The following is a 115657-nucleotide window of genomic DNA, read 5'->3' on the forward strand; positions in this document are numbered from 1 at the left end:
ACACATGTAATATGGTAGAAAACTGGATGTTGAGACGGCAGAGTCACGCCCTTCTTCCGCTTTCGGCACGGGTTCCTGGTTCCAGACCAGCTAGTTTGCGGGGCCGGAATTGAACCCGTTTTTCGGCCGAGCACCGAGTGCTTCGGCGGTGGAAAAACCGCCTAACGGTTCAATTTACGGCTCCGGCTCCGGAACCCTGTTGGTGGGAAAGAGGCTCCTGTGTCCTTTAAATGATTGGTCTGTCTTAGTGAGATACCATGTGAGGTTTGAAAGAGAACACACCCAGTACTTCTTTACTGGTTACAAAGCAGTCATTAAGTATTGATGGTTGACACACAGCATTGCATTTTCCCCAGAGTTCTGACCTGTGTGCATATGATCAAAGCTAACAATTACATTTGCCACATTACATCCACTAGGCAAGAACAGGGGTTGTCCTGTTGATCAGCTGAAGTAATTCAAAGGGTTTTCAGTTCTTCAGGTGACAGGAGAACATGAAAATCTTATAGTTTGTTCTTTGTAGGATATATTTAGTCTGTTCTCATCAATTAATTTGACCGGTGCCACTTTTTTACTTAATGTGTTCAGATATCAAAGTCACATACACAAACTAACCCATAGAGGCAAAGGCAAGCTACCAGGTGTGTGGCCTGTGAGCTACAATTGCTGTTTGGCACAGTGTGACAGCTTAACAAGGAAAGTGGCTTCAGAAAAACATATTCAGGCTCAGAAAACACGCCCAAAATTAAGCTCAGTGATTTGTAAGTTGACTAAAGGTTTTTCTGCTGATTGTTGTCTTGATATTGACACTACCTTTTTGAATTTTAGTATCCGTGTTTACTTATTCACTAATATTCATGCTGTATGTCAAAATAGTTCCTGAGTTATCTTCATGTTTGTGATGTTTTCCCTTGTAGCACAGCATCTCTCTCTGCTTCCTCCCATCCAAATGCAGGATTCATTCCTAAGGTCCTGTTCTTGGTCCCCTGGGAAAGTTCCTGCTGTGGAAACACCCGAAAACATTTGTCCTTCAATTATTTGTTTATAAGCAGTAGGGCTGCACGATATTGGAAATTAGTGCGATATGCGATATGGAGGTCTAGTATTGCGATAACGATATTGTCGCGATATTTTTTCTTTTTACCTAAAAATGCAATATACATGACCAATAAGAAAAAAAAAATCTATAAAATGTATACCAACAACAAATATGCATTTCAAATGTTGCATTTATTTAACATATAAACAAACATGTTCACATGTTTGTTTGTTTTTCATTTAAATGTTATAGTACATTAGGGCTATATGTCTTGAGAGTAATTTTTTATCTTTAACACTTACCAATTGCCAGATGCAGGCGATGGCCAAAGCACTGCACTCTGAACCAGTTGTTGACCTCAGCAGCCTTCACCACGTTCGCTCCGTTATCTGTTGTGATGGCCACTTGTTTGTGTTTGGGCAAGTTCCAGTTGTTCAAAACATCCCGCAGGGCAGCAGCAATGTTTTCACCAGTGTGTGTCTCGGGGAAGTATGCTACTTATAGGCAGCGTGTAATGAGCTCAAATTTGCATGTCAAAAAGTGCACGGTAAAACTCATGTATGGCTCAGTGGTTCGACTGGACCACAAGTCAGTAGTGCTAGCATAAAAATCCACTTCACTGAGCTCTGCCTTCTCATAAGGAGCGGCAGAAGCGAAACTATCATTTATGTTAGTTTGTGAACTTGCCTTTCGTTTGCTTGACTTTACCGGAGTAGGCTGTGGGTTTTTAGATGTTAAATATACGTTGTAAAGTTCCTTGTGGTTGTATTGAAGGAGGTTTGTCGTGTTTCCTCTTGACATAGCCACGATTTTTCGGCATGACTTGCAAAGAACTTGTGTCTGTGACTCATCCTGTGTGGAAAAACCATTGTCGTCCCAAATTCAGTGCAGGTGCAGTGTCTTTTAGGAAAAAGTTGCTCTCTGTTTTCGTCTCGACTCGTCTCTTCAATTCCCCCCATGCTTGTTTTCCTTCTGTGTGTGTAGGTGCTCCCTGCGCCGCTGAGAGCATGTGCTCGCTCTGGCCAATAGCGACGCGGCACCTTCACATTTAAGGTCGCGCGGGATTGGTCAAAGTGCGGACATAAAGAAAGACGTGATTTATACATTAAATAATTAGAAATTATCGCGCATTTTTTAGATATGCCTATCGCACGTGCCAATATCGCGATGACGATATTTTTTCGATATATCGTGCAGCCCTAATAAGCAGCACTACTAACCAGAGCAGTCTGAGAAAGTCATGTTTCCCCTTGAATTGTTATCCAGCACCAGTGATTGTAGCACCTTGATTATGGCTCAACTCCTGTGTTTTGATGCTGAAAGTGAATGCAGTGAGTTAGTAACTGTGCAACAGCAGCATTTGTATCTGTTATTGTTCAGAGACGGTGGACCAAATGTATAAAATATGGCACCCAAAAGCTGTGGAAAGTAATTTTCTTTCTTCCTGTCATTGCTGTTGTAGGTTAAGCATCCTGACCAACTGTGGGGCTGGATTCAGTTCTTTGTGACCTAGGACAACCTAGAGAAACCCACTATTCCAGTGTTTCATCTGTATACCCAAAGTGATCCACAGTGAGAAGGCTGCTGTTAGGCACCAGAAGAGGAAAAGTGTTTGCATCCTGTTGTTGAGGTTACAGAAGAATACTCAAGATACAGCCGGCCTTTGGAATCTCCATTTTTTTATTATTATTATTTTATGTTTATTTTTTTTTTGCATATTAAAGCCACTATTTTTCCTTTTTTTTTTTTTTTTTTTTTTTGCTGAGGTTGTTTTTGGGGCACTGCTCTGCAGAGACTATATCCTCTGAGGGATTGCTGTGGGGAGGATGTTATCCAAGCTTCAGTGCTCTGCTAGGGAAGGAAGTGGAGGGAGGTCCCTGGAGAAGAGGGCAGAAAAATAGAAAGCGGCCTGAAGCTGGGATGCCCGACATTTCTGTTGCATAACTAACGTCCATGAAACCAGAGGAGGTTCAACAGAGTAGGTTCATGTTGTCACGGCTGGCTAGTATGATACTATTATCTGTTCACACATAGCCAAATAGGGAGGACTGTGTTATTTCTCAACAATTTCATGTACAGGGATACTAATGGATGGTCTACTGGATTTTCCCTTAATCGTTTTGGAAAGTGCTACCAACTCACTTCCTGCCTTTTGTCATCCAGTCACATCTACAGTGCAGCTTGCAGGTGAGGTGGTTTGAATCAGCCACCACTGGGGTCTAGGATGCCCCGACACAAGAAAACCAGGCTACTCTACTGGCCCACTTACAGACTGCTGTTTCTAATACAAGTTTTGGACTGAAAGCTAGTCGGGGTGACGCGTTTTTAATTTGCAAGACTTTTCTCAGATTGCTACAGCTGGCCTGACCTCTGAAGTCCGAGTGCTGAAAACTTCAAACAGAACATTCTGACACTGTGGACTTGGCTCAGAACAAGCTTGTCACTGATTTTGAGGACCCAGTGTATATTTTTTCTAAGCTAAAGCAGTAATATTATCATCCAGCACTTTTTCTTTTCAAGCTTTTTTCCCCAGCCTTTTCTCTTTCTTTCAAGCCGCATTTTATTTCTCAACGCTTGCTACCAAAACAGTTCTACCTCTGCACTCACCCCTCTCCCATTTAAAGACCAATCAGACTGGAGCAGTTTATATCAGGGGAGAGGTTCTTCAGTTTAGCTGAGATTTATCTATTGGGATTTTTTTGAGATTTTCACAGCACCAAATCATTGGAGAACTAAACTGTTGTTTTAATAGAAAGGTCCAAAAATATTTTTGTTTTTTACAATCAGACTGGCTTACAGTCAGCCATCTTTGTTTAAACTGTACGCTTATCATTTTTGCCAAACCTTTGTTTGTTTGTTTGTCGAGAACAAGCTGTTCTGCTCATTCCAGTCTGATTGTATTGGGACCTTCCAAGAAAGGAAACCTTTAGGAATGAACAGAGTAGAACTTTAGTGGATTTGCCTGCCACACATAGTGGTTCAAACACCTTCCTCTTTACATTCAGTGGCTTATTTGTTTAGCCTGTCTTCCCATCTGTTTTTCTGGCAGACAGGGAAACGAGGCTTTTACAGCACAGAGACCTATAAGCTTCTTTTAATGTCTCATATGTAGTTGATCAGGATTGACCTACGAACCTGAGAAAACAAGCATTCACCCCCCACCCCCCATCTGACTGGCGATGCAGTAAAGCATTTTCTCGTTTCCATCTCCGAGTGGAAACCTTCCTCAACTCTTCCATCAGTTCTCTCTCTTTTTTAGTCTCCTTGTGCTTTCCTTCATTTCAGTCCCTGCACACCAAACACTCTGTGTACACCTAAGGGAACATTTAACACTGAATGACAAATTACTTTGCTAAGCAGTTAGTGGACACACACATCACCACTGACAGGAAGTGATGCCAGGTAGTAGTAGCAAGAGCGGAGGACGGGGTCCATCCTCGTCACCCCTCCCTCATGCTGTAGTCCCGCCCAACAGACCCCTACGACCCTCACGCTACGTTCCTGTGTCGGCAGCAACTTTCTTCCTTGTGGGCTCCACCACGCTCTTCTTCTGTTTCACGTAAGTGCCAGCAGTGCTTTGTCTCTCTTACACACCCACACACACGCAGGCTCTGTTTATGGGCTGTGAAGAGATGTAATTTTTGGTGTTTATTGCTCAGTTTCATTAGTGATATTTTGTCTTACAAGACAAGAGTCTATCTGTCTCAGTTTTTCAATAATCTCGCAATTTTTGGCAGGTGTGTTGCTGGCACCCAACTAAGTGCAGTGTCGAGTTTGAGGTTGTTTGCATAAATCTTCTCATAGTTTGATTCTAAAGTGTTCAGCTTATGTTTCCTTCAGAGTGGCTGTGTGTAGGGTTAGCAGGTACACATGCACAGACATGGATGTTTTGGCTATCTTTGTGGGGGCATTCACTGACATTACCGAGAAGTTTAGCTATCACAGCTAAGTGCCAACGCTGTATCCCAGTGTAGAACATACATGGAATATACTACTGTATGTGAGGACCATTTAATGCACTCTAATGAAGTGGTCTATAAAAGTTAAGGATAAACCCACTGCACAGTACCCAAGGAGCACCAGACACCAAAGTTGGCAACTATCAATCAGTCTTTCTTTGTATAGTGCCTTCCATACAAGTTCAAACTGTAGTGAAACGGTTCACAATAAAAAAATGATAATGAACTTAACAAAAATAGAAGACAAAATATCATGCAGTAAAATTAAATTAGAATAGCCTAAGTACTGTAAGACTGCATCAGTGAAATTAAGACAAACTTAAAAAATAAAATAATGCAGTGCTGGATAAAGTGGCTTAAGAACAGAATAGACTCAAATAGATATAGAATAAAATGTAAAGTAACAAATTAGCTCTAATAAGGAAATAATGCAGTTCTGAATAAAAATAAAGACTCAAAAAACAGCACATAGCAAAGATACAATGAAGCAAGTAAATAATAATGTCTATGACGCATACTCCAGGATTTGGACACTTCCTGCTGCAGGTCAGTAAACTACCTCTTTAATATTAACATTTAACGGCAGTAGTGAGGCGTTTAAGGAGTTAGCGCAGAGCGAATATAGGATGGGTCTTTATTAAGTGACACAAAACACACACCACCATAACTACTGTATGCAGTGATTGTGTGTAACTGTCATGAGCCCACAGTCAACGCAGATTTAAGCTCAAACAAGCAAAAGTAAATGTAATGACTGTAGAGCTGCAGAATAAATTTGATGTCTTTATCATAATGAAATTGCAGCCACTTGAGTAAAATAATGGTTGAATCCATCATCAGTGAATAAAAGAAAACTTGTTCCTGCTAAGCTGATTTTTTTTTTGTTGTTTTTTTTGTAATGTGATTTGTGCATTTGCAGAGACACTTGTTTACGTTGTCTCCTCAACTTTTTTAGTCCATCACTGCTTTTGTCTTTAAAAAAAAAAAAAAACTAGGGTGAAGAAAATGGGGTGAGCTGTTTTACACAGAGAGAGCCAAGCCGGACGTTATAGTGGAAGGTCTCAGATGTGAAGTGAAGAGCCAGCAAGTCTTATGACTTAAAGCTGTTCAGCTTGTATCCATATTCATGTTTACTACATAGAGTGGGCTAAATCAGTCAGCATCGTATATCAGTGTTTAAACATTTCTTCATGCTCGACGTCAGAAATGAACTCCTGTGAGCCTGTTTCTCTCATGTGTAACGTGGAGGGTGGATAAGCTCCTCTGCCACCTGGTGGGGATGCTATCAGTCATCAGCAATGTCGGGGGGGGGGGGGGGGGGGGGGGGCTGATAGGACCATTAGACTACAGAGCAAATCGCCCAACCCTACCCCAATTCATGCTTGACAACCCTAACCCCCTAAGCTGTCAGGACAGGATCATTTTAGCTGCCACACACATAATACCATACATTTTGCTTGAATTATGCCCAGAAGGGGAAAAACCAAACTAAACAGACACTGTCTGCAGTCTACACCAAGAGGAGCAGGGTGAGATTCAACCATCATCTTCTAGCTTGTGAGTTTGAGTATTTATTTGCCTCAGTGTGGCCATCAGTGCAGCACAGTGTATGTGTGGGTGTGGCAGAATGCTAAGCCAATTGTGTTATCAGGAATCTTGCTGACACCTCCCTCTGCTCTGTGTGTGTGTGTGTGTGTGTGTGTGTGTGTGTGTGTGACAAGAGGGAAGAAAAAACAAAACATGGAGAGTGGGCATGTGTGAAGTAGCGTCTGTAGGAGAAACAGGAATATGTCCGATTGACAAGTGTGAGTGTGCACACCTGTCTGTGTGTGTCTGAGTTTGCATATGTGAGAAAATCTAATCACTGTGTGTGTGTGTGTGTGTGTGTGTGTGTGTGTGTGTGTGTGTGTGTGTGTGTGTGTGTGTGCCTGCGTGCGTGCGTGTGTGTGTGTGTGTGTGTGTGCGTGCATGGTCAGTATGGTGGCAGTCAGCGCTGTGCTTCAGATTAGTAAAGAGAAAATAGGCCAACATCTGTCACCCTGACAAAAGCTCATCATCCGGTCTGCCACGCTTTCTTTCTCCCAGCTGCTTTGTTTCTGCCCCTGCAAACTCTGTTGTGTTCCTTCATATTTTCACAATTAAAATAAAAAATTAGGGGATAACATGGAAATGCTAGTTGGAAAATATTTTGATAACCTGTACAGACTCCAAACAAAAACCAAAAACCACCTATTGGCACACTCTGAGTTATTAGCAGCTTTGAATCTAAAAGTGTCATTTTATTTAATTTTTTGGAAGGTACATTTCATCCCAGTATCCCAATATCCAGGACCTAATTTTTAGTTTGTATTACAAAAAAAAGTTTAATCGGGATCATAAAGATAGAGATTTTGAAATTGCCTGTTTTGTTCTGCAGGATCAGGTAATCCTTCTTGCTTTTGTTTTTCAAAGATACATTGGACTGCATCACTGATCCAAATAAAAACTTCAAGATTACTAAAGCCAGATTATCATTGCTCTAAATTGGAATATTTTCCATGTGATATCGTCTAGTAGCTAAATGTGTAGAATAGCCAACATGGGGTCATCTGAAGTGGTTTTATTTAAACGAGTGGACAAAGCAGAATTGTCAGTTTCTTATTTTATAATCCGTTTGACTACTGCGTATTCAATTGTGTACGCAACTTTCTATAGTTATATATATATATTATACTGTAATATACATTTTCTAAATTGTTTTCCACCAAAATTCTGGTATCGTGATCAGAGGGGTGAAATTGTCAGACCTGTCTTTAACCAACAAATAAATATAAAGAAAAAATGAACATGATACACTTGCTCAGGGGTTTTCATAATGAGGACATATTCTGCTTCGCCTTATTTTCTGTTCTATATATCCTATGCTAATGTTTGAGGTTTATATTAATCATTTCAAATAATGAAGTCAGACTGAGTACAAGTAATCCCTTTCACCCAAAAGCTGAGGCTATAAACATCTCGGTAATACTTCATTTTTTTCTACACTTGTATCTGTGTTATGTCAGTGAGTGCAGAAATCCCTAATTTGATTGTCTCAGACACACAGCCCTGGCTGTGAGCACAGCAGCCCACCCCCTGCTGTTCAAAATTTTCATTTGTGAGGGGCAGCCAATCAAAAGAAAGCTGATGCAAAGGGAGGGCCTACAACAGCTTGTTTCAGACTGAGGACGACCTGAGAAGATTAAACAAATGTATGTGAGTCATGGAAAACTACTCAAGTAGAGCCCAAGAATAAAAATAGCAGAAAAGGTCCCTTATAAATCCTAAACTGGTTACATTTTCACTTTCATATGTACAGAGATGAGAGCTTTTTGAAGCTCTGCTTTTATGAGGCAGGTCTCAGGTCTGACTTTGGTGTTCTGTAGCTTGGCAGCTTGTCTCTTAACTAAGAGACAAATCTTGGCTTTTATTTTACCGTACTGAAAGGTTTACAAGGTCGTGATCTATCACTGGATTTGGCTCAGGAGGTAGAACAGATCATCTACTAATTGAAAGGTTGGCGGTTCGATCCACCAAAGTATCTTTGTGCAAGATGTTGAACCCCGAGTTGCTCTCAATGTGTTCATCGGAGTGTGAATGTGTGTGAATGTTAGATAGAAAACACGTAGAGAGAGAGAGAGTGGGTGAATGCAAACATGTCGCATCATAAGTGCTCCTAGTAGTCTACTCAACTAGAGTAGAAAAGTGCTATATAAGAACTGGTCCATTAACCACTATCGTAGAAATAAATGTGTGTGTATATATACCATATGATACATATGTTATTTTACCAATTTTAAAGTTGCATTTTGCTCATAAAATCTAACCTATTTAAGATTTGATCCAATCCAATAGCTGACAGATCTGGTCAGATTATTTATGACCAATTTTAGAAGTTTGTGGTGCCACGGGTCTAATTATAGTCAAAGTACAGTGGCTTGCAAAAGTATTCATACCCCTTGAACTTTTCCATATTTTGTCACATTACAACCACAAATATATTTTACTGGAATTTAATGTGAAAGACCAACACAAAGTGGTTACAATTGTGAAGTGGAAAGAAAATTATACATGATTCAAAATATTTTTTACAAATAAAAAACTGAAAAGTGCGGTGTGCAAAAGTATTGAGTCCCCTTTTCTCTGAGTGCAACTTATTGCATTCAGAAGTTGCCTGATGACTGCTAATGACTACAAAGAGTCCACCTGTGTGTAATCTAATCTCAGTACAAATACAGCTGCTCCGTGACGATCTCAGAGGTTGGTTAAGAGAATATTGGGGAGTAAACAGCATCATGAAGTCCAAAGAACACAGCAGACAGGTCAGGAAGAAGGCTGTGGAGAAGTTTAAAGCAGGCTTAGGCTATAAAAACATTTCCCAAGCTTTGAACATCTCACGGAGCACTGTTCAATCCATTATCCGGAAATGGAAAGAGTACGGCACAACTGTAAACCTACCAAGACAAGGCCGTCCACCTAAACTTACAGGCCCAACAAGGAGAGCACTGATCAGAGATGCAGCCAAGAGGCCCACGGTGACTCTGGACCAAATGCAGAGATCCACAGCTCAGGTGGGGGAATCTGTCCACAGGACAACTATTAGTCATGTACTGCACAAATGTGGTCTTTATGGAAGAGCGGCAAGAAGAAAGCCATTGTTAAAAGAAAACCATAAAAAGTCCCATTTGCAGTTTGCCAGAAGCCATGTTGGAGACACAGCAAACATGTGGAACAAGGTGCTTTGGCCAAAATGCAAAACACTATGTGTGGCAGAGAATTAACACTGCACATCACTCTGAACACACCATCCCCACTGTCAAATATGGTGGTGGCAGCATCATGCTCTGGGGCTGCTTCTCTTCAGCAGGGACAGGGAAGTTGGTCAGAGTTGATGGGAAGATGGATGGAGCTAAATACAGGGCAATCTTGGAGGAAAACCTGTTGGAGTCTGCAAAAGACTTGAGACGGTGGCGGAGGTTCACCTTCCAGCAGGACAACGATGCTAAACATAAAGCCAGGGCTACAATGGAACGGTTTAAATCAAAAAATATTGATGTGTTAGAACGGCCCAGTCAAAGTCCAGACCTAAACCCAATCCAGAATTTGTAGCAAGATCTGAAAACTGCTGTTCACAAACGCTCTCCATCTAATCTGACTGAGCTTGAGCTGTTTTGCAAAGAAGAATGGGCAAAAATTTCAGTCACTAGATGTGCAAAGCTGGTGGAGACACACCCTAAAAGACCTGCAGCTGTAATTGCAGCAAAAGGTGGTTCCACAAAGTATTGACTCAGGGGGGCTCAATACTTTTGCACACCACACTTTTCAGTTTTTTATTTGTAAAAAATGTTTTGAATCATGTATAATTTTCTTTCCACTTCACAATTGTAACCACTTTGTGTTGGTCTTTCACATTAAATTCCAGTGAAATATTATTGTTTGTGGTTGTAATGTGGCAAAATATGGAAAAGTTCAAGGGGTATGAATACTTTTGCAAGCCACTGTATTTCATAATAACCAAAAATGATGATGATGAAACTCTGCTAACCGACTAACCGAAAGCTCAATAGTTCCTGTCCAAAATCCATTAAAATTAAAAACCAACGAGTTACTGTGTTGTGCTAAGACACATGTAGCTTCATAACTCTGAACAAATCCAGCATTATTACAGTATGGATTTTTTTTTTTCTCCCATTTCCATCTAAGGTATCAGGCTGCCTCCAAAACTGTCAGCGTTAACCTTTAAGGGCTCAATCAATGACTCAGCCCACTTTGAATCATCCTACACTTTTGCAGCTTTGCGCCTAGAGACAAGTTGTTTCAATACAGAATTTTAAAATCCTGCCTTGTAAAATCAAATCAATCCAATTCTCAAAATGAATATCGCCAAGTCAAGAGGAAGAACCACACAAGGTGCTGCAGTTTTTCTACTGCAGCGCCACTTTGATGACAGCTAAATCCAACAGTTGTGTAATGTGTTTGTTTAGTAATCTCTGATGTCAGGCTTGGTTTTGTTTCAGGTGTCCGTGGCTTTCAGAGCGTTTCTCAGTGGCTGTGCCCATCTACAATGGAGTCATCTTCCTATTTGTTTTGGCTAACTTCTGCATGGCCACGTTCATGGACCCCGGCATCTTCCCCAGAGGTGAGTGAGCGGACGGTCAAATGGATGTGTTTAACACTGGTTATCACCAAACAGGTAACTTAATTTTGTCAAAGATTTTTTTAAAAAAGGAAAAAAATGTATGTGCTTGTGTCAAATAGGCAAAAATTGGATGAAGCAATGAGGTAATGAATTAAAAGTAATAATGATGTAAGGGTTCATACAGGTGTTGGAAATCCTTGAAAATGCTTGGATTTTAATATTGTCTTTTCAAGGTTTGAAAGGTGCTTGAATATACATAGTGCTTGAAACTGCATGAAATTGTAACCGCTTTTTTTTTTTTTTTTTTTTTTATAAATTAAAAAAAAAACAAAACTATCTGATTGAATAGTTTACTTATGAGATGGAGAAAGAAAATGAGTCAGAAAGTCTAAACAATGTTTCCGCCCCTGCCTGGCCTGCACGTCTGCATGTGGCCTGTCAGTCTGTCTGGCCCCTGCCCCTCCACCCTAGACAGAGAGTTGCCTTTCTAATGAGTGTTGGTTGGAAAACTGCAAATTCCAGTTATAATAAGACGAGTGTGGAATTATATTTAGGTCAAAAGTTACACACGAGAAAAAACATTATCCACGCAAATAATGTCATTCCATGAGCGCAGGTATTCATTCCTCAGGAGGAAATTCAACAACTCGCATGTGTAGAACAAAGTAACATGTACGCGCGCTGCTGCAGGTTCACACTCTCGTGGGAAGCTTTACGCGGGCGGAGCTAAATTCTACTATAGACATATATATGTCTATGAATTATACACCTGTGAAGAAACTGACTTTTGACCGTTTGGGCGGCGCCTATGGAGCCTAATGTGATTGGTCAGATAGTTCAGGTTACTACGTTACACCGTGGCAGCAACATAAGAGCTGTTTTAAACAACCTGGAGAATAAAGTTTCCCAAATTTACTAGTTTTTTAGTAGTTTTCTGTGAAGTGACTTATGGCATAATGCCATCTTTTTAATGTGATTAAAAATGTGAAATAATTTTGAGTATATGCTTGAATTTTACCCTGGAAAACATGTATGAACCCTGAATGATAGTGCCCTCACTCTTGCACTTTAGTGAGGCATGCTGTGGTGGAAGTGTGTTGGGGGTTGGGCATGCTGCAGTTGATTCGTTTCCTGCAGTCATTGTGAAGTCTTCAGCCCTGAATTCGAATTAGATTTGTCAGAAACATGATGTAATCTTTAGCAGGAGTTTGATAAAGACCAGAAAATGGCAAAAATGCTAATTACATCTTTGGGTTTAGAGTATGGCTCCAAGATGCTGTTTTTGCATGACGTGGGACTTTACGTGAGGCTAACAAGCTTCATGCGTGTAGATGAAATGTAGCATTGGGGCTGCTTCATTAAAATTTTGAGGTGATGCTATGAAGCCAAATTGCCACATCTGCTAATAAGCCCCATGAAAACCTTCATCACTTTTTACGTTTTCCTACAGTCTCAACAAGTTCCTGTTTGATGGTGAATCGCCATGCCACCAGGTCGTCCTGTTAAACGAAAACTCACAAAAGCATCATCACGGTCTGAAGCTTATTCAGACTACTTTAAAAAAAAAAAAAAAAGCTACATTTTAGGTGGTGAACCTATGAGAAGGAGTACATTAAAGTATCAAATATGACATTTCCTGTTCCCACTAGATGGTGCTGTACTATCACTGACAGTTAATATAGATGTGCTCAGGTTGGGACTCTCATCAAACGTGAAGATTGGACAATGTGTATTTGAGTCAGAGCAATTTCGTGCTTCATGGCAAAGCATTAAAATTCACCATGCCACCAGGGGTGACGAAAGGCAGAAGTGAACATATTTTGCAAATCTTGGGATGAGAGCAAGGAGCCCTAAGCTATGGGCTAACTCTGGGAAGCTATGCACTATACAGGTGCATCACACAGACATATATAACCTTTAATTTGTGCTTAGCCAAGTGGTCTTAGCATAAGACGTGATTTGCTTGTCACAAATTGCTATCTAGATGAATGCTGGTTCCAGGCTGCAGTTACCCAGTCATATTCAGTTAGCAGCATCCTGCTCTCAATAAATTTACTCTAGACCCATCCACGTTGCATCACCAGTGTTTTTTTGGGGTTTTTTTGCTTGAAATCACTGAATGTTGTTGACTTTCTTTGGTCTCTGATTGTGATGTCACTGCTAGTTTGTTTCCTCCGTGGACACCCATTATCATATTGAAAGGCACTAACATGGTGGAGAGGTTCAGTTTACTAACTGGATTTAGCAGAAGTGAAGCCATGACCCTACTATTGCATTTCCAAACAACTGAGTTAGATAGATAGTTAGTTAAAATAAAAAAGTCAACCCCTGTACAGTTGTTATGAAAGAGGAAATTATTTAAATTGATACTAAAACCTTTTTTTTGTTTTTTTGTAGTATGCCATTTTAACATGGGGGTCTATGGTGAAACACTCAGATGGCCATTCTAGCTTGGTTGCTAACTCACACCTCAACGGATCATTGTTATATGTTTTAGGATTGTGTGCATGATTGTGTGTACTGTGTGCAGCCGAGGAGGACGAGGACAAAGAAGATGATTTTCGTGCTCCCCTCTACAAGACGGTGGAGATCAGGGGGATCCAAGTCAGGATGAAATGGTGTTCGACCTGCCGCTTTTACAGGCCACCACGCTGCTCCCACTGTTCTGTCTGCGACAACTGTGTTGAGGTGTGTCCATACTCGGACATTGGACTTTATACATAGTCATTTAGGATATTATTCACGTGCACAGTCTTAATAAACTTGCAGCATTCACACAGAGTAGGTCTACACCATAAATCCAAGGTGTCACTCATTTTAGTTCATAGGTCACATACAGCCCAATTTGATTTGAAGTAGGCTGAAAGAGTAAAACCATTGAATAAGAATCTCTAAAAAAAACAAAAATAAAAACAATCCAAACAAATCTTTTCTTTTAAGAGTAAAAACGAGCAAGTACATTCTGAAAATGTCTGCATTTAATGAAGCATGTCTTTGTAAGTAAGATGACTGTGTAAATGACAGGGATTCGGAGCTGTGGTTAGCCACCCCCTAACATGTAGTTAGGGGGTGGCTGTGGCTCAGAGCAGGTCATCTATTAATCAGAAGGTTGGTGGTTCGATTCCTGGCTGCTCCAGTCTGCATGTCAAAGTATCCTTGGGCAAGATACTGAACCCCAAGTTTCGGGACAAACGTGTTGTATAAAGCACTTTGAGTGCTCAGCTAGAATAGAAAAGCACCAAATAAGAACTAGTCCATTTACCTTTCAGTGATCCATTCTTAACAATTTAATGCTTCCTGATAAAGCTGAGTAGAAAATACAAAACATGTGTGCTCTGCAATTTTGCCACTTGGGCTGGATTGAACCCTTTGGCAGGCTGTTTTTGGCATGTGTTTGTTATCACTGTTAACAGACATGAATCAAGGAAATGTCTCTTGATCTACAGCTTTCCTTGTAATAATTTATCACAGAAAGTATCAGTGTTAATAAAGTCTGGAAAGTAGCTGGACAGCCTCTTGTCATCCTGTGAATAAACAGATACGCCAGCTAAATGCAGCAATTTTAATGCAGTTTTGCACCTGAAAGACAACAGTGACACAAACACTGGAAAGTTACAAAGAAAAGCTCATATATGAAACGTGCAATTACCTGTATGATGTGTTTTGCTCCTGCATAGTGATATACACTGATTAAGCATAACATTATGACCACCTGCCTAATATTGTGTTGTCCCCCTTTGCTGATAAAACAGCCATGACCCATCAAGACATGGACTCTGTTAGACACCTGAAGGTGTGCAGTGGTAACTGCACCAAGATGTTTGCTGTTGTATCTGCACCAAGATATTTCCAACAGACCTGTTAAGTAATGTAAGCTGTGATGTTAGGCCTCCAAGGATCGGACTTGTTTGTCCAGCATATCCCAAAGATGCTTGATTGGATTGAGATCTGGGGAATTTGGAGGTCAACAACACCTCAGACTCATTGTTATCCTCCTCAGACCATTCCTGAATGAGTTTTGCTTTGTGGCAGGGTGCCTTATCCTGCTAAAAAAAAGGCCACAGCCATCAGGGAATACAGTTTCCATGAAACAGAGTACATGGTCTACAACACTGCATAGCTGGTGGTACATGTCAAATTAACATCCACATGGATGGCAGGACCCAAGGTTTCCCGAAGAACATCTCCCAAAGCATCACACTGCCTTTGCCAGCGTGCCTTCTTCCCATAGTGCATCCTGGTGTTAGGTGTTTCCCAGGTAAGTGATGCACACGCACCCTAACATCCATGTGATGTCAAAGAAAATGGGATTCATCTGACCAGGCCACCTTCGTCCATTGCTCTGTGGTCCAGTTCTAATGCTCACGTGCCAAATGTTGGTGCTTTCAGCAGTAGTCAGCATGGGCACCCTGTCTGCGGGTATGCAGCCCCATACACAACAAACTGAAATGCGCTGTGTATTCTCACACCTCTGTCAGAAACGGCATTAACTGGTTTTCGGTAATTTGAGCTACAGTAGCTCATCTGTTGCATCAGTGAGCCTTAGCCACCCAGGACCCTGTGGCTGGTTCACCACTGTTCCTTCCTTGGATTTCTTTTGATGGATACTGACCACTACAGACTTGGAACACCCCACAAGAGCTGCAGTTTTGGAGATGCTTTGACCAAGTTGTCTAGCCATCACAATTTGGCCCTCGCCAAACTCAAATCCTTATGCTCGCCCATTTTTCTAGTTTCTAGCACATCAGCTTTTAGGACAAAATGTTCACTTGCTCCCTAATATATCCCACCCACTAAAAGGTGCCATGATGAAGAGATAAGTAGTGTTATTCACTTCACCTCTCAGTGGTCATAATGTTAAGCTTGAGTGATGTATCTGCATGTTAGAAAAGGTGGAGAGCCAGTACCCTATTAAGACATTACTGTGGAAAACTGGGAAAATGCACAGTGGAAAATGGTGTAAACAGTGTGAATGGTTCAGTTAAACCAGAATCCCCCCCCCCCCATTGGCAAAGAGCTGCAGTGGAACATTCAGCTAGTGGCTTTTCATGTTAAGCCAGCATTCACTGTGGTTTTCTCCTGTTAAAATGACAAACATTGCCAGCAGAAGATAAGAGCTGTCATTAACTCACATTAATTCAGTGAGGAACTGGTTGCTAGGACAGAATCAAGCTGCTGTCGGGATTGTATACTCTATGCAAGTCTGTCAGATAGACATCCACAAACAACGCTACCACACACAGGGTTTTTACAGGGTTTACATAGTTCTATGATAGAACACGGTCATAGGTTTTTCCAAGCTTTTTTCTTCATTGTACATGTGTCTGAATCCCTGCATGAAAAATAATGTGTGCCAAATTAAGGAAGCTCATTTGTTACTTTAATGTCCCAGATACATAGTAAATCAACGCTGCTCATCCTCTGCAACAGTGTAAGTGTTGGATCAGTCTTGGTATCAGCAGATAACCAAAGATTAAAAGCTCAGGTCAGGATTGGGGCTAAACAATTCTCGATATTGTGACCTTCCTATAATGTTCCTAAATCTACAGCTGTACATTATTTCAAGCCTCTTCCATATCTTAGGACCAGACGAGAGGTATAATCGCAGTATTCTGTTAAGTGTGTTGTGTCTCCTCAGAGAAAAGACACCTGCATCATGCTGCTAACTCAGACTGCAGATGCAAGTTCTGCAACGAAATATCTGAATGTTGCGCCCTTAATTCATTCAAGAGTTTAGACTAGAAATGCATGGTGTATGGAAATGAGACACCTTCACTGGAGATTGTCCAGTGGAATGCTTCTTTATGTCTGCATTCATGTTTAGTACTGTTAGAAGTCTTTTAGGTTCTTCTGACACCGTCTTAAATGTAACTCTTACTCTGTAGGACTTCGACCATCATTGTCCGTGGGTGAACAACTGCATCGGCAGGAGAAACTACCGCTACTTCTTTCTCTTTCTCCTATCTCTGACAGCCCACATCATGGCCGTGTTTGGCTTTGGGCTGCTCTTCATTCTCTACCATCGGCAGAACATTGACCGCCTGCATGCCATTGTCACGTATCCTTTAATGTCCTATGGATTTTGGTACTCCATTTTACATTGCGGAATTACTGTCAAGTTTTTCTTGTTACACATGTTCTAAATGAGGGACTTATTTTTTTTATTTTTCAATGTATTGTGGGATGATTTCATGTAGCCCTTTAACATAAATAATAAAACCTTGCTAATTGACTAAACAAAATAAAATAAAGATCTATTCTTTTTTTTTTTTTTTTAGTAAGGTTTTGAGATCATCATAACTGATCCTGGTGGTGAGATTTCTTTGTTTTTGGAAATTCTACTGTTTGGACTGTTAGGCCATCAAATTTTTGGAAAAGGCGATTATAGCTACAGTCCCACACCGTGTAAGGAGTTTGAAAGAATAAAAATGCTCTACATAAACACCTTAACCATCATAGACTGGCCCAAACTGATCATTTATAAGTAGGTTAAGTTTTCAAAAATCAATCAGAGGAAAATTATACTTTCTGGCTGCGCTCTGCCTGCATATTCCGCTGACTTGACTTTTGGCATAAATGCTTAAAACATTTGTTTCTCCAGTCTCCAAGTATGGCAACAACCTTTCATTCCATCCAGTAGGAGTAAGCATGCATTTGCTTGTTAAACAGCAATTACTATGCTGAGCACACAATTCAAGAAGAAAGCAGAAATATTTTTACTACCAACCTGACTGTTTATACAAAGGGCTACAAAATCTATTAAAGTACTCTCATAACTCTCTCTCAGGAGTGGGACAAAGTGGGACAAATGCCACTAATGGGACACAAAGTTTCCCACAGGATTAGATAAATGGCATTTGTGGCACTAGGAAACTAGGGGGTGCCTACACATATACATGCACAAAGGAGGTGCACCATAAATTCAATTCAGTTTTATTGCTATAGCGCCAAATCACAACAACAGTTGACTTAAGGTAATTGTCACATCAGTAAGTTATTCATCCTGTGAACAGACTCCACCATCTTGAACTTGATTTCCTCTGCATCTGCATTATTATATACAGATCTTGCAGATAATTGTTTTGCAATACATCAACTACCAAATTGTATATAAGAACTAGTCCATAATTGCTGCATCACTGATACCACTGCTACCATCGGTAGTGCATCTTGATAGTGCTGTAATGCTGTCATTTCCATCACTGATCTCTGTGGGCTTGAACTATTTGTTGAATACGATGTTCTAAGATACTAAGATCCTTGACCCCCTTGTGCTCTCAGGCTGGCTGTAATGTGTGTTGCAGGCCTGTTCTTCATCCCTGTTGCTGGCCTCACTGGCTTCCACATAGTGCTCGTGGCCAGAGGCAGGACCACCAATGAACAAGTAGGTAGACGTCAGTATTTCGTAAACCAGTGATCCCAGAAATTAGTCAATCCAGTTCATCCATCTGTCCATTCTCTTCCGCTTATCCTGTTCAGCGTTGCGGGGGGTGGGGCCCTGGACCCTATCACTGTAGTCATAGGGTGAGAGGCAGGGTACACCCTGCACAGTTCAGTTTTATTTATGTAGCGCCAATACACAGTCACCTCAATGTGCTTTATTTTGTAAGGTAAATACCCTGCAATAACAATGAGACCACCCCCTATGAGCCACACAGACTTGGTGACAGTGGGAAGGAAAAACTCCCTTTTAACAGGAAGAAACCTCCAGGAGAACCAGGCTCAGGGAGGGGGGGTCATCTGCTGTGACCGGTTCAGGTGGGGAAGGGAGTAGTGAGCAGACAGGACAAAAGTCACACAATGGGAGAGAGGCAGAGTTTCATAATTACTAATGCCTGTTAAAACCTCTAAATACAGTAGTGCTGTATAAACATGTGGAGAGTAAAAAGAGTTGAGTGAGCGGTCACGATCCTGCAGTTTTGAATATCATCAAGAGAACATCAGCTACAAGTGAAGCTGTACAGAACACAGGCACAACCTGGATTCCCTCTTTGGCCTTTCCCCTCTCTGTACTGTGGCATAGGTAAGGGTGACCTGTTTGTTTTACTGACAGGGAGGCGGTGTTATCGAACCCTTCAGATGGTCCTTCTTGCCTCATATCCTACTAAATTTAATTAGTTTGAAAGTGGTTACATGTTTAACAGCCATTTAATTCCCCCCTCACCTTTACAATGATTATTTTTTACATTCTATATTTATTTTTTTGTAACATTTTTTTGACATTTTTCTGCAGGTAACAGGGAAGTTCAGAGGAGGCGTTAACCCTTTCACCAATGGCTGTTGGAGGAATGTGTCTCATGTCCTCTGCAGCTCACAGGCACCCAGGTACAGTCTTTCTTTCTTCTTTTTTTTTCAACTCTGTGTCTCTGGTCAGCTGTCACAAGCATTACACAACCTTACAAGGGAACGTCTCTGCCTGTAACTCATCACACTTTCTCTAAGAAGCAGCACCAAACATTTCTCTCACTGTCTCAGGATACACTACTAGGCTTTGTTTTACTTTGCATCTATTTTTCTGTTCAGAGCCTGTATTTATTAACCTCAGATTGTTGCAGATTGCTTTGAGTCGTTAATATCTCATTTATGTTTATGAGCAAAGACCAGGATCCAAAACAGCAGATTCTCAGTTTGGAGTCAGTGGTGAAAATGACCACTAGGAGCTGTAGCTACAGTGGTATGCAAAAGTTTGGGCACCCCTGATAATTTCCATGATTTTCCTTTATAAATCATTGGTTGTTCGGTAATTTCAGTTAAATCTATCATATAGCAGATGAACAGTGATATTTGAGAAGTGAAATTAAGTTTATAGGATTTACAGAAAGTGTGCAATAATTATTTAAACAAAATTAGGCAGGTGCATAAGTTTGGGCACCCCAACAGAAAAATGACATCAATATTTAGTAGAGCCTCCTTTTGCAGAAATAACAGCCTCCAAATGCTTCCTATAGCTTCCAATGAGAGTCTGGATTCTGGTTGAAGGTATTTTGGACCATTCTTCTTTACAAAACATCTCCAGTTCAGTCAGGTTTGATGGTTTCTGAGCATGGACAGCCCGCTTTAAATCCCACCACAGATCTTCAATAACATTCAGGTCTGGGACTGAGATGGCCGTTCCAGAACGTTGTACTTGTTCCTCTGCATGAACGCCTCAGTAGATTCTGAGCAGTTTTTAGGGTCGTTGTCTTGTTGAAGTATCCAGCCCCGGCACAGCTTCAACTTTGTCACTGATTATTGAACATTGTTCTCAAGAATCTGCTGATATTGACTGGAATCCATGCGACCCTCAACTTTAACAAGATTCCCAGTACCTGCACTGGCCCCACAGCCCCACGGCATGATGGGACCACCACCAAATGTTACTGTGGGTACCGAGTGTTTGTCTTGGAATGCTGTGTTTTTTTCCACCATGCATACGCCCCTTGTTATGTCCAAATAACTCAGCTTTAGTTTCATCAGTCCACAGCACCTTATTCCAAAATGAAGCTGGCTTCAAATGTGCTTTAGCGACTCTGTTTGTGGTGTGTGTGCAGAAAAGGCTTCTTCTGCATTACTCTCTCACACAGCCTCTCTATCTGCAAAGTGCGCTGAATAGCTGAACGATGCACAGTGACACCATCTGCAGCAAGAGGATGTTGTAGGTCTTTGGAGCTGCTCTGTGGGTTGACTATGACTGTTCTCACCATCCTTCTCCTCTGCCTGTCTGAGATTTTTCTTGGCCTGCCACTTCAGGCCTTAACTAGAACTGTGCCTGTGGTCTTCCATTTCCTCACTATGTTCCTCACAGTGGAAACTGACAGCTGAAATCTCTGAGAGAGCTTTTTGGATCCTTCCTCTAAACCATGATGCTGAACAATCTTTGTCTTCAGGTCATTTGAGAGTTGTTTGGAGGCTCCCATGTTGATGCTCTTCAGAGAAGATGCAAAGAGAAACACTTGCAATTGGCCACCTTAACCCTTTCTCATAATTGGATTCACCTGTGTATATAGGTCAAGGGTCAATGAGCTTACAGAACAAATTTTGTGTTCCAATAAAGGTATTCAACTCAATGTAATGACAAGGGTGCCCAAAGTTATGCACCTTCCTAATTTTCAGGGTGCTTTTAGGACAGCCTGATAACTGCTGGTTAATGTGCTCTCTCCAAGCAGCTCGCTGCTCCTTGCTGAAGATCATTTGTGAGTGAAATGACACTTTTGCCTACAATTGAAGTGTTGTGTTTTTGTTTACTTTTTTTTTTTAAGCTTGAAAATGTGGAAGAAATTACCAGCTGAATGTTGTCTGTTAAATATAGGCCATCGCTGTATGTATCCAATCAATAATGAGAGCTCATTAATCTCTGAGCTGTGAATCAGCACTGCATTATTTGGAACAAGCATTTAATAAAAAACATTAATGAAAAAAGTCAGTATGCTCTAGCTACTGTTTCAGTGTGTCATAAAAAGTATCAGTCACTAATCACAGAGCTCCTAAATAAGGTCATTTTCAGGGGAAAGTTCTGCGGTTTTTAAACCTGGACCCCATTTTTTTTAGACATTTAATTTCTGTGTCAAATTAAATATCTGAAAAAAGTTTTTAAAGTAAAATTCTTTAAAGTTAACACAAAACAGTGCAGTATCCTGGGCTTTCAGCTCAGAAACAGCTCATCAGAAACCATACAGAATCTGTTAGGTGCTGTTTTGGTGCCAGTGTTGAAAGCTGAAGTGATCAGATGAGGGATTGGAAAGGATATGGATTTGATACTGAATCGATCTGTGTAGCTAAATGTACCCGGAGAGCATCATTTTAAGAGAATAAGCAAATAAGTGTTTAATATTTGAAAACTGTGCTGCTCACTTAAATCTATTACTGCATTGGAAATGACTTGGAACGTTTGCTGGTGGGAAGATTACTGATGTGGATGTTCTCTGCAGGTATCTGGGCAGGAAGAAGTGTGTGCAGAGTGTGAGTCTGCAGCCTCCTTTTCTGCGGCCACAGCTGACAGAGGCCCAGCTGGCTGCAAAGATTCTGGACAATGGCATACAGGGAGACCTGCACAGGGTAAGAGCTGCAGGAAGGCTGCTGACGAACGCCGAGCTTTTCTAAAGTGCCCCAAATTGTGCAGTTCTTGCTGGCTGCTTCAGCCGGCCGATATAAACATGCATTATGCAGTGGCACTGAGCTTCTCTGCACTTGGTAAGTTTGCATATAGGCAGGTCCAGATGGCAGCAAATTCAACAGGCAGGAATCCTGTAAGGTCACAACAGTAAAAACATCCATCAGTCCAGCCAGCCTGCATGCTGCACAGCAAAGGATGCAGAACAAAGTCATGCCCAACAGGATCCCATTTATTGACTTTTTAAAAATTCTTTGCCAAACTTTTTTTTTTTTTTTTTTTGATGTGTTATGTAATTTGGCAGTTCTTTGTATTCTGATTCTTTTTAAGAATCTGCTGTGGCAAAACTATATAAAGGTAGAGCCCTGCAAGCAGTACTGCACTTGTTAGGAAATGTTCTTACTCATGCTCTCCGACCTGTCACCCTTGGCTCTGGCTGTGTCATCAGGAGCCAGGTCATTCATGTTGGACGTGGACAAACTTTGTGTAGAGTTTCTTACAGGTTGCAGCATCATGCCAACCAGACCAAGCCCATCTGGGTCTGACCCCAAGTTTCTTTTTACTTTTCCTTTTTCGTCCTCCTTCTGGAACTGCTTATAAAAGGTCTATATTTTTGCAACTTATCTGTGAGTCTGTGATTTTCTGCCTCTGTTCTCTCACCGTGTTTTGTCTTTCCAGTCCAAATCCAGTCTGGAAATGATGGAGAGCCAGTCTTGTGATGCTGAGCCGCCTCCTCCTCCTAAACCAGAGCTCCGCTATCCTGGAATAACCAGAGGAAACACAGAGGGTAATGTGCTCTCACTGCCTCTGCTGCAGTTCAGTCACATACAACACCCATGCTTTAAATCATTTTTAATATTTATCCAGATTGTTGTTCACCGTTATCTTTAGGAAAACCCTGAGGATGAAGGTTTCACGGTTGTTGTTTTTTTTTTAATACTCCTGACTCGTCAAATTGTATCCCAGTAATCAGCAGCTGTGGGCTCCTGGAAGCATCTGCCAGGTTTTAAGATACATCGCTATGCTACAAATGTATTCTGAATATTAAAATAATTGATTCCCACAAAGCAGGAGAAGGTTGTAAGATGGCATTTTCTTAACTCATAGACTCATTAAGATATACCTGCACTAATATAACAAAATCTCTAAATTCAGTGTCAGAAGTTTGAACACTGAACTAACAAATTGTGTAAACAAACTGATGGAGTTAAAATAATAACTGAACAAAACTGCGTGTGGAGGAAAAAGGCTGCTGAGTTTTACCAAAATAGCACAAATGTAACTCGGGTCCATCCACTCACAGAGCCAAAACACGACCCACCCAGACTCATCAGGCTTTGTGTTCCAGCCATTGGCACACTGAGAGATGGAAGAAGGGCTTCAATTAAATGGCAGCAAATTGTGGAAGCAAACCTCGTAGCATCTCTTTAAACAACTAGAAGTTGAAGATTTAAAGCAGATGATTCTACAACAGGACGAGAAGTCTGATCTAAGAATAATGGAAAATCTTTGGGCAGACCTCACAGCGAACCATGGAGGACACCTCAAGACCCTTTTGCAGGAAGAAAGAAGGAAGGATAGACTAAAATCCCACAAACGCTGAACACCTCACGGCTGCCAGAAAAGCCGTGCTGGTATGAATCATGCGAGATGTCCAAACTTTTTTGTTAATTTGAAAATGTAAAGGGTGGAAATAAAATGGTAATCTTTCAGTATTTTAGAAATGCTTCATCTGTACATCTCTGCCCTTTGGGTATGAGGTCATCTGCTGCTCTCTGAGCCATTTATAGCAATACTTGGACCGAGGGCGCCCACTGCAAATAAATAAATCAATAAATCAGATTCTGTGCTCATTTTGCTCCTTTTCCTCTTCCCACCCTTCTACAGAGTGCAGTCTGCTGAACAAGGCCCCTCCCACTCCCACCATGTACAAATACAGGCCCACCTATAGCCCCAGCAAGAACCACACAGCACTCACACATGCTTATGCCAACCAGGTAATGCACACACATAAACATGATCAGTGATTCATTTTATATAAGTGTACTCAAATAGAAAGAGTATGTGCTGCATGTGAACTTTGACTTCCATTTCCCCTGCTTTTGCTTCTTTTTTCACTTTTTAATCTAATACATCTCCATTTCTTTTGTTTTTCTTTTGATTTCCTGTCGGCCATCTCGGTTTGGTTTCTCAGTGGCTTTCTGTTGATCAGTATCAGTAAGTGATTGTTCTGAAAGCATTTTCCCCCTCTTATCTTCCTTTTAACTTGGTTTCCTGTCTCTTTCTGTTTGCACTGGATGTGGCTGAAATACTGTAATGAAACCACTGAGACTGGATGAATCAGTCTTGGCAGCAGCCTTTGAAAACAGTAAGAAATGAGCAGAAGGCTGATTGAACCTGAAAGAATCAGGACTGGTACATATAAACTGTTTCTACTCAGTATTTGTGCCCATGTCTGCTTCATATCATTCCACCTGACAGAAATCTGGTTTTCATTCTTTTATTTTTGGTTTCCAGTTTCCATCTCCTTAATAGAACTGTGTCTTAGTGATTTATGGTAGTTCCCTTCAGACTGGTCTGTGATTGTAGCTCTGTGCAGTTCTTCCTTAGCTCACCATCATCTGACCATTTGCTGTTTAAAAAATGTCTTACAATGATTATTTAAGACATTATGATGCTGAAGGAGCATGAAGCATGTTGCTTGCAGAGAGTCCGCAGTTCGAGTCAACAAAAGCTTCATGTGTGCTGAAACCACAGTACAAATCAGCACTTTGCAAGTTCTTCTTGTTAGTGAAACCAGCACAGGAAGCTCAGTAAATACATGAATCCAGGAAGTCTAATGAAGGTTCGGTGATAGGACTGATCATCCAGGGATCAAACCACTGACCTTCCAATGAGTAAATGACCCACTCCAGCGCCTGAGCTCCTGTGGCTGTTGTGTCAGGATGTCACCACTAGAGTGCAGCAGGAATTCGTGGTTTAACTTTAAGCTATGTGCCTTTGTATGCTCAGCTTCTTCTTGTTTCTTTTCCCTCCCTCTGCCCCCCTTCCTCTTCCCTCTTTCTCCTCCTCCTCCCTCTGGCACCTCCAGTTAAGTCGAGGGGAGAGCGTTGGCAGTGCCAGGGACTCCTCCTCCTCCACCTCTTCCCTTCTCCAGGCTAGCCAGCAGCCTGGATTCCGCTCACAGCCCAGCCTGGACCGAAGAGAAACATCGTCCGAAGGAGTGGGAGCAGGAGGAGGGGAGAGGAGGGAGGGAGGAAGAGAGGGGGGAGGAGGAGGGGGCATCCCTGGCTATTCCCTTGGCGGGCGCTCCTACCCCTCTTTCTCCGATCCCACCGTCCTGTCAGGAGTGGCGTCGCGATCTTCCAGCTCCACACACACTTCAGCAGGCACCGTGCACGTCTCAGAGGCCACCACCACTTCTGCCAGCTTCAAGAGTTTAGCCAATCAGACACCCCCGCCCCACCACCCGTCTCACAACGGGAGCCTGTCTTACGACAGCTTACTGGCAGGTGGTGATGAATTTGGCAAAGGGGTGGGGGTGAGCTCAGCAGCCCCTGAGGTTTCCACTGGGAGACCCTGCACACCAGCAGCAGGTGGTGGCTACAGCTCTCCCTTCCTGTCGTCACAACAGAGAGAGGCTGAGATGCAGTCCCAGTCCTCTCAGTCACCCCATCATCACCACCGTTCCTCCCACCATCACCACCCCTTCCTCCATCGCTCCTCATCCTCCACATCCTCCTCCCCACCACCACCCCCAGAGAGGGAGCGCCTTCTAGGTGAGCCCCACCCTGGTGCCCCACCCACCACCGGTCAAACGTCTGGTGTTCCTTCCTCCTCAGCCCCACCTCCCCCACACCACCATCACCACCACCATCACCACCACCACCATTCCCATCATCATCATCATCACTCCTCTTCCTCCACCTCTCGCCCTCCCCGCTTTGCTGCCCCTCATGCAGTGCCCCACCACGCCTACCCCTATCGTACCCGCTCAACTGACACACCTCTGGGCTCCTCCTCCACCACGCACCCTCCCCGCTCTCCACACCCCCCACCTCTCGGCAAGTCGCTCTCTTATTCAAGTGCTGCTGCCGCTGAAATGCAGTACCGGCTGGTCCGCAAGGCCTCAGCGTCGGCTGGAGCAAATGCAGCGGGGGTAGGAGGAGGAGGTGGAGGAGGAAGTGGAGGGATGGGAGGAGGAGGAATCCAAGTGCCGAAGTGAGTATGAGTTTCAGCTTTTGTCAGGATGATTCGTTTGCTGCTAATACTGAAAAAAAACCCACCTGCCCGCCTGAAAACCTGACTACCTGATTGACTGCTCCTCCTGCTCCTCCTCCTCCTCCTTCCCTTCTCTCTTCCTCCTCCTCATCCTGCCAGACTTCCTGTGAGTTTCTCATTCTTCTCCCTTTGCTCGTCTTCCATTCATCTGTTGTATGTTGATGATGTTGGCCTGTTTGGTGTTGTCTTCTGCATTATTGCCACCATCTGTTTGATCTCTATTATTTGACATGCAGTGTGTGAAGTATCTGTAACATATGAAGAAAGAATAAGAATGTAAAAATATAGATAATGATGTTGGGAAAGTTTTGCATGTAGGCACTTTATTATAATGTGGCTCAGACACAGTGTTCTCGGGGCACGTTGGAGAGGTTTGCCTGAGGGGTCTGGAAAGCCCTGAAGCTGAACCTCTCTTGCTGGCCTGAAGAATAAACAGCAGCACTGATCTGACATGTCTCCAGTGTTGCTGTTAAACTGAGCCTCGGTCTGACCTTTGCATGATCACGTTTTTGTTTTCTGACATGCTTTTCTGTCCTGTCTCACATTCCTGTTCTTTTCCATCTCACTGTATTGTACACGCGCCACGTTCACTCTGGAGCAACACACTGAGTGGTAGTTAGATTAAAATGTGATTCTGAGTAGCTGCACTAAGCCCACTGTAAGAATGCACTGATCCAACCATTTCCAGCTCTGATACAAATACATATGTCATGACTTTGGGTATTTTCTTTAACAATTACCGATCTGTGAAAAAGAGATTGGCAATCATTCATCCATCTGCAAACTTTTTAAGATAAAATGTAGTAAATAATTACATCCAAGAATACAGTCAATTAATTGGTAATTACTAGTAAAATAACAATGTAGTAAAATAAATGACAACAGGCCCCAGGTTAGAAGAGAGAGACAAATAAAAAATATATATTTTGGTTGTTTCTTTTCACCTCAGTGTGAGTCTTTACTGCGTACTGATGCATTTTATGATTACACAAGTTTCTCCTTTCCCTGTTCTGAGTTTCCTGCTTTGGTGCAGTTAGTGATTTAGTCACAAACTGCACCAAAACAAACAGAACTTTGTGTAACTAGTCTAAAAATCTCCCAAGCTGCTGACCCTTTGTCATTACCTTCTTTCATGTTGTATTAGTAGGAGAGCTGACATGGTGCAGCCCATAGTACATGAACTCCATTAATAAAATTTTTGTTTTTTTCCTAAAATCAGGGATGAGCTGATACAGATGAAACCTCTGAGTCGGACTAATAGAGGTCAGCCCTTCTCTTCCACTTCCTCCTGCTCCGCCCCTTCCTCTCCCTCTCATCCAGTCAACACGTCCATCCCACCCCAAACAGCCTATCCCAGCCCAGCATTGATGCTGAGTCCTGCCCACAAGCCCCAAGGCAGTGGGGTGAAGAAGGTGACAGGTGTCGGGGGCACCACCTATGAGATTTCTGTCTGAGTGGCAGCCAGTCTCCACCAGTAAGATAAAGGGGACAAAACGCTGAGGAAGAAATTACCCAACAGCTGCCTGCTGTAGGCATTGGACATCTGGACCATACTCCTCATTGCAAACTGGCAGGAAAGACTTGGACTAATGTGAGGCCGGACTTGTACTGTAGGCTCTGGGAACGAAAAGTCTATATTTCTTGGTCTAAACAGGACCCATGTTGTTCACTTCTGCTTTGGTCCAGCTGTTGCATCTTACAAGTATAGCAGCAAAAAGGCATTACCACTGCCAGGGAGAGGGGCTGGACTCGAGCTGTGTTTAGCTAACGTTTGGTGACATCACCATTTTCATGCTTGTATTTAAATCATTGATGAAACTGTGGAACCCAATCAAAGCAGAATCCATTTAAAGTGAAGGGCTTCCCATAAGACAACTAAATATGTGATGAGTCATATCAAGGGCAGTGTGAGGTCTGACCCCTGCTGTCAAGTTCAACCTGCTTTTAACAACAGCGTCCACCGAGTAGAGCGTCATTGGATGGCACTGGACACAGGTGGTGAAGTCCAGGAGCCAGGTGTACACAACACAGTCAGGTCAGAGGTCAGCCATCAAAGGGGAACTGTTAGAGGACCTGTAACAGTCTGCCAGCAGCCACAACGAAGGTGAGCGTGAACTCGAATGCTGCTCCTGCCGTGACGGCATTTCTGATGGAGGAAAGAAAATGTAACATTTTAATGGAGAGGAAAAACTAGCAGACTCCCTGTTTATTTGATTCCTTTGTTGATTTCTTCCTAGATGTGAATATGATTCCATGTTTGTACAGGATGATGTGATTTTTAAATGTGGTTTCCTGTTTTGTTTTTTGTTGTTTGTTTTTTATAAAAAGTGGACTGCAGCATGCACTATTTCAATAAGCCACTGTAGGACAGCCTGTCTGGCTGCAGAAACATGGGTTATTCCATCTCAAATGATCAAAGTTGGAGAACATTTCTGCTCAGCCACCAATTTCACAATAATGCTAAACAAAACATGTAGAATACTTTTTAACATAAAATTCTTAGTCACAAAAATGAAGACAATGCTGTTTTCATTTAGTTTTCATATTTGCTCGATGCAAATATTGTACCAGAAAAGCATCAGTTGATAGTCAAATCCAGATAGGAGAAAATTCTGGAGTTTGCAGATGGTAACTGAGAAAAGAGTTTTCTTAAATATATGCATAGTTTTCATTTTCACAAACTACTTTGTAGGCGTGCCCGTTGGCCTGGAGTCTCAGTTCAAGTTGTTTAAAAATGCTACCAATGTAAAATTTTTCTTGCATACAAATAAATACAGCAAAAACAAGATTAATGACAACAGGCTGAGTATCCTTGCAAGGCCAAGTTGCCATGTCCGCATGGCATGATGTTTGATGCAAGACCCTAACCCTGGTGAGGCTTGACCCAAATTACAGATCCTGGTTCATTTTTATGGTAAGAAAGGCCAGTGAAAATTTCAAGCTTATACCTTCAATAGTTTTTGAAATATTCAAGTTCAAATGTGGCCTCAATTCAAAGTGAGAAAAAAAACCTGCTGGAAGTGGGTCAAGGGACCATTTTTTCAAAAAATATGTATCTTGAAAAGTATTTGATATGAGGCTAAAATTTCACAGTAGGCATTGTGCGTATCTAAACTTCAGAAGGTAAAATTCTCATGCAAATCATAGATGGCTGTGCAGAAGGCCCACGATGATTTGAGGTGGAATGACACACATCGTCTGAACAAACTAAAGAGAGTCTGGAAACTGCATTTTGACCTTTTGAGGCAGAATTTTGTGAAAAATGAATTCCTTGAACAAATGCCTTGAAAATGTAAGTGGTGTCCCTTTTTTTATTTTGCCTATTTAAATTGACATTGTTTTTATATGAATTTCTATGGAAATCTAGCTATTGATAAATATTGAAGAGTTTTTAATATTGACCCAGAAGAGAGGTTGTGTTTGCTATTGTGTCAGTTTGAGCCTCTGGATAAAACCATTAAAGGAGCCCCTCTGATTCATTTGGGTTGATGCTTCACACTTGACCTGCTGTTCCAAAAAATCCAAGTCTCAGTGTGCTAAATTTTCCATATCACCACATCACTGGTCACAGCAGGAGGACTCCTAAAGCCTTTACACACCGACCCCGTCATTTCACGGGACGAACCTGCTGCATTTGTTCGAATCAAGTTCGATTTTTCCGACTTTTGCAAGAGAATAAACTGATCTGACCAATCGGAGCGCTGCATTTAGCAGCATCTGAGGTAATAGTTCAAAACATGCACTGATAACTGAATGTACAGTTCCTGACAGATGTTCTGTCGCTTATCCATGTTGTGGAAACAAAAGCTCATAACCTGACTTTAAATTCATCCATTGGTTTTAGAAATGACTCATATGAAAGCTGAAACCCTCCCAAATGAGGTTTAATTTACGAAAATAAATTTGCTTCACTGCAGAAATATTGATCGTTTATTGAACACAGAAAGGTCAGATTTTGGCAAGACAAAAGTTTTTTCGCCTTGTCATATAATGCACCCAATTCTGGTTTCCAGCCTCACCTGTGCTCACTAATTGATCGGTTAATTAGTGGGTGTGTATAAAAAGAACCCCAGCACCCCAGACCTTCACTTGAACTGCAACTTGACTTCTGACAACATGCCAAAAATCCACCCTGCGACCAAAGCCTTGATTATCAAGAGGCTGAAGACCAGATCCACTGCAGAGGTGGCTGGCACCTTTAATGTGTCTCAGCGTCAAGTACAAAGAATTAAAAAAAGATTTGAAGAGACTGGAGATGTTTTTGACAAGCCCAGGTCTGGCAGACCCCGCAAGACAACTGCTCAGGAGGAGCAGTTGTTTGTTGGTTAGAAAATCCAAAGCCAGCCCCTTTTCCACTGCAGCAGAGCTCCACCAGGCCTGGTCACCTCAAGTCCCTGTGTCAACTAGAACAGTTTGTAGGATTCTGTCTCGAAATGGCCTCCATGGCCGAATCAGTGCCCAGAAGCCAGCACTAAACAAAAGGCAATTAAAAAAACCATGTGGCATTTGCCAAGGCCCACAGCCTGCTAAACGGATGGACGCTGGAAAAGTGGCAGAAGGTGGATTTCTCAGATGAATCTTCAGTTGAATTACACCACAGCTGCCTCAAATACTGCAGGAGACCTACTGGAGCCCGTATGGATCCAAGATTCACCCAGAAAACAGTTAAGTTTGGTGGTGGAAAGATCATGGTCTGGGGTTACATTCAGTATGGGGGTGTGTGAAACATTTGCAAGGTGGGAGGCAATATCAATAGCCTAAAATATCAAGTATTAGCTACCTCTTACATTCCCAGTCATAAAAAAATCTGACCTGTGTTCATTATATGATCAATATTTCTGCAGTGAAGCAAATTTATTTTCGTAAATTAAACCTCATTTGGGAGGGTTTCAGCTTTCATATGAGTCATTTCTAAAACCAATGGATGAATTTAAAGTCAGGTTATGAGCTTTTGTTTCCACAACATGGATAAGCGACAGAACTTCTGTCAGGGACTGTACAGTTATATAGGAAGAGTAAAATCATAGTTTCACCTCAGTCAGTTCTCTGAAATTATTTCTCTTCCTCAGATGTGATCCCAGCTCTGCTGACAGGAGCTCAAACTGCCCACAGTCATCCTGAAATATGTGTTAAAGCGGCCGTGATGCAGCTTTAATTCGAGAATCAATCCATGAAACTCTCCCTGTTGCTGCTTTCTCATCAGAGTTGGATGAACCCACAATCTTTTCTTTCTCTTTTTTAGAAACATCAGGACCTCATTACATCATCACTTGATGTCCACTTCATTTTTTTCACAGTGGGTTTTATGAGGACGAATTATTCACAAAAAGGCAACGCGTTCGGTGTGTGTGTGTGTGTGTGTGTGTGTGTGTAGGTTACACAACAAGTTCGCATCCAAAAGATTTGTAATTTTGTGTTGTTTTTTTAACAACACGTCTGGTGTGTAAAGGCCTTTAGACTAAATAAACTCATCCAGGAGATGGTCTTACTGCATATTCTGACTTCTAGATGTAGAGAATGTGGTGGTAAGTCAGGCTGTGGTGGTGCAGGTCACTGTCTTATTTAATTAGCACTGGCAGTCAGCAGTGTCTTTCACTTCAGTCACTGCACTGAGATAGTTTTAACTCTGTACCCGCCCATTTTGTGTCCTAATGGTTACTTCACAGAAATTCACTGACTGTCCTTGTTCACCATTGCCCACCACTCTTACCGATAAATGGACCGGTACTTATAGTTGGCCTTTCTACTCATTGACTACTCAAAGCACTTTCTAATACAAGTCTCATTCATCCAATCGTACAGCTCTTTTATCTGTGCTTAAGTATCACACGCATACAATGGAGGCATCAGGGGCAACTCGGGGTTCAGAATCTTGCCCAAGGATGCTTTGGCAGGTGGACCAGAGGAGTCGGGGATAGATCCATCAACCTTCCAATCAGTACTGAGCCGCAGCCACCCATATCCACCACAAATATCTATCAATGAAGCCAGATGACACACATCAATTAGTTAAACTGCAGGAATGTCTTAAAGACATTAAGGCCTGGATGACCTCTAATTTCCTGCTTCTAAATTCAGATAAAACTGAAATTCTTGTACTCGGCCCCACAAATCTTAGAAACATGGTGTCTAACCAGATACTTACTCTGGATGGCAGTACTTTGGCCTCCAGTAACACTGTGAGAAATCTTGGAGTCATTTTTGACCAGGATATGTCCTTCAATGCACATATTAAACAAATATGTAGGACCGCTTTTTTGCATTTGCGCAATATTTCTAAAATTAGAAACATCCTTTCTCAGAGTGATGCTGAAAAGCTAATTCATGCATTTATTACTTCTAGGGTGGACTATTGTAATTCATTATTATCAGGCTGTCCTAAAAGCTCCCTGAAAAGCCTTCAGCTGATCCAAAATGCTGCAGCTAGAGTACTGACAGGGACTAGAAAGAGAGAGCAGATTTCTCCCGTATTGGCTTCTCTTCATTGGCTCCCTGTTAAATCTAGAATAGAATTTAAAATCCTTCTCCTCACATACAAGGTCTTGAATAATCAGGCCCCATCTTATCTCAAAGACCTCATAGTACCATATCACCCCAGCAGAGCACTTCTCTCTGACTGCTGGCTTACTTGTGGTTCCTAGGATACTTAAGAGTAGAATGGGAGGCAGAGCCTTCAGCTTTCAGGCCCCTCTTCTGTGGAACCAGCTTCCAGCTTGGATTCAGGAGACAGACACCCTCTCTATTTTTAAGATTAGGCTTAAAACTTTCCTTTATGATCAAGCTTATAGTTAGGGCTGGATCAGGTGACCCTGAACCCTCCCTTAGTTATGCTGCTATAGGCCTAGGCTGCTGGGGGGTTCCCATAATGCACTGTTTCTTTTCATTCATCTTATTTACTTTGTTTATACTCCACTCTGCATTTAATCATTAATTGATATTAATCTCTGGCTCTCTTCCACAGCATGTCTTTCTCTCCCCTCAGCCCCCTCACAGCAGATGACCCCCCCCTCCCTGAGCCTGGTTCTGCTGGAGGTTTCTTCCTGTTAAAGGGAGTTTTTCCTTCCCACTGTCACCAAGTGCTGCTCATAGGGGGTCGTTTTGACTGTTGGGTTTTCTCTGTATTATTGTAGGGTCTTTACCCACAATACAAAGCGCCTTGAGGCGACAGTTTGTGATTTAGCGCTATATAAATAAAATTGAATTAAATATCAGTAGATATCAATACAGTATATATTAAGTTTAAAAAGATACATCTACAGACTCATAATCTCCCCCTTTTAGCATTATTTGACAATTGATTACTTTGAAATATGTAACAAAAAGCAGCACACATCCTGCTTTTCAGCCAGGTGACCGACTTCTCCTGCTGTGCTCTTATGTTCACAGGTGTCCCCTGTGTAGCATAGAAATGGACCGAGGCTCTACAGTGACACAAAAATGTTCTTAGTTACTAAAGAACAAGTGAGAAATAAGGAAATACCTGATGGTCAAAGAGTTGCTGACTTAATAACGTCTGATCTTTCTTCATGAGCTGTTTGCTGATTAGCTCTGAACCAAACACTGAGCAATGCAGAGCAGTACAAGAGCAACTCATTTCACTGCTCATAAGTCCAATATCAGGTTCTGTTTTTGTGTCGCTTCAGGCAACGACGTCGCATACCTGACATTTATTAGTTCCTCATTACTTAAGAATGACCCCAGCATCTGTTTGCAGCCACTCAAAACAATGTTTGCAACTTTGTGAAACATGTTTCAGAAGCAGCTCCACATCACTCACTTGAAATCGTATGTCCTTTAACAGAAGGGGCATCAAGACCCACAAAGTATATAAGAAGGGAAGGAAGTTGGACACAGCAACAGTACTGAGAATCTAGTCAATTTTCAAAATAAAAAAACTTGATACTCTGCTTCTGAAGTGCTCCCTTAAAGCATTTTGAGGGAGTGTCATACATTGATTTGTGCCAATTTTTACCTTTTGGTTTTGCAAAAACAAATAATGCAGAGAGCCAGGCCTTGGTGACCATGCTACTGGTGTGATTTGAAACCATGCTAAGGACCAAACAAGCCTATGTCAGAGAAGCAACATCCCAGATACAGGGGTAATTTCAGGGGTTCATTCAGCATGTGTCCCCTCAAGTAGATTAAGGCATCATTGAAAGGATCCCTTAAAGGGGACGTATTTTGTGTTTCCTTTGAGGAAACACAAAATATGGCTGTCTAACCTCACCAGCTATGAAATGCACTGTATAAATAAAGTTGAATTGATGTGCAGTGTGTCCTTTAAAAAAAAGGAAGAGTGGAAACTGGACAAGCGGAGGACAAAAGAAGAAGTGACAGACCTAAAAACATTCAACAGCATAGAACTGGAATGTTAAGGAACAAGAAAAATCCAGACAAGAGCTGACAGGACCTGAGAGATCCACCTGCTCTTGAGATTAAGCCTCATTAGAAATTGTCTCAGTAGAAGGGCAGCTGTCAGGAAGCCATTCTTAAGAAAGGGAAACAGGGAGGAAAGGCTGAGGTATGACATGTTACATCAGGGGAGAGCCAGATTCAGATCAGATTTTGATCCACCATGCAGAACCACCTGGAACGCATTTGATTGGCAACAGCTTCATTTTTCAGCATGACAATGATTCCAAGCACGCTGCCAATGCAGTAAAACCATATCGGGATAGAAAAGCCCACAATGGGACATAGATTGGCCTCCCCAGAGCCCAGTCCTCAACATTATTGGAGCGGTATGCAGTCATCTTGACAGAGAACAGAACAAATGGCAGCAACATCTAAAGAAGAGCTTTGAATGTCCTTCAAGAAGCCTGGAGAACTGTTCCTGAAGGCTGCTTAAAGAAACTACATGAAAACTGCATAAAAGAGTTCCGGCTGTGTTGAAGAATAAAGGTGCTCAAACCAAATGGTGACTATCAAACTCGTAAGGATTACACAAACTCTGTTTTTGCCTCATGTACTATATTTCCATTTATGTTTGCATTTTTCAGTAAACTGGTTTACCTATTTTCCTAGCAAAATAGAAAGAAACAACAGGTGGCTCACAACTTTTGCACAGCACTGTATTCCGGGATCATTCCTCATTTGTTCACTGATGACTTCAAAAGACTTTTTGTGTTCCTTATTGTAAAGTGATATCCAGGACTGAGCACAGATGATGGAAAAATGCCAGTTATCACCTGATCTGACAGTCACAGTACATGTAGTTTATTTTGCTTTCCCACTAATTCTGTGATCTGCTGTGACCAATAACTACAGGTGAAGCCAAATAGCTGTTACATTTAAGAAAGCAATTCTTGAGTGGAAATTTCAATAAAAATGAATATTAAAAACAATTATACAAGATGAAGTTGTAACTACAAGTAAATTACAAAACAAAATTATCACTGGTGGTTTTTATATTTCAGCATCACAAGTCATAAAAAGCCATGAAAGCAAAAGATGTTCTATTAGGACATCCAGAGCAGGCAGTGTTCATTAGTGATGGGCAAATGAAGCTTTTGTGAAGCACTAAACCACTTGAGCCAATTGTTTCGAAAATGGGTCCATTACTCAAAGCCTCAATTAGAGTGCCCACTTCTGGAGAAGTGCAAGGCTTTTGATTACACTCGCATGCACACATGATCTACCTTGCTTTTTAAAAAAAAAAAAAAAAAAACAACTTTGTTCTGAAGCATCTTTGCATTCATTGAGGTACAAACATGACCTAATATTGTTAATCTTGATACGGTAGTGTCTCAGCATGCTCAAAGAATGGGCAAGTGATTACCAGCAAAAGTTGTCCATGTCTCGCTCTCATGCCCTTACACTTTCACCCAATTGCATGTGCACACACACACAGCTTCAGCTTTTATTTTGAGTCTAGCTAAGACAGCTGGGTTGAGTGATAACTTTTTAAGTAATGGTTTAATTACTGCCACCTTAAAAGCCTGTGGTACATAGCCAACTAATAAAGACAGATTGATCATATTTAAGATTGAGGTAGGGGTTCTTTGAGCAGTCTAGTAGGAAAAGACATGTTGATGGTTTGGAGGAAGTAACTATTGAAGTTAACTCAGAAAGCTCACTCAGAGAGAAGGAGTTTAAACAAATATCTTTAGTACTGAAAGTAGCTGAACACAAATATATGTCTGTAAGATGGTTATGAATAATTTTTTTTCTCGAATGTTTGAAATTTTATTTGTCAATAAATTCATAAACTCCTCTGTGAAATTCCAACTGGTAGTGGTGCAGGGGTTTCTGTGTCCCAGCGATCCCAGGGAGCTATGTTGTCTGGGGGCTTGTCCCCTTGGTAGGGTCTCTGATGGCAAATTAGTCCTGGGTGAGTGGCCAGACAAAGAGCGATTCAAAAGACCCCTATGGAAGAGTCATCAAGGAAACTGTTTACCTTACCTGGGATAGGCTTACCAGGGCCCCACCCTGGAGTCAGGCCTGGGGAGGGAGCTCGAGGGAGAGCGTCTGGTGGCCTGGCATTAGCCTGTGGTACCCAGCCAGGCACAGCCCAAAGAGGAGACATGGGCCTGCCCTCCTGTAGGCCCACCACCCGCAGGAGACTTCATAGGGATTGGGTGTCTTGTGTGTCAGGCGGTGACCAAGGGCGGAAGCCCTGGCGGAACGATCCACATCTATTGAGATTGGCTATTGGGACACGGAATGTCACCTCTCTGGTGGGGAAGGAGCCTGAGCTAGTGCATGAGGTTGAGAGATACCAGTTAGATACAGTCGGGCTCACCTCAACACATGGCCTAGGTTCTGGAACCAGTCTACTGGAGAGGGGATGGACTCTGTTCCAGTCTGGAGTTGCCCTCGGTGAGACGTGGTGAGCTGGGGTGGGTATTCTTGTATCCCCCTCGGCTTGCTGCCTGTACACTGGACTTCTCCCCAGTGGATGAGAGGGTTGCTCTCCTGTGCCTTCGGGCCAGGAAACAGATCATAACTGTTATTTGTGCTTATGCGCCAAATGACAGACTACCCACTCTTTTTGGTGTTGCTGGGTGGGGTGCTCAAGGGTGCTCCATCCAGTGACTCCATTGTCCTACTGGGAGACTTCAAAGTGCACATGGGCAATGACAGTGAGACCTGGAGGGGTGTGACTGGGAGGCCTGCCTGATCTGAACCCAAATGGTGTTTTGTTATTTGACTTCTGTGCAAACCACTGTTTGCCCATAATGAACACCATGTTCAAACATTAGGATGTCCATAAGTGCACGCAGCACCAGGACACCCTAGGTCGAAGTTTGATGATCAATTTTGTAATTGTATCATCAGATCTGTGGCCATATCTTATGGACACCTGGATGAAGAGAGGAGCTGAGCTGTCACCTAAACATATTGTGAGGGTGTGCTGGGAATGCCTGGCAGAGGCCCCAGTCTGCAAGATCTTCAACTCCCACCCAGAACTTCGACAGCATTCCATGGGAGGCTGAGGACCATATTCCGCACCTCCATTGTTGTGACTGCTGCTCAGAGTTGTGGCTGCAAGGTGGTTGGTGCTCATTGTGGTGGTAATCCCCAAACCAGATGGTGGTCACCGAAGGTGAAGTGAGCCTTCAAGCTGAAGAAGGAGTCCTATCGGGCTTGGTTAACCTGTGGGACTCTGGAGGCAGCTGACAGGTACCAGCAGGCCAAGCGGAACGTGACTTGGGCGGTGGTCAAAGCTAGAACTTAGGAGTTCGGTGAGGCCGTGGAAAAAGACTTTTGGATAGCCTCAAAGTGATTCTGGCAAACCATTAGGTGACTCTGGAAGTCAAGTCAAGTCAAGTCAAGATTCTTTATTTGTCTCCCTTGGGAGAAATTTATCTTGGTTTAAAAAAGAAGAGGGTACCCCTGCACAATAAAACAGAACTAGACCACCACTCAATCCGATAAATACATTAAAAAAAAAAAAAGTGAATGTGGTGCTCTACTCACAGGGTCTATGTTGTGGGTGGGGCGCTGCTGACTTCAACCCCCTGGGGTGGATGAGATTTGCCCTGAGTTCCTAAAGGCTCTGAATGTTGTAGGACTGTCTTGGTTGACATGCCGCTGCAACATCACATGGAGATCTGGGGCAGTGCCACTGGATTGGCAGACCAGGGTGGTGGTCCCTATCTTTAAGAAGGGAGACCAGAGTGTGTGCTCCAAATCCAACTAATAGGGGATCGCACTCCTCAGCCTCACCGGTAAGGTCTATGCCAGGGTGCTGGAAAGGAGGTTTCATCCGTTAGTCTAACCTCAGATTCAAGAGGAACAATGTGGTTTTCATCCTGGTTGGGGCGGAAAGCTGCACCAGCTCTTCATCCTCCCGAGACTATTCAAGTGTGTGTGGGAGTTTGCCCACACACACTTGATCACATGTGTTTTGTGATCTTGGGGAGGGGGGGGGGGGGGGGGGGGTCTCGCCCATTGTTGGGACTGAATGACCTGCCCATTGTTGCAGGTCATTCAGTCCCTGTACAACTGCAGTGAGAGCTTGGTCTGTATTGCCGACAATAAGTCGGACTCGTTTCTTGTGGGTGTTGAACTTTGTCAGAGCTTCCTTCTGTCACCGATTTTGTTGATAATTTTTATGGACAGAATTTCTAGGCGTAGCCAAATGGCAGAAGGCTTCTGCTTTGGTGACCTCAGAATCTCATCTCTGCTTTTTACGGATGATGCGGTCCTGTTGGCTTCGTCAGGTGGTGGCCTCCAGCTCACAGTGGAATGAAAATTAGCACCTGTAAGTCTGAGGCCATGGTCCTCAGCCAGAAAAGACTCAGGGGGAGTTGCTGCCTGAGGTAGAGGAGTTTAAGTATCTTGGGGTCTTGTTCATGAGTGATGGGAGAAGGGAGCGGGCACAGACAGCATTGGGGCAGCACAGCATCTGCAGTGATGCGGATGCTGCACCAGTCTGTCGTAGTAAAGCAGGAGCTGAGCGTGAAAGTGAAGCTGTCAATCTACGTCCCTACCCTCACCTATGGTCATGATCTTTGGGTAATGACTGAAAGAATGAGATTGCAAATAGAAGCGGCAGAAATGAGTTTCCTCCGAAGGGTGGCTGGCCCTTTGGATGAGGAGTGCAGCCATTTGGGGGGGCTCAAAGTAGAGCCACTGCTCCTCCACATTGAAAGGAGTCAGTTGAGGTGGTTCGGGCATCTGATTAGGATACCTCCTGAGCGCCTCTTGGGTGAGGTGTTCTGGGCATGTCCTAGCTAACAGCTTAGGCTGTTGTCCCACGACCCAGCCCCGAATAAGTGGAAGAAAATGGATGGATGGAGTTTAGACCAAGCTCAAACTAAAAATCTATGAATCTCTCCTGTGGGTGACTATCTTCCATCACTGTGGTTGTTTCTAAAGTGAGTGGCTCTTACGAGAAGGGCAACAGGACAGCCCTGTGTGTGTGTGTGTGTGTGTGTGTGTGTGTGTGTGTGTGTGTGTGTGTGTGTGTGTGTGTGTGTGTGTGTGTGTGTGTGTGTGTGTGTGTGTGTCTGTGTGTGTAGGTGGGAGCATGTATAGTGAACCAGGAGAATAAGATAGTTGGCATTGGTTACAATGGTATGCCCAATGGCTGTGATGATGACCTGCTGCCGTGGTCTCGCTCTGCTGATAACCAGCTTGACACTAAATACCCGTATGGTGAGGATGCACTTACACACAGTCCTTCTTGCTTCCCCTGCAGCAGTTTGATTTTGAACAGTGCAAAGTAACAAAGTAGTCCTGCTTTCATCCACCTGCTCCATAGTATCTGTGTGTGGGAGAATGTCTGGAGTTAACATGTCCTCTTAAAAAGGCGTTTATGTGAATATTATGTTAAGGTTAAGGTGGATGGAGATTTGGGGAAAGGATGATAAACTTAAAAAAATAGAAGTTTATTTCTCTTTTTTTTTGAAGAAGAAGTTGGCTTTGTTACATGTCTTTACAGTTTTCTACTCTAGCCCATGGACTGGTTTTGGACTCCTCATTTTGAAGCCTCAGTGTCAGTATTTTGGCTGCTTACCTGTTGGTGTTTTGAAGCCAGAAGTGATCATATTTGAAAGAGAGGGTGTCATCCTGCAAGCTTGGTGAAGAAGCTGCAGTCACAAACTGTAAGCACCTGGACACCCGCTAGTGCTAAGCAATATCCAATTAAAATCCTATAATTTAACTCACCAAAACTGGACAGTCTGTGCCACAGAGCAGGGCATTTTATTTATCACATAACTTCACCAAAGATGCTTCTAAATGCACCGACAGCACAAACACATGGGGAACACATGGAAATATGAGTGGGACGCTCCACACTGACATTTCAATGCTGTGCTAAGCAGCACAGCTGAAAAACCCGAAGTGCTGCCGGCACAGCAAACCCGGCCTGGTGAACGCTTCCACTGATTTGAATGCATGTGAGACACAAATGCCACTCCAAACAATGAATCACTGAGATAACACACAGGTCCTACTGCCCATGCCCATCATTTTCCAAGGTTTCAAAAGTTGAAGTAAAATAACTTTAATTTTATGGTGTTTCCCATTTACAAACCAACTACCTTGCAAATCCAGAATCTGGATCTGGTCACTTTCTATTTTAAATCAAATTTAAGCATGATTGCTTTTACTGACTGAACTGTGGGCTGCCAGTGCTCCCCTTCAGCTTGCTGCCAGCAGTCTTTAGGTGGCACAAATCCCCTAGGAAGCACAAGTTCTGCAACACATAGTTACAGGTCTCAGTAGATCTGAATGAGTGCACATGGATTGATGGAGGGAGAGCAGTTCAGCTGCACAGCCCCACCAGAGTTCAGTGGTCTCACAGCTTCAGGGAAGAAGCTGTTCCTCAGTCTGGTGGTCCTGCTCTTGATGCTCCTCAGCCTCCTGCCTGAGGGGAGGGGAACAAAAAGTGTGTGTGGGCTCCTTCAGGATGCAGGTGGCCCTTTTCCTCAGTATTCACGTCATCTGACTCAAGCTTCTGCTAATAATCGGGCTTCTGCCCTGCTGAACTATTATTTAATTAAAGTTGGGAATAAGGATCCTTTTCGCTGTGCTGTGGCCCAAATAGCTCGTTTTTAAAAGTGCTCAGTAAGTTCGTTAAGCTGTCCAGCCTGGTTACAGTCATTTTCTAACATTGGTGATGACAGACCTCTTTTTTTAGAGGCTTTATGGATTCTTTTTATTTTACCCAGCGTGTGTTCGTCTGGCCCCACACATAAAGAAGGACCCACATTGGAGCTTGTTTTCACTTTGGCTTTGAAAATTGATTCTATTTGTTCGGAGGACATTGTTCATGTCCCACTGTCTGCTGTTGGTCCTGTGGTTAGCTCTTGCATCTTAAAGTCCTCTGATGCTCTTAATTTATTTTTATCCCCTTATAAAGATATTGATCTCTCAACAAATCTTTCCGTGCTAAATAAGGTCTGTCCTGTTAAATGAGATTAGTTCCCATCTCCTTGGATCAGTGACAGTATTTGCTGTTTAAAGCGTTTAAAGGAGAAAAACTTGTTTATATGTTAATCACCGTCATCTAAAGGATCCTTTAGTTTCTTTCCACAATTCAGTTAGAGATGCAAGGACTGCCTGTTTGTTTTGGTTTACAAAGAGCAGGGATAATCCAGATGTGTTATTTGACACCATTAGTGATCCCCCTGCTCCACCCGCTGTCCCAACTGTGAAAAATTTCTTTCTTTCTTGGTAGAAAAAAACAGTAATGTGAGAACTAATATTTCTCCATCAGCATCTTCACTGTCAGTTTCTGCTCCAGCTCAGTGTATTTGAGAAAGTCTTTCCCCTCTTTCTTTACCTGATCCCAAGATGTTTCTAAGCTACAGACCCTGAATGGATATTAAGTCTCTATTAAAAGTTGGATGGCTGACACCTTTCTCCAACGTAATGTAGTGAAAACAGAAGTCCTTGTTTGTGCCCCTGGTGGATTTGTGCCCGGGATAATGGAAACACCGCTTGCCACATTTGCTGAATCTTCTATCAGGAACTTTGAGGTAACCTTTGACTCTGCCTTCACTCCAATGTTCAGGTCAAATCTCTGGTTCACATGTGTTTTTATCACTTAAGAAATATTGCTAAGGTAAGACCTATTGTGTCAAACAGCTTTTTTATAGACCTGCATTTGGTCAACTCTTTTTTTTTAAGCTCTGGTATTTTATTGTACAGCACTTTTTGATGTTTATTTTGAAAGCTGCTATAGAAATAAAAATGTACATTTTAAGAATGTTGGTTAGTGATAAAAAATTTGGTGTATATACTGCCTATTTCATGTTTTCATTGCCTAATTGTAAATGTCTGCATTTACCAGTAGCCATCCATCCATCCATGTTCTTCCACTATTCCACTAAAGAGATAAAATATGGAGCAGATCTGACTTCAGCTTATTGTGCGGCCCTCCACAACAATCCGTTTCTCATGTAGCCCTATGGGAAAATTCATTGCCTACCCCTGGTGTAATCCATAGTACCCACAGTGCAACTTACTAATGCCACTCTAGGAGTCAGAAGATACCTCACTGATGCATTTGTTCCAAGGGCACATGAAAGGTCCATCACTAAATGGAGAGGTCCAGCTTAGTGAATCGAGTTAGCAGATAAAAAACCTAACAGATGGGACTCAGCTGCACCTGCCTGTGTCTGCACTCCAGCCAATCAAAGCAGCCACACCTGTAATATTAAGACTGAATACAATAAAACAAATCCAAACAAAGAAGAGTCACAAAGACTGAAACTGTTTTTGCTATCACGGTGTAAACATGTTTATTTCTGCTGTCAAGTTGGACATAAATAGAACATGTGATCAATGGGGACTGACTCACTTTTGCTGGGAACCTCAAATGGACATTAGAGGGATCAGTTTCTATCACTTCATGTTAATTTTTGAGCTTATGAACACGAGGTTGCCACCTGCTCACAGCATGCAATAAAGACACTTTCAGTTTTTTGTTTTAAGAACTTGGGAGCATCTGAGCAATAAAACTAACATGCAGCAACTGAAAATGGTTAACAAACAAAACACCTTTAGTGCTCTGGTATTTATTTTAAGTTTATAAACCCATATTAGAGGGACTGACACCATTTTTCTAAAACAATGTTCATAATTTGGTGTGTGGATGATGGTGGTGGAGGCTCTGTCATGAAGCAAAGCAATCAGCAACTTAATTGCCAGTTATTTCACTCTGAACGCTGTTTGTAGGAAGGACGACAGCAAGATGACAACTTTTCATGTACACATTGTTTTTACTGCATGGATAGCAAAATAGGCCAGACCTTTCTGAGACATTTCTCCTCCACTCAGGAGCAGAAACAAGTTTGAATTCAGATGGAATTAAATGTAGCATGACACACAGACCAAACATCAACAGCATATATAATAAAACAGGTTTAGTAGGAACATCAGAAATCAGGAACAAACTCAGTGTCTTCAAAACAACTACAGTGTTTACTACTGGAATATAAAAAAGAAAAAGACACAAAAACAATGATTCACTATAACAAAGAGCAGCTCTGATCATTAATATTCAAAAGGTTTTACAACAAAGAAAAAGTGTGGCTCTGTGAATATCTCAGACGTTCCTCATTCTGTGGAAACATGCTCTCAGTTTTTCATCATAATTAGCACATTAATAGGAAAAGCTTAGTCCAGTACTCAACCAATGAATATGCAGGTCACACTTGACATCATTTGATGGGCTATTGTGACTTCAGAGCATGAGTGGAAATGCAGAGGAGTGCAGAGGTTCTTGGATCCATCCAGAGGGTTAGAGACATCATGTTCAGGTTAGCGCTCTGTTAGTGACTGTGTGCACAGCTTCTCAACCCCAGGGTCAAGAACCCCATGTGGGACCAGCTGATATGAAGTTTGTGGACGAGTTGTGAATGATACACATTTATAACAGGAGGAGGACTACAACACGAACCTGGTAAGCAGGTCTTAGGTCCAATCTAAAAAAAAGTTGTGGCAGGTTAGCACACTAACATTTGCTACTCAGATTGTGGTAGTCATGTCATATCAAATCAGAGGATCGGGTAGGTTAGTCAGAGCTTCATCCAGTGGAGACAGTGACAAGACTGACCAAACAAGTAACTCTGCCCCCCAGGAGCCATGACAAAAACACTACAACCTCTTTTCTAACACTGCAGAACTTTACTGCCTTTTGAGTTCTCAACATGGTGCAACAAGTTGGGGAAGTTTACTTTATGTCCAACTTTTTATTTTGGGCGGGGGGGCTCAGGAGGTACAGCAGGTCATCTATAAACTGGAAATGGCTTAGTATATTTCCCTCTAAGTGATGTTAGAACTGCCAGGCACGCACAGACTGAGCTGTTTTTGACCTAATTTAATGTATTGTTGAACAATGCGTTGAGGATCCTGGTGGTTTTAGTTTGGAATGAGAGACTTAATATGGGAGTGCCTCACATACATGCATGAATCAGTGATGTTTCATGAGTTTACTCATAGCCTACTCATAGATATGGACAAACCAACAGCTTTTTCTGAAACACACATTGAACAATTAAAAAAACATCTGTGAATTTAATTAGTAACATAAAAATTCTAATAGAAAAACAACAAATCAGCACTGCTCGTTTGTAAGTCATTAGTAGAATTTCACCCAGATGAGCAGTCGGGTGGTTCACTGTGTCTCAGTACGCTTTCTCCACTAAAGTGTAAATTTTAGTTCTGTTGTTTTTTTCTGAAAAAAGGAAATACTCTGGTTTGCCTGTACTGGCATGAATGTGTGAGTGCCTTGGCTTTTCTGAAGTTTGTTTTTGAGACACCACTAAATTACATATTGCGAATGTTTTGGGTGAAGGGGGTGGGGCTACAGGTAAACAAATATAACACTTTGAAGAGGGGCAAGAAGATAAAGGTCGGGGAAGAGGAGTTAGCTGACCCACAGTGGACCCACAAATTCTATTCAAAAGTCCAGTGGCAGTAATAAAAATAGTCTTATTTGTCCTTCTTGGATTCAAACTCCTCCCCTTGGGCTTCAGCTCCCTGCTGCTCTGGCTCCTCCTCCTCAGGGACTGGGGGGAACTGAGACTGGTTGACCTTGTCTCCTCTGCTCTTGCTGAGCTTCTTGGATTTCTGGTAGAGTTCATTAAGGTTGAACTCTCGGATGATGTTCTCCTGGTAGAGAGAGAGATGGATGCATAAAACTTTTGAATAATCAGGTCCCATCATTTCTTAAATGGACTGGTTCTTGTGCTTTTCTACTTTACTTGAGCATTTAAAGCACTTTATACAATATTCTCACACACACATTCACACGAGCACTTTTTTCTACACTTCTACATCAAAGTGCTGTCAAACATTCATGAATACATTCACTCTGATCCCCAGCTGCTCCAGTCTGTGTGCCAAATTACCAACCGTCCAGTTGGTAGATGACCTGTTCTACCTACTGAGCCACAGTCATCTCATTTCTTAAAAACCTTATAGTACCTCAGTACCTCAGACTGCTGGCTTACTAGTGCTTCCTAAGCTATTTGAGAGTAGAATGGGAGGCAGAGTCTTCAACTATCAGGCCCCTCTACTACAGAACCTGCTCTCAGTTTGGATTTGGGAGACAGACACCCTCTCTACTTTTACTTTCTTTTTGATCAAGCTTATACACTGCTCAAAAACACTCAAATAACACATCCTAGATCTGAATGAATGAAATATTCTCATTGAATACTTTGTTCTGTTCAAAGTTGAATGTGCTGACAACAAAATCACACAAAAATCATCAATGGAAATCAAATTTATTAACCAATGGAGGCCTGGATTTGGAGTCACACACAAAATTAAAGTGGAAAAACTCACTACAGGCTGATCCAACTTTGATGTAATGTCCTTAAAACAAGTCAAAATGAGGCTCAGTATTGTGTGTGGCCTCCACGTGCCTGTATGACCTCCCTACAATGCCTGGGCATGCTCCTGATGAGGTGGTGGATGGTCTCCTGAGGGATCTCCTCCCAGACCTGGACCAAAGCATCCGCCAACTCCTGGACAGTCTGTGGTGCAACATGACGTTGGTGGATGGCGCGAGACATGATGTCCCAGATGTGCTCAATCGGATTCAGGTCTGGGGAACGGGTGGGTCAGTCCATAGCTTCAATGCCTTCATCTTGCAGGGACTGCAGATTGTCCTGCATTAGGAGGAACCCAGGCCCAACCGCACCAGCATATGGTCTCACAAGGGGTCTGAGGATCTCATCTCGGTAACTAATGGCAGTCATGCTACCTCTGGCGAGCACATGGAGGGCTGTGCAGCCCTCCAAAGAAATGCCACCCCACACCATTACTGACCCACTGCTAAACCGGTCATGCTGAAGGATGCTGCAGGCAGCAGATCGCTCTCCACGGCGTCTCCAGACTCTGTCACGTCTGTCACATGTGCTCAGTGTGAACCTGCTTTCATCTGAAGAGCACAGGGCGCCAGTGGCCAATTTGCCAATCCTGGTGTTCTCTGGCAAATGCCAAGCGTCCTGCACGGTGTTGGGCTGTGAGCACAACAACCATCTGTGGACGTCGGGCCCTCATACCATCCTCATAGAGTCGGTTTCTAACCGTTTGTGCAGACACATGCACATTTGTGGCCTGCTGGAGGTCATTTTGCAGGGCTCTGGCAGTGCTCCTCCTGTTCCTCCTTGCACAAAGGCGGAGGTAGCGGTCCTGCTGATGGGTTGTTGCCCTCCTACGGCAACCTCCACATCTCCTGGTGTACTGGCCTGTCTCCTGGTAGCGCCTCCAGCCTCTGGACACTACGCTGACAGACACAGCAAACCTTCTTGCCACAGCTCGCATTGATGTGCCATCCTGGATGAGCTGCACTACCTGAGCCACTTGTGTGGGTTGTAGAGTCCGTCTCATGCTACCGCGAGTGTGAAAGCACCACCAACATTCAAAAGTGACCAAAACATCAGCCAGAAAGCATAGGTACTGAGAAGTGGTCTGTGGTCCCCACCTGCAGAACCACTCCTTTATTGAGTGTGTCTTGCTAATTGTCAATAATTTCCACCTGTTGTCTATTCCATTTGCACAACAGCATGTGGAATTGATTGTCAATCAGTGTTGCTTCCTAGGTGGACAGTTTGATTTCACAGAAGTTTGATTTACTTGGAGTTATATTGTGTTGTTTAAGTGTTCCCTTTATTTTTTTGAGCAGTGTAGTTAGGGCTGGATCAGGTGAGAATGAGCCCTCCCTTAGTTTTATCCTGCAATAGGCTTAGGCTGCTGGGGAGTTCCCATGATGTACTGAGTGTTTTTTCTCCAGTCATCTCTTCACTCTCTTTATACCCCACTCTGCATTTAATCATTAGTTATTATTAATCTCTGGCTCTCTGCAGGGTCTTTAGCATACAATATAAAATGCCTTGAGGCAGCTGTTGTTGTGAAGCACACATTCTGAGGCATGCATTAGGATACTGCCCAAAGATACTTCTACATGCGTACTGAGGAGCCAGAGTTTAAAATATCAACCTTCTAATTAACAGATGTCCCACTCTACCGCCTGAGCCACAGTCTCCTTCAACCCTCTATTACCTACCATAGAACAAGTCCGCCAGACATTATCTTTACATTTTTATATGCTGTAGTGCCATTTTTGGGATTTTTAACTTGCTATACATCAATACAACCTTTATAGCCCAAATTTTAATAATATGTCTGTAAGAATTCAGTTCAATTTTATTTATATGACACCAAATCACCACAAACAGTCGCCTCAAGGCCCAAGAAGGCCATAGTAACTAAAGAAAGTAACCAACAATTGCACTAACCCACAAGGAAAATGAAAATCTTTTTTTTAACAAATATTTTTCTAGATACAGAAATGTCAAAGCTGTATCTGATAAAACTGTATATGAAAAGAGATGCACAAAAGCCTTTCAAACCACAGAAACTTTTACTTTGAGTGTGTTCATACTCAAAGTATGAACACACTCTTTTCCCCCTATAAACTGTAGGGGGAAAAAAATTCCTGTTGTGCACAATTTGCAAAATGACTCCAATAGTGGAATCAATTTCTAATTGTCTTAGGAACTTTTAGAGAGAAAGACAAAAATAATTACCTTTCAGAGAAAAGAACTATAATTCCTGGCAAAATTATGTCACTAGGATGCCTGTTGTTACAGTTATTGGCCCACTTGAAAACCATGTGATAGTTCATGCTGACAACATGATGATGTTGGAAGTGCTGTAAGCAGCTGATCAGATCAATGAAACACCTGGATTATAATGTTTTTGTTATGTGAGCGTTTTACATGATTTCTGCAAACCCGTTAGTGGAGGGAAACAGAGCTATGCGGCACGTTAAATGCATATGTAAGCGTAACTCCTCTAGTTTTATATGCAAAAAGAATTAATGTGTTATCTTATTTGGTTGCAGTTCTACTGGCATTTAAAAATAGATTAGCAAATAGGAGAGCAGGTGCTCCAGCAGGTCATGAAAGCTAATGCTTCAATCAGCCAATGGCTAAAGTTAGTTTGTTTGTTTTAAAATACCAAGTATTATATGACAAACAAGATGTGACAGAGGCATGTGACAGAGGCATGTGACAGACAAATGTAGACCTTGAAATCAAGGTCCACATATACAGTACGAGTCAAACGTTTGGACATAATGTGTCCAGACTTTTGACACACTCACTATTATCAAAATAACAGAGTTTATTTTTGTTCGTGAGACAATCACAATTAAGTGATCATGTCTGTCTTACACCTCTACCAGTATCTTTGATATTCCGACCCGCCATAATAAGAGGCATCCAACCTTTTACACACCACTGCAAAGTGACAGCCAGTTTTACCTCAGTAAAGCTCCAGGATACAGCCCTGCCCTTTTTGTCCACCTGAGGGCGCCGCATCACCTCCGTCCCTCCCTGGAACAACACCAAGGATGGAAGCTGCTTGGAGAGTGGAGATGCTGACACCTTGTATCTACAGAATGGGGGGAGAGAATGATCACACCTAGAGTTACACAATATAAAACCCAGTCAATCATCAACGTGTGGGGAAACAAATTTCATAGAGAAAACAAGACAATTTAAGAACAGATTTAAAGACATCTTACTTTTTGGAAACCTCTCCATAGCGTCCAATGTCTACTTTGCCAAACTTGAGGCCAGCACAGTTATACCTAATCAATAGAACAGAAGGCGCTGAAGTTACTCTTTTTTAAATGTTGTTTAATACACTCTACACTTTTCACAGTCTTACTTGAGAGAGAGATCAGCATAGATAGACGCAAAGGACTGGCACTCTGGAGACCAGTTGGCAAAAAATTCAACGATCCACGTCACACGGCTGTCTCTTGCTAACTCGTCCTGGACACACAATAAAAACACAATTTTGATAATTGATCATTAAGAGACAATTGTACAGAACTCGATGAACAGCCAAACGTCTACTACAAATACTAACATTTGTACTCACATCAATAGTTTTGTCACTGAAGTATTTGATGTACTCTGGTCCCATGTAAAGAGGAGGCTTACAGGTCATCAGAAAAACTGGAACACACAGAAGTAATACAAAAAGAACTTTTACCACTTGGTGATATTTGCAGGATTATAGTAATTAAAAAAAAATCTCTATTAGCAAATTCTGTAGGCAAGGCACACAACCTCTGGTTTCCAATGTAGTACTACTTCTACTGACCAATCACATTTCAGAAGAATGTGGAGAACAACAGAGGGATTGCTTTTGCTCCAAGCCACTGGCTGTTGTCTGGAAATAATTACGCTTTTCATACTTTCTTTAGTCATAAACAATGACCAGCACACGGAACAGGAATATTTGAACAATGAGGTACATTTGAGTAGTCCAAAAAATTACCTCGAATCTCCTTTTCCTAGACCTTGATGGAAAATGTCGTGATGTCAAAGAAAGGTGGGCAAGAGAAGTGATAAGGTGCTCAGAGAATCCAACCACATTTACACTAGAATCCCTAACAATGGATGTCTGCCATGCTGAAACTACAGTGAGTCCAGAAGATGGACCACAGAATGCACATCTTATTTCACCCCGGTGTGTCCTTACCTTGTTGTTTTATGCACGTCATAACAGCAACTGGTGAAAAATATCACTTCATTAAAAAAGTTGTCATTTTTAAAAAAGAGGAGTATACTGGGTCAGTCCTCACTCTGAATATTTAGAGCTGAGCCCTACTTATTTCTGTTCCTCAATAATACTGGGATTTGGATGCAATACAGCTGAACACTTCTCTCAATAGTGTGCACAGACTGAGCCACTTTTGTTGTCTCATTGGTATTGAATCTGTTAGGAACCAAACTGAAATGTCTGTCATAATACAACTATTAATGAGACTGTTAGTGTGTTAGATTAATGTCAGAATGTTACAATATTGTTGGGGGAAAAAAGTGTGATATATATAAATGTGATATAAGTGATATAAGTGTGATATATATAAGTGATATAAGTGTGATATATGATATATATGGGGTGGCTGTAGCTCAGTAGGTAGAGCAGGTCACCTACTGATCGGAAGGTCAGCGGTTCGAATCCTGGCTACTCCGGGCTACATGCCAATGTATCCTTGGGCAAGATACTTAACCCCAAGTTGCTCTCCGACCGTTCTGTCGGAGTATGAATGTGAGTGAATGTTAGTTAATTAAAAGCACTTAGCTTCATAAAAATGGAAGTGCTTGTATGAATGGGAGTGCATGGGTGAATGCAAACAGGTTGTATAAGCGCTTTGAGTGCTCATACTGAGTAGAAAAGCGCTATATAAGAACTAGTCCATTTACCATATATATATATATATATATGTGTGTGTGTGTGTGTGCGTGCATATATATAAGACAGGGACAGCTCGTGATCTGACAATAAATAATGGTTTATGTTCTTCTACACACCATGCAGGCCAGCTGTTACAAGCAGATTTCAGGTTTATACATTCATTATCTTTTGTCTTCTCTCTCCTGTAGTTTGTTGTGTTCTCTTACCATGCTCCTCTTTCCTCCTGTTAAAATCGACTCCTTCCCATTGTGACCACATGCTTGTTCTTACCTTACAACAACATACCCTAAGCACCTCAAGATGTCTGTTTTTGCGAGATGGTGCTGTATAAATAAAAGTTGAGTTGACTAACCTATGCAGAGCGTCAGGTAGAGCAGTCCCATCCTGATGTCCAGTCTGAAGAACAGGATCACATTGGCCACTTTGCTGAACAGGATGATGTTTCCCACATGTTGCTCCACAGTTACTGACACAAACAGATACAGACACACGTTCATATTTTAGCCAAACTCTATTAAAAGAAGACATTTAGAAGCAGATAATAATTACTGTCTCTTATTAGACCCCTAAGCAGTCATGTCTAAGATTCAGCCAGTATGGGTTATGGCGAATGATGACAATAGCTGAAATTCAACATCCTTAAAATAGACTACTGTTAAATCTGAAACAGAAATCCAGTGGAATGAGTGTGCGTCTTGAAGAACTTCAGTCATACCACAATGAAAACAGGAAGCAGTAAATGTTCCACTGAATAGCCACTTAACTTTAATAAGCATTCTGACATGGCATAGCACTTTAAGATGGATATCATACTTTACCAGTCTGAAGAAATTATTCAGAAAATATAAAGGCATTTACTCACTTGCCCTTCTGTTCTTCATCATGACGATGGCACTGAGGAACATGAGGATCTCCACCTCTCTCTGAGAACACAAACATGGCATTTGTTAATCAGACATCTCCGTTCCAGACTCTGAGGATCACAACAAACAGCTCTGAGTCTACTTGCTAACACTTACGTTAAAATTGGCCGTTTCAATTTGACTGGTTATTTCCAAAGTACTGTTATAGTAAGGTCAGTGAACAAGTGTGTGAAGTTTGATGGGTCTAGTTTGAACAATATGCATCTGTGGTGTGAATTTGAACATCCTAGTTCACATTTATGGCCAACCAAGTTTGACCAAGTTTTTGTGGAACAGACGCTGCTGACACCAAGGCTATGACAATAGCTTGATTTTTTTTATTCGAAACAGCCGAGCTTAAAAGAAAACAAAGTTCATTTTAATTTTAGCTGTTACGCCCTTCAAAGTCACCTCCTCAATCCCCTCTGGACAGCTTTCAGCACTGCATTTTGAAGTCCTGTTCTGACACTTGCATGTGCACTGGGTCTTTTCCAGTGAGTTAAAATGGAAACTCTTCAACTGGAAACACTGTGCCAAATCTGCCACAACTGTGTTGATATGACCAAAGACTCCTACTGTGCGCCTACTCCTTCTTCCTGTTAAAACTCCCTTTTAACAGGAGGAAGCCTCCGACAGCACCAAGTTCACGGAGGGGCAGTCATTTGCCGTGACTAGTTTCGGGTGAGGAGAGGGGGACTGGACATAAGACATACTGTGGAAGATACCCAGACATTAATTACAACTAATGAGCAAATGGATATTACCGCAATAGAGTGAAGTGCTCTATTGAGGTGATACGGTACTGTGAGGTCTTTAAGACATGTCCATCCACCCATTTTCTTCCGCTTATCCGGGTCGTGGGGCAGCAGCCTAAGCAGAGAAGCCTAGACCTCCCTTTCCCCAACCACCTCCTCCAGCTCATCCGGGAGGACCCCGAGGCATTCCCAGGCCAGCAGAGATCTAATATCTCTAGTGTGTCCTGGGTCTGCCCTGGGGTCTCCCTCTGATAGTACATGCCCAGAACATCTCACCGAAGAGGTGCCCAGGAGACATCCTAGTTAGATGTCCGAACCACCTCAACTGGCTCCTCTCGATGTGGAGGACCAGCGGCTCTACTTGAGCCCCTCCCAAATAACTGCACTCCTCACCCCCTCTCTAAGGGAGAGACCAGCCACCCTTCAGAGGAAGCTAGTTTCTGCCGCTTATATTTAAGATACGATAGGGCCTGATTTTTCAGCACCTTAAAGAAGGTTTTGAAATTCAATTCTGGATTTAACAGGGACCAATGAAGAGAAGCCAATATAAGATAAATCTGCTCTCTCTTTCTAGTCCCTGTCAGTACTCTAGCTGCAGCATTTTGGATCAGCTGAAGGCTTTTCAGGGAGCTTTTAGGACAGCCTGAAATTAATAATGAATTACAATAGTCCAGCCTAGAAGTAATAAATGCATGAATCAGCTTTTCAGCATCACGCTGAGAAAGGATGTTTCTAATTTCAGAGACATTGTCGAAATGCAAGAAAGCAGTCCTATTTGCTTAACATGTGCATTGAAGGACATATCCTGGTCAAAAATGACTCCACGATTCCTCATAGTGTTACTGGAGGCAGATACTTACTCTGCGATCCAGAGTAAGTATCTGCAGTTTAACTAATTGATGTGGGTCATCTGGCTTAATGGATAGATAAAGTTGGGTATCATCTACATAACAATGAAAATTGATGCAATGCTTTCTAATCATACTGCCTAAGGGAAGTGGTCCTGTGGTCCTAGCACAGAACCCTGTGGAACTCCATAACTAACTTAACTGCATGTGGAAGACTCCCCATTTACATGAACAAATTGGAGTCTATTAGATAAAAATGACTCAAACCACTGCAGTGCAGTACCTTTAATACTTATGGTATGCTCTAATCTCTGTAATAAAATATTATGGTCAACAGTTTCGAAAGCTGCACTGAGGTCTAGCAGGACAAGCACAGATGTGAGTACACTGTCAAAGACCATACAATCATTTTTAACTAGGGCTGCAATGATTCCTTGAGTAACTTGAATAATTTGATTCTAAAACATCCTCGACACAAATGTCACCATGTAAGCGGAGCATTTCACCCACATTAGCAGCATTAAAATTCTCTGTCACTGTCATGGATCTCTGACATTACCCTTTACCATGCCTCCGCTGCTCTCTACAATCGTGTGTGTTGTGCTTGAAATAACTGAGCACAACACACACTGCAATAACAGGACCCCCCCCCCCCCCCCCCCCCCCCACCCCGTCATGCTTTAATTACTGGTTAGCAACTAAAAATAGACCTGATAATAAGATAATAGTGGAGGAATTATATTAAACTTAGTTACAGCACTTTCAGAAAGACTTCTACTGTAATGATATTTATTCCCAACTGTTGCATAATCCATTATTGTAACTCTAAATGTTAAATGATCAGACAAGCTCCAGTGTGATTAAAGTGGTGGGTGGGTCTGTTTGGGTCTTTGGTTAAATAATAAGCTAGTGGAAGATTGCTGCTACTCCTCATATGGCATATGACTTTGGCCAGATTTCTATAAATGAGAGCTGCTCCATTCAATCTATAATGGATGCCGTCTCTCCAAACAAGACCAGGTTTTCCCAAGAAAAGTTCTGGAAGAAGACCCAAGCTGTCACCCTCAGATGAGAGGAAACTGGTTAAGATGTTCAGGAACAATCCAGGGACCACCAATGCTCAAGCATGCCATGAACTGGAAACTGCTGGAACACCAGCATCACTGTCCACAGTGAAGCCAGTTTTATGTGTCCATGGACGGAGAGGGTGCCAACCAAGCAAGAAGCCCCTGCTCCAAAATGAGCAACTTCCATCTTGACTGAAATTTGCAGCTGCCCACATGCAAGCCAAATACCTTCTGGAGAAAGGTTTTATGGTCAGACAAGACAAAGATTGAGCTATTTGACAACAATGTCAGGAAGTACTATTTGTCTGGAGGAGTAAAGGTGAGGCTTTAAGCCTAAGAATACTATACCACCTGCCAAGTATGGTGGTGGTGTCGTCATATTCTGGGGCTGGTACTGGTAAATTGCACAAAGTTAATGGAATAATGAAGAAAGACAACTACCTCCAAATTCTTCAACTTCAAATCAGCAGCTAGACAGTTGAAACCTGGACATAATTTGGTGCGAGGACAATGGTGTTCAACTACTAACAGTGCATAGTAAGTGTATCTGTGTGTAAACATTGAGTATGGACATTTCACGCATAATTAATTATTATTATTATATTGCCTTTTGGTCATTATTTAGAGTTTTCAAAAACACCATAATCCACAAAATGCTCAGAATTACCATTTTAAAATAAGCAATAATAAAGGAACCTTTTAAATATACCCCAGTATTCCATATCTAACTTATCATTGATTATATTTCATTCAAAATTATTTCTATCTAAACTGCTAGGTAACATCACTTACAATCTAATTTCTTGGCACTTTTTTTTCCCACTGCAGTGAGTTTCTCATCTCAGGGTGACAGGTCACATGCTCTTTGTCTGACACCTGTTATTTATGATATTTAGAACCACAGTTATTTCAGCCTGAGCCTTAAAAATAAAATAAAAAATTGTTAAAACTTTTTAAAAAAAACATCATCATAGAAGTTTTTTGGACACTTTCTGAAAAGTTGCGCCTTTCCTGCTTCCTTCTTTCAGCTCCTAAAGTCTGACTTTTTCCTTCTTTCTTGCCTTAGAGGTGCAGTCTTCTCTCTTACATCATTACCTCCAGGTAAACATGTTTCCTTATATATGTGGCTGAATGCAGACAGTATGCAGATTGTAGGCAGCGAGCAAGAGCCTGTTGATTTAGAATGAGTCTAACATCATAAATCTGGTGACTTTGTATGCAAATTCATTTTCTGCACAGGGTAAGAAAGTTTCCATGCACTTATTAGGTTATGAGGGCCAATGATGCCAAACACATCAAAACTGGTTTTGGATTACAATTTTTTTGAACATATATGTATACTTTTGACCCTGGTTGGATTAAAGAAAATCCTAAATAAATTCAAACTTGTGCACCCAGTTCTTGTTTGGTTCGATTTTATTATTATATTGTCATTACTAAAACGTCCCTGTTATACACTGTTTTTGCCTGTACTGCTGCATCAATCTTCAGCATCAATAATAAACCTGGCAAGCCAGGTGATGAAACCCCATATTTATCCTGTTTTCACAGACCCTCATTTATGTGCCGTATCTAACATAATCAACTGTAGAGAAGTAAAAATGAATCATTTTCACGCGTGTATCTTAGTAAGTCAAAGAACATAAATGTACTGGGGGGGGGGGGGGGGGGGGGGTTGGCCGTTGTTTGGCCTGTCAGCTAATGTCATCTGATCCAGCATTCAGTGAACGACTAGCTGCTAACAGAGTCTGAAAAACAGTCTGACTTTCTGGCATTTACTACAGACCCAGTCGAAGTCGCAGGAGTTGCCGTCCTCTCGCTGTGTGGCTAGACGATCGCAGATGCCGGGCGTTTTGCGGACAGCTAGAAATGCTATAGACATGAAGAGAGAGGCTACATAATAGGGCTTCAGCAGCCACTTGTACACCTGCGGCAAATGGTACAGAAAAGCAAATAATGGCGTCAGCAAAGCCATCTTTTATGTAACTGTCGTACTACCGTAGTATTACCGCACTTACTAAAGACAGAGGCAAACAGTAATAAACCGTTAGCTTAGTATAAACCGCTCTGCACCAGCAGAGCACTGTGAAGGTGGTCGGAACTACGACTTCCGGCTTAGATGTTTAAAAAAATAAAAACATTTATAATTCTGTATGCATCGTGTTGCCTTTAAGTGAAACTTTACTGTAATATCAACGCATAAATATTGGACAAGATGCTCATTTTTGTGTTCTCTTTATTAATCATTTGTTTAATCATTTCCAAAAAGGCACCTAACTCAAGGGATGAAGCAGTGTTGTGTCTACACGTAACTGAGCAAACACCCGATTTTAAATTGTATCTTCAGGCACTTTGTTACCAGCAGCCTGGTGCACAAGGACATCATATGTTATTATTTATTTAGCTGAATCTATAAAAAACATACTACACAGTTCGACAGGTATCAGTGATGGGCAAAGCGAGGATTTGTGAAACACATTTGTACCGGAAGTGAATTGAAGTTTGGAAACAATCTGACACTCACAGTGACACCTGCTGGCCAGTTTAGTTACCGCCACATCTCGGTAACGCCGCTCCGTGAAACAGACGAACCAGCCTACACAATAACAAAGCCATTGATTGTACCAGGCTATCAGTGATTGTGATGGACACGTGTTTGGGAGATATTTCCATAAAACAAGGACAGAAAAACGTCGAGACTGGTAAAAAAAAAAAAAAAAAAACGCATGTTGTGAGTGTAAAGGACAGTGTGTATCAGCAAATGCTATTTTCTCTCTCTATTAACATATGTGGGGCAGTTTCAGTTGCTTCAGTGCAATGAAAAATAAACCAATTTTTAAAATAAAATATACTGCTATGCTTACTGTGATAACCACACAGGTTTTCAGCTCTTTCAGTGACAGCCTTGCCCCCGGCCTAAAAGGAAGAAGAAGAAGAAGAAGACAAAGACAAATCCAAAATTTGTGGTTGTTCACTTTAAGCTTTCTGGGAGTCATTGTCATCAGGTTTGTTCTACACACTGTCAAACAAAGCTAGAAGCTGGTGTAGCTTTAGGCTTTATTTTCAGTTCATTCAAAAATAAACATTTAAATAAATTAAAAAATGTGTTTTCCCTCTTTTAAAACATTTATTTCATTTTCACATATACACCCCAGTTAATAACCTGCTTAGATCTGAGCAGACATGTCATCCTGCGAAGCGACCTCTGAACATGAAGAAGCTTTCCTGAACTGCATCTGCAGCCTGTGGATGGCATATCTTGTAACACGAGCACAATGCTTGACTCAGTCTGACTCTGAGGTTTAGGCTAAACTGAACCTACAGCCTTTCTGCAGATGAAGCTGCAAATGTCATTTTCTGTTTAAAGTAGAAAAACTCAAGAATCATAAAAGTTAGAGCTGAGTATTTCTGCCTGTTTCATTTTTCTCCTTGAAACCATGGGCGGGTTTTATTGAGATAACTGAGTGAATTTAGAGTGCAGTGTGCCGCTCTCTCTCTGCTGATATCAGCCAGTGGAGCTGAGCCAGTAGCCTCTGTCCTTCTCTCTTTCTAATACTGCATCTAATATAATTATCAAATAATTAAATAATTTGTCAAAAAATAATTTTGTCATCATTTGAATAACTCATAATGACAGGGGAACACTTGTTTTCAAACTTTAGCAGTATTCTAACACGGTAAGGGGCAGTGAATGTGCTCATGCAACTTAAGGACTTTGTTCATTTTTATTGAAAAGCAAAATATGTTCCACTGTGCTGGGGTTCAGACAAAAAAACACTTTCACAGAGTACTGATGAGGCAAGGGCACATAAGAACTGCACAGCAAGTTTGGGATAAATGCTCTGTTGCCTCTCTCAGTACTGAAAGGAGTCCTCCACCCTGGGAATGTTCGGTTCTGCCCTCTGGACTTTGTGGCATCATCAGCGATCACACTGCAGAATCTCTGGGTCTCATTTGGTGTGGAATCTAAATAACATTAAACTTCCTGAGAACCAGAAACAGATCATGTAAGTGAAAGATATAATTAATCCAGATTGACCTTAAACCAAAGAAAAACCAATTACCAGGTCTTTCAATTACAGCAGCATTCTGTGATTGTATTGATACTTCAGCTGGAGATGGCTGGTGTGATTGTGATTGTTAGAAAACACTTCAGTGTAAAAAGTGCTTGTATGAATGTGTGTGAATGGGTGAATGAGACATGCTGTATAAAGCCATTTGAGTGCTCATGTAGCGCTATATAAGAACCAGTCCATTTACCGTGGAACATCTGCTCTACCATTTTTAATAATGGTATCACTTTTTGCCCTACAGGCTCCCTGAGCTTTCCCAGTCTGTGGAATATGTGCACGTGGTTTCTGCCTCTTGAAGCAGTTTTGGTTTGTGTCTCTCCTTCTGCTCCTGAACAAAATCAAATTTCTCATTTAAATACAAAAAATAAATAATGTTATTGTGGCATGTAGAAATATAAAACAATACACTGACAATGTGAAAATAACTGAATTAACATTTGCAGTTGAGCTGCTTCGGAAATATCCCGCCAGCTTCCTTGTCTTGGAATGAATTGAGGAAAGGACTGGAATCAGATGGAGAGCCTTTTTTTCCCATTGAGATTTAGAATGCAGGGAATGCAGATAGCATGGCAGAGCTGCAGGTTGCTATCACAGGCATTCATACTGCGTGTACTATCAGATACTAACCACATTATTTTTGATGTTATCCTCCATTCCTCAATGAGGACTATCATCACACAAGCTAAATTTTCTACTGTGTGTGCCTGTGGGAATTTCACTGCACCCAGTAAAGCTGCCTGTAGAGAGGTGTTTTCATCTATAGAATGGCAGGTCACAGCCAGGTAGATGGCCAAGTCAATGGATGTCCACATATATGCTGTTAAGCTGAGTACTGCTACATTCTGAATCACAGCTTTGGCTCTTGCTCTGGTATTTTCCCTCAACCACTGCCTTTGCAGTCTAAAGGAAAGAAAATAAAGGTCAAAAGAAGAAACACAAGGTACTTTCATGTTTTACCCAATCAAACACACTTTTCTTGTTGGGAGGATGTAGGCTGGGTCCAGTTTTGCCGCAAACTCCCTGAATCCTGTGTCCTCTACTATGCTGAATGGCTGGGTGTCTTTGACAACCATTGACACCAAGCCCTCATTCAGTTTTTATTTAATTTAGTGTTAGTTCTGTCAATTTCATTATTATAGTTGATTAGGAAATATGTGAGGAATTGAAAAGTATGTTTCTACAGTGGATATTACTCATTACTCACTTGGGCTGGTCCAGCCACATTTCCCATCAAAGCACAAAAATGCCTCAGCATGGATGAGGTGTTGGACCCCAATTCTTTAGCACATAAACACTTCACCTTGGATTAACTAAGATAAAACACATGTAATAATGTTACTGAAAGTGTACATACCTTACTGGGAAAAACAAAATAAGCAGCAGTATAACAAAACACACCTTTAAGTCACTCTCAAACCAACTGTCACAACGTGATTTAGACTCAGATGACAGTTGGCACGTTTTAATGGTTTAGTGAAAGGGTGAAAAACGGGAAAGGGTGAAAACAACTGTGGAGAGGAATGCATGAGCAGCTTCAGGTCTGAGTGTGCATTAACTCAAAGAGAGAGAGAGAGAGCTCAATAATATGGGTCTCAAGATGATTAGAGCATGATACTGGAGCCTATCCCAGCTGTCATAGGGGAAAAGGGCCAATTCAATTCGATTCAGTTCATTCATATAGCACCAAATCACACCAACAGTTGCCTCAAGGTGCTTTATATTGTAAGGTAAAGACCCTGCAATAATACACCCAACAATCAGATGACCCTCTATGAGCAAGCACTTGGTGGCAGTGGGAAACCTCTGGAAGAACCAGGCTCAGGGAGGGGCAGTCATCTGCTGTGACTGGCTGGGAGTGAGGGGAGAGAGACAGGACAAAAGACACGCTGTGGAAGTGAGTCCGAGATTAATAACCAATTAATAACTGGGTGGAATGGATGAAATACGGGTGAAATTAATTAATAACTAATGAGTGAATAGATATCACCCCAATAGAGTGAAGTGCTCTGTGATATGGTACTATGAGGTCTTTAAGATGAGATGCGGCCTGATTATTTAAGGGCTTGAAGGTGAGGAGAAGTATTTTAAATTCTAGATTTAACAGGGAGCCAATGAAAAGAAGCCAATATGGGAGAAATCTGCTCTCTCTTTCTAGTCCCTGTCAGTACTCTAGCTGCAGCATTTTGGATCAGCTGAAGGCTTTTCAGGGAGCTTTTAGGACAGCCTGATAATAATGAATTACAATAGTCCAGGCTAGAAGTAATAAATGCATGAATTAACTTTTCAGCATCACGCTGAGACAGGATGTTTCTAATTTCAGAGACATTGTCCAAATGCAAGAAAGCAGTTCTATTTGCTTAATATGTGCATTGCAGGTACATGGTTACGCTCTTGGTGGTGGTGACACTTGGAGATGTAACTGAGGAAAGTAGATATATATTCTTCCAGGATCCACCTCTCACACATGTAGCTGCCTCCCCAAAGCTCTGCCAGTCTGTGTATTAAAAAGAAGTCTTTAAACACAGAGGTAGAGTCATTGGGCCAAATGGTGATGGTCCTATGTGTTGATTTGTGGCATTTTAACAGGGGGCAGCAGGCAGGGACCAGCATGATAAGAGATGTGGTCAGAGACAGTGAGGTGGGGCTGGGGGAGAGCTCTGTATGCACCTGGTATGTTTCTGTTCATACGGTCCAGACTGTTCTTTCCCCCTGTTGATATGGTGACATGTAGGTTGAATTCAGGCAGGACGTCCATCAGATTTATGTGACTGAAGTCTCGGCCAGCATGTAAAACTCGCAAGGCAGATAGTGTGGCCAGCATTTAACAGTCAAATTTTCTATTGCCTCATAGCGATGACTGTTTGCCACAGTGCACTTTGCACATTTTCCCTCACAGATGATTTCAGTGCTGTACAGAAGTCTTGAGTCCATGGGGGAGCACAGAAGAGTAGCTCGATCTGGAAGGCTGAATCTGGCATGCTGTTGTTTAACCAGGTTTTCATAAGATGAAGTACAGCACAGTTCTTCATCTCCCGGAAAACCCCCATACTCAGGCAAATTAAGTCCACCTTGTTTTCCAGGGACCAGACATCGGCCAACAAACAAGTGACGGGATTAGCGATCTGTTAGCTTTGTAACTTGCTTGTGTAAGATTGGAAGAACACACAAAACGAACTGATAAATGTATTCCAATTATTCATGATAATGTCTGAGAGTTTTCTGGAAGAAAGACAGCAGCAAAACTGCAAAGCAATGTTCTTAAAATATGAAAGACACTAAAGAAAAATGGGTGTACTGGCAGTTACATCATAATTGTATTGACATAAAAACAAGTACGGAAGAGGGGATTCAGCGTTTGAGCAATATTAGTCCAACAAGAAGATTAATTGTTCACAAACAGAGCTGTTAACACTACTGTACATCACAACATAGATATTTAAAACATCCAGTAGTCACTTTTTGCATAATAGAAGTATGGTTGCTAAACAAAAAAGTGAAAAACACATGCTGAACTAGTCTCACGTGTTCTCTTCCACTGTTAAAACACAGCAAAATTCTCAGTGTAGCTGCCCAGTGATGTTGATTCCCAATAATATCAGATGTAGGTGGATACACTGGTATAGTGATTGATTTAAGAAAATAGAAATCAGTGAGGGTGGAGGCAATATCAGACTGAAGTTGACATTTCTGTCTGTTACCAGGCTGCTGTTTAAGCATAGAACCAGCAAACATCACTGAGACAGTAACGTTATGTCTGTAGGCAGAAAAGGTTTGACACTGAAAAGTGCAATCTGAGGTGGACAGTCAAAGGGGACAATGTTTTCATAGTATATAATAATCATATTCATGCCTTTTATGTATGTCTACATTTGTGTGTCACTGTGTGCTGCATGATGATACAATCTGTGTGAATTTACCTAACAAAGTTTGGCATCCCTCCTCAATATAGGCAATGTGGTGAGTCTGAAGGCCGGTCAGCTCAGTAGACCAGAGCGTGCTGTCAGGAATGATGAGCCTTTTTGTTTTGTTTCATTTTCCTTTTATTGATGAAAAAAAAAGCATAAATGCTGCTAACTGAGTTCCCCTTTGCTTTTTGTTTTGAAACATTTTTCATCGGTTGTATAAGCTCTTTGAGTGCTCATACTGAGTAGAAAAGCGCTATATAAGAACTAGTCCATTTACCATTTACCATCATGGATTCTGACAAGCCGCAGAGTCACTATAATCCCAAACATTTATCTGCTCCTCAGGCCATCACGTCACAAAAAAGAGGGAAGAATTGCTTCTCTAGATGAAACCAAAACCCATGATGTCATCCTCAAGACATGGCCTCGAGGCGACTGTTGTGATTTTGTGCTATATAAATACTACTGAATTAAATTGAATGGCTGACATAATTTTTAACTCTGATTATTTTACAAACAGACTTCATTTGTTTATCATGGCATTTTTTTTCCTATTTCACAACACTGTATCAAACAAAAGAGTTCATCAGGGACATCTGGGCAAAATGATTTCTTAATGCAGTTCTGACCTGCAGATGCTTAAATGTAACTGACACCACAGTTGGTAAAGTTTGTTTTTCTTCTGCTTGTAAGAAGAACAAAATTATCCGTGTCCTATTTCAACAAGATATTGTTTCTATACCTTCAGCTGTTTTTTATACTGGAAAAACTATGTCCCTGATTCACTGTGGAAAAAAGCATTTCATCAGAAACTTTTGATAACTTTTGATTTCATATTCACAAATGTAAATTTTCATCATCTTCATCCTTTTTTTCCCAGTTTGGTTAAAGAAATACAACTGGAAGCAGTTTAGCTAATAACTCTGGGTTTGTTAACATATTTCAGTGTTAGCGTTTAGAGGGAAACTTGAGTTTTTAGTTCCTGAAAGAGCTAACTCCAACTCTGAGTCAGTTACCATGGCAACAGACTCTGTGACCTAACCTGGCAGGTTTTATCCAACAACCTCTGAGTGTCTCTCTGACTCCGCCCCTCCTGCTGCACCTGAACCACCTGTCTGACACTCCCGTTCATTTCCTCCTTCATAAAGTGGCTGTCAGAGCGTCAGAGGAGCGAATTCATCTGCAGACGTTTATGTTTCTGCAAGCACTGAAATCCCAGTTAGACGTTAGTTTGTTATTTTTGTAACATGAAGCTTTTACAGTCGTTCACTCGTCAACAGGCTGTAAGGACAGAGACAGCGATGATGTCACGGATTTATAATGAGGCAGCTGCAGCTGTCAGACTGTCGGTCAGTTCCTCTGAAACGTTTACTGTAGCATCAGTGTTACATCACACTGATCTGGATGAAGCTGCTGACACAGAACACACTTTGGAAAAATGTCCGGATCAGAATATGTGAATGTTTGAGTGAAGATGAGGCTGAGACAATTTTAAGACTTGAAAACTGAACAAAATGGATTTAAAGTGACTTAAATCAACATTTTGAAAGTTATGATGTCTATAATTCAGAGTATGTGTCTTGACATATTTTTCATTGAAAATCACCTAAATCTGTGATCACAGGCTCTATAACGGATCCGAAAACCGCGCCGAGTTCACCTGAATTCTGCATTAAAAATGAATAAAGGGAGGGTGCTATTCCATCAATAGATTCCATTTTTACTGTATGATTATTAAAACAATTAAATGGTCATAAACTAAACTGTCATAAACTGCAGCAAAAACAGTTTTTATTAAGTAACAAACTGACCTGAGGTCAGCTCCGCCCCCGGGGTCTGCTGCTGTCTCAGTCTCTAACACACAGGTCGGTCAGTAAACTCAGTCTGAGCTGTTTCTCCACATTTTTATCTTCACTTTGTGTCTCCTGCAGTTTGTCCTTCAGGTTGCATAATTAGATTTTATAAATCAAATGTAAAATTAGGATTCAGCTTTATCTGATGGAGATTCAACTTGTGTAAATGATGACAGCAGATATTATAAAAGAAATTATATATTTTATAACAAACTTTTATTCTGTCTGTCGCTGAGAGTTGCCGATCTCAGAGTTGATCAACTCAGAGTTTGGTTTTAAACTCAGACTTTGTTGAACATGCTTCTTGGAATAGGCCCCTGTACTTATCCACTATTTACAAGAGCACAAGCAAAAAAAAAATTGCAAACACATATGAATGTTGCAAGTCATTGAATATTTTTAATTTATCATAATATCTGTAATGTACGCTTTTTTTTTGTACCAATGTATTTATTTTAGAAGCCTGTATCCCTGGTATACTTTATTTCACATTCTGTGCTTTGTTCCTCGTTTTCTCTTTGTGTTTGTAAACAAGTTGTTTCCTCAATAAAAAACAAAACAAAACAAAACAAAAACCCTGCAGATGGTTCCTGCATCACTTCCGCCAACGTGAACAGGAAAAGCATGCCCATAGCACAGACAAGGAGGTCGGGAGGGGCAGGGGGGGTCTGATGAAGATGGTTTACTTTTTAAAATGTTCTTTATATTAAGCAATTTTCCTCTAAAATAAATCCTGTTCTGTTATAGCTGCTATTGTGCCTTTTTATTTATTTATTATTATTTATTTATTTGCGTATTTATTTCAAGTTCAAAATGTGCATCCACTTCCGGCTCAGCTGCTGTTTCGGGATCGGTTTCAAATCTCAACGTCTTCCAGCCCAGCCAGGAACTGACTTCAGATCAGCTGTTAGGGTTAGACGCTGCTTCCTCAGCTGCTCCAATCAGAGCTGCTCACACAGCTTCGTGCTGTCCGTGCCACAGAGCCGGAGGAGAACACGGAGGAAGTTGTATCAGTTGGTTTTCAAAATAAAAGTCATGACCCGAGAGCTCAACCTTACAGAAACTGAAAAAGAAACGCTTGATACAAGAATTTAGCACAAAATATTTACCAAAATTAATTATTATATATACATCTATTCAATAATATTCATGTTAGTGATCTGTTGTATGGTCTGTGCAAGTTTCTTTGCTTTAAAATTAACAGAAAAGTTGTTATACATATACATCACATATAAAGCATATTTTCTGTATACAACAGCCTTAAAAACTACTATTTTATATTGCTAACAATGCTACACATTAGACCGTTAGTTATGAATTATATCTTGTCTGTGAAATTTCCTTTCATTTTTATTGCTGGCAGCAGCAGTCAGTGCAGTGTGTCCATGATTTCCTGTTTCAAGTTGCCACTTTAATTTGATTTATCCGGAAAAAAATATCGGCAAATAAACCAGGATAAGCGGAAGAGAACGGATGGATAGAAATAAACCACTATTCCTTTTTTAAATGTGGATAATCTAAGCGATAATTACATTTTGTTGTGAAGTTTCGCGCAGGAAGCCCCCCGAGTGCATCTCTGATGCTTGATTTGGGCTGTTTCATTTCTGGTAGCGTCCCAACAAGCTGCTGGAGAAGCACGAATCCAAATAGGATTAGGAGCAGCAGACACCGCCGAGCCGCTGAAGAGATTCGTACCTTCAGTTCAGCCTCGGCCCTCGGTCCCATCAGACCGGCGCGGGAAGAGAGGTGAGCTGCCGCCTGTACCTCTGCAGCCCGCTGCTCAGTGATTGCTCCCGTTATCCCAGCAACTAGAGAGGCTCGTTATATGGGTGAAAATATGAGACATGAGAAAAGCTACACCAAAAATGTTAATTATTCTACGCAGTTGTGAAATAAAGCTACGGTTTAACGGGGCCTGTAATGATTAGTAAGCCTGGCAGTCCGGTTGAGACGCACAGGTCGGTGTTCTCTGGTGGGGGCTAAGGCTTATCGCCCTGTGAGGTGAGTCCTTGCGGCTGCTGGCCTCATGGCTACCCTCAGGCCCGAGCTGCGTTTAGTCGGAAACCTTATGTTTTGTGATAGTATAAAGCTGGAGTGATTCGGATACTCTCTGTAATCCACCTACAGCTACAGTAAAGCCGCCGGTGGTTCTAAGGTGCGCTGCTCCAAATAACAGCCTTTTAATGCTTCCACAGGGCTCTGTATGGCCGGCTCCCGGTGCCGTGGAACGGCAGCATCCATCATCACAGCCTGCAAACTTACCGGATGACAGAGGGACCAGTGCCTCCTCTCGCACCCACACGGTGAGGAGGCGTTCACGGGCTGCAGGAATTCCAAATGCTGCAGTGACCCCAAGACTTTGGAAACGAGGACGCTGTTGGGGACTAGTTCAGGGCAGCATGGGTGGATGATGAACAACTGAGATGTTTGGTTCAGTGAAGAAAGCATTAACCTGCAGTGTACATCAGGGTGAACCCTGAAACAAAGATGCTGTCACAGCAGTATTGTGGTTAATAAATACTATCAGTTCATTAAGTGAATGACATAATTGATCTTTCTAACACCATGATGTTGGGAGGCGTCCCCACCTTGTGCCTGAGAACTGCTGTGGTCTAAGAGACATTTTGGTTCCAGAGCATCTGGAACACTGTGGTCTGCCAGCACAATGGATTACCATTCCGAGTGCTGTTTCTGTGACCCAGAAGAAGGTCACGGCGGTCTGGATGACGCACCTCTTCACAGCATCCACGCACCAAACCGGATCAGACCATCTTCATACCGTGCCCTGAGGAGTGCTGTGTCCAGCCTGGCCCGTATCGACGACTTTTTCTGTGAGAAGATTGGTTCAGGCTTCTTCTCTGAGGTCTTCAAGGTATGTGACCTCACCTTCTAGTAAACTACAGCTTCAGATTAGTCCTCTGTTGTTGTGCCCAGACTGTCCTAAATATCAATGTTTGATCAGCACTGTCAAACTCATAATCCTCCAGTGTGGAAGCAGTATCTTTAGTTCACTTTATTTTTTTAAACAAACACTCAGAAACCAGTTGTTGCTTTCTGGCATGTTATGGCCTTACAATAATATGTTAACTGATAAAAAATAATTTTCTCCTGGTTTTGTATTGAAAATAATTGTTGGTTGCAGCCTTGCAGTTGAATATGTGTGTGGATGAGGTTGTGTTTTTTGCTAGATTTCTGGTAGCCTTAGATGTTGGTGAGAAAGGTGTGGGAGAGTTTAACTTTTATTATCCACTTACACAGTTTCACGGCAACTTGGGAGATAGACATGATATTTAATGTGTTATTAATGTATTTCCGATCTTATTTCTGTTTCCCTGAGTTTTTTATCAGGTCCTCTCCTATGAACAGGTGTCTGCACAGTTCTACAGAGTGATTATTTTCAGTTTTAAAGGTGGAAAAAGACCACATTTGGAGGCTTGGGAGGTGTTGGCAGTGGCATGAATCATTTTGCCGCTCACATCACAGACAGCAGTTCTGGCCCCTTGTGGCTTTGTTTTTATAAACTGCTCAGTGAGGTTTAGGCTGTCAGAACTACAGAGATCGTTTTAGGTAATGAGAACTGTTCTGTTAGGTTTAGGTAACAACACTACACTGTTAGGGTTAGAAAAATGCCATGGTTTGGCTTAAAATGCAACAGTTGCAGCTTATGTCATGGTTGCTATAGCAACATTTTCCGTCAAAGTGTCTCAACAACGTGCATGCTGTTGGAAACATTCTTCCCATTATAATACACTACTTTGAACAACAGTGACAATTTGTATCCCTGTTCATAAACAGGTGAGCAGATTTTTGTGTCAGCAGTGTTGAATCAAAGCAATGTGATTACTATTTAATTTACAAATGGAATGCCTCACTTTACTCCTTACACCATGTCTAAAGTACTTTTTGACACGTCTCATACACTTTTAGTGTTATTCTTTAGCACCACCTGTGTAAGTGCCAATTAACAATATAGCACTAAACTATGCGTTTCATACGCTTGCATATCTGTAAAGCTCCCTGACCCTAAAAGCAAAACATCCAGAAGATTTTTCTTTTATTCACCTTCTTAAGTGTTGGCACAAAGAAGAGAACAAAGTGGCTGAAAAACAGTCCACAGAGCATTTCACAGAAATGGTACGGTGTTGGTGCAGAAACAAGTACATATAGAAAACTACTGTTCTTCAAGTCTGTTCAGCTCTGCTTTTGGTACCTGTTGATAATTGGGCTTCCGCTGTATGGCTTGGGTCGGCATACAACCTCAATTCCAAAAAAGTCACAATAGAACAGATCACAATTATTCACAATAGAAAACTATCAAATGGTTAAACTGAGAAAATGTACCATTTAAGAAAAATATGAGCTAATTTTGAATTTCTTGCAAAACCCTCTAAATCTGTCGGGACACTTTTCTTTTAAAAGAGCATTTTATGTATTTAATCTGCATCTTATGGTAAATTTTGATTTCACAGACAATAGTAAGATGCCCCCCCCCCCAAAAAAAAATTAACTATTGTAATTTACCTATTTTTTTCTATTTTGTAATAAATGATATTTTGTTTTGAGGCAAAACCAGCTAAATCATCAGTCCATCCTCTGCACAGTGTGAATGAAGGAAAAAGGAAAAATATCAGACTGATAAAAAGATCTCAACATAGATCCACACAGTACAACCGCAATGGCACAAAATAGTAGCACCTTTATTTTAACAATAAAAGAACAGTAGATACTAGGTGACAACTGAGGGCCGGACGCATATGGGGGGCTATGACCAGTGATGGTATAGTTACCTTGAAAAGTAGTCCAGCTACTGATTACTTCTTTAAAAAGTAACTTGGTTACTTTACTGATTACTTAATTTTAGAAGTAACTAAGGCAGATTACAAGTTACTTTATTAGTTACTTTCCACAGTGGCCGGTGTTGTGCCAAAAAGTGATCATCTGTCATAAAGTGAATCAGATGTTTCTATGTGCGTTTATGTGTAATGTCTTTGCTTATATTGGTAAATAGAGTGCAGTCAACATGATTTATGAAGGGCTTATATATAAAATGCAGAAATAACCTATTTTTCAACAATTTTTAGGAGTCTGTGTTATTGTACCTACATTATAATTAATGTTCCCTCTAATTTTTCATGTGTATGGGCATACACAAAAGCTCCCTGAGCACACTGAGGACCACTGTGAGCAACATCAGATGTGCACACTGTGGCCACACACCAGTATTACACCTGTTATAAACCAGGGATCATAGCAAGTTACATGGCTTACTAAAAGAATCAGATTACAGCAGTTCCATTAGTTTGCTTTCAATATAAGTGATTTAGCCCACTTAAAATGGAAAAAAAAAATCTTGTCGTTCATGAGATGTGAGATGTGTATTATGTTATATGTGAGAGTCCTGCGTTGGCCAGGGTGAGGGTCGTGCTCTGGAAGAAATGAGACATTACATCTTTCAGGCATAACTTTTTGTTCACATTAAAACATTCACATTTTGCGCAGTGGAATGTGTGCTGTAGCTTGTGATACAGTATAAATTCCTGCACAAAATGGTACGCAAAGAATTTTTATTGGTCTAATTAGTATGGCAGGAGTGTCAAACTCAATCATATGAAGGGCCAAAATTGAAGAGACAGTCAGAATTAAAAATCATTTTAATGAGCAATATGATTTGAATGGTCAGAATACAGCAACTTTTTTCTCAACACATTAAATAAAATATAAAATTATATTTTTCTTCAAAAATGTCATAAGGAAAAATGAGAATATTTCAAGCTGATCAAAATTTGCTAATATTTCAGGTAAAAATTGTGAATTTTTGTGCTTCACATGCGGAAAAACGCTGCATAAACTGCGCTGTGTGTCCAGTTTATCAGCAAAAAGTGCAGCTGCAAACACAGCGGTGGAGACCTGCTCTGATTTTTCATCCCTGAAGCTGCAGGGACAAAGGTGCCGCCACTTGCGAACTTTTACTGTAATTAACCCTGTGTTGAATTTCTCAGCTTTCAGAAACTGTCTGAATTTTTCCGATAGGACAAACGGTTGCGGAATTACGGTAATTTAAAATTCCTTTGATCAGCCGGCTCAGCGCCAGCTGTTCACGCCAGGTACGGGCACGTAACGGGTGCTTCAGCGACGATCGCCGGCACTGTGCTAATGACGCGTTGTGTCTTCGGGACTTTGCTTCACAGCGCTTCCTCCTGTGAGACGCAGTGATGCACTGTCAGCTCACCTGTGCAGGTCTCCCTCTGCATCTTCTCCCTTAATTGTCCTTACCCCCGCACATTTTCCATTTGGCCATTTTTGGGGGTCAGGCAGCTTATATGTCACTGTAAAAAGCGCTGTCTGCTGATCAATGAGTCATTGGCAGCACAAATGGGTTAGCTCACAGGTCTTGGCCTGCAGCAACGGTTGCAGTGCATTATGGGATTTGTAGTATAAGTCGTAGGAGCGCAGTTGATAGTAGCTATCCATACCTGTCAAGTCTCCCGTTTTGGCCGGGAAATTCCCGTATTTTACCCCTCTGTCCCGGCGTCATCCCGTATTTTTATTTTCCCGTATTTTCCCCGTATTTTCAGTTTTCAATTTTCAACTTTTTTAAAGCATTCCTGTGCAGCTCCAAACTGAATTGTCACTATCACTACGTTAGTGCCGACAGCTGGTACAACACCGTAAAAAAAAAACTGGACCTCAGTGCGCCCTTTTCACAGAGTTCAGTGACGTGTTTCCGGTTTAGTTTAGCAGCGCAAACAAAGTTTAGCGTTTTGGGGTTTTTTTGCCCCATAAAGCGATATAGCGACAGCGAAATCCTCCGCTGTCGCCATGTTTTGTGGACATGAAGCCTTCTTACTGCGTCCCTTCGTACGCTTTGGCATCACCCAGACCTCACTTTGTCTCCACCCTCCAACTCACTTAAACACCGAGCCTGCCCACCCGCTCCCTCCGCTCCCATCCCCGGTCCTCACTTCGGCCTTTATCAACCTTTGAGACAGGCGACAGCGAGTTTTCTTACACAAGTTTGTAACAGCAGCCCAGATAAAGGAGGGTTGAATGTAGTTAGCAGTCTGACCCCACAGTGTTTTCGTTAAATTTGATATTCTAACATTAAACAATACGCGACAAAATTGATCTATGTAATGTGGGTCTAGGCAACGCATTAAAGTTAAGTTATTTCATAAAGTTTATTTGTAGTTCTAAACATATTTATGGTGTTTTTTTCTTCACTTTTGTTCTCTCCAAAGATGTTTTTCCTCTCTTCTGCAGCCTCGATTGCAACTACAGTACATCCAAATGAACAATTATGCAAATTAGGTGATGACGTCATATAGTGACCTATTTTCAGGGAAAATTTCCCGTATTTTTAAATACAAAACTTGACAGGTATGTAGCTATATGAAATCATTTCGCGGGCCGTATGAAATTACATCGCGGGTCAAATCCGGCCCAAGGGCCTTGAGTCAGACACGTGGTTTACGGTTTATGTTGGATTAAATTTTTTGCGCTGCATAGATTTTCTGGTGCGCTATGTGCGAGCAGTGCACGATTGCGCAGGCGCGCAGCTTAGAGGAACATTGATTATAATCAATCCAGAGCTTTTTGGCCACTTCAAATATCTTTATAGAACTGTGATGTTATATTTGTTGTGATTTCTGCAGCCTTTTGAGCCAGTTTTCTGTTTAAAAGGATATTTTTAATGTCAGACAGTTTTTACCTTGGAAAAAAAAAACGGATATATAAAAGTCACTTTGCCAAAAACTGATTGCAGCTTCTACCTTGTGCTAGAAATGCTGTTTCTCACTTAAAATTACCTGATATCATTCATGAGAGATTGATATGCTTCACAGATTATAGGTCAACAAGTCATTTACAGCTGTATAAATACAGGGAATGATTTTTTGGCAAATACCAAAAATTGCTGTTTGGCAGACGATCACTTTTTGGCACAATAATGGTAGAGGCTTTTCAACTTCTTCAGCTCTCCCCCACTTACTGGTTTGTACCGAAGTCCAGCTTTTGTTGTTTGGGTGCTGGGGGGCTCCTGCATTAGCCGCAGCTCTGCTTCGCTCCACCTGTTGCGACTCGCTCTGTAAGTTTGTAACTGCGCCATGACTCCAGATGTTTCCTCATATTTGACGTAGTGTTTTTGAAGCTAGATAGCACTTTGTCGCCAGCACAGAGTGCACAGCTAACCCTGATGTTGTCATCTTTAGCTGACACAGACTCAAAATAGTGCCTGTATTTCAGCTAGAAAACGTGCATCTCCCTCCTCCCTCCATTGTTTACGTTTGTGTCACCATGTGCTATTATTGTCACAATGAAAACGGGACTTAATTGTCGCATCTGCCAGACGTCACTCCCCGAGACGCAAGAAAGCAAAAATATATCTTTATACTGAGGAAAATGACAAAAATAGTAACGCACAGTGACTTGGATAAGTTACTGTAAACTGATTACTGGACTGCAAATAGTAACGCGTTAGATTACTCGTTACCGAAAAAAGTAGTCAGATTAGAGTAACCCGTTACTAAGTAACGCGTTATTGACATCACTGGCTGTGACCACATGCGGGTACACGCTGAGTCACCTACCCGTGCGGTCCCCCAGTGAGCAGACCCCGTGAGAGACCCTCAAAGCAAAGGAGTACGGAGCCCCGCGCAGGCCGCGGAGTAGGCTCGGCAGCCAGTAACGATCCTTCCGCAGGTTCACCTACGGAAGTCTCTTTACGAATTTTACTTCCTTTAGTTAGACAAGTTTGATTGCCGAGCATTTTTCTACACAAAACAAGGTTGGACTCAAAGCCGGGTCCTCAGCGCAGTGCTGAAAATATTAAAATTCACATGGTCTGATCTTGCATTCTGATTGGTCTGATCTAGGGACATGGAGGCATTTAGGGGCAATAGGAAGTTGTGTTTGGAGGCGTTTGATAATTCAGACTAGTCAGAGGCTGGTATTTAATGGGTTATGGCACAGCATGATTGATTGATGTATAGCACCCGTGACGGTAGTATTCGGGGGGGGGGGCTGGATGGAACGCTCTGGTGGGCCGGATGTGGCCTGTGGGCCGCCAGTTGGCGTTCCCTGCAGTATGTGTTTTGAGGTCCTGCAGGTTTCTCCCCAGTCATCAAGTGCTTGCTCATAGAATTTCATCTGATTGTTGGAGTTCTTGCATCATTATTGTAGTGTTTACATTACAAAATAAAGTGCTTTAAGATAACTGTTTGAACTGGTGATATACAAGTTAGATTTAATCAAACTGGAAAAAGGAAGAAGTAAAACTACACATCAACAAAGCTTTTAGGAGATGTTTTTCTTCTTCCTTTCTATTTCTGGAAACTAAGAAGATGAAGGATCTCAAATATTTCTGTTAATGTTCAGAATGTAAAAGAATGCTGGGAAAAAATACAGCACAGATTAAATACTCTGCTTCCACAAACACCCCTTTGTGCCCCTGGAGTCATTCATGTGAAAAAATCTCTTAGCCGTTTGAATTTAACTTAATCACCATTTTCAAAGATGGACATTAATTCCAACACAGGAAAAAGTTTATACTCTTAATTTCTGTATTTTTGACTATGGGGAGGTCAAATTGACAACTTAAAAAAGTTTTTCAAAGCATCTTTATTTAATTTTCAACAAAAACTGTAACAATTTAACACACCCCTAAATTATAATTGCAACAAAACATGTATTAAGACTATTCAGGAATACGTAAGGAGCTTTAAAATTCTTTCCATATTTTATAAAGGTATAGTATGGCCCTTTATCTACATTAATTTTGCCACATAGACAAGTATACTTAAGAGATATAAGAAGTATACACATGTATACTTTTAACTGGTCAAATTTACTGTCCAATTTACAATTCCAAGGGACAATTGGAGCAACATTTCTTCAAACATATCTAGTCCTGGTTTTTGTCTTGCCTGCAGTCCTGTGCAGGTAGGACCAAAGATTCAGATTTGCAGCCACACTTCACCAGCTGCTGACAGTTGTCTGCAGTAGGTGAAAGCTTGATCCTCCACACATTCCTTGGTCTGTCACCTCTTTGTGAGATTCACTATTACAGACTGAGGCACCACTGATTCTGTTGTTTAACCTTACCTCACCCAGTGAATGGAGATTCTTGGTGCATCTATAAGTGTGCCTGTGCACTCCAGACACACACATGCATGCACCTTCCTTAAATCTTGCATACCACTTGTACTGCAGTAGCTGGGCAATTTCCTAGCATTTCCTCTATTTCACCACCCCATCCAGTTTTGCATCCAGAGCATTGTGCATCTCATAAAGGATGCAAAACAGAGCAACACTGGTTAAAATCATGGTGTAGCCATTTGTGTGGATAATGTGTGGGTGAAGATTTGAATAGGATTGTCCAAAAAAAAAAGTGCTAAAAATAATAAAAAATAAATAAATAAATAAATAATAAATGCTAAAAATGATCATATTAGAGGCTCATTTGCAATGGTATCAATACCAGCACTGCTGTCTCCACCTCCTCCAGTTGACACACAAGTTCAACACAGCAGCCAGGCAGGCACATGAATGTCTATGTGTACCTTTGGAGGGGAGTGTAAATGTTGGCTGACTCACAGGTTTAATTATGGTTTTCATTAGCTGTCATTAACCCAGTGCCTATGGCTAATGATAAAACAGTAATATTAATATGGCAGCTCGTCAGCAAACATTATCAGTCTTGTCCACCCGTAGCATTAATAGACAGTAGTGTTCTTATAATAACCCAAAAAGTGTTGTTTCTCTGAAAGTCCAAGATTGAAGCAGAGAACACGTAGAAAAAGTAGCTGCCTAATTTACCAAGATGATACTTTTTTTTCCCACTAACTGTTAAAATATTTGTCATATTTACACCTTATCGTTACTGCAAAAAATTACATTTGTCATGGTCCGGGGTCCAAAGGACCCCGTGTGTTTTTGTTTTGCTTCATTTTGTCTGTTCTGTTTTGGGATTTCTTTTGGTTGTGAGGTTTAATTGTTATTTCTAGTCCCTGGTGTTCTCTCTGTATTCTGTGTCAGGTCTGCGTTTCTGTTCCATTGTGTTACTTCCTGTTTTATTTTGATAGTCGTCCAGTTCTGGTCTCTTGTGTTTAGTTTTGCTTCCCCTGGTCTCGTCAGTGTTATCAGTGTCACCTGTGTTCCCACCTGTTTCCTCTTCCCTCATCAGGCCTCTAGTGTATTTAAGTCCAGTGTTTTCAGTGCCTGTTGTCGCGTCGTCGTCTATGTCTCCTGCTGTGTGTCCTGTTCTGCCTTCATATTTTGCTCTGTGTTTTGTCACTAGCTCTACTAGTTTGGCCTTCTGGTTGTGCACCTAAAAATAAAGACGAGTTACCTTTTACCTGTGCCTGACGTGTCCTGCATTGGGGTCCTCCTTCCTGCCTGCCACACAGACGTTACATCACAGAACGACGCGACCAGAATGGACCCCGCGGATATGGAGGTGTACAGCGGCTCTTGCCTGGCTCTGGGGGGACCCGGATATTGGAAGGGTCCCCGACAACGCCGCTCACCTCTACAGCCTAAGCCGCAGGTTTATCGTGGGGACGGACTGTTTTTGGCTCCAGCCGCTCCCGCACCTGCCTCTCCGCTCACTCGCCCCTCTTCCCTCTCGCAGTCAGAGCAACAACGGAGGAAGAGGAATTCTCGGCGGCAGCGGAGGGAGTTTTCTCCGGAGCCAAGTGGGATGACGCCAGAGGAAGCGTTTTCCCGGTACCTGGGATATAAAGGTCCCTGGCCACCCAGTTCACTCTCTTCACTGCCGCCTCAGCCTGTTCCGGAGGGCAGGCAGCTAGACTCCCAGCAGCGGTGGAGAGGATCCCCTCCGGCGCCGTGCGGTATAAAGCCGCGGATTTCATCGCCACCATCGCTGCCGCAGGTTTCCCCGCCGTCTGCACCACCAGTATCTCAGCCCACCAACACAGTGAGTCAGTCTGTTTTGGGTTCAAAAGGAACTATTAAACCACAAACTGTTAGCAAGGCTCACATGGACAAACCTGAAACCATATCATACCGTGAACCTATGGACTCAGCGGCTCTTGCCCTGTTTGAGGAAAAGAAAAAAATAATCATTCGGAGAGTGGACACTCTGTGTTTTGAACTGTTGTCTGACCCGTGTGAGGAAGAACAGAAAGCCATTGCAGCCAAGCTTCAAGGGCTGGTTGATAACTCTCCTTGGCTTCTGGATTCCTTACACGGGTTAGTAAAGGACTTTCTGATCACCACCCTTCGCCTTCAGCCATCCACACCTGCAGCAGCAGAGCATCCACCCCAGCTTCAGTCTCCGTCGCCTGCAGCAGCAGAGCATCCGCCCCAGCTTCAGTCTCCGTCGCCTGCAGCAGCAGAGCATCCGCCCCAGCTTCAGTCTCCATCGCCTGCAGCAGCAGAGCATCCGCCCCAGCTTCAGTCTCCGTCGCCTGCAGCAGCAGAGCATCCGCCCCAGCTTCAGTCTCCGTCGCCTGCAGCAGCAGAGCATCCGCCCCAGCTTCAGTCTCCGTCGCCTGCAGCAGCAGAGCATCCGCCCCAGCTTCAGTCTCCGTCGCCTGCAGCAGCAGAGCATCCGCCCCAGCTTCAGTCTCCGTCGCCTGCAGCAGCTAAGCATCCGCCCCAGCTTCAGTCTCCGTCGCCTGCAGCAGCAGAGCCCCCGCTGCTACAGCCTGCTGCAGCAGGCCCCAAGCTACAGCCACGCTCCAAGCCACCTGTAGCAACAGCTGCAGCTATTCCCCTGTCTCAGTCAGCTCCAGCTCCAGCTCCCGTCGCTCTGCCCCGTTCTCAGTCAGCTCCAGCTCCAGCTCCCTTCGCTCTGCCCCGTTCTCAGTCAGCTCCAGCTCCAGCTCCCGTCGCTCTGCCCCGTTCTCAGTCAGCTCCAGCTCCAGTCGCTCTCTCTCGCTCTCAGTCAGCTCCAGCTCCAGTCGCTCTCCCTCGGTCCACACTGTGTGTTTCAGTTAGCTCCTTAACCCCCTTGGTTCCTCCGGTCAGTCCAGTTTCAGTCCCAGTGCCCTCAGCTCCAGCTCCCTCTGTAGTTTTGGTCTCCTCATCTTCAGTCTCTCTATCTTCAGTCTCAGCTCCCTCTGTAATTTTGGTTCCCTTAGTTCCCCCAGGGTTAGCTTTCTCTCCACTTCAGTCAATGTTGTCAGCTTCCCCGCAGTCTGAGTCAGTTCCAGCAGCTCCCAAGCAAACTCAGACAGAACCCACAGTGTCAGCCCCTGTAGCTCTGCCTCGCTCCACAGTGTCAGCCCCGGTAGCTCTGCCTCACTCCACAGTGTCAGCTCCTGGTCAAGTCGCTGTGCCTCGCACCACAGTGTCAGCTCCTGGTCAAGTCGCTGTGCCTCGCACCACAGTGTCAGCTCCTGGTCAAGTCGCTGTGCCTCGCACCACAGTGTCAGCTCCTGGTCAAGTCGCTGTGCCTCGCACCACAGTGTCAGCTCCTGGTCAAGTCGCTGTGCCTCGCACCACAGTGTCAGCTCCTGGTCAAGTCGCTGTGCCTCGCTCCACAGTGTCAGCTCCTGGTCAAGTCGCTGTGCCTCGCACTCAGTCAGCTCCTGGTCAAGTCGCTGTGCCTCGCACTCAGTCAGCTCCTGGTCAAGTCGCTCTGCTTCGCACTCAGTCAGCTCCTGGTCAAGTCGCTCTGCCTCGCACTCAGTCAGCTCCTGGTCAAGTCGCTCTGCCTCGCACTCAGTCAGCTCCTGGTCAAGTCGCTCTGCCTCGCACTCAGTCAGCTCCTGGTCAAGTCGCTCTGCCTCGCACTCAGTCAGCTCCTGGTCAAGTCGCTCTGCCTCGCACTCAGTCAGCTCCTGGTCAAGTCGCTCTGCCTCGCACTCAGTCAGCTCCTGCTCCTTCTGTACCTCCGGTCACGTCAGCTTCCCCAGTGTCAGCTCTCCCTAGATCTCAGTTAGCTTCCACGCAGTCAGAGTCCCCAGTGTCAGCACTATCAGGTACCTCACAGTCTTCAGTGTTAGCTGTGGCAGTCTCCCCTCAGTCTCGGCCAGCTGCAGCTACCCCTCAGCTTCTGCCAGCACCTCTTGTATCAGTCTCAGTAGCTTCCCTGTCTCAGCCCCAGTCTCTCCTGTCGGCTGCTGTAGAGTCTCTAGTCTCCCAGTCAGAGTCCCAGTCAGCTCCCCTGTCACCATCATCCTCACCATCGGACTCACCCAAACAATGCCCTAAGCAGCCCCAGCCGTCGGAGGAGACGACTGCGCGCCCTGCAAAGCAGCCCCAGCCTGCGCATCCAGAGCCCACGCTGGAGGGTCCCGCTCAGTCCGAGCCTCCTGTCTCGTCTGTTTGTCGCCGCCGCCATTGGAAGCACAGCCGGCCTCCTGTCCTGTCCCGCGGCCGGCCTCCAGTCCTGTCTCTTCGCCGCCGCCGCTGGGAGCGCGGTCGGCCTCCAGTCCTGTCTCTTCGCCGCCGCTGGGAGCGCGGTCGGCCTCCAGTCCTGTCTCTTCGCCGCCGCCGCTGGGAGCGCGGTCGGCCTCCAGTCCTGTCTCTTCGCCGCCGCTGCTGGGAGCGCGGTCGGCCTCCAGTCCTGTCTCGCCGCCGCCGCCGCTGGGAGCGCGGTCAGCCTCCAGTCCTGTCTCTTCGCCGCCGCCGCCGCTGGGAGCGCGGTCGGCCTCCAGTCCTGTCTCTTCGCAGCCGCCGCCGCCGCTGGGAGCGCGGTCGGCCTCCAGTCCTGTCTCTTCGCAGCCGCAGTCGCTGGGCGCGTGGTCGGCCTCCAGTCCTGTCTCTTCGCAGCCGCAGTCGCTGGGAGCGTGGTCGGCCTCCTGAGGACCCTTCTTTTTCCTGGCCTGTGAATTCTGCCCCTTGGCCGGGGCGGCCCCCTGAACATTACTGTTTTCTGGCCTTGTGCTGTTTTTTGTTTGGGCCCTGTTTTTTTTGTTTTTGGCTTTTTGTGTTTTTTGTTTTGGTTCCTTGACTCTCCTGAACTGCTTCATCTGTCTCCACCTTAATCGCCTGGACTTTGTTTTGGACTGCTTTATCCGGCCTTGGGCTGCCGCCTGTTGTTCTCGCTCTGTGTTTTGTTTTGTTATCCCTTCCCTGGCAGACCCCCTGAACTGTTTTTGATTTCTGTTTTGTCTCCCGGGTTTGGTTTGTTTCGGTCCCTCCGTCCGGTTCCCCCTCCTCCCGCCCTGGTCTGGTTTTGTTTTGTTTTGTGTTTTGTTTCGGTTGGGACGTCTGGGGCCGTCCCTTGAGGGGGGGGTACTGTCATGGTCCGGGCGTCCAAAGGACCCCGTGTGTTTTTGTTTTGCTTCATTTTGTCTGTTCTGTTTTGGGATTTCTTTTGGTTGTGAGGTTTAATTGTTATTTCTAGTCCCTGGTGTTCTCTCTGTATTCTGTGTCAGGTCTGCGTTTCTGTTCCATCGTGTTACTTCCTGTTTTATTTTGATAGTCATCCAGTTCTGGTCTCTTGTGTTTAGTTTTGCTTCCCCTGGTCTCGTCAGTGTTATCAGTGTCACCTGTGTTCCCACCTGTTTCCTCTTCCCTCATCAGGCCTCTTGTGTATTTAAGTCCAGTGTTTTCAGTGCCTGTTGTCGCGTCGTCGTCTATGTCTCCTGCTGTGTGTCCTGTTCTGCCTTTATATTTTGCTCTGTGTTTTGTCACTAGCTCTGCTAGTTTGGCCTTCTGGTTGTGCACCTAAAAATAAAGACGAGTTACCTTTTACCTGTGCCTGACGTGTCCTGCATTGGGGTCCTCCTTCCTGCCTGCCACACAGACGTTACATGACAACATTAACCTATGTAAGACAATTCAGAAAGTGTTGTCACTGATTTCATTTATTATGTATATTATTATTATGTATTATATATATTTATTTTATATGTTTATTTATGCCTCTGAATTTTTTGTCCTTTTTTTTCCTCAACTACTTGATACTTGACAATTGAGTGTTTTTCTGGGTATTGAGTTTGAGATTCTAGTATTGTGACAACCCTAGATTTGAAATCTTTTTTTTGCCTTATTGGCACAAACTGTATTTGTTGCAGTCAGTTTGCCATTTGGAAGAAACTAGTCTGGAATTGCCATTTTCCCATACAGGTGTATCAAGGTTTGTGGGATTATCTTTTTATCCCCTTGATAGCAATATGAAGCATGAGATACAACTAGGTTCTGACATTTACTGCGTTCTAAAAATACTTCCATATATTCTTATCAGATTATTTTAAGTGGTTAACACATTTGCCTTACATGCAAATGAGCAGTAGTTACAGGCTGGGAGGAGGCATAAACTCAACCACAAGCTACTATAGTCCTAGTGCTAGTCCTAAGCCCGGATAAGTGGGAAGATTGTATCAAAAAGTCAAAAGTAACTTTATATATGATACGAGGGAGCTTCTGATTAATTTCAGATTTCTAAAGTCAATGTTTACATTGTCAAACATGTAGTTTGGACACTAAGATGATTCAAAAAGACCAGGTATTCACTTTGTCTCAAAATGTGACATTTGTGACACTTTCTTCCAAGAGTTAGTGGCTGCTGAAAAATGAAATTTCAACTGGCTAATGTGATTTATTAACAGTAATCATAAAGGAATAAATGTGCTATTTGGGGTACTTGTATCCACTTGTGAACAATTTTGCTTGTAATCTTAAGCTATCTGCTGCTCTACATCACTTCCTCCCAAGTGGAGTAGCTCAATCACATTAAGTATAGGTGCTGTGCAACTACAGTATAGAGCTTTGTGTCTGCTGCTTGCATGCCTACAGACTTAAATCTCCTCAGTAACGTGTAAAGACCTTTTTTTTTTTTCTTTTCAAAATCTTTTTATATTTCATTTACATAACAAATGTGTATAAGGTGAATGAAAAATATATCTACAGTAAAGGAACAACAACTTGCCTCTTTTGCATCCAAATCAATTTTTAAGGTAACCATCATGTATGTATGTACGTGAGTGATTACATCCTGACCAGTAGCTCTGCACTCAAGAACATGCAAAGCAACTTTACTTATTCGCTCAGGATAACATTTACACAAAGTGGATTGCCGTGCATTCTTCTCATAAGCCAAAGCTTCACACCTCCAGAATTAAAGAAAAAAGCAAAGCCTTTTATCTTGAATGTGAAAAGGTAGAAATTGGACAGGCTTTCATCATAAATGTAATTTAAGATCATCTTATTTCTGACCATTTTAATGTTCAAAATGTAAATTCACTGAGGCCTCACACATCAAACTTGAATTATATAAATGTATGTTTTCAGTATTTCCACCCTTAGATTTTACTTGGGTAATTGGCAGCCTGTTATAGCATATTTTTATTAATCCATTTTAGAGAAGGAAACAATCTACAGCTGATTTTTCTGGTGAGCAATCAGACAAAGATTAATGTTTCTAAGTAGGGTTCTGTGTCACCTGATCCAGCCCTAACTTTAAGCAAGCTTTATCCAAAAGGAAAGTTTTAAGGCTGATCTTAAAAGCAGGGAATGTCGGTCTCACAAATCTGATCAATTGAAGGCTTGAAGGCTACATCACTCTGAGACAGGATGTTTCTCATTTTAGTGATAGTGTGCAAATGAAAGTAGGCAGTGCTACATATTTAATGTGTTCACTGAAGAACATGTCTGGGTGAAAAATCACTCCAATATTTCTCACAGTGTTACAGGAGGGCAAGGTATTTCCAAGTAAATATCTGCTTAGACACCATATTTCTGAGATTTTTAGGACAGAGAACTTCAGTTTTATCAGAATTTAAAATTAGATGTCATCCAGGCCTTTAATGTCTTTAAGACATGCTTATAGTTTAATTAGTTTATTTGTATCATCTGGCTTCATGGATGGCTAAAACTGGATGTAGTGTGCTCTAATAATATTGCTTAAGGGAAGCATGTATCATATAAGAAGTATTGGTCCCAGCACAGAACCCTGTGTAACTCTGTAATTAACTTCTGTGTTTGAAGAAGACACTATTTACTTGCAGAAACCAGAATCTATTAGATATGATTCAAACCACTGCAGCACAGTTCCTATAATACCAACTATGTGTTCTAGTCCTTGCTGTAAAATCAAGAGTAGTGAATGGTGCACTGATTCTAGCAGTACAAGCATAGCCAGAGGCCATACGAAGATCATCTGTAACCTTCACAAATGCTGCTACGATGCACTCTAAATCCTGACTGAAACAATTTCTTTGCAAATGATCAGTCAACTACTCTTTCAAGAATTTTTTTTAAATAAATAGAATTAGTCTATAATTAGCTAAGACAGCTGAACCATGGAAGGTAATGTAATAGTAAGTAATGGTTTAATTACTGCAACCTTAAAAAGCTGTGTTGTATAGCCTGTTAATAAAGATAGATTCATGTTATTTAAATTGAAGCATCAGTTAATGTGAAACTTCCTGTAGGAATTGGGTCTAAAAGGCACATTGATCCATTTGAACAGTGATCTCATCTCATACACTATATATAAATGATATAGCCACCCTGACATCACCTTAGGTTTTGGACTCTGCTTAATATTAGTATGTAGGACTATTCAGATTGTCGTTTAATTTATGACTTTGGCTTCCAATAAAATGGATACTTTCTTTTCTTTTTTGCATTCATCAAAGCTCTTGCTTTGGTTTGTCTTAAAAATAAAGTGCACCCCTTTCCCCTAAACACCCTTCCCTAAAAGAAAGAAGTGAGTTAGAGTAGTCACTGTGAAAAGTTACCAGGGTGTGAACGAGGATGGATGCTGATGGATGGACGAAGGCGACTGATGTTGGGAAGGGATGGGGATGATGGAGTTGTCGATAGTGAGCGTAAAATTATTTAATTTGGCAAGCGTGTACTTTGTGCCAACAAGCAGGATTTCTGTTTTGTCACTGTTTATTTTGAGAAAACTATGTGAGAACCAGGTTTTTTTTTTTAGGAGACAATCACAGAGGGAGGGCGGGGGGAGGACTGTAGTTGGCTTAGATGAAATGGAGAGCTGGATGTCATCCCTGTAGCAATGAAAATGATTTTCTAAAAATACATCCAAGCAGTAGGAGGTAGATGACAAAAAAAAGAGGACCAAGAACAGAACCCTGAGGAACACCAGAAGAGACTAGGCCAGGGCTCTTCAACTCCAGGCCTCGAGAGCCCCTGTACTGCAGGTTTTAGATGTGTCCCTGATTAAACACCTGAATCAAATGGCTGAATTACCTCCTCAGTATGCAGTCAAGTTTTCCAGAGTCCCACTAATGACTTCTATATTTGACTCAGGTGTGTTGAAGCAGAGACACATCTAAAACCTGCAGGACAGGGGCTCTCGAGGCCTGGAGTTGAAGAGCTCTGGACTAGGCTAACACAAGGTTTTTAAGATGAACAAAGTAGGTGCAGCTGGAGAGATGTGAGAGGAAAGTGGGGGGCTGTGATAATGACAGAAATTCAGTTTGAAATTACTCACAAGTACACATAGTTACATATTTATATAAATTTATTTATTTTCTGCTCTTGTACTTGAAGTCAGACTTCCACACCAGTGACCCGTACACAAAGAGCCAGAGGCTGGTTTTTCTGGCAATATTGTGAAGCTTCATTTTTGATTGGTAGTTTGTGGATTGATGGATCGATGGATCACTTGATGGATTTTTATACCACTTAAGGTGAATAGCTAGCGTTAGCTTCTGTCAGTCCAGGAGCAGAAGTACCGGTTGGCTCGCATATATACCACGCAAAGTATTTGAGCCCAACTGCAAAAATGGAATTTTGCTGTTCTTTTTGCCTTGCACTGTGCATTGCCATTGTATTAGAGGTGCTGCATTATGCCGTAAAAATCCATGGCAGCTGCTTTGGACCTTAGTTTAGTGTAAAAGAAAAAAAGAGATAAAAACCGTTTTTGACCAGTGGCCATAATCAGCCGGTGATGGTGGAATTAAAAATAACTGAATTAAAAGACTGACGTTTTAGAGAGGTTACCGTTTCCTCAACGTGAACAAATTATTGATATAACTGCCAAGAGCTCGAATTAGAGTGCCTGGTGGCCGGGCATTAACCACTCAGTTCTCCTATTCCCACTCGCCTGACAAATCACATATTTTCTCATTATAAGAGATAAAGCTTTTACAAACAATGAAAATTACCAAAAAATGAAACTTTTTTAAACTTCTACTTGTTAACCTTGGAAAATTATAGGCATGGACAATGGAACTTATGTGTTATCTCAGTGATTTAGTGTTGCAGAGTGACATGTTTGTGAAATGGACAACATTCAAATCAGCTAAGAAGTCTGCACAGGCAGGAATTGTCGTACCTGGCACCACTTCTTTGTTTAATGATGAAAACAGTTTCCAAAGCATGTACTAGGCTGTTTGCTCAAGCTTGAAGTAATCATATATCACACCTAGATGACAAAGAGCTCGAGGAGGTGGCTGGGGAGAAGGAGACCTGGGCTGCTCTGCTTAGGCTGCTCCCCCGCGACCCAGCCTTGGATAAGTGGAAAAAAATGGATGGATGGATAAACTTACAAATATATTCCCAGCTCTAGGATCTGTCCATGGTGCTGAGTGTGTTTGTGTAAAATGTTATTAGACCTAGCATACTATATCCCTGTTTACTTGGTGGTGTTTCTAGGTGTGTGTATCTGTGCCTTCTGCTCAGTAATAGACCAGTGGATTTGTGCAGATCAGGAGGAGTGATGGGAAATCCAGAAAGCCTATTAGCTACACTATTAATACACGCTCACAAACAGAAATGCATGCACTTGCAGGTGCAGATACTATATGAACAATTAGTGACCTTACAAGTCACACACTTGACCAGAAATACTGTGGCTTCACACCAAGCTGTAAATAAATACATTTACAAATATATTAAAGTAAGACCAACAGGAAAGAGTTGAGACTGAGACTGCCATGTTAAAATGTCCAAATACAGCCCTAAAAAATGTTTACCTCCTACTAAGGAAAACAGTTATGGCCTCTGTGCACAGTTTCCCCCTTTATAACAACTGTATGTTGATTACAACTGTCAGTGTTGAAGCTGAAAATCAGAGGTATGGCAGCTGCGATTGACTTGGTGCTGACATAAAAAGTTGTAGTGAGTAGCTGTTTGCTAGCGCTTACTAATTGGAGTAACTGAACTGGAACTCTGACATGCATGTGTTGGTGCCTTTTGGCTCATTTTTAATGGAATTAGTTTTTATGTTTGTGTGTTGCACCCGTAGAGTTTATCAATGCAGCTTTCTAGTGTTAGCTGATAACTTCTTGTCTAAAATTTCACAACTTCTGGTTCCAAAATATATCATGGCAATGAGCAAAATGCCAATGCTGAAGCTTTAAAATGTGGGGTCCAGAAAACAACTGTCAATGTTTAGGCAGCTGCATCCATCTTTTCTATCCAGAGGTTGCCTGTCATTCCAATCTTGTAAATGGAACGCTTTGAGGGAGTGTTATTACCTCTGACATAAATGTTTACTTAGACCTCACAGAACACATTTTGGCCATAACTCAAGAATTTATAGCCTAATACTCAGTTTTGGAGATCAGCTTTTCAGCTGCCAGCCTTCTTTTAAATGTAAAGGAACTAAAATGTCACTTTCTTTGTGTTTTTTTTTTTTTTAAAAGCTCAGCAGTGTTTCTTTCCAGAGATCAAGCTGCAGTTACTTTCCAGAAATCCGCAAACCTCTTGGTCAGCAGTTTCAGATGGGTGTTCTAACAGGCTTGGTTGAAGTAGAACCAAGGAGAAGTGCAAACTGCATTTGTCTTTGAACAGTTGGTGGCACCCCATGTCTCATTCTCCCCCTTTGCACTGTGCTTCCTCTGTCTGGTTGTATTGCAGGTGCAGCATAGGATCACAGGGCAGGTAATGGCACTGAAAATGAACACGCTGGCTAGCAACAAAGCAAACATGCTACGAGAAGTGCAGCTTATGAACAGGCTATGCCATCCCAACATTCTCAGGTAGGTATAAATGTGTAAAAACTCGCCATTATGTATATCTGCTTTTATTCCAATTCACCATTCAGGGTTTCATTTGATATTATTACTATTATTATAAAACCCTTTATTTAAACAGGTTTTGTCATTGAAATCAAGATCTTTTTCAAGAGAGAACCGTGTACAAAAACATTTACAGAAATTCAACCAGACAGACACACAATGCATGTGCATTGATTTCTTTTAGTGTTCCAATGAAAATGTACTGTACAGCTGTCATTTAAAAAAATTAAAGTCTATTGGGCCTTATTCTAGAAACATAAACTCTGAGTTTAAAAATAAGCTCTGAGTTCATCAACTCTGAGATCAACTACTCTGTTTCTGTTCCAAAACAGCCAACCAGAATTAGTTCAGTCGAGTGTTTAGTATGTTCATCCTGAGTAGATCATTATCAATAGATCTCCTATATCATGATGGTCTGGAGCTACTTTGCTTCTTCAGGACAACTTGCTGTAATTGATGGAACCATGAATTCTGCACTCTACCAGAAAATCTTGAAGGAGAATGTCATTTTGTGCCCTGAAGCTCAAGCACAATTGTGTTATGCAGCAGGACAGTGATTAGATGATTGGGGTATCTTTGTCCAATATTAAAATTTGTTTAATGGTCTCAAACATGTAAGTGTGACAAATGCAAAAAAAAAAAAAAATCAGGAAGGGGTGGGGGTTAGGGTTAGGCTAATGGGTGATTCTAAATTGTATATAGGTGTGACTGGCTGTCTGTCTGTCTCTCAGTGTATCCTGCCTTTCGCCCTATGGCAGCTGGGATAGGCTTAGAAGTTTTTCTTTTTTTAATAGTGTAGTGTTCATAGTTTCATAGTTGTTCCCAGCCTCTAAGGAACACAAGGGGGTGCCATAGTCAACAAATTTCAACCTGTCCAGTCAAATTGATAGAAATGATGGTAAGAGACAAAATTCCAACATACAGAAGTTAATAAAAAATATTTCTTCACCTCCTCTCAGGTTTCTTGGGGTTTGTGTGCATGAAGGTCAACTCCACGCTTTGACTGAGGTAACACCTTTATTTTATTTCTCTCATTTGTGCTGAGAACATTTACAGGTTTCTACAGCTACACCTTGTTCTCATTGTTTTCTCCTTTCTCTTATTCATACCATTTCATGCATTTTTATAGCATTTTATGCAGTAATACTGCCTAAAACACCACATAGAAAAATAAATAATGTAATGGTAAAAAAAGAAAACTTGGATGCTGGGTAAAATGTAAATAAATGAATAAATGCAATCATATATTTATTTGGAAATGGTGCAAAGACAATATTTCAAATGAGAACTCAAGAAATTTTGTTATTTAAAAAACAAACAAACAAAAAAACCCACTAATGTCAATTCACATTTAGGAGCACCCATCAAGGGCAGTTTATGGGGTTCTGTAACTCGCCCAAGGACACTTTGACATGTGGACTGAGGAATTAAACACACTTCCAGTTAGGGGGCGCTGTGCTCTACCTTCTGAGTTACAGTCGCCCCACTTTTAACAGCTTTGTACATGTTTGGGAACTAATGAGACCAGTTGCTTAAGTTATGAAAATGAAATGTTTCCCCTTGTGTCATGTAGTTTTTATTTTTCCTAATGCAATGAATGTTTGCATTGGTTAAAAGGTCTGAGCTATAGGCCAGATCTTGTAGCACCATATTGCCAGAATAAGCAAGGCTACTCCTAAAAAAAGACAAACCTTAACATCAATGGTGCCTTCACAGATATTATAGATGAGAGCCATTGAACTGTGTGCTGAGAAGAATCCAGATGGTCCCTCTCTGTTTTAGGGTGGGGGACATGGTAAGATTTGAAATTTGAATTGGTCAGACCACTCAACTGGTCAGACTGTTCCACTTTCCAGTATAAATTAGCTCAGGTCAAGAGAAGCTTGGAGTATTTCTGGATCTTTTTTGCATCTGTTAGTTTTGGCTCACCCTGTCCTCTCTTTTGTCTTCCTTCTTTCTCTATAGTACATAAATGGAGGTAACCTTGAACAGCTGCTGGACAGTGATTTGTATCTGTCGTGGGGAGTTAGGATTGGCCTGTCTCTGGATATTGCCCAAGGGCTGCAGTACCTGCACACCAAGGGTATATTTCACAGGGACCTTACATCCAAGGTACAGCACATGAGAGTCAGATATTTACACTGAAGAAAGTACAAGAAAAAAAATTTTAAACCAAACTTTTGTGAGTGGTCAAACGTTTAATTGTACTTCTGCCTCTTGTCATTTTTTTAAAAATTATTCCTGAAGTTGTAATGATACAATTGTTTATTTATACATTTGTACATTTATATATTTTATAATAATTATTATTATTGAGCCGGAGCAGAAGTGCAGAGTAAGAATTTCATTGTTCAGTGTAACTGACTGTTTACTGTACACGACAATAAAACACTCTTGAATCTCTTGAATTTGTGGTGGTTTTAACTGGTATATTTTTTACCGATAGTTGTTTGCAGATGTTAATTTCCTGACTGTTTTTCCTGCGCAGAACTGTCTGGTTCGCTGTGAAAATGGCACCTTTACTGCTGTGGTGGGAGACTTTGGCCTGGCAGAGAAAATCCCTGATTACAGGTCTGTGAGGAATCTTTTCTCTCCTATAATCAAAACCTCATAAAAAGATGTGCGTAGTCTTTCTAGGCTAATGAGCATTGTCTGGCTGCCCTATTTTCAGTTATTAACACAGCATTGTGTGCCTCAAATGTAGAGTAAGGCAAAGAGTAACAGCTGACAGATGACTAATTTATTTATTTTTTTTAAATAAGTATTAAAGGTACAAATCCAGTGATAATTTATAAATCATGGTCATTTTTTATGTATGATCTATGAAGTGATTACTGGCAGAGAGAAGTAGGAATAAATAGATCATAAAGAACATTCTAATTAACAAATGACCGAGCACATGACCTCCTTTGGTTGCCTTACAGTGATGGTGTGGAAAAACAGCCTCTGGCCATTGTGGGCTCTCCATACTGGATGGCCCCTGAAGTTCTGAGAGGAGAGCTGTACAATGAGAAGGTAAATGTCTTTGGTTTCAGTACAACTCACTGGAGTCTAGTATTAGTCCTACTGAGTACAAAAGCCGAAAGCTGATCGAAGGTGTAATCCTGCTTCCTTTTATTTAGTTACAAGCAATGAACAGCACTTTATTTAGGAAGTTTTTCTGCAGCTTTATTTGCTAATTTCCAGTGGCTGATATTAGCTGATGTTAAGAAACTCTAAAGATTCAAAGTGCTCTGACCTCTTCTTTTTTTCTTTTAACTTGCTGTTTGGAATATGTTTGTGTTTGTGTTTTTAATGATTATTTGTAGAACTCACAAGCACAAGTTTCTGAGTGACTGATATCCCTTCTCATCTCAGCTTTCCAGTGAAATATAATGGCATGGTCAGGGCTAGCTTAGCTGTATGTTGTAGCTAGTGACTGCTACATGTATAACAAGATGAAGAGTTCTTATCAGAAGCAGCCAAGGAAGCCCAAGTAATGAAATCAGATCTTAGTTCTGCAAAGCATGACATCTTTAAAAATGAAGGAGATGTGAGAGCATTCAAGTCTGAAATGCATGTGTCTGAATACTCCTTAAGCAGTGAGCATCAGCGATGCACCAGTCCAGCTTTTTCTGGGTGTGTTGTCTTCACTCCAGTGTAAACTGCAGCTATCCAACCAGCTAAACTCTTGCCTGTAGAAATGAAGAGGAGTTGTAGTAAGCTTAATTCTTTTCTCTTTACTGTGGCACCTTGTATCACTTCACAGAGTGAAAACTGTACCAAACAAACACAAAATTAAGTAAATAATCTTACATACAAATGAATATCCTTACAATATGTAACTTAATACAAACTTAACATGTTTGACCATGAAATTATGCACTTACGACATCACCTCTTTGACATTTACAGGGTGGATGGTTTGGATGTAAAAAAACTGCAGACCGATTCACCTTTTTCCATGCGGTGACCAAAGAAGGAAAAAACAAAACAAAGCAAAAAAGGAAGTGGAAACTTAAAAACACTCACCAAAATAAGAGTCCACCTTTCACAATCAAAGCTGACCAACATTATGTCTTAATGACAACACACTCCCCGCCTGGCCTCTGTGAGGTCACTACTTAGCTGAACTATGAACTCATAGTAGCAGCAGTTTTCTGGTTATTAGCATTAGCTAGGAGCAACACAACATCTAAAACTGGTCTAAAGCATGTCTTTGAATGACCCTGGACTGTGGTCTTTAATTCCACCTTCCCTACCCTTCCATCATCTCCAGGGAAGGTCTTTGTGATCATAGTCATTTGCCAGCTGTTGCGAGCAGCTTGACTAACTTTGAGAAGAACAATGTCTCCTACTTGTAGGTTTTGGTAGAACTTTGTCCATTTCTTCCGTAGTCTCTTCTCCAACGATTCCAGAACTTGTTGGCAAGACTTTGTACTTGTTTCCACTGTTTGGTGAGGAGGTCTTTGTCTGTAAAGTCTCCTGGTGGAGGTGCGACTCCAACTTTCTGAGTCAGGAGCATTGAAGGTGATAGAATGAATGGATTCTCAATGATAACTTCCTTTGCTCGTGACAGTCCATCTGGCGTGTGCCATAGATGGCACTTATGCCATCCTTTACACTTGTCCATGCTGTCAGAAGACTTGTAGGACCTTGCAATGTGAATTAGGAGGGCTACTTCACGAACAAGACTACTGAACTTTGAGAACCTCGTAAACCGTTCTGTGCCGAGGCTTCTTCCATGTAGCTGTGTGGCATAGGTCCTCACTTGTGGACGGATTTCAACGTCAAGTTCTGGTTCGACCAAGTCGAATGACTGCGCTGGTTTGGGATCACTGGTAAGTTTGAGCAGAAAGGCAGGTCCTGTGAACCATGTTGTCTGCTTCAAGCGTGAAGCAGGAACCGACCTAGACGCATGGTCCGCAGGATTGTCTTTCGTAGGCACGTAGTGCCACTGTTCCGATCTTATGCTCTGGCGAATACGCTGAACTCTATTGTGTACATAGACGTAAAAGCATTTGGATTCATTGTATATGTAGCCAAGGACCACTTTGCTATCAGTGTAGAACTTGGTGGAATCCAGCCTCAAGTTCAACTCATCGTGAATTACCTCTGCCATTTCCACGGCCAGGACTGCTGCGCATAGCTCCAGTCTTGGAATGGTCGGTTCAGACTGAGGTGCAAGTTTCGATTTGCCCATGATGAACCCAGTGTGAACTCGACCGTCTTCTTGTACAACCTTCAAGTATGCCACAGCACCAATGGCCTTAGTGGAGGCATCGGAGAACATGCCTGAGAACAACTCTGTATGAACTGTTTTGGCCAGAGAAGCTGCTGTATACGCTCTTGGTATATGAAGGTGTCTTAAATCCTGGAGCGAGTCTCGCCAGGCTTGCCATTTGCTTAGTTTATCTCTAGGTAGTGGTGTGTCCCAATCAGATAGTTCTGCTGTGAGCTCTTCCCTGGATTGTTACAGGGGCCAGGAACCCCAAGGGGTCGAAAACACTGTTTACTGTAGAAAGGACCCCCTGGCGGGTAAAAGGTTTGGTTTCAGTAGACACGTAGAAGGTGAAGTTGTCTCTCGATATTTCCCACAGCAGGCCCGGGCTTCGTTGGGCTGGCACAGCTTCTCCACTGAGATCTATGTCTTTGACATCTACTGCACAGTCCTCAGGTGGAAAAGCCTCCAAGACCACTTGACTGTTCGATACAAACTTGTGAAGCCGGAGATTCGACTCAGCAAGTGCAGCTTGCATTCTGCAGGGCAAGTCAATAGCTTCAACCTCAGTTGATACGGAGCAAAGGCCATCGTCCACATAGAAGTGACGGTCCACAAAGTCTACTGTGTCCCCTCCGTGTTCTCATGCACCCTCCCTGATAGCTCTTCTAAGCCCATAGATAGCTACAGCAGGGGATGGGCTGTTTCCAAAAACATGGACCTTCATCCTGTAGTTTATGACTTCTTTTGTTACATCATTGTCCTTGTACCACAAGAATCTCAGGTAAATCCTGTGCTCTTCTTGGACCAAGAAACAATGAAACATTTGCTGGATATCATCTAGGACAGCAACCTTTTCTTTCCTGAACCGCATCAAGACTCCAAGGAGTGAGTTATTCAGGTCGAGGCCCGTGAGAAGCACATCATTGAGAGAAATGCTTTAGTCAAAAAAGTAGACTTTAGTCAAACACCACCCTAATCTGGCCTGGTTTTTGGGGGTGGAACACGCCAAATGTTGGCAAATACCAACTTTCCTCCCCTTGGCTCAATGGTGGTGCTACTTCGGCATGGTCATTCTCTAATATTTTCACCATAAAAGCCACATACTGCTTTTGCATCTCTGGCTTCCTAGTTAAGTTTCTTTGGAGTGATGCAAACCGTTTCATCACTTGTTCTCGGTTGTTAGGCAAGCGAGGTCTTGGGTTTCTAAATGGGAGAGGGGCTACCCAACTATTTGACTCATTTCTATAGACTTGTCCATCAACTTCAAGAAGATCTCGTCTTCAATTGAAGATGCCCTCTTGTCATCATGTTCAGTGTGGTTGAATACAGTCTTTCCCAATGTCGTCTCTGGTGCTTGATGTATCAGCTCTTTAATCTGCAAAAAGTTTGTGCAGGGTTGGAAGAGTGATAGTCGGCCGTTGTCGAGGACAGTTGTTTTGAAAGCGTTGACAGTAGGCTTGTGCACATTCCCCAAGCAGACTTCCCCAACTATCACCCAACCTAAATCTAAGCGTTGGGCAAAAGGGGCGTGGTGAGGGCCATTGACTTGTTCTTGTACCTTGTGCACTCTAATTATATCTCTGCCAAGTAACAGGAGGATCTCCGCAGTAGGGTCATCCTCTGGGATGTGCTCTGCCACTCTGGCCAAATGTGGGTGATGGAGAGCTACATTTGGTGTAGGGATTTTTGATCGATTATCGAGTATGTCATTGCACTCAATAAGCGGTGGGAGCGGGATTGTGACCTTACCATTGACTGACTCAATCACAAAGTCTTCAGCCCTGCAGCCAGATGTTTCAATTGTGCCAGAACATGTTCTCAGGTAATAAAATCAAGGTTTACCTTTGATATTGAACAGCTTGAAAAAACTAGATCTTGCCAGCGACCTATTACTTTGGTCGTCCAGGATGACATAAGCATTGATAGCTTTGTCTCGTTGATCCTTGGGATATACCTTTGCGAGGCAAATCTTAGAACATGAGCGGCTGATTTGTCCTGCACCACACACTTCAGTGCAGCTGGAGTCAACAATGGTTTTCGCACTGTCGAATCTTTCTCTCTCCCCGCCATCATGTGGTGGAGTTGAGGGGACCTTGGTTTGGGGTGCAGGGCCTGGATGCATTGCAGAATCATGATTGATGCTATCACGTTCCATGCATTTGACTACAGTTAGACAGTCCTTGGCCACGTGAGTGGTTGAGCTGCAACATTTGAAGCAGATTTCTCTTTCCTTAAGAAAGATCTTCCTATCCTCCAGATTCTTAGCTCTGAAGGCTCTGCACTGCTTGAGTGGGTGCGGCTTGCCATGTATTGGGCAATTTTTGTTTGGGTCGCTGGTATTTTTCACATGACCACTTGCGTTTGAAGCTGTTGACACAACATCTGTCTTGTAAACCATAATCGGATTTCTTGTACTTTTGAAGGAGAGTTTCTCAGGCTTTACAGGTGAGTTAGTAGCACTTAATAGAGAAAAGCTGGGATCATTCTTCTTACGTGCCTTGTAACACACAAATCTAGCAAAGAATTCAAATGGTGGAAATAGTCCATGGTTTTCGTCCTTAAACCTGCAACCATCAGAAATCCATTTTTCTTGAAGCCCATAAGGCAGCTTCGCTACTATGGGTTCAATACCGCGTGCAGTGTCCAGATAGGACAAAGCTGGGAGTTAACCATCCTCCCTGGCACATTGTAGCTCCATTAGCAAATCTGCTAATTCCCGTAGCTTTGTGTGATCTTTTGCAGAAACTTTTGGGAAATTATCAAGTCACTGAAAAGGGACTTTTCATTCACTTCAGGTGCTGCATAATACTCTTGCAGCCTTTCCCATGCCTTCCTGAGGGCTGTGGTTGGATTCGTAATGTGTGCTGACCTTAATCGTTTCACATGTTCACCTGACTCTCTACCGAGCCATCTGGACATGAGGTCTAATTCCTCAGTAGGTGTGAGACCTAGCCCTAGGGTGGCATTGTTATACAATGATTTCCAAGCATTAAAGTTTTCCAGCTTATCATCAAATTGGTATAAACAGGAACTCAGCAAGTCACGCCGAGCTAAGTACCGTGCTAGATGTTCTGTTGCAGGAGCATCATGTTTAGCTGTCTGTGAAAACTGTAGCTGGGAAGGCTGTTCGTACTCATTAAATTTATTGTGACAAGGTCTTGAATTTCTCCACTGGTCACATTCTCCGTATGGAGTCTCAGCTTCCACCTTCGCTTCTGGTGGCGCATACCCGTCACCGTAGCCTACTTTGGCTAATGCAGGGTGGCTAAGGTCGGACACACTTGGAAGGACGGGGGGCCTGAAATGCTAAGGGGCTAGTATAGGTGCCGCTTGAACTGGGGGTTGTGCAGAAGTTTGGGATTGGACGTAGTCGCTTGTTCGCTGCATTATATCTTCCTCCGACGGCCCCGCCTCATCCACTAAAACATACTTTTCCTTCATATCAGCTGCTTCCCACACAGCTGCTTCGGCTTCAGCAGCTGCTGCCTCTTTCCACATAGCAAGAGTTTCTAACTCAACATCCATTTTTGCCTTTTCCAGTTTTGCTTCAGCTTCCTTAGCAGCTCTCGCTATTTTAGCTTTAGCTTCCTCGTCTGCAAATGCAAGGCGTGCTTTTGCTGCCTCTGCCTTAGCGCGTGCTTGTGTTAGCAAGCTAGTTGATGATGCAGACGACCGTGAACTTTTCCTGCTCACGACGGAACTCTTATCGCTATGTTTTGAATCCATTTCACCACAAAGTACAATGCCAACCTTCAGTGTCTTTTCACTGTGATGTCTTCACTCCAGTGTAAACTGCAGCTATCCAACCAGGTAAACTCTTGTCCGTAGAAATGAAGAGGAGTCGTAGTAAGCTTAATTCTTTTCTCTTTACTGTGGCACCTTGTATCACTTCACAGAGTGAAAACTGTACCAAACAAACACAAAATTAAGTAAATAATCTTACATACAAATGAATATCCTTACAATGTGTAACTTAATACAAACTTAACATGTTTGACCATGAAATTATGCACTTACGACATCACCTCTTTGACATTTACAGGGTGGATGGTTTGGATGTAAAAAAGACTGCAGACCGATTCGCCTTTTTCCATGCAGTGACCAAAGACGGAAAAACCAAAACAAAGCAAAAAAGGAAGCGAAAACTGACAAACACTCACCAAAATAAGAGTCCACCTTTCACAATAAAAGCTGACCAACATTATGTCTTAATGACAACACACTGGGTCCTATAAATAATTGGTTTGCCAGAATGGAGTACTGATCCAATACCAGTGTTAAATTAATAAGTAACGTTGCAATTTCTGGAGAAATTGTGGTGACATTATTGCTATTTCCGGACTTAGTCTGTGACTTTCTGCTAATAAAAAGTTGCAGGTGAATCAGTTAACTAGAAACACTGAAGGGAGATATCAGTTGATGTTTAAATGCTAAAAATGTGAAAAAAGTCAGCTTTTATTTTTATCAGTTTTGCGAATCAGTTTTGTATGTACCTTCCTTGTTGAGATGAACTGACCCTCACCTACATATGCAATAAAAAGTGTTACATCTCTCACACACACACACACACACACACACACACACACACACACACACACACACACACACACACACACACACACACACACACGCACACACACACACACACACACACACAACTACTAATAATGGGTTAAATGTCTTTTAGCAATTTGTACTGTGAACAGATAGTTTTGGTAGCCATCAACAAGTTTCTGCTGTATTTCTGGCTCGATATTTGACAGCTCTTTTTGGCAGAATTGGTAGAATTCATTTGGTTTTCTTAAACTGATTGTTTTGAAAGCCACAACTTTATGTCTTTCAGTTATCACCAACAGAAACTCTCAAATGTTTGGTGGCTTCTTACTTCCACACCCAGTGTTATGGAATTTGCATGAGGATTTATACAGTATGAGTATGCAAAAAATACTTATGTGCATACTGAATTGAACTGAAATAGCGCTTTAAAGTCTCATCATCATCAGGGCTTTCAAATTGTTTTGGAGTAGCAGGGGGGCACGCCAAATTAGCAGGCACCTTATGACGGAGACCTTTGCTGTCCTCCATGGGCGTCTTTTCCCATCTGTTTTGCTTTTATGAGTACTATCCCCTAAATTTTACTACTTTTTAAAGACTTTTATTCAGTACTCCCATAAATATATCAAAATCACTATAAATGAACAAACCATTACTTATATGCAATGCATCTCAACAATGTTATGGCTTAATTTTAAACAGAGGTGGCAAAAGTACTGACATTTTGTACTTAAGTACAGAAGAATCACAACTTTTTATTGTGAGCTCCAGTAAATGATGTTGGCGTGCAGGCTGTGATCAGCTGACCTGCTGCTGCTGCTTTGAGGTTTACTGCTCTGCATAGATGAACTGGATTCACAAAGATGTAACTCAGTATTTCACAGCTATCTTAGCTGATCTCCATCCCCTACACTGACAGCATACAGGTTGTATAAATGTTGGATTCAGTGAATGAATCTCAGCATCAGCAGCTTTGATTCAAACTCATCTCTGCTGTAGTGATGTAACCTGTAACTCTGACCATGAACGCACCCTCTGTGCACCAACGCAGAGCTTTACTGTAAATACAGTACAACAATCTAACCTGTTTATTACATGCTAAACTGCAGTATTTTCATACAATCTTTGAATAACACAAAGTTAGCATACTTAAGTTTGTTTTGCAGTCCTTACCTTTAAATCTAACCTCTCTTCTTCCTCTCCTGTCCTTTCTTACATCTTTCTCCATCTGAGTGAACTTCTCTCTCTTTGCTCTCCCTGAAATACAGCAGCTCTTCTTTTAGCTAGCAGACACACTGTGTGACAAACTGCACACACATTGTGTGTTTCCTGATATTTGTTGAGCATTTAGAAACATTGCATTTACCTGCCACACGTTACTCCCTTTATGCTCGCTAAGCTGTTTATGTGCCGCGAGCACAACTTACGGACTCGGTCCGGCCCGATTATAGCGCTATAAATGATACATTAATTATATGGGTTTGCCTATTTAATCCCTTTGTACGAGATAATCCCCGGTGATGGAGGATACGGCAGTACGATTGTCCCTTATGTGTTATTATTCCTCTGTTTAGGCTCAGATCGCTTGATGTTTGACGGAAATGCAAACTTTTCTCAGACATGTTAAACCTAAAGTAACGAGTCTGTTTTCAAAATGTAAGAAGTAGAAAGTACAGGTACTTGTGTAAAAATGTAGGGAGTAAAAGTATAAAGTAGTCAGAAAAATAAATACTCAAGTAAAAAACAGATACCTGAAAAATGTACTTAAGTACAGTAACAAAGTATTTGTACTTTGTTACTTCCCACCTCTGTTTTTAAATAATTTTGAAAGTTAATCTTCAAAAGTACAGAAGCTATGCTAATGCATATTATTTTATCGTCAAATTTGCCCCTGAACGAACAGCACGGTCGGCTATGAAATTCATCATCAAACGATCACATTCATCAGCGGATGTGATCATCAGCGGATGTGATCATCAGCAGACGATCACATTCCACGAGGCTGGCGACCTTTCTCTCATCTGATCATTAGAATTCTATTCTTTACATTGTTCATGTATACCTTACTTTCAGCCTCGGACGTGGGCTTGAATCCACTTAATCTTAAGCCCAATCATCTGGTCCCCATGCCTGGCCACTTGTGACGGCTGCTGTTTTCTCTTATTTCTCTTACATGCATGAGAAGCCATGAAGGCAGCAGATGATATGAATAGTCACATGGCAGTCGTGAACCAATCAAATGGCTCAGATTGAAAGAATGTAAATATTGCCACGTGTGTCCACATGGCGCTGGAAATGGAGACCTCTTTGAAAAATTAAAAATTAGACGGCGCAGAGTGGTGGAGTAGGCGGAAAATGTGCCTGCCGCCGGCATAATTTGAAAGCCCTGATCATCCATCTGGACTGAAAAAGAAATAACTAAATGGAAAGGTTTACCATAACTATATGAAATCTAGTTGGAACCCTAACACTAAAGGACAGAACTAACATGCGCCTCCTCTCTTCTGTTTAGGTGGATGTGTTTGCATATGGCATTATCCTGTGTGAGATCATTGCCCGGATTGAAGCTGACCCAGACTTTTTACCCAGGACAGAAGTAAGGGTCCACAACAGGTTGCTTGTGATCATTGTAGGGACATAAATATTATAAGCCTTATACTAAGCCTCCTTCAACTCAGTCTCACATATTCATGTAGCACTTCTATGAAAGAGCCTTATCTAAGCTCCTGATCAGTAAATGGCTTGGTCTACCTTGGCCAGAGATGCTAAGGGGTTACTTTTACATTATTTACATGGAATTTTCACATATATGGCATACCGAAATGGAAGTCTTATAACATGAGAAATGAAAGACCTCATGTTATAAGTAAAAGAGTTGACTTGAGAGGTAACATTCTTTCTATTCTTTGTGAAATTATGCTAACTATTTTACCTGTGTGTTAATATGTCTGTGTGTGTCTAGGACTTTGGGCTGGATGTTGAAGCATTTGAGAACATGGTTGGGGATTGCCCACCTGCATTTTTTAATCTCGCTGTGACCTGTTGTAATGTAAGTATACACACACACACTCACTCAGTGTCTCAATGATCACAACCCAAAACACCAGCATCAGCTACTGAACATCTGCATTATGAAAATGTGGGTCTTTCTCCCTGTGTTGCTTCCAGATGAATGCAGAAAGTCGTCCCTCATTCTCCGACATAGTCTTTACGTTGGAGACCATGGAGAGAGAGGAAGAGCGAGAGAAGCCCATTGCACTTGGTAAAAAGATTGTGTACAGGGTTTTTATTGTTTGTTTGTGTTTTTACAGCTCTGTTTTTCTGCATGCTCTGAACTGTCCCATTAATTCTCGGCCTCTAGAGCAGGTTAAAGCAGGTATTACATCAGTGCTTGAGTGCATATTTCCTAATTGTCTCAGTTTACAATCCAGCCTTGGCTACAGCTTCTCACGTTTGATATCATATCAGTGCCACAACTGTCAGAATTGTTTTTCTTTACCATTTGAGCCCCAGTTTTAATCTTTCCGGCCCCCAAAAACATAGTCCCAGAGGGACTGTAGCGAAAAAAGTCAGTCTCACTCACCTGTGTGATTGGAGTTGAGGACCCTGCTTCCGTTGACGCAGGTGTGGAAGCCTGCTCTGGCTGCAGCTCAGCCGGCACAGCTGGACCTTCAGGTTTGGGCTGGCACAGTGAGGGTCACACATTGTCAGAAAGCAGGAGTAGCACAGGACACGCAGCATTGGTGGAGCAGGACTGGATTTTTAGCTTCACAGGCTGGACCAGCAAATGTGTCGAATACTCATCTCCTCCAACACCGTATCGGTGACCATGCATCCATTTCCTGGTTGGACCATTCTGTCAAGACTGCCGGAGGCTTGGACACAAGTGCAGAGCACAGTGATATGGTTTGAACAAACGTTTGTTTTACAAAGAAGGTTGAGTCCTCTTTGAGGCGATTTTGCCAGTGAGGGGCGCAAGTTCTCACTCTCCAGTGGCTCTCTCCCTGCTGTCTCTCTCCACAGCTCCGAGGATTTCTGGCCAAAGGGAGATGATGGTAAGTAAGAGCACAGAGAAACAACACTATACCATTCAGCTGTAATGATTACCAGGCTTGAGACTACCGCAAGCGGTGCAACGATTCAACAGCAACTGAGAAGACTCTTCAGCATTTTGTAGCCCATAGCATGTGGCTCAGGTGTGCGATCGGCAGGGCGGGGACCTCTAGTATTCTCCACCTCTGGAACACAACATCCACCTACACATCCGCACAGATTTTCACATACAAAAAAAGAAGAGAGGGAGAGAGAGAGAGTGCAGAAGAGGAGAGAGAAAAAAGCCCATCTGTTCAGGAGGACCACAAATCATGACACTCTCATTCTTTAAGCTGAATTCCAGCCAAGTGATTGATTCTGAGTGTTTCTAAGAAGTAGATGTGTCACTGTAGAAGCTCAAGAACCAGTGCTGGTGAAGTGAGAAAGTTGTCTGCAAACACTTTGTAGTTTTGGTGTAATGGCAGTTTCACACAGCTTGACCACCTCTCGTGCCAAGTGAAGTTTTCTTCCCAGTTCCACCTTCATAGACCAGAAAATCACTGATGATTCCAGATGAAGAGCAGTGGACCCAAATTTTTAATCCCCAAATTTGGGACTTGCCTTGTCATGTGCTGTCTTATTGGGCTGTGAGTGTCCCGGAAGGACACCATTTGTTTATCAATAGAGCTATGCTCCTCTGGTGTGACTTCCAGGCATTGTTTGTGGATCTTCCAACACTTATCTTCTGCTTGCCTATGTGACATATCAGTGTGGGTAGTGAAATGTAGGGATGCAAGGAGGGTCTGAAACCAATTGTGTGACGTGTTGTGTGCCACCATGGGACATCTTGCATCATTTTCCCAATAGGTATGATTCCCTGGCAGCTAACAAAGATCCATGCGTAGCTAGAGGCCTGTCAGTATTTCCAGTTACTTGACAGTGGTGTTTAAACTGTGATTTTTCAGATGTTTGTACACTATACAGATTTGTTTGTTTCTTCGCTAGCTTGAGCATGTCTGATGTGATCTTCCTGTGTGAACAGTATCTGGAGCTACTCTTGACCTTGGAAGGTACATTAAGGGGCTTCAAATTGTTTCCTTCTCCAGGAAAACCGTGTTCTTCCTTTAACTCCACTGTTTTGCTCCCCAGGATTCATCTTGGGCTGTTCCTCAGTTATGTAATTTAATTCACTATTGTATGAATCATAGGACGCACTAGACTCATCATTTTCAGTGTCTTTGCTGCTGGGAGCATGGTCAGGGTCTTCATGAGCTATCTTCACATCCCTCAAACTCACTGTCGTCTCCTTGAATGAGTGCTGGTGCATCTTGAACACTGTCCCGCTTTTTGCTATTCATGCTAAAAAAACAAATAAAATGGTGATTAGATACAGACCATAAATTTTGCAGTAGAAATGTGTTTATTCATTTATTTTATTTATTGGGAAGCAGCAATTGTTTTTTGATTTAACTTAGCCAAATAGTCTTAGTGGAACATTACTATTTTTCTTTTTGTGACAAATACATCACACAACGTTGTCAATTTTTTTTAAAGTACCGATGTGACTTATGTGGGCAAGCTATATTTTTCTCATTTTTATCAAATTGTTGAAAGAATTTGATCAGGACAGAATAAATAATGTCAAGAACTTGATAGTTCTTGGTAGAACAGTTGATAAATGGCTAGAATATTACCTTTTGAAACAAAAAAATAAGGTTTTTAAAATTAGGTAGATCTGTGATGTGCCATTCAGGCACACAGACGTCTTGGAAATGTTGTCAAGGTAACATAAACTCACATGACCTGTCACATGACCACATCACGTTGTTCAGCATGTGTCACTTAGGGACTCCATGGGTTAAAGTCAGGGAAACAGTTGAAAAGGAAATTTTCCAGAACATTTAAAGGGGTGGTGAAACTTGTGTAACGGTGGGCTCTTATGGAATCAAGGAGAGAAAAGAAATGATGAAATTACCAGTAAAAGCATCAGAGTTTGTACTTTGTTGTGGTTACTGAAACTTTTTATGATGGTCTGAATACTTTGCGGTATCCACCAAACTGGTTCCTACTTAATCTAAGTTGCAGTTGACAGACCAGCTTTGCAAGATGGAGCCATGTTGTTTTTTTTATTTCCACCAAGTTTTTGGTTGGAAAATAATATCTGGATTGTTTGTTGAGTCCATGTCATTTAGTTGATCTGTCTTTCCTGAAGAAAAGCTTTTACACTATCATTCTGAATAGTGACTTCATCACCAAACCTATTTTTGCTGGACTGTGTAGTCCTGAGACTTTCATCTCTCCTGGGTCTTTACCAAAGCCATGTCACAAATGAATGTGGAAATTTACTGGTTTTCTTCTTATATGTTTATTTGGAATAGAACCAGACAAGAACTTCAGTCTCATCTCCGTGGCCTGAGTAGATTTGTGTTTCATCACTTCTGGTTTTCTTCTGTTTAGATAATAATGCTGGTTTTCTTTTGATTTCTGAGTATAAATCACATTTAATTCAGCCTGTTTCTTACATTTCTGTCACAAACACTGACTCCTGTTCTTGTCTATTTGTTTTTCTTTTTTTTTTTGGTGCATTTTCCATTGTAAAAGCTTGTTGGTTTGTTCAGTATGCATTAACATGATGCCGTGACGACATCTATCAGTCCATATATTTGTGCAACAGCTCGCTAACATCTTTACAGCTTTTAACTGCAGGCTATTTTGCATATTTAGATTTGTGCATGTATTTGTTTTTGAAATGCAAAATACAAGATAATTCCCTTTTTTTTTTTTTTCCTCTACATTGAATGATTCCCTTTATAAGTTTTGGTGTCATATCTGTAATTTGCTTATTTGCTCCAAACTAAAAAGCCACATATCCCACAAGTGTGGTGATTCTCTTATTTTTCCAGGGGTTGTGCAATTTAAGCTCGTCCATTATTTAAGACAACCAGAAAAAAAAAAAAACAACTTGACATTTTAAACAGAAGTTTGTTGATATTGCCTCATTTTTGGAGCCAGCCTCAAATAGAAGGAAAAGAGGAGCATAGCAAAACAATAGTACACCCAACAGTGCAGTGATGGTGGTACAACCTTTATAATTTCATGTTGTCATGTATTTTCTATCTTTTGTAGTCTATCACATTCTGATGCTTTTCCATCTTTCTGCAAATTTCTCTTGCTCAGAGCCCGTGGCAACAGATGTCAGCCCGTACCGACGCCGAAGCTCTCCCTATCACCCTGGAGACAACAATCAGCAGTGGCAAGGCTTAGCAAGGAGCCAGTCGGACATGATACCACCAGGAACCCTGACTCCTCCTTTACTTGGGACCCCAGCAAGGGTCAACCCATTCTCTCTCAGACAAGACCTAAACGGGGGACGGTGTAAACTTTTGGACACTCCCAGCAAGTCCGTCATCTCTCTGACCTTTACCCTACCAGCACTTCGTGACTTTTGCGCCTCCCCCCATCTTCTTAAAGGAGTGTCAGGAATGAGAGTGCCTCCAAGGAGGTGCCAGTCCCTGCCCTGCACCCCAGAGCTCAGCCGGACTGTAGCCCTACCCCAAGACACAGCAGGGAAGGAGGAGAAAAAGGACAAGGAAGATCGAGTGGCAGTGATTAAAGATAAGACACTGGAGGATGTGAAGGATGATATGATGAAGAGGACAACCGTTTCCAAGAGAATAGAGAGACGGTTGTGGGTTGGCGGTGCAGACATGAGACATGAGACAAGTGAGAGGAGAGAAGTTTTTGAAAAAGATGAGGGGATGGCAGAGGATTGTGGTCTTCCTGTTGATCTGGAAATGGTGTCTCTGGAACGGTTGGAGGAGGAAGAAGAGGAGAGCGTATGTCTTACAGAACCCATGGACTGCACCAAATCTCCCGAAGCAGCAGAGAGTATCCTGAACTCTACACCCGAAAGACCGCTACTCACCTCTACCTCGTGCAACTCCCTACGGACCAAGAACTGGCGACTTCCCTTCTCCAATGGACCAGCTGCCTTGCCTCCTCTGCCACGAATGAACAACAACAATGGCTCAGGCCTTGTGATTAGTCAGCAAGTGCAGTGGGGTGGAGGAGGGCGTGCTAATGATTATGGTGGAGCCCTATCCTCTGACCCTATGGGTTCCTCTGAGCAGGATGAGGTCATTTCCTGTCCAGGCTGCTGCCTAGTAGGCCTGAGTTTGCCCTCGTTGTGCTTCCGAGGTTCAGCTGCTGTACCTGCCCCCCGTCGAAGGGCTTCATTACCACGGCAGCGGCCCTACCGGAACCTCAACGGAACCATAACTGGTGGTAGCACTTCATCGTCAGCAGTAGCAGCCAAACCATTGCTGTGTCACAGCACAAATGGGTTAGTAGTGGCAGGGCCCTCAGTGCCACGTGAGCCCGGCCGCTCCCTACCAGAGGCCCAGTCATAAGCCATTTGGTTTTGAACTTGTGACAAAGAAGAGAAAAGCATAAACAATAAATGTTGCTGGTACTGAAAGCTCAATACTGACCCTAGCAGCTGAAATGCCTTTCACTTCTGTGCATCTACTGTGACAGTGAAGGATATGGTGGCGTGAAGTAAAAGGTGGCCAGAATTCAGCTTCTTGCTTTACCACTTCAAACGGCGTGTGCTGAGCATAACTTATACCGTAAGCACAGTCAGGGTCAACATCACGTTACTGCCTCTGGAATGGTGCTCACCCAAACAAAACAGCTAGTCTGACTTACAGTGACTTACATCTCCACTGAACCAAACACACTCCATCTACAACTGCCCTGTCTTAATTTTATAGGCTGTCATGTGAAAAAACAAAATAAGTATCCTTATGTTTTATAACAATTTCAATCTTATTTCTATAGTTACAGCCATAATTTCTAACATTTATTAAACATTGTAAGGACCAAGTTAATTGCTGAGATCAATGAACAGATAAAGAGCCATTATTATTATTATTATTATTATTATTATTGTTATTTATCCCATTATACAGGAATTAGCTGCAGTTTAATTGGGGGTGTGGCAGAGAGAGACGGTATAAAAATTAGACGGCTACAAACATTCACAAACATATTGGTTTGTGAATTGCTGTATTTGAAGCCTCGAGATGAGTGTTTCCACCTTTCATTTGCCCACTTGTCATTTATAAGTCATTAGCCAGTGAGGAAGCAGGAAACATCACAGATAATGCTACTTTTTAAAACCTGGTATAACCAAGATTTTTTAAAATAGATTACATTTTTTATTCAGTATGACCCAAAACAAGTGACTGAGAACTCAACAAGAAATTGTTTACAGAGGTCAAGAAAGAAAGCTGTTTTACCATCGACTGCCCTACAGATAGATAATAATAATGCCTTGGACTTATATAGCGCTTTACTATTCCATGCACTGTTCATTCGCACCTCAATCATACTAGGTGGTGGTAAGCTACTAATGCCCTGGGGGCAGTCTGACAGCGGCATTGCTGCCAATTCGCGCCTACGGGCTCTCCGACCACCACCAAATACCAACCACATTCACACTTAGGGCTCACATAATGTGGGTTAAGTGTCTTGCCCAGGGTAACAAAGACAGCATGCGCTCAAATAGGGACTCGAACCAGCAACCCTCTGGTTGCAAGGTGAGCACCCTACCCACACAAGGCCTGCTGTTGTTCATGGTAGGGCTGTAGGCATTTCCACATCAGCTTCATTTTTCCTACCAGGAAGCTACGTCCATGTTTTATATTATGTCCTCATCGAAGAGTGTATGGAGCTAAATGGCTAAAATATTTATTTATATCTGCTTTTAGACAAATGCTAGATATTTTAGTTTTGTTTTCTCAAAAACAGTATCAATAATAAATTTTAATTAAGGGGGAATCTTACAGGGAGTCTGAATTTCTAAATAAAATTAGCATGCATTAGCTAATTCTGTTTATGCAGGCTGATGTATCACTTAAGAATTTATAAATTGCATACTCCCTTGATAGCCCACATTTTAAAACATTAACCAGGCACTATAAAGTGTTGAGATACAAAAACTGAAACTTCTATGTGTGTAATATGCAGCTGATATTGTGGCTTGTTGCCCTGTGATGTCCCCAATAATCTTTGTTGCTTTGAACATCATTAAAATTGCTAGAAGAATTTACCTTTTTTTTTTTTTTAAGCTCCAGCTCCAGTTTCTGTAGAAGTCTAAAAGATGTGATGCTTATGCTTGCTCCCAAGTGCCTTGCCCGTTTTTTCCCTCCTATTGCCAACAGTGAGCAATACTAGTTAACAGTAGCGTTGAAGAAGCTTCTTTCGGCTGCTCCCTTATTCACAAGGGGTCACCGCAGCAGATGGCTCTATTTGATCTAGCAGATTTTTACACCCTTTCTGACTGTGGTCTTGATCTCAAACCAGGAACCTTTCATGGTTTAGAGAAATGTATAAACCACTACCTATAGAACCATTAATTGTGGCTTTTAAAATCCTTTAATCAGTAATGTCATCCACAACACAAACTCCACATAAAGACAAAAACACTTATGCAGCTTCAGATAGTACTTTGCTAGTGACATTAGCAAGTAGACAAGCTAAGGTTAAATAACCAGCTGCTGCACTGGTATGAATATATTTGTCCAGATTTTTCCCTGGTTAATGTTATCTAATGTTAGCGTTCCTGCTGACATGAACAAATTGCAAACTAGCTCACGTAACAAAATGCTGTCTAGATTTGGATAAAGACGACTAATACATCCAAACTCCCCATTGCTGATAGTGACTCAGCTGAAGTAACTTATCAGCTTTAGTTACAGTTAGCTGCATATTTGAGTGGAATACTAGTTGGTTAGTTTGCCAAATCACTTCACCAAGGTACGTAATCCATAATCCTAATTTATTAGTACAGCTATGGTGCCTGTTTCCTGCATTGATTGGCTCTTTACATCCATGTCAACTTTGTATTCATGATGCGGATACTCAGGTATACAGTAATACTGGTCTCCCAGCTGTTTTAAAGGTACATGGCATGCAGAACTATAGGGACAAAGGGAAATCTTTGGTCAGTGGCAACCCTATTAAATATGATGATGCAACAGTAGTCCTCATATAGCCAGACCTACATCCCTAGCACTTTGCAGCACTGGAGTATAATCAGCTGCATTATCATTCAGTGTAATGCAAAAAACCCTTGCTTGCATTACAAACCAGTTACACTCATCTTGAGCGGCACTAATCTCTGCAAAGCAGTGTCAGATGGAATGTTTTGCTGCACTGTATGCACAGGGCGAGTTGAGCACTGTTACTATGGCTTTGTAGAGGTTTACCTTATATCGTATATAAAAGATGTGTGAAGCAACTGTAATGTCATCCATTGGTTTGTGGAATCTGCATTTTGACATCTTAAACTGTGGTGTTTTAGCTGCTGCCATGTTGGTTCTTCGGAGCCCAAAGTGACCATATTTGGACAAGAGCATTGAGTGGTAAGATATCAGCTAATGCTTGCAAACTTTGCTAGAAAGTTGCATTCATGAAGTGTATGGGTGCAGTGCATAGATATGCATAATTGCTAATTAAGAGGCCAATAAAATATTAGAATTTCAATCACTAAAACTGGAGTGCAAACTTCTAAATTTGTACGTTATTTGTCAGATAATTTTATTAAAATTGTCACAGTTGAGAGGTCCTGTTCAGTGACTCAGCTGGAGGTGGTAAGGTCTAATAGACGGATGCCAACTACAGCTGGTTGTGTCATCACATAATGAAAGCGGCCTTTCCCCTAACATTAAGCCTTAACAAAATCCAAACTGGTGAATTATAAGGAAATTCACTCGCTCTACATTTATGAAGGTGAAAACCGTCCATAGAAACCAAAACATTGTTGGTTTCTGTAAATGGTTTCCAAACCATTGTCAAAAAAACATTTTAAGGTGTGTGGTTGCTGGTTTAGGAGGTTGTTGGGATTTAAAATTTTTTTTTTAACAAGCAGATGATGTGATGGAAGAAATGCAATCCACTGTTCACATCCTGTGAGTCAGACTACTGTAAGAGATTTAAATGATGTATGTAATTTAAAAAATAGTCAAAATTAAGTCAGGATACTCTTAAACTGTATTGTAGGGGTTTTTTGGGGGCGGGGGCGTTACTTTTGCGCCTCATTTTGCTTCTGTGTATGGAGGAAGTTTTGTTGAGCATGGCAGCTCTGGCAGCATCACAGCTGCTGCACTGCACTGCTATGGAGTGAACACAAACTAAAAGGTGAATAGGCTTTACTACTCTCAGCAGTGTGGCTGCAGATACATCACCACATTTTTGAATTTATTTAACAGCTGCAGGGGGAATATTTATAAAATTGATAAAGATGATTTATGTCCTACATTTTTACAGCAGTAAAACTGTGTTAATGTGTGTCTATGTCTGAGGCGTTGAGATTGGTATCTGTTGCTAAGGGATACTTGAAGGAAGAAGCTCTTCCTGGGCTTTTCATGTAAATTCTTTATTTTTGCACTTATGTGTGGACCACTTTGCAGCAAAACACCAGGCTTTTATTAGATGGTGCTTTATTTAAATCTGTGCTACTGGGGTGTGTGTTTGTGTGCGTATGCGTGCGTGCGTGCATTTGTTTGTGTTTCTTGCTCAACAAACTACCCACCTTTCATCCTTGGACATCTATTTGCCCTCCTGTATATTTTACTTATTTACACATGCATTTTGATTACACTTAAAAATATGACGCAGGTATGGATATTTATTGTACAAATCATTTCACACACTGTGTGTGTATGTGCTTTGGAGCGAAAGGTAGAGTGATGGATACTCGCAGGATAATCATTTATCCCTTAGTTTCTAACTTGATTTCCAAGTTCTGTTGTGTTATACAGCTAGAAACCTGTTTTCGATCATCTGGTAATAAACAAATTTAACTGTGTATAACTGTGTGTGCTGCTTTTTTAACATTTACTGTGGGGTAATTAATTGAGTGGGGAGGGGAATGACTGGGTTCCTGTAGGTCACAAAAAAAGGGCTGAAATTAAAATCAAGAAAAATAAAGTCTGCACTGAGCAGCCATATTCACTCTGTTGTGTTAATAAACCAAAGACCTAAAGAGTTAACAATCATTTTCAGTTCAGTTTTACAGTTGCCTTGAGGCACACAAAGGCATTTGAAAGCCTTCAATCATAGCCTCTTGCTAGTATGATAGCCATTCTTCATAATAATTATGCTTATATGTGTATATATATATATATATATATATATATATATGTGTAAATGTCCGTTCTGTGGTGAAAAGTTGAATCTATGTTGTTACCATTTATGTACAATAGAGGGTGCTGCAGCCTAGTTGACAATGAGCTGTGCCTTCACTAAAAAACCGAAAAACAAGAGTTAGGGAGGTTTTTGGCGCTTTTCCTGTGTTCGGGGTTGGAATATCCTGCAGATGAGAGGAAGAGGAAGATGCTCTTCATCTTTGTGAATCGGAACTGGTAGCGCACATTTGTCAGAAAGCAGCTCAAGGAGGACTCGTAGCAGCACAGCAGGAACTTTAGCTTGATCGCCTTGCAGCCCTTGGACAGCGGAGCGAGGTACATGTTTAGAGTTGTATTAGTTCACAAAGTTTGTACTTTATGTAATATATTCATGTTCTGAGTTAATCAAAGGCACCTAAGCAAATGTATTTATGTTTTCTTTTAGTTTTCACGGTGTATTTGGTGCACTCCAGCAATATTTGGGTTTGACTGAAGTAAATGTGAATCCACTGCACCCGTCGAAGCTCTCCGTGTTTTCTTGGGTCTGAGGGTCTGCTACAGTGAAAACTCGTCGCTGAGTGAAAGAAAGTCCCACGGTAGATCAGCGTAACCCACGTCAGTCGAGCGAGGCCTGTGCGACAGCCGAGAGAGACTCTGCTACTGTGAAGAATCATTACTCCTTCATCACTGTTCTTCATATTGAACTCTGACTTGGCTATTCGCAAAGGTTCAGGTATTATACTCCGTAAGGACTTTGCTGATAACAAGATCGAATTACCTGCACACTAATTCAGAGTTTAATGCCTCAAATGCAGTTGTGGTTTTATCATTTTAAAGCTACATTGTATGTGCAGCAGGTCAATGCTATTCCTTAAATTGTATGGGTTGTTTATCTTCCAAAGTAACTTGTGGTATAACAGCAGTATTTACAGTCAAGATGTGGTTGCTAATTTGTGTACCTACATGGTTTAAATGTCTGATCTGAGCGTTGTTTCTAAATAGTCTTAAAGTTAAAGCAACGCTCATTGAAATTTAAGTCCAGACATTACAACAAAGAGCAAATACACACATTAAAGGAAAAATGTCGTGCACTGCTGAAGAACCCGACAACATAGAGCAGCAAGAAGTGAGATCCAGCAATCGTGAAAGATGCCTAACCGAAAAGGGCAAGGAAATGCATGAACAGGATGCAAGGAAAAATGAAAAGGCATTTGACAGAGCATATAACTCCTGGAAGGAGTCAGCTAAAGAAATAAGAACAAAACTAAAGACTTTCTGCTCACCTGAAGATTTAAACAGTGCCAGCCATGAGATAAGGGACAAACATACAGTTGTACAACAATATTATGAGCCTATTCGCCGCAACCAAAGCATGACCCCAAACATAGTCAAAAGAATGGATGCCTGTACTGTGCTTACAATGGACATTTGTGAGCTTATTGGTAAACGACAAGAAAATATTGATCAGCCCTTTAACGATCACCTTGAAAAGGAAAGGGTAAGGGTAATGCTAAACAAGAATGACTATGGCTCTGTGTTTGGTGATACAAAAACTGAAACATCATTTCCAGATAGTTCAGTTGCATGCTCAAAGGCAGATTCCACAAGCTGTCAAGAGGCAGAAGCTGAATTTGCAGCTAAAATAGAACAAGCAAAGGCCACACAAGAGATACTTGCACAGCAAACTAAAGTCAACCAAATGGAGAATGAATGGAAATTAAAGGAAAATGAGGCACTAGCAAAGTTAAAACAAGAAGAATTGGAAACAAAGTCAAGGCTTGAGCAGGAAAAAATTAAACTACACCAGTTAAAGGCAGACAGTGAAGTGAAAATAGCAGCAGCACGAGTAAGAGCTTTAAGCACTTTAAACGACCCTGAAAACTGTGATCTAGCATCCTGCCACAACATGGAAAATGCTTTAAATGACCCTGTCAGCGTGCCACAGCCCTCCTTAAATCCGTTGGCTCCATCATTTAAACATCACCACAGCAGTGCAGAACGAGAAGAACTTAGCTTAGCTGAAGCGCTTGCAAACTCCCTCACCTTAAACAGACTTCCTGTACCTGAACCAGCTATCTATAGTGGTGACCCTCTAAAGTTTGTTGACTGGAAAGTATCCTTTATGGCACTAATTGGCAACAAACCCTTACCTGTGTGTGAGAAAATATTGTATCTAAAGAATTATCTTGCAGGTGAAGCACGAAAGGCAGTAGAGGGATATTTTTTTTGTAACACTGAGCAGGCGTACCAGGGCATCTGGAATGTTCTACAAGAAAGGTATGGCAGTCCATTCATTGTCCAAAGAGCATTTAGAACCAAGCTTGCAAAATGGCCCAAAATAGCTGCTAACGATCCCCTGGCATTGAGAGAGTTTGCAGACTTTCTCCAAAGCTGTGCAGAGGCTATTCCCCAAGTCAAGGGCCTGGATATCCTCAATGACTGTGAGGAAAATCACAAGCTTCTTAAGAAACTGCCTGACTGGATAATACGGAGGTGGAGTCGCATTGTAGTGGAGGAGCTAGACAAACAGCAGGAATATCCTAGCTTTGCTCACCTCACCCAGTTCATACAAAGGGAAGCTAGAGTGGCTTGCAATCCTGTTGCCTCACCATTCCTAATGAATGAAAAAACTGAGGAGAGACACATTAAAAGAGCTAAAGCATTTAGTACAACTGTTCAGACAAGGCCTCCCTTACCCACAGTGGTCACTCCTAAACCTAAACCACCTTGTTTGTTTTGCAAGGATGAATCACATGGCTTAACCAAGTGTTCTACCTTTGCAGCAAAAACCAATGATGAAAAGAAAGTTTTCATTCGTGAAAATCATCTCTGCTTTGGATGTTTGAGAAAGGGCCACGTAACTAAAGAATGCAAGGGACGTCACTCCTGCAGTAAGTGCGGTCGACGTCACCCCACCTGCCTGCACACAGAGAGAGTAAAGGAACCAGAAGAAAGAAGAACTGAGGCCTCTGTGCCCCCAGCTGAGAGTGCAAACAAGGAAGTGCATAAAGTTATGACCCATGTACTCATGAGAAAAACATCTGCCACTTCCAGCATAGTACCAGTTTTTGTGTCAGTTGCATCTGAGCCACAGAAAGAAATACTCACATACGCCATGCTTGACACCCAGAGCGATTCCTCTTTTATTTTAGAAGATTTAGCCTTGGAGCTGAAGGTGGATACTCAACCAGTGCATTTAAAACTCAGCACAATGACTTCTGTTGACACGGTTGTGGCGAGTAAACTTGCTAGCAACTTGCAGGTGCGTGGCTTTGACTCTGACACCCATGTCAAAATAAAACAAGCCTACTCTCGTGACTTCATCCCAATTGACAAGTCTCATATTCCCACTAGAGAAACTGCACTTCATTGGCCACATCTTAAAGGCCTAGCCAATCAGCTACAGCCACTACAGGACTGTGAAGTGGGCTTGCTAATCGGTTATGACTGTCCATCAGCACTAGCTCCCCTAGAGATTGTCTCAGGACAGCTAAATGAGCCTTTCGCACAAAGAACCATACTTGGTTGGAGTATCATTGGGTCTGGCAATCCCCACCTGGACAGAGAGGGAAATCAGAGTTATGTGCACCGAATTACAGTCAAAGAAATGCCCACACCCTCAGCTGCTGATGTGCTTAAAGTCTTAGAGTCAGACTTCAATGAGAGAAACTATGAGGATAAGTACGTATCCCAGGATGACGTTCGTTTTTTACACATCCTCAGTGACACCATAATACAAAGAGAAGATGGACACTACCAGATGCCCCTTCCCTTCAAGGAAAATAAACCACCAGCCCTTCCCAACAATAAGAGGCTAGCCACAGTTCGGCTGCAACACCTAAAGAAAAGGCTAAAGGCTGACAAACAGTATCACGAGCATTACCGCACCTTTATGAGTGGCATCATCAGCAGTGGTGATGCAGAACCAGCCCCTCCTGTGACTGATGATGAGATTGCATGGTACATCCCACACCATGGGGTGTACCACCCCAAAAGGCCAGCAAAGCTAAGAGTCGTCTTTGATTGTTCTGCTAAGTTTCTTGGCCTCTCACTGAACGATACTCTTCTCACAGGTCCTGACATGATCAACTCATTGGTGGGAGTGCTCTGCCGTTTCAGAAGGGAGAACGTAGCTATAGTCTGTGACATCGAAAGAATGTTCCATCAGTTCTTTGTTTGCCCTGTGATGCGAAACTACTTACGATTTCTGTGGTGGCCCGATGGGCAATTAGACACAGAGCCCAAAGAGTACAGAATGGCTGTGCATTTATTTGGTGCTAGTTCTTCCCCTGGATGTGCTAACTTTGGCCTTAAGCACCTAGCACAACAGCACAGATCTGAGTACCCAAAGGCCTCAGACTTTGTTGAAAGGAGCTTTTACGTAGATGATGGGTTGACGAGTGTCCCTTCAGTCAAAGAGGCTCAAGAACTCATCACTGAAACGCAAGCCCTTTGCAAACTTGCAGGTTTACGTTTGCACAAGTTCAATTCCAACCAAAGTGATGCTCTCTCTCATCTTGCATCCTCAGAAAGAGCCAACACAACAGAGTTACTCAACCTCAAACCTGAGACCACATCGGAAAGTCACGTGCTCGGAATCCAGTGGTCAATCAAAAATGACACTTTCAACTTCAACATAAACACAAAGGACCACCCCCCTACTCGCCGGAGCATACTGTCAGCCATCTCATCGTTGTACGACCCACTAGGATTTGTAGCTCCTTTCACTTTAAGTGGCAAAAGTATTCTACAGGAGCTATGCCGTAGGGGCACCGAATGGGATGACCCCATTCCCGACAATCTGCGTTCACGGTGGGAGGACTGGAAAAATGGTCTGGAAAGGCTAAAATCAGTCACAGTACCCAGATGTTACCATCCACCAGAACTAAAAGACATTGTTAAAGTGGAACTACATCACTTCTCTGATGCCAGTAACATAGGTTATGGGGCATGCTCCTACATTAGGTTCAAAAGTGACGACAACAAGGTACACTGCAGTCTGGTTATAGCTAAAGCTAGAGTCGCACCTACCAAGGTTACAAGCATCCCACGACTAGAACTCTCTGCTGCAGTCACCTCAGCCAAAATGAGCGTTATGCTAAAATCAGAGCTTGAGATGAACATTGATGAGGAGTTCTTTTGGACCGACTCCCAAGTAGTCTTGGCCTACATCAACAACGAGGCACGAAGATTCCACATCTTCGTTGCAAATCGTGTACAGCTGATTAGGGAAACTACAGATCCCAAACAGTGGCACTACATTGACACAGCTCAGAATCCAGCAGACCATGCCTCTAGAGGCCTTAATGCATCAGAGATCATGACAACCTGCTGGTTGTCTGGCCCAAAGTTCCTGTGGGAACAAGAGATTTCCTACTCAGCCTCCCCCTCGGCTGAGTTGCTGGTTGGAGATCCAGAAGTTAAAGCAGCCAAAACCTTTACAACTCAAACAAGCAAACAAGACACCATGCTCAGTCGTTTTGAAAGGTTTTCCAGCTGGTCAATGCTCCTTAAAGTGGTTGCAAGAGTGAAACGACTGAGACCAAACAAAACCCAGTTTGGCAATGTTGTAACAGCGGATGAACGCAAGGCAGCTGCTGACATAGTAATAAAACTCCTCCAGCAGCAAGCGTTTTTTCAAGAGCTGAGAATGTTGAAGGCGAGTGATAGCCTCCCAGGCTCAAGCCCCCTTTTTCAACTGGATCCCATTATAGATCAGGGACTTCTCCGGGTTGGCGGAAGACTAAAGAAGTCAACACTCTGCAAGGGACTGAAACACCCTATTATTCTCCCAAAAGACCATCACATTACCATTCTGATCATATCTCACTTTCATGCAAAGATTTGCCATCAAGGTCGAAGCCAGACGCTCATGGAAATCAGAGCAAATGGATTTTGGGTGATTGGTGGGAGCAAAGAAGTTGCAAAGCTAATAAGCAAATGCGTGCAATGTCGAAAACTTCGGCGGCCCACAGAGGAACAACATATGTCTGAGCTGCCGAAGGAACGAGTTGAAGTCTCAGGTCCTTTTATTTACTGTGGAATGGATTGTTTCGGACCATTCACCACCAAGCAAGGCCGCAAAGAGCAAAAGAGGTATGGACTCCTTCTTACCTGCCTCTCTTCACGTGCAGTCCACATTGAAATGTTAGAGAAT

At 42.2% G+C, this 115657-nt stretch overlaps 4 protein-coding genes across 5 annotated transcripts in view; 3 read left to right on the top strand and 1 right to left on the bottom strand.

The window, feature by feature from the left end:
• The first annotated feature begins 2811 nt into the window (after window positions 1-2811).
• Window positions 2812-30004, top strand: zdhhc5a (zDHHC palmitoyltransferase 5a). Its single transcript, XM_030724614.1, has 11 exons — window positions 2812-4598; window positions 11034-11155; window positions 13686-13843; window positions 17041-17213; window positions 18437-18539; window positions 19389-19480; window positions 22063-22189; window positions 22923-23031; window positions 24132-24241; window positions 25336-26465; window positions 27745-30004. Exons 1-11 carry the CDS (start codon window positions 4435-4437, stop codon window positions 27977-27979), a joined length of 2523 nt encoding a protein of 840 aa, XP_030580474.1. The 5' UTR covers window positions 2812-4434; the 3' UTR covers window positions 27980-30004.
• A 13218-nt stretch (window positions 30005-43222) lies between these two features.
• On the bottom strand, window positions 43223-56888 carry tmx2b (thioredoxin-related transmembrane protein 2b). 2 transcript variants are annotated; one of them, XM_030724624.1, is made up of 9 exons: window positions 56803-56883; window positions 56571-56711; window positions 52075-52135; window positions 51565-51678; window positions 49887-49963; window positions 49671-49777; window positions 49525-49590; window positions 49262-49391; window positions 43223-45596 (listed from the first exon to the last, which is right to left on the bottom strand). In XM_030724624.1, exons 2-9 carry the CDS (start codon window positions 56664-56666, stop codon window positions 45417-45419), a joined length of 831 nt encoding a protein of 276 aa, XP_030580484.1. In that variant the 5' UTR covers window positions 56667-56711; window positions 56803-56883; the 3' UTR covers window positions 43223-45416. The 2 variants fall into 2 exon arrangements, with proteins under 2 accessions (XP_030580484.1, XP_030580483.1); XM_030724623.1 differs by having other exon boundaries at window positions 56571-56888.
• Window positions 56889-66180: 9292 nt separating this feature from the next.
• LOC115776840 (dual specificity testis-specific protein kinase 2-like) lies at window positions 66181-109181 on the top strand. Its single transcript, XM_030724627.1, has 11 exons — window positions 66181-66361; window positions 66811-67487; window positions 86360-86481; window positions 87480-87528; window positions 88486-88632; window positions 89009-89091; window positions 89445-89535; window positions 98790-98873; window positions 99240-99326; window positions 99446-99539; window positions 103487-109181. The coding sequence occupies exons 2-11, from the start codon at window positions 67281-67283 to the stop codon at window positions 104716-104718; spliced, it is 2196 nt and encodes a 731-aa protein (XP_030580487.1). The 5' UTR covers window positions 66181-66361; window positions 66811-67280; the 3' UTR covers window positions 104719-109181.
• A 6331-nt stretch (window positions 109182-115512) lies between these two features.
• The window catches only part of LOC115776851 (uncharacterized), a 1649-nt gene continuing 1504 nt past the window's right edge, over window positions 115513-115657 (top strand). The window contains exon 1 of the mRNA XM_030724637.1: window positions 115513-115657. This exon is cut by the window's right edge and continues 1298 nt beyond it. Within this exon, the coding sequence (XP_030580497.1) occupies window positions 115544-115657 (114 nt within the window). The 5' untranslated portion in view covers window positions 115513-115543.

This window comes from Archocentrus centrarchus, unplaced genomic scaffold, assembly GCF_007364275.1.
Source record: "Archocentrus centrarchus isolate MPI-CPG fArcCen1 unplaced genomic scaffold, fArcCen1 scaffold_38_ctg1, whole genome shotgun sequence".
NCBI classification, from domain to species: Eukaryota; Metazoa; Chordata; class Actinopteri; order Cichliformes; family Cichlidae; genus Archocentrus; species Archocentrus centrarchus.

Coding starts and splice junctions, on each gene's coding strand:
- zdhhc5a (XM_030724614.1), top strand. CDS start 4,435: ATGCCAGGTAGTAGTAGCAAGAGCGGAGGACGGGGTCCATCCTCGTCA. Junction 11,156..13,685: donor CCCCGGCATCTTCCCCAGAG/GTGAGTGAGCGG, acceptor TACTGTGTGCAG/CCGAGGAGGACGAGGACAAA. Junction 17,214..18,436: donor CGCCTGCATGCCATTGTCAC/GTATCCTTTAAT, acceptor TTGTGCTCTCAG/GCTGGCTGTAATGTGTGTTG.
- tmx2b (XM_030724623.1), bottom strand. CDS start 56,759: ATGGCTTTGCTGACGCCATTATTTGCTTTTCTGTACCATTTGCCGCAG. Junction 52,136..56,570: donor ACTCCTGCGACTTCGACTGG/GTCTGTAGTAAA, acceptor TTGTGTTCTCAG/AGAGAGGTGGAGATCCTCAT. Junction 49,964..51,564: donor CTACCTGACGCTCTGCATAG/GTTAGTCAACTC, acceptor TGTGTGTTCCAG/TTTTTCTGATGACCTGTAAG.
- LOC115776840 (XM_030724627.1), top strand. CDS start 67,281: ATGGATTACCATTCCGAGTGCTGTTTCTGTGACCCAGAAGAAGGTCAC. Junction 86,482..87,479: donor TGCCATCCCAACATTCTCAG/GTAGGTATAAAT, acceptor ACCTCCTCTCAG/GTTTCTTGGGGTTTGTGTGC. Junction 89,092..89,444: donor GAGAAAATCCCTGATTACAG/GTCTGTGAGGAA, acceptor GTTGCCTTACAG/TGATGGTGTGGAAAAACAGC.